Source organism: Leiobunum rupestre, chromosome 4 (genome assembly GCF_980474605.1).
Source record: "Leiobunum rupestre chromosome 4, qqLeiRupe1.1.hap1, whole genome shotgun sequence".
Classification (NCBI taxonomy): Eukaryota; Metazoa; Arthropoda; class Arachnida; order Opiliones; family Sclerosomatidae; genus Leiobunum; species Leiobunum rupestre.
The window spans coordinates 50846276-50980525 of NC_143387.1; the positions used below are offsets into that span (position 1 = coordinate 50846276).

Sequence of the window (134250 nt, forward strand, 5' to 3'; positions counted from 1 at the left end):
TCCTAAAATAATCATATTTGAATCCCAGTTTAATAATTTCTTTAAATCATTTTTCCACTAATTTCAATAATTTAAAAAAAAATATGTTTGTCGTGTTTTGCTTACCTATTTCACCTTTGATACTTTACGTCTATCTAACGATAGGAAATCAAATGACCTCAACAGCTTATGAATTGGTTTGCCCACCCGTGTATCCTGAGGGTGGGCGGTGGCCACTCTTTAACATAGGATGGTAAATAGTATATCTAACTATAGGAAATCACATGGGCTCAACAGTTTTTATATTAGTTTGCCCACCCGGGTCTCCTGATGGTGGGCGGCATCCACCCTTTCACTTAGGGTGGCAATTTATATATCCAACGATAAGAAATCACAAAGCCTCAAAAGCTTTGTATTAGTTTGCCTACCTGTGTCTACTAAGGGTGTATGGCTTTGCCCACTCGAATACACTGATGTGGAACTAATATTACGGCCTGGGCCGACTTGTTTTTGTTTTGTTATTCGATTTGTCGCGTATTTTAATTTTTGTTTTCTGTGTTCATTTTATTGCATTGTTCGCTTTTATTGATTGTTAATTTTTCCATTTGTTTTATTTTTAATCTGGTGCGCTTGGTGTGAAGGCTCATTGCTATATACACCAATATAATGAATAATTCATTATCGATATTTCCCCCCCCCCCCCCAACTCTGATAGAAGTAGCGGTTTTAAGTCGAATAGCAACACGATTTAATTACGTTAACATAGGTATATTTAAATATTATCTTCTATTTGTTTTTGTACATGAACTGGCACTACTAATTTTGATATATATTTTCAGATTAAAACGTTTTATTTCCCACTTAACATATCGTCAAATTCACGAAAATTGGTGGACAAATCTAACGGCAGATCCATTATCACGTAAATATAATATTGCACAGATAAATCATTAAATACTAATATCTAAATCATAAATATGGCACTATTATATCATTAAATACTAAATTCATTGTAATGTCTAGACCGATAGAATTCAAAGTTACGAAATCGCCCACGAGTATAGTAGCACGTTGGAATTTTGACGTCACATTACATTTTATTTGCCCCTGAAGTCGAAGCCAACGCCCGTTGTGAGAGAATCGCGAACTAACCACCTCTTACGCTGCTACGGAACATTTGCGTGAATTAAAAAACCTCCCGAGAAGTGTCCTTCAGATTCGTCCATGTTTTCACCCAGAGAGGGGTGAACTTCTGGAATTATCTTCCAAGCGACATAAAAATTAATTCTCCGTTGCCGCTTTTAAAACCCGTCTTGACAATTTTCTTGGTTGGCGTTATTACTGTTGTACTTTTTCTTATTTTGTGGTGTATATATTTTATTTTATTTCTATATATTGCTACCTATTGTAGTCTTTCCCCCCTTTTTTAGCCTCTTAGTCTAGTATAGAGGAAAGAGGCTGTTATTTTCGCTCCTGGTGTATGCGGTGGTGGCAGTGGCGTAGCTTGCCTGGGTGACACCCGGGGTTGATATCATGGTGTGCTACTTACCAGTCTCTAGTTTGTGTAAGTTTTTATTTTTTTTCACGTTCGGGTATCACCCCAAATCACGCCCAAATGGGTGGCACCCGGGGCGGGCATCCCCCCCGGCCCCCTCTAGCTACGCCATTGGGTGGTAGTGGTGAAGGTGAATATTACAGTGTAAGCTATAGGTTCGTATAGTCTATAGCTCCATATAGGTCCCCGGGAATCGACGAATTCTCTTCAACGGCACTCGATATAAATTTATTTCAGGCGTTATTAGATTGGTATTGGTTCTTCTCAGGGCTGGCACGGTACTGGTATCCAGTCCGGTTTTATCCAAATAGTTTAATCCACGTTGAAAAAACCACTCAAAAATCCGAATTTTTCAATGTAATACGTCTCCAAAAATATAATATAAAACACTTTACTTTATTCAACAAAATATTTACCTCATTATAATAATAAGAAACCAGTCTTTAGATATCTATTTACTTAACAAAGATTCTAAACTTTTCCAAAACCAAGTCAGGTTAGTCCAAATAAGGCCAAAAGTTGAAAATATCTAATGAACCCCGGGTATTAAGGTGCACGCGCTAAATTTACATCAAACAGATGCACGACATAAGTTAAGTTACAAATTGGCAACATTCAACCAAGGGGCTAAATATTATCTAAATAATGTACACTGACAAGCACACATGAAAGAGTACAGCCTTTAGTAACCATAACTTTGCGATTAGTTACGTAATTACAAATGAGTTTTGATTGTACTAAGTTAAGTTTATATTTTAATGCTAATTCTGTCTACCATTTTTTGCTAAATATTTTCCAAAACCCACTGATACATCATTGTTAATGTTTATAAATATGGATCCTCAATTCCAAATGGCATAACTGATAACGCGAACGGTTTGATAATAATAATAATAAGTACATCAGTTTAAACCTTAAGTGAAACCAATTCTGGTGAAACGGAAGAAAAAATGTGATGGTACTCGATTCGAGTCTTCGAAGGAACTAATGTTTTCCCGCCCTTTAACAATCTCGTGAAACAAAAATACACAACGTCATAAAATCATAAAAGTACAAAGTGGGATGTAGAAAAATGGTTTCCCCGGAAACCATTCTCTGGGACCCAGCAGCGGAGAGAAGATTCGAAACCGTAGGCGAGTTGTTTTTTAGATCCTGAAGGCTTCCGGTTGCAACGCGGGCGGCTAGTTCAGCAGGCGGGATTCCTTGAAATCCATGGACACATACAATAATCAAGCACACTTCCTCAAAGTTAGAATACCCTAGCGATGGATTGAAAAAAAATAAACATATTTTACTATAAAAGCCCGCAAAAACAAAATTATCTGATACCCAATTTTTCGCAATCTCACCCTCTTCGGAGGTTGAGTGATGCCACGTAGCTTAAACAACCTGATACAAAGAGGAAATGTATGGCTTTAAAATTACTTAGTTAAATAAACTAAGAGCAACCGACTACTTATCCGTAGAAGAGCCACAATTAAGCACTTAATTACCGCAAAATGTGGTTTTTGAAAAATCCGGATAAAACCAATAAAATTCGGTTTTATTTCAAGAAAAACCCGGATTTCGACAAGGAAACTATTCTTATAGTTGCAGTGTCTCTAGATTGATCGATAGAAAGAGGAAGAGCATAAATACCCTTGTGCACCGAAAATCCATGCTATAGGTGTAGCTTGGAGGAGGGAAGCGGTATTCCAAGGGTGTAGCGATGTGTATAGTCATGATCAACAGTAACTGCATTTTTAGGACCTAGGATTTTTTCATTATGGATCCCAGGTTCCGGAATGATAACTACATTTAGTCCCTACTCAGCAAACCTGGGATAGAGAACACAATTCGTTTTTGTCAAAGGCCTTCTTTAACCATTCCCCAGTTAGGAAACCCTTGATGAGAGGTTCCGGTTCATCCGCAGGTGTCCCAACCATTATCTCAAGGATTCCACACTGGATGGCGCCCATGTCCTCCTATGACATGTGATTGTTCGGAAAGCTATCTTAAACAAACCTGCAATATTACATTGGAGCCACTGCTCCTTAGCCCATTTCGAGGCTGATAAGGAAGACCCAGGGAAGGGATTGGAGTCCTCCGACCTGGGTCACTCGGTAACAGAATGACTTAGAATCCTGTTTCTTAAGCCTTGCAGCTTGCATTCCGTAACGCAGTTTTAGAGCGTCGGGTACCATCAGTAGGTGGCACAGGCACTTCAGTAGGCCGGGTACTGCTGGAAGGAGACCCTTTCCATTTTTGTTTGAATTTGAAGCGGGTTTTAATTGCTCTGTGAGGAGCTGCACTGTGAAACTTGATCTCGGGCATCTTTTAGGCACTGTAGCAAAGTTTTGGGTAGGCCTCGATGATTATACTGTGATAACCCCAAATAATGAAACGTATTGGGGGTATGGCCTATCTGGACGTGAAGAAACAATCCCACGCTACAACCTAAAACAAATCCGGGTACACGTCTGGCGTTCACTATTGGGGCCAACGTTAAAATAGAAATTAAAAATAAAGCTTTGTCTAGGGGTATGATTTGGAATTAACACTAAAATGGATTTAAAGGTTACCAACTAAAACATTTAATAAACTTAGAAAATATAATTCAACACTACCTAAAACTAAAACTACGGTGCACCTAGATATTCAACTAACTAATAAAATAATACTTAAATCTAGAACAATAAACAAACCTGTTAGGCAGGCTGTACTACGCGAATATAAAAGTTACAACGCACACTCGTTAGGCGAGATGTGCTGATTCGAATTGGGATGTTAAACTAACAATGAAACGAAGATGAGATATAGCTTATAGTTTATAGCATTTCGATACTTAAGTGTTCGAGATGTCGAGGAGGTGGATCATACGCTACTGGTGTAACACGTTGGAGCTTTTTTCCGCTGACTCTCAGGAACACAGCAGTCACACACTTGGCCTGCGGTTGACTGAGCGACGGCGATGTCGAGGTGCCGGCCTCAGCGGTCGAGTATCAAGTTGACGTCCTCGAATACACTGGCGGGTTGACTGTAGATCTCCAATTATGTAACTTCTTCACCAAGAGTTTAGCGGTGCAAATAGATGTAGAAACTTGGAACTGCTATTAATGCCAGTTCTTCGATCCGAGAGAAAGATTAACGAACTCCTTTTCTCCTAATATCAAGAATCTGCTCAACGACTTTTCTCCTTTTAAAATCTAATTCGGACACGAGCCAAAACTTCAAATCCTCCGCGCGTGTTTTACGTAAACAGAGTCGATTTATATCCATATTAAACTAACGAATTTTGTTGGCTCGTGCCGTATATAAATTATTCCAAACTTTTATAATGTTGGCAACCTTTTATTTAGAATAATTGAAAATGAATGGGAGCTAAAGAAAATAATAGTAACGGGAAACGTGAACGCCAGAAATGGATGGAAACATTCCACGGTCGAGCGCGGGGATCGGAACTCCCTGGCCAGACAAGTCTCGAATACCCAAAACACAATCTCTGAGTGACCAGCGCCCAGAAATATAGGTTTTAAACGACCGTGGAATTCTGGATCGTAGAATTAATAATAAAATTAAAATAGTCAATCAAATTTTGAAAACATCAGAATTCCACGTTACAGCACTCTCAAAATATTTTCGTTTTTCACTGGGAAACTCAGTAGATCTAGCCATTTTGAAATCTCTTGGAAATTTTAACTCAATGTTCAGAGCCTGATTTCCAACTAAACGCGCCTAATTCCAAATATCTGACATGGTTATCCATGGACGCGCCCAGGAAAATACCGCCGAGACCAGCCGGATAAATAGATAAGGGAAGCAAAGAGGCGAAAGTCCAAAGTCGAGTTAACTAAAATTGAATTATGAGTAAAATTTAATTAGATTAATAACCATGTCAGGTATTTGGAATTAGGCGCGTTTAGTTGGAAATCAGGCTCTGAACATTGAGTTAAAATTTCAAAGCTCTAGAGCTAACCGTTTTCGAGTTTTTAGGAACATGACATACAAATAAATAAATTAATATAAAGACAAACTTTATAGATATAAATAAATACATTCTTGATATTATATGTTATTTATTGAATGTTATAAATTATATGTTCTATGTTATATATTTGTATTTATTATCCAATCTCGAAAATTGAATGGATTTAATATTGGGAGAATTAAAATATTGTAATTTAATGTATTGTTTCATTCTAGTTTCATTTGATGTGGTGTCCTTGTTCCAATAGATCAGGCCCTATCTATTTTTGAAAAGAGACAAAGAGAAGAGAATATCAATACGATCGAAATAGAGGAAATATTAAGACTAACAATTTGGTGGTTTCGAAGACGTTCTTTCAAGTCAAAGGAAAATTTTATACTCAAAACCACGGACTGGCGATGGACGATTTCGTCCTTGCTTTCACCCTTCCAATGTGACCTATTCATGGACGCTGTTCTTAAAATATTTAAATTCGCTTAATTCTAACGTACAATTCACAGTAAAATTTGAATCGAGTAACATAAATCCCCTTTCTTGATATATTAATCTACAAATCTGACACTACATCGTCCACGACTAATGTCTATCGTAAACCATTTTCGATTGTAGCGCACCCAAATGAAATCAGCCTTCCTAACATATAGCGAGAGAGCACTAAATTTATGCACTCCCAATTCTGATTACGAAAGTGAAATTAATTTTATTAAAGCCGTAGCTCTAGATAGAGGTTTCAACCTAGAATTTATTGAAAAAACTATTAATTATATCCATAACAAAACCCAAACCTTAAACAATACAAAATTAAAACCATTCGATAAAAAAGATAACACAGTATTATTACCATTTAGTGCTCTAACGGAAAAAATACTCCATCTCTGTAAAAACAACAATATAAAACCCGTTTTCCAACTAATAACCAAAGTTTCTAATTATTTTCCTGCCAGAATGGACAAAATAACAATCTGAAAAAAAAATCGGTATTTATTTACTGTCTTGTACCTGCGTAATGGGATACGCGGGACAAACAAAAAGATGTTTAAATGTTAGATTAAAGACCAAAAGCGATTGTAGAGAATGTAGGGAGGGGGCGGGACATTTCTATTTATATAACTAAAGCCAAATTAATAAAAAAAAATGAAACCAATCCCACAAAACTAAACATTAGAGAATCTATCGAAATTGTCCAATTATATAATACAAATAGTATGATTAACGATCAAGATGGCCCCTCCCACGAATATTACCGTACATCCAGCTCTTTTAACATCTATACCTAACGCAAGTTCAACTCGAACCGCAGTTATGTTAATTAAAACCAACAAAAATCATAAATAAAAATGGAAAAATATCTTAAATGAACAAAAAATAGGAATAAAAAGAGAATAACAGATAAAATCAATAAAAATATAAAAAATTGTATTCCCGTCAATATATATATATATATATATATATATTTAGGAATCAAGGGCTTTTGGCCTAACTATCCTGAATTACTGTTTTTGAGAATCGATGCAAATTCGCACATCTGCATGGAAGAGATTTCTAATGTCTAAATCATAAATATGGCACTATTATAAGATCATTAAATACTAAATTCATTGTAATGTCTAGACCAATAGAATTCAAATTTACGAAATCGCACGTTGGAATTTTGACGTCACATGACATTTTATTTGCCCTTGAAGTCGAAGCCAACACCCGTTGTGAGAGAATCGCGAACTAACCCCCTCTTAAGCTTGTTTTCCACTAGCGCACGTTATAATGTTATTTTCTTTACGCGCGTAAAAACGTTTGAACGTTTCAAAGCTGAGAAACGCGTCGTTGCGCGCGCCAGTGGAAAACAAGCATTACGCTGCTACGGAACATTTGCGTGAATAAAATTGGCCATTTTATGAACAATTGAAATTTTCCCACAGCAAAGGCTCCGCCGACCCAAAAATCAACTTTTTTGGCCATATCTTCCAGCTAAATACCTTTAAACAATCGCAAAGTTGTTTTCTAGGCGTATTTTGGACAAGGAATCGTATTCTTGTTTCAAAAATTACCTGTAGATATTGGTTTGGAAGATATTAACGTTTTCGTGGGGTCTAAGAAACCCCAAAAAAAACGGAAATGACGTCACCTTCGATTTTTTTCATATTTTTATATTATTTAGCTATTGACCCAAGAAGCATACATTTAATGTTTCAACAATGAGAAATGTTTGTTGAAAAATTTATAAGAAAAATTCTAGTTCGATTTGAATTTTTTAATCTGTTGGTAATAGAGATAATTTGTGAATGACCTTGAAAAAGGTGTTCAAGGTCATCAAAATTTACTTTATCGCTGGGCCATTTAAATGGTTAATGTGCCCTGAAAGTTTGAATTATATGGTACTTTTAGTTTCAGACTTATTATACCTGAAGTGTATGGTCATAGACATTATTCATTTAGAGTTAATATAATTTCGAAATAAACTCTTTACATTTAACATTGTTCAGTTTATGTTAAACAGACATAGTCCAAGAAGACGCACTTAAGGGTCAATAATTCTAAAGCTAATAATGTCAAGTAATTTAAACTTTCAGGGCACATAAACCATTTAAAAGCCCCAGCGATAATGTATATTTTGATGACCTTGAACACCTTTTTAAAGGTAATTCACAAATTATCTCTATTATCAACAGAATCAAAAATTCAATTCGAAATAGAATTTTTCTTATAAATTTTTAACCAAAAATTTCTCATTGTTGAAACATTACATGTATGCGTCTTGGGTCAATAGCTAAATAATATAAAAAAATGAAAAAAATGGAAAGTGACGTCATTGGGGGTTTTTTAGACCCCCGAAAACGTTAATATCTTCCAAACCAATATCTACAGGTAATTTTTGAAGCAAGAATACGATTCCATGTCCAAAATACGCCTAGAAAACTACTTTGCGATTGTTTAAAGGTATTTAGCTGGAAGATATGGCCAAACATGTTGATTTTTGGGTCGGCGGAGCCTTTGCTGTGGGAAAATTTCAATTGTTCATAAAATGGCCAATTTTATCGATAGAGGGCCAAAACTTTGGAAATGGTCATTATTTCAAGGCTACTTACGCACTAAAATTTGATGTACAAATTGGTGAGGTAGTGCCTCCCAACCTCTCGATTTGACATTGACTGACCCCAATATCCAGATACTTTATTCCTTAAATAATTATATGCGGTGACAGGTGGTGATAAACTTCTTCAACTACTTACGATTTTTATGTGAAATGATTTGCTTTTAAATGAAAAACAATTTTATTTTTTTATTAAAATATACATTTGGTATATCAATTAGTTTAAATTATATTTAGATGTTTGCACTTCGTCCATCGTCAATATAATTTTTTTTATTTGTAAACATATTTAATGAGAGTGAGAAATTTGTGAGGGGAGGAATTTAACCCGTCTAGAGTGCTCGGATGCGAATTCGTCAATTACGCAGTCGATGCAAATATTACAAGATTCCTCTTTTTCGATTGCTATGAGAGCTAAAGATGAAAGTCGAACTTGACCCGTAGTGTTTCTTAAGTAACTTTTAACCCGTTTCAAAAGTGAAAATGAGCGATCACAGACAACATATGTCACGGGAAGTGATAGAGAAATTTGTAACATTCTACAAAGATCGGGAAAAAGATTTTTCGGTAGCGTGTTCTTCTAGTTTTCTCAAATAGTTCTTGGCAACTAATATCTCAGCCTCAGGAACTTCCATATTGTAATGTGCACAGAATCCGCGGAGTCTTTCGTAAGACAAAAATCTTTCCGAGTCTTGGCCCAAAAGAGGAGGCGTCATCGCGCTTATTCCTTCCAAAACTTCAGCGTTTTGTCCACCAATAAATCTCCGTTAAATTTCATTTATTATTCTATCCAATGAAGCGTAGTAGATTCCAATTCTGAAAGTTTGGTTTGATTCCTCCGTCCGTTGTCCAGTTAGTTCCGTTATCACAAAACTACTCATCGACTTGGGTAAAGTGTTTTTTCCGCTTTGGTCGACCCCTCGTTAAAGAACTTGCTGTTGCCGCAGGAACTATCTCCAATTCTAAATCCACCTTGATATCGAGATCCTCCGCTAGCTTTTTCGCTTCGTGAAGAAGATTTTTATACGCATCCTCATTTCGAAATCCTCTTAGAGTATCTATCACTGCTTGCACCGCCATAATAGCTTGGGATAGGTGAAGATTGGTTGATTGAAGTTGACTATTTAAAGGTTCAGTGATAGAGAGTATTTTCTCAAAAACCAGCAAAGTAATTATAGTGGAAAACTTTCGAAGAAAAGTGTATAATCCGAGAGCCTTACATCGCTCGGAGCCATCCTTTGGATCCTCCAAATACTGCAACAAAGCCAGGTACGTTTTCTTAACTGCCTTTATCGACCTAATTTGGCATGACCAGCGTGTATTGCTAAGAGCTTGAAGTTCAGTACAACCTAATTGCAATTCTTGCTGGATTTGTCGAAATTTCCTATGTGCTATGCCTGAAATTGAGAAATAAGAATGTACGCTGTTTAAAAGATCAAAAAAACCCTTGGCTTCTTGAATGTCGTTGCACATGTCAACCAAAACCAAGTTGAGTTGATGCGCGTAACAATGGACGTAAATCGCCATTGGGTGGTCTTCTTTAAATTGCGTTTGTACCCCTTTACAATTACCGCTCATGACGCGAGCACCATCGTATCCTTGGCCCACGCAAATGGCGGAATCAAAGCCGTACTTTGATATTCCATCACAAATGGTTTTTTTTAATCCAGCCGCTGATAAGTCTTGGACTTCTTGAATGCACAGAAATATTTCGACAATTTTACCATTTGAAAAATAACGAACGCAGAAGCTCATTTGTTCGAGTTTACTAATATCTCGTGTGTCATAACACAAAATTGAATAAAATTGAGCTTCTTTAATTTCCGCAACAATTTTGTTAGATATAATACTAGCAGAAACTTCAATTAAGTAGTTTTGACTAGATGGCGACAAATATGAAGCGTTCCCTGGCATGTAGTCTAAGAGTGTCTCGCCAAACAGACCATCAAACTTTGAAAACGTTTTAAGAATTTCCAGAAAATTTCCTCTATTCAGAGAGTCAAGAGATTCATCGTGTCCACGTTGAGCTATTCCTTGTCTAGCAGTTAAAAGTATTATTTCAATGACTCTTCGAAGGTACGAACGGTTCTTCAATATTTGCTGCAAATTTGCGGTAACCGTTTGTGTGACTACCGATCCCGACTTACGAGTTTCCTGGAATCCTGTCCATCTCTCCAGCGCAATCAAATGCGTCTGTGCAGTTTCGTGCTCTTTGAATTTTTCTATGGCTCGTTTCCAGTTTATCATTCCAATTGACTGAAATGTTTCCTCCTGTTTACCGAAATTAGTTTTAAAATGCCTGCACGCGAAACAAAATTCTGCATCTTGGCTTTTGCTATATTCCAACCATTTAAAATTTTTATACCAGGAACCGTTAAAAGATCTTTTTCGCTTGCCGAATTCACTGGATGGAAACAGAAATAGAATTGGTTGTCGAGGATCCTCATATGGAGCTTTACTTAAATCTTTCAATTCACTTGCTGCCTTGCACTGTCCCGAAAAACTGGTGAATATTTCACCGTTACCAATTTCCCCAACAGAACCCACCTCATCATTCTCATTCTGATTATTAATAGGGTTAAACGATTCACCTTTCGGTTTTCGAACTACGAACTTATCCATGACTTCCTAATTCATAAATTTGTTCGGGTTAGGATTTTTTCCTTTTTCGAAAAAAATAGTCATCGTACAGTGTCATATTAAATTATTTTGTCTAGAAATGCGAAGGATTACCTGCAATTTTAGTAGATATTAAGATTATTTCATGAAGCGAGTTACGCGAATCCCAAATGTGTATTTGGACTAAACTAAATGGTTCAGAATTTAGTAACACCATGAATGAATATATTAAAATAGAGTCAGTGATTATTTATTTTGATATACGATCGGGGCCTCCACTCAAATTGTTTTTTTATTGAAAAATATTATATTTCTAAAAATATAGGACTTTATAGGACTATTGTTCAAAATTATAGGATTTTATAGGACTATATATGCCATGTTATTTACGAACATTTTGCATTTAAAAACAAAATAAATATTTAGTGAAATAAATATTTTATTCCCACTTAAAAATAGAAACAATTTAACCATTTTATCACAAAAGTCAGAAATGGTCGGTCGCGAGTCGTCGGTAAAAAAACCCATCGTTTTCCACCTTTACTTTAGTCACAGCTGACAGTCGGACTTCCTATAAGCATATGTAACATAATTACTCATAAGTATGCCACTAGCTCTATTTCTTCACTAACGGTTTGTTTCACAGATATTGCGTCATCCGTACTCTACGTAATATTTGGTGTAATATTTGACGTCATCCAATCTCAAATGCCGATTATGCCGTCGCACAATTAGCTCTACGTCTGATAAATCGACGGCCATTATTTTAGTAAACAAACCTGTTTGAACAACCAAGGCTTAGTAGTTAAAATGAGATACAATATAGTGTCCAGTGCTGTTAATGCAATGAATTTGCTAATTAATGAAATTTTCGGAAACTCACGTTCTAAAATAAATTTTGCATAGTCAAATAAAAGAAGGCTAAGAAGCAGTTTTATTGAAAAAAATAGTTGAAATTCAGGTTGAGCTTTTCTGGGGCATCTACAAGATTGGAGTCTTTGCAGATTCTTTTGAGCCTAGGCCTAACTCTTCTAGGCTTGGTATGGGTTTTAAAAACGCTCGTGGAATATCCCACTTCGACGAACTGTTCCATTTTCGGAAAGCGATCACTTATTGGTCATTTTCCCCAACCTTTTATTTTTCTAAATTACTCATAATTTAACTTCATCCGCACAAACCGAGCGAGTTTATAAATTTCAATAAAGCTACATTGGGCTGACTAAAATTCCGACGCAAAAAATTCCTTCCCAATTTAGAGGTTTTCCATTGGCTGAAATAAATATGTTAGTAGCCAATAGTGTGACTCCCAAAATTACTAGGATGAATAAAACGGTTAAAATCTAACGTAGTCCACCTTTTTACTGGTTCGTGGTGAAACAAACCGTTAGTGAAGATTTTTAAATGGAATAAAGGTACAGTGGCATACTTATGAGTAATTATGTTACATATGCTATAAGATATATTTATGCGACATCGTACCTATGGCCAAATCTAGGCTGCGTTCAGCGAGAAACCGCTCCGTTCTTTGAAAGACTTATAATTTTACTGAGAGGCGGGATTTGAAATGGGCGAAATATCAAAAATATAGGATTTTATATGTTATAAATAAACATGATATTTTTTGTAAATTTTTTACTAACTGCAATTTGTTTCTTTCGCGTTCACTACTAAATATTCTTAAAATGAACTAGAATTCGATGTACTTTCAGACCGTCGCAGATATATCTGCTTGTTGTTTGTTGGGGAATTGTTTTATTGGAGTTCTGTTACAACCTGCAGTCTGCATTGCCGAATAACCAATGATACAAAACTTATTCCCAAGATTTAAAATAACTCAACGAGCTTTCAATGGACGCTTCAATAAAAGATACTCGGTTTTTACTCCCCTCTCCAAATTCATCTGGGAAGGAACTATTTCCGGTCGGTCGGTCAAACGGTTAGAATGGCTAGCCAAAAAATCATATTTAAGCCAATTGGAGACGCGTTTTTGCTCCCATGAGAATTTGGCGTCAGATAAGAAACGCGTCGGCTCACGTGTATAAGGAACATACTAATGTTAATTTTCGATAATATATTTTAAAGTAAAATATATAATGTTACTAAAACTAAGTATAAGAAGATAATATTATTATTATTACCTTCTTATGGTTTAAATAATTAAAATTATACGGAATATTTTTATATTACCGGGCAATTTTAAGGCTTCTCATGGAGGCAGAGTTAATTCATTTCGTATAAAATTATCTTTCGGAAAAAGATGAAAAATATTCCTTTAGAACTAATCGTATTACTTTTGCAGTACGGTATGCAACAAGTGTTTCCTTTTAACCAGGTAACTTTTTTGGCATGTTAAGGCCAAAGATAATATAACTACGTACCCTAGATTGGAAATCAAGCTCCTTGCACGTAACGCAGGCTCTTACCATAGACTAAGAACGGTTTCACAAGGACATTTCGCGCACGAATTTAAAACCATGTAAAGTCTCAGCACGGGAGGGCGCCACGTATATCAAAATGCTGGTGCGAACCAAAGACTAGTGAAAGTTTACCAAAACACGTGACAGCATCGAAGGACTCAAATATTATTCTTATTAGCACGTGTTTTAGAAATCAGATGTGATACACGTGAGGTACTATATGGGTTTGAAAACGTATATATTTAATTAAAAATGAATTTGAATACAAATATGGATGACTTGGATACTAATATGCATGATTTGGAAAGTCTCTTCAATCATGGTATGTATTAAGTTATTAAATTAGCTTTCCAGTACTAATTACTTTATATATCTATTGTTTCAGATTCTATGTCATCATTTGAATTAAATAACAAACCAGAACGCACCCCTTGTTTTTCGGCATTTTCAACCATAGACATAGGAACTATACTTATACCTAGACAAACTGCTGGATCTACGAAATTGAGGCCGGTATGAGCAATGGCGCTTTGTTATGCGTGATATGGACAAAATTATACTAAAAAAAGTAAGTCAGCTGTCAAATGTAAACAAAGGAAGCATGGAGGAATGTACCAATAAATTTCCAAATTATATAATGAAATGTGAGTAAATATTAATGATATTTATCTGTTAATGTAAATTAATATATTAGTTTCAATATTAATATAAATAAATAAAATAAACTACATAAATAATTGGAATAAAAATAAACAGTGTCTGAGTATTTGGCCATTGACATTGCAATCAAAGATGTAAAAGCAAAAAAAAGGGAAGTATAATTGTGGAAGGGATTCTACACATATTGATAAAGGATTAAAGAACTCTTATTCCCCTTGAAAAAGTATTAGCTTGGTGAGTCTTTTTCGAATAGCTTCTTTCTTCATTTAATCGTTTATGGCGTAAATAAAAAAATGCCCATTTGTCTTGAACACTTAAGCCTCGTCAAGAAACGCTAAAATTAGGTGACCGCCATTTTTTTTGTTTACAACTATCTCTCCTTGCGTTTAGGTGGTTTTAGGTGATATATTCCAACAGAGGCCGCCAATACACTTTCTCGTCCCTGTATCTACTGTCCTTGGTCTATGCTCTTACTGAGTTCCCGGCGGAAGTCGGAAAAAACTGTCTCCATGGAGCTGGCAGGGCTACCGACATATAGTTAAAACGTAAAGTTTTAGTGAAAATTGCGCCGTGGTTTTTGACTTGCGGTTTTCAAGATACCAGATATTTTTGCGTTATATTGTTTTAAAACAATAATGGATCCTGCCTGAAGCTCTAAAAATATTTCTAAACGAAAGAAAACTAAAGGTGAGTAATATAATTTTGGGTTATCTATTGAAATTCCTTATTTCTCACCCTGCTATGGAGCCAGATTTTTCCGACTTCCGGCGCGAACTCATAGCGTTTTCCATTGGGAACCTCCGAGTGTGATCCGGATTTGTTGAATGACGTCACTGCTCTCTGTAGGAGGCGCTCGGAGGATTCGCCCTGGTAACTCCCAATGAAATACGAAACGTTTTCGGAGCACTCTTTTGTTTCCCTCCGACTCTTGAGTTGGGGCAGCCGGGAGCACTCCGGGAGGGAATACCTTGGTCAATGGGAAGACGATCCTCCCTCTCGGAGTTGCCCCTTTTTTCCCAATGGAATAAGATATTGATTTTGGTGCACTCCGGGAGTGCTCGGAGGTTCCCAATGGAAAACGCTATCAGTTAAAGCCTCAAGAGAAAACGGGCTATCGAGAAACGCCGAGATTTCGAATCTAGCTAGGTACGTAGTTATATTATCTTTGTTAAGGCTTAGCAAAAAACCGATGTTATGTTCGAGAAAAGTTTCCAGCTTTCTAATATTTCAACAAGCACTATATAAATAGTAACTTATGAGTCCTGGCTGTCGGAAATATTACTTCTTGGCAATTTCTTCACTAATGCTTTTTAGCATTGAGAAACCCCCACAACATGGCGACCGTTTCCACTGGTAAAGCTAGGGAGAGCAGACGACGTGATACATCTCTATTCTAAAAAATATTCTACGATAGGCTGTGGTAGGCCTAACCGTTAACGCCGGTAGCAACGTTAACTTACGTCGTTAGTATTTAAGTTTTATTCTTACTTTGAAGGCTTATCCTCAAAATTAAAATAATTAATATGAAAAACCGAAAACTGTTATCCCTTATCTATGGAAGAAGGTGCAAAGCTGCACAAAGCGCTATCGAGAGCATGGGCCAAATAATGATAAATCCAGGACATGACTGATGACTCGTAGCCTCCGTTATTAATCAAGGCCCGTGTTCGCTCTATCTAGAGTACCGGACTACGAGTTTCTCCCCCCCCCCCCCCCCCTGTTGAAGTTTCCAGTTTCTCCCGATAGATGGCGCTCTTAATCGTACTTTTCAAATTTGAGGTTTTGTTCGCATCCAATATTAGCCATACTACAATTTTAGTAAACACTGAAAAATGGGTAAAATTATGTACAAAGTAAATGTTAAGGAAATTCATTAATAAATCAGAAATATAAATCAATGAGGTAAAACCATTTATTCAATTTAAAAAGGTTTGATAAAATATATCAATAATTAAAATTGATTTTTTTTTCTCCAAAAACAGGAACATTTAACCTTATCACAGCTTTTAAACTTTAAGAATTTTCCTTGACAATGGCTTAGTATTCAATTTTTTTCTCCTTTCTTTTCGGTCAGAGGCATCTTTGGCATGATTGTCTAAAGCCGCTTTCAAAAACTTCTCCAGCAGTAATGATACATTTTTTGCAATAATCACACGATAATGGTTTTTGAAAGAAAGGTAGTAACTCATTTACATAAGTTTCAAGAACTCGTACTCGAGGAAATAAATGGAGGGTGGATTGGACAAAATCAGTCACTAGATACAATAACTTAATTAACATCCGAGATGGATATTTTAACCCTCCTCTATCTTGGCTATGAATTAAAGTTAATAAAGGGGACTGAGTGTGAGGTTGCATTATTTTCTCCAAGCAATACCAGCAATCAGATCTTTCATCCGCACATCTTACTATGAACCCAGCAACCATAGCAACACTGCAATTCTTTATTGAAACAACGGTGTCATCTGAAAACAGAAAAAATTATGGTTTTCCCTGACTGTTAGTCGGGGGGGGGGGGGAATTCGAAGCGAACACGGGCCTTGATTAATAACGGAGGCTACGTATGACTCTATGCGAAAAACCCGTCCAACAACGCTAACACCCGATCACTATTGCCCCCTATTGGGAAAAACGCGCGATCGCGGACCTACGTTATTTTGGGGGCAAATTTTTTAGGGACAGTTTTCAAAAATAATACACGTGGTCGTCGTAGTAAATATCCTGGAATATTTATTCACAGTTATCATATATAGTGTGGTTATTAAAGTAAGTACTTATTTTTATACGTACTAAGTTCATAATTAGTATAATATACATGTATATAATTATTTAATATTAAACATATACTTTCCTAGAATCGTTAAAATTTATCAAAAAATGAGGGGCCAAATATGGCAGGATTTTCGAATTACAACCGCCACTTATTTTCGAATTCCGACTCAGTCATCACTAGATGGCGTTCGGGAAACCGGAAACTTGCTTGATTTTGCCCCAATTTTTTTTTTCCTCCTTTTCCCCCCTACTAAAATGGCCGCCTGTGTCTTTTAGTGGACGGCCGATTTAGTACGCGTTAACAGAGAGGGTAAAGTCGCTTAAACTCCTCCATTGTAACAACGCTTGTACCAGAAGCCCGCCTTTGAGGCTTATTGAGCTGCTTGAGCAGTTTTATTTCAATAAATAAATAAAATTGAGCGCTTTCACATCCTGTATATCTCAACTAACGCACTAAGCATTAACAACCTAAGAGTAATTTTATAATAAAAAGGTCCATGACCACGGTTTTTTAATCAACGCAATAACTATAAAAATCAGTTAGGTGATATTTTTATAAATGTCATACTTATTGTTATTTTCTTACTTATGCTTTGATACTGTTTGGGAATTTGACGCTCTTGGACATCGAGCACGTGCAGGTGCCAGGTGGCCGTGAAGAACATTTTTCACACGTAGTGTCTGTTTATTTTTCAGTTTCCCAACAAAATGAGGGGCTTATTTATTTTTAATAAAGTTAATGATATAGTTTTCTACAAAACGGACGATGAATTGAAAGAAAATTTGATTTTAAAAGGATCTCAATGTGGTTTAATTTCGAATGATGTGTGTGAAACGTCAAACGCTTAATTAGGCCTTGGGTTTTAATTAATATATTTCAAATGTTGTCATATTGTAGAATTATCATCAGATTGCAAATAGTGCCTTCCGTAATTTCTTGGTACAAGCATTCTCTCCAATGGTTACATCCAAACATATCATGGAGAATCAATTTGATAACTCGTACAAATCTATAATCAATGTTGATAAAACGTTTCTAGTGTTTGAAGAAGTATGTAATGCACATTTTCTCTCCTTCATTGACATAACTTAATAATTAATTTATTATTATTTAGCGTCTTGGTTTTATGTTTATATATATTGATCATTTATACTCAAATACTCTTTTGGGTGGAGAACGTCAATTAAACATTTTTATAGAATATACTCGATTATTATGTGGACCCTCCATTCACATGTATGTTTTAAAGACCATTTGAAAATTTATCTACAATAAAGCACTTCCAGAAGTACATAATACCTTTCCCATCTAAGCCATAAAAATGAAACATGTACCTTCACAGGCATGACGCAGTTTTCAATGAAAGTTATTTTGCCTCCAAATTATGAACTTAATATTTACCACGTGTATTATTTGATTTAACAATGTAAACTATATTCCCAATTAAATAGTTTTAGAAAGACAAAAATGATCTATTTTGCCCCACACTATATTTTTAAATGTATCTTGAAGCCTGCGTATGCAAAAGATAACCTACATGTCTACATTAATACTTCTCTAAGAGATATATTATATACTTCTGGCGCTACATCCTATAATTTCAGTTTAGGGAATATACCTGTTGAACAAGTTTCTCAAAATATTTCTACGAGTCAAACTCTGTCCGCTCTTTTCGATGTTTGGGATGAACTTTATGAAAATGAGATGTCTTTCTTAGTTGAGGTACTTTTGCTTTTTTTATGTTTTTTGTGTGACATTAAATTTTAATTATTTTTAGGGAGTCGAACGTCTACTAATTAACCGTGAACTTAGTTGCATCTGCCTTAATTTAATAGAAAATGTTTTTGCTAAATTGAAAAGTACTGCAAACCCTTTACAAGAAATATTTCGTCACGCATTTATTTTGGTAGACAGCAAATTACTTTATTTATATTCTAGGTAATTTTGATAATACTTAACTTTTGTTTTATTTCCTTTGTTTTATTTCCTTTCTTTTATTTTAATAATTTGTATCATTATATAGCCAAAATGCAATGGATATTTCTAAAGGAGATATTTTACTGATTATAGCCTTGGTAAAGGTTTTACACTCTGATACGAAATTTCATCATTACGATGATACCCAAAAATGTTTTGAAGTTAAAACGGATGACTCACTAAAAGTGGTATGGTATATAAGTTAATTTAATTTATTGAAAATAATACAAGTAATTTTTAGCAATTAAAGAGAAGAGCGTCCTTCTTAGAAAGGCTTTTTGAAACCATGACAGTTGGAGGTTTGTAATAATTATTATTGTTAACTGTTATTTTTTTTTACTATATATTAATATTATTTTTAACAGAAAACAATGTTACTCCTGGAATTGAAGTGGTTAAGTTATTTAAGAACAAAATAGTTTTTTTCTTAAATTGCAACATTTGATTTCATTATAAGATGGAGGAAGAACAAAATTTTTTCCTGGAAGGGCTATATGAAAACCAAAAGCATTTAGGAATATTTCTACGCAATCGATCAAATAATTATTTAAATCCAACTCCTTATATGCTACATTCCCTCGCTATTAATGATAAAATGAAACTGGTAGTTTTGGCTGAAGTAAAAAATAAATTCATTTTATGTATGTAAGATGATGTTTTATGTTATCTATTTTTTAAGGTACCACAATGGAATGTTATGACTTCTGGCTTTTCAGCCTGCACGGAGACGTTGCATAACTTGATTAAACATCCTCTGGATGGTAGTCGAACATTAAGTACCAAAAAACATCTAGATCAACATTTTCTACGTATTCAAAATTCAAGGAAAAAATTAAAGGTGTAATTATGTTTTATAAAATCTTGGATTTGTATAGAAATATACATTTTGAGTGACATCCACTAAATCTTATCACTTCTCATCTAGTTAATTGGTGATCAAGATCGAATTGTGAAACTTATATTACACAAATGGGAAAATTTAAAACAAGTTGGTTTAAATGAATTTCTGCAAAATAGTTCCAGATTAATTTTGGCTCCACGCCTAGAAATAGCTATAACAGGCTTATGTGAATTGCTGCAAGAATCGTTTGAGATCTTGATATACAACGCTTTAAATAAGTCAGAACCATACTATATTAGAGCTCCTATTGTGGCCCAAAATATGAGAATGATAGAAGAAGGCTTCAAAAGAAGATTGGCCGATTCTATGGACTATTTGTTTGTTAAGGCTGCTGATAATATATCTATGGCGTCGTATCCTTTTATTGAAAAATTTACATTTTTGATCATAACATTAGGCCTGTGCGAGTACTCGTCCCGAGTCCGAGTACTCGGACTCGGACTCAACAGCTCACCACCAGGTGAAATCCCGTAATCACGCTATGGTAGTGGTTTTTGTTTTTTATGGAGCGTTTGCCCACGGACTTTGAATTCCAAACGGAGATCGCCTGACTCACCAAGCCGGCATGTTTTCCAATTTTAGTTTTTGTTTTGATTACTGCACTCTGGTCTTTCCTTTGTGTTGGTGACGCGGCTTTAGTAAGTTTAGATTACTTTTTTAGTTTTTACGTTTACAAATAAGTATAAGTTAAACTTAAGACTTTTAGTATTTATAACTCGACCAGAAAATGAATATATAAAATGTTTTTTAAAATGAATACCAAATTACCAACAAATAGTAATTAAAATTGCTTCTAAGTTCTTATTACTTAAAATGGCTTTGACAAATTTAGGACTCAAATGACTATGTTGGAGATTCAAAATTTTTAACTTTAACTGGGCTCGACCAGAAAATTAAGACTCGAACAGACTCGACCAGAAAATTAAGACTCGAACTAATTCTTAAGGACTCGAGGACTCGAACGAGTACTCAGTAATTGGACTCGAGACTCGTGAGTACAATTCTAAAGGACTCGAGACTCGAATCGAAACCATAAAAAGAGGACTCGCACAGGCCTACATGATATAGAAGTGTAATTTGGTTACAACCCTTAAACTAACATTTGAAAGATATTTTCAGGAATATCCTGGGCTTATTCATTTCATTTATGTCGATAGGAATACAGGCTATATGCTCGCACCGTCCTTAAAAGAAGAGTACAAACAAAAGAGGCCAGAATATACTGCATCTGTTGGTAAATTCAAGGTCTGGGAGATGGTGGAGATCTGTTACTCGCAGTTGCATAAAGGAAATCATACCCTTCTATTCCAAGACAGCAATTTCTACTATTCGTTTTGTTTGTGGTTTGAAGATCTTAATGTAATTTTTGCAATATTGCATTATCTTATTCATATTTTATGAAATATCAAATTATTTGAATCAGGGTAAACCACTAAAACCTAAGCAATTTCCATGTCTAAGAAGATATCCATTACCAGGCCTAATAAGTGGAGAATTTTATCAGTAAGTTGTATTATTTATTCTTGATTTAGTTTTAAAGCTATTTTTCTGATAAATTTTTATTTCATAGAAATTTAGTATTGGAATCATTTCCTGATCGTAAAGCCACTTATAGTGACAAGGTTCAAGTTTACGAATTATTTACGATACATGTGGGTATTGTCACTCCTCCTGTGATCTTTGAACAGTCTAAGAAGTTGGCAGCTTCATTATGGGAAATATCTGGCGCTGCTCAGACTCCCTTAGATCTTTTGTGACTTTCAAAAAACTTCTGTTAACATTGATTTTTATGTATTTAGATTAAATTTTCAAGATTTTTATAAAGCCCATCTCTTTTTAATATCAAACTAAATCAAAAAAATAAATTTGAGGCAGGATTTTTTTATTTTGTAAACAAAATTATTTTAAACAATAAGCTCATTTTAAATACAAAATATTTGATTTTTTAATCACTTAACATAAAAATGCCCTTTCGGAAAAAACGGTGAAAATTAACCAATTCACTAACCTAATTCGATATCTTTGTACGCATTAAATGGTTAAATTTGGTCTTGTTTTTAAAATATTTTAAGTGTATATAGTTTCTCCAAAGAGGCAATACAGTATTCTACGAAAAGTACAAAAAAGTGAAAAAAGGTATAAAAAACTAGTATTATTTTTTTAAAGGATAAAAATTTCTTAATAATATGACTTAGTTCTGGACTACATTATACTATGATACGTAAACTACTCTATTACCACTTGCTGGAAAAAATCTTTTGTAAAATTACAATTACTTTATTTTGGTGACAATTTCTACAGGTGAAAAGGGTCTGCTAAAGTAAATCCTTTTAAACATTTTCTCATTTAGCACCGACTCAAAATCTTTCATTCTTAAGGTAAAACTTTATTTTAACATCAAGGGCGGATTAAAGAGGGAGTAACCAGTCTGTAATGCGTATTCAATCAATGCCTAATTTTGCAATTGAAATCAAATATTGGAAGTATTACTTCATTCTCACTTTGCAGTATGGTTACGTCAATTATAAGCCCCTTAACAATTTCATTAGCTTTTAATCAAACAACACTTTTCCTTAGTCTTTCAAACAGGTAATACTTTTTAAATATTAGAAATGGATACGAGTATTGGAGAATTTAGTTTTCAACTGCTGGACAATGTTAAATGTGAAATTACCAAATCTACAAACAGACACCCTGGATTGAAACTACGTAACTCTTATCCAAAAGCTCAAGGGTTTCTTCTCACTTAATCGATCAGTTCAACGTAATTAGCAGGAAAGAGTCCATAAGTTCCATCCGGACCCATCCCTTGCCACCATCCTTCGTCGATTTGTTCTATGTGAGTAATCAAATCATCCGGATCAAAGGATATTTCGGTTTCATCAGCTGGAATTAGATATTGTTAAAAAAATATCAGTCTTGACTTCTAAATGAAATTTATACCAGCTTGGTAATCGTAAAGTGCTCGAGCTCGCAGTCCTTCGTTAGCTGTAGATTGAATAATTTGGGGAGACTGCTGTTGAGATACATTTGAAGAGGTGGGAGGTGTGATTCCATGCTCAACTAGCATTTCTGTTAGTGGATCTTTAACATCAGGAGGGGCTTCTAAAGTTGGTTCTATTGGTAATAGGTTTTCTATTTAGTCTTTTAGTTAAATTTTATATCCATGGTGTCTCACCATCCCAGTTTTGTTCTTCATCCTCAGCTTCTGATTCTTGTCTGGGTGGTAAGCTCTCTTTCAAGAGGTTCCTTGTGTAACTAAATTGATTTGTGTAGCTATGAGTGGAAGTTTGACTGACAGTTTCGCTAGTGGTTTGCGTTGATCCCGGTAAAGGACGCTCTGGCGGTGCTGGTGATGGAACATCAGAACCCTGATCCAAAAAATATTATATCATGCATTATAAATTGAATTTTCATTACATTTCAAACCTGATCAAGTTCCTCATTATCTCTTGCTAATGTAATTGACATTTCAGCCTTTTCTACTCGGTCTTCTCTCGCATTAACTTTCTGAGAGGTTTCTGTGTTATAGACGGGACTTGTAACAACTAAGGCTGAAGGGGCTACGACAGTGGCAACAGGTGGATGGGCAGTGACGGAATGGACAACAGAAGGAACATTTTCGTTAGAAGAATTATTTGAAGAATTAGAGCTTTGGAAACTGTTCATTTGACCAGCACATGTATTCTGTTCAAATATGGCTCTGGCATTGATAGTGCGCTTTGATATCAAGCTCTGGGCCTCCTAAAAGTCAATAGTTTTTGAATATTGAACTTCAGAATTTTTATTTTTAACAGTACCTGACTTCGTTCTTTACGAAGAGATTCACTTCTACGACGCCTTTCTTCTTCATCTTTTACATTTTCTTGTAATTGACGTTCCCATTGCATTTTTTCAAATTTAACATTGCGGGCTGTATTCTCTGCATTGTGTTCCGCTTCTCTCATTTCCGTAATCGACAGGCTACGTTCCTTTACTTTTTGCTCCCGTTTTACTGTCTCTGTCACTTCTCTTTCACGACGCTCTTGCTCTAATTTTGCCTTTTCAGCTTCAGATTTCTTCCTTTCTTCTTCTACTCTACGTTTCTCTTCCTCCTTTTTCATTATCCAGCCAAAGATGAATAAATTAGTATTTTAATATTAGGAAATAATAAGTTGTTATAGTTCATTTACTTGTTCTTTAATCCAAAATTTTTCTCTTTCCTTGGGGTTTATTTCTTTAGCTGGTTGTATCCTTTTATATACGCTTCCCTTGAGAATTATGTTACACATGTTTATGTAGTAGGGATACGATTAATATGTAACGCAATAAGCTTTCATTACCACTGGGGTTACGTTATCATTCGTTTCTGAACGCTCTTTAAAATTGAAGTTAGAACCAGTTGACTTTGACACTTTCTCCAAGATCACGCTGGGTTCAATATCATCTTCTGTCCTGGCATTAATTGTAATATGGGTGCCCTAAAAAGACCATGTTAAAAGAAAAAATTAAACAGATCCAGAGAAAAATGTATATTTTGTACCATATCCATTTGATTGAATATATACCTTAAAGAAATTGGCAACATCACGCACATGATTTGCGCAACTTCCTTTTTTCGCTAGAGGGGCTCCTTCACCTTGCTTTATAAAAAGCTTGTTTAATAATTCAGTACAAAGTTAAAGGGACAGTTAATTACTAACCCAATTAATAAATACAAATTTAGTTAAACTGGTATTTGGATCATTGACCCGACAGAAAGCGTACATAATTTTTGCACTATTAAGCTCTTCTTGAAGCTCTTCAAGACCACCATCTGAATTATTTAATGTTTTTAATATTCAAATTATTGTTATGTGTATATAAATGAGCATGTACCTCCAGTACCAACAAGCAATATAGCGTTTGACTGCTTTTCATATCCAAACACAGCCCTAAAGAATAAATATTATTTTTAGAGATAATTTAAACTTATATTTAAAATAACGGAAAACAAATAATTAAACACAATAATTTTAAAAATAGTGTATTTATTAGTGGGGGCGTTAACGCTCACGTCCGTCAAATTAACGTGACAGTAGGTCAAAAGGCCAACGTTACAAAGGAAATACAGTAAGCCTTTGTATATCTCACCAATTTACATCCGATTTATCGTTTACAACATCTTTCCAAGCTCCCAATAACTGATCCTTGTGTTTGTTCAAATCAACCGACATTTTATGCTAAGTATTAAAAAATAAAGATTGTAAATAAATTTCTAAGTTATTTTAGTAAACGCTAATTTCCAAGAATAAAATAATCAGTTTTGGAGAAATGTCACAAATGTAACGCCGATTTTTGGAAATTTGGTCGATTGTAGCGACATCCCACAAAACAAATTGTAAGTTTTAACATCGGTTCTTCATTTAATATGATTTTGCAATAATATGACGTCACTAATTTTCAGTTCCTAGATGTCGCTTTTTCTAATGTTGGAAAACCATCCCATAGTTTATGTTTCAAATCGAATCTCTAGATCATAAAGTAATGGTAAAGCCACGCCTTAAACTCAAATGAAGCTTTTTATTGGTTTATTAAAGAGTAATATTTTTAGATATCCAATTATGAACATTTTCCTTATGGGTTCTCTGTGACGTCAATGATTCCCGCGCACGAAAAATTCGTTTTTGACAAGACAGTCTTGAATCAGTTTTTTTCGTTCCCCAGGTTGTGTCGTATGTCTTTGTTGAGAATTTTCGTTCTTATATATTCCTCTCTGAAACATAACAAAGAATTTAATACCCACGAATTTACTCAAAACGTCTACACAACAATGTCCGAATAGTCTTTTAAATATGTAAGTAAACTAGTCATTATTTTACCGTAGACGGTGTTGAAGTTGTTCCTGATCTAAATTCAAGGTTGAGGTCATAAGCCTAGGCCCTTGATCTGTCACTATCAGCTTCCAGCATGATTTCCCTATAATGTGTTAGCAAAACACTCGCATGACAGAACGTTTTTAAATTTATATTTTAATTGAAATCCCACCATCCAATGCTAAACACTTATATGCTGTTTAAAATACAATTTATATAAATGATTCAAAACACTGTAGCTGTGCTATGAATATTAAGAAGAGTCAGCAATTTTTGTTGTTTTGCAAAAGTGCATTTTATGTTACTCAGGATATGAAATTCATGAGCTTAAACCACTTTAAAGCATAATTTCTTTTGTTCGTTTTCGGAGGCTATTCTTAGGAACTGCAAAGTGGCAAAAACTCATTAATTATCAATAGACTAATAATTCAACCGTTTGTTCTATTGTTGAAGATGTAATGATGTTTTGTTTCATTTCATTTAACAATAAGAAAGGTATTTGACATTCAAACCAATGAATTAACAATGATGATTATCCGACAGCTGTCTTTGGCTAAAAAAGTTCAATATACTTGTGCTAATTTATACTACTAATTCAAGTAAATATGTAAAACCTATTATTTAAAAAAAAACTTAACAGAAATAAGTTTAATAAGCTAGTTGCCTTAGTCAAAAAAATATGTAGGGGATATAGGAAATTCCTGAAATAAATTACTTTATGCAGGGAGAAATCCTTGAAAATAATTCAACCTTGGCTATTGCCATTAATTTTCGTAGCATTCTAGTCAGGTTTACTGGGTTTTCCTGTTTGCTTAATCGTGAGTTTTATAGATTTTTGTCATGGTCATATCGGTTTATTTATAAGCCTCAACAGTTGAGCTATATTTACATAGTGGTAATATCACACCTGTAGTATTATCAGTGCTTTCATTCATTAGGGAAGCACAATGTACCATAAATATTACAAATATCTTAAGCCATATCTGATATTTATCAATCAACACATGGTGAAATAACCTAGACTCTTACTAAGATTAAGTACACTTCCTGTATAAAATTTTACTATTGCTCTTCCTATCAGGAAAGCTTCATCTCCCAATGATAATTTGTTTTGCAATTTACGAGTGTTAAATTGTTGGTGTCATTGCACCCTTACCAAAGATTTAAGAGAGTCTGTGTAGGGATTTTTCATCGCCCGTCCACATGTTTTCCAAAAGGGTAGATTATATTTTATTTTTACCTCCTTCTCACGCATGCAACGAAAATCACATAGGCCTGCTACCGTCGCTAGGGGCAACAGGGTGACGTCACGCATTTACGAGAGCAGACGGTAAACTATACAGCTGATACGTCTTTAGAGGCAGACTTTGAGGTGACATTAGGCTAATATTCGCCTTAGTTTTTGGCCTGTTGCGATGTACGTTTATGAAATTTACGTTTGTGGGTTCTTTATTTTTTTGGGTAGAGGTGGTAATGGGCAGTGTATTGGCACTCTCGCTGACCCCGGCTCTAACTTGTGGCGCTGGATGAAAACCAATCTTTCGCGTTGAGTTTTCAAGTTCGCTGTCCGTCTTTTAAAGGGGTTTGCCACATTATAATTTGCTTTCCCCTTTACATAAAAACTCAATGGTGAGTGTAGGGAAGCTAGAGGTTTGCTGTCGTATTACCCTCGCACGCGGTTAACATTACCCCCGTATCACGGTGATAACAGGGCCTCGGGCAAAACATTTTATAAAATAAATTAAAAATAGCTTATTTTTATTTAGAGCGCTGGGGATCCAATGTGGTGTGATATTAAATGACCAAGTACCCAAAACGTATGACACTTCAGCGATAATCATTGGAAATTGAGCTTAGTTTTTTTTTAATATTTAATCAAAATATCAATTTAATAAATCAGTTTTAGCGATAAAGTGTCAAAATTCCCGCTTACCAAAAGCTACGATTTTATTTACAGGAATTTCAGATGACATTTAGTGGGATTCGAGTTTGTTAAAGCAACATGCCAGTGATTAAATGTAGTTCGAACCGTTTCCGGTGGAGAATTCTTTTAATTGCGTCGCCAGTATAACAAAAACGGGTGGTTTTCAAAGTGAAGAGAAACGTCAACTTTTTTCCTTCGCATCATCGCGGCTTGTGGGAAACTAATGAAGTGATTGGTGCGTGCTCGTATCGGGTTCCACCTCCCGTCAGGGTTGCCGGAAACAGCTTCTAGAAGCGAAAGAAGAACCTCCCCTCCCTTCCGTTTGTCGGAATAGATTCACGCGCTATCGTCAAATATTTGGCGTTTTCTGTCCCCCTTTTTTCTTGGCGATTGTGAGCTATTCGTTCATCGTACAAGGTGGCTTCGTACTACGGTTCGGCGTCATCTAGCATTATGGACAATGAACAACCACACCAGGAGTTAGTAAAATGCGTCGTGGTCGGGGATACGGCTGTCGGAAAGACGAGACTGATCTGTGCCAGAGCGTGCAATGCCAGACTTACTCTACATCAGTTGATGAACACGCATATTCCTACCGTTTGGGCCATAGATCAGTACCGGATATACAAAGAGGTACGTCTCATTTTATTCTCACAATTTTTCTTCCACGTGCTTGGAGGTTTTTTTACAGAAAGATAGAAAATATATTAATAATTATGTCCCTGAAATTTTATAGTTATTGGAAAAGTATTTAAAAAGTTACGCTCCTTTTACCGCAACTTACATCAAACGGCTTCAAAAATTTCAGAAATCGCGGTTGAACCTACGTGCAGCGCCAAAAGAATGAAGCGGCAAAAATTTGAGAAAGGGTGGCGTGTTAAGGCATATTGAAAACACGATTAACTACAATCTACCAAATTAACTAGGTTAAAAAGCCAAGGAGAATGTCGTAGCATACGACAGCTCCGACCGTAAAACGATAAAACCGGGGAAAACATATTTCGTTCACAAGATGGCGCTGCAGGTAGGTTCAACCAAGCGGTTCTGAGATTCTCGAGTCGGGGGGGGATAAAACACGAAATTTGGTTGCTTATAATAAATCAAATACTGGAAATATTAACATGAAATTTTTTGTATAACCATTTTCGGACGTCCTAACCAATTTTAGGGTGGTGACAGTTCTCCTTTAAGGCAACGTGTTAATTCCGTCGTTATTACGAACCAGAACCTAGCTTCGCGACCTTGTTCATTTTCCCACCGACCTTGGCTTTAACGTGATCCGCGTTAATATTACCGTTTCCCGCTATTAAATGACAACCGAATTCCTGTCACTGTCGCCGTCTCTTTCAAACCGAGTGATAAGACTATAAGCCAATACAGATTTCAATGGAAGTTCAACAATACTTACACTCGTTGCTGGTGGCAATAAGGGACGCGACAACTAATTAAAGATACCACGAACTATTGCCAATTCCTATATGGTCTGCCTCGTTAATGGTCATTGTTGGCGCAATGAGCTAATTTACGATATCAGTCTTTTAAGAATTTCAAATTTCCCGTTGTTGTTACGAACCAAAGGAAGACAAATTGAAAGACTATTTGGGTGAGTGAGTGGAGTCATTGGACTGAGGGGTAGTTCTTGGCCGTTAATTTGTGTCTGCCAGAGCGGTATAAACGGGAGTGATGCCAATATTAAAATGTTTTATTGGCTGGCACGTTTCAATCTAAACAAATTCCGCGTTCAATATATCTTATGACCCGACAGGGTTGCTACACGTCAGGGAAAACAGGGAATTTAAAAATGGGCCTAAAAAGTCGGGAGTTTTAAGAATTTGTGAAAGGTCAGGGAAATCAATTTAATCTTGACACTTTTTTTAAGTTAATTTTACTCGAGATCTATGGCGAATTCGGTTATTATTTAGATCCTTGAAAGGTTTTTTAACGTTGAAATATTTTTTTTTTTACTAAAATAGAAGTTTATTAAATTTATTAACTTCTGATAAATGTAAAAGTTAAAAACTGTCTAATTTTGGCCTTTCAGTCATGGAAAATAACTTTAAACTGAGAATATTGTGGCAACCCTGCCTACGGATTTCCCAATTCTTCGGGTTTGTTTTGCCTCGTTGGCCGTGTCACCCGAAATAAGTCGGATGCCAACTGTATTTTGGTCGGAAGTTATTAAAGGAAGACTGTCTCGTGGCTTTTTCTTATCGGGATATTTGCAGCCAATCGATACGCCGTGCCTGTCTTATCTACCTTCACCAATAACCGTCACCAAGTCGATAATAGTCATTAATGGAGGAAGAGATTAAGACCACTATACACGTTGACGAATGACGTCATCATTGAAACAAAGACCATGAAGACTATTTGGAGTCAATTTTTAGCGCCGCTGCCAATCCACCTCGCGGTCTGCCAGTACGCGCCTCCCCCTTTAGCCTCAATCAAAACCTCCGCGATTAAATCACACTTGAGTCCCCCCCCCTCTAGTACGAGGGGAAACGTAGGCCATGGTTTCCGTGGATCCTTTCAACTTAGTCCATAACTTGAAATAAAACTTGTAGAGGTTAACGGTCAGGGATGTCATTTCAGGATTTTTCAGGGGGGGGGGGGCAGAACAGAAAATTTTCTTTAAAGGGCAAAAACGCCTCAAATTTAATATTTTTTCGATTTTTAATCGAAATAGTTATTGCATAGTTACTAGTGATTTTCCCAAAATATTATTTATACTTCATCCGATTCTGAGTTGGAAAATTCGTTAACTTTTTTAGCTCATAAAAATTCAGGGTGGTCCAATGCCCCCCTTGCCCCACCCAAATGACGTCCCTGTTAACGGTAATAGTTAGTGCAGGGCGCTGTTGGCTCGCGTGGCACGAAGGGCTTGCCACCACCCTCCTACGCGTTGTAATCTGGCCACCTGTATTAAAGGTATTAAAAGTTGATAGATGTCTTGGGCCTTGGGTATTAGCCTATTATTATTATTATACATAGTTTGCTGCTAAGAGAGGAGCCTATTGTCTACATGGAAACTGGGAGGGTGGGGATCAAATAAGTTCAAACCATTTCGCGCGTAGCTACCAGTGGCGTAGATAAGGCCCCCGCAGTGCGGGGGGGCCCCAGGAGCTTTAGGGGCCCCCTAATTTCATATCAAAGTATATACTAGATACCGGATAAAATTCCGAATATTGTTTTGCGGGGGGGCCTCGCGGGTCTTAGCTACGCCACTGGTAACTACTATATAGGTAGCCATTTTGTTGGTAATCTCCTCGGAGCGACAAAACGTACAAAAATTAGATTTATGCTTCAAATTAATATCATTATGTGCCTTAAACCAAAACGGTTAAGATTTTAAACCCGGGTTATTTAAATAAAATAGCAAATGACAGGAATATCTACGAAAAGAAGTTGCCGAAGTTTCAAATTAGGCCTTTGTGGTGATCCCTTTTATAATTACCTTTGATATCGAAGAAAATGAACTACTCGAACAATTTTTAACAAGGCAGTTAATCATTTTTACCGTGAACTAAATATTTAATCATTTGAAAATAATAAAAATCCGCAAACAAACGATTGAAAGTGTTAACCCTCCCGCTGTACTAAGAAATATACTCCAGCAAAATGGCGGCATTGTACGATGCATTCTTGCTCAAATTACATATACATATTTATTCTTGGTGCGTATATTTCGGAGGCACCGCTATATCTATAGAGTAATATCGGCGTGAAGTATGTCGACGTCACCCGTGATTTTTCCTATAGAGAAAAAAATGCCCTCAAAATGGTGGCCAAAGCTGCAGAGCGATACTACTCTATACTTGGAACGGCGTCATTAATGACGTAGGGATGCAAACTATGCATAAGTACATACTTGGTAAGACGATAAAGCCACGAGATACAAAGCGATGAACTTCTCTCAAGAACTGTTGTCAAGACAGTCTTGGTGAAATGTAGCATTTTAGTGCAACATTTGTCGTACTTATTAAAAAACTACATATTTCAGACTTTTGCCTCCGCTAATATATCGAAACCAAAACTTTTCGAGGCTGCTCAATAAAGCCTTGAAAATGTTTTGAAAACGGACAGCGTTTTACCGAGTATCCTTGGTTATACACGTTTTTTCTACAGATATTTTGACTTACGACTCTATCAGCGTATCGCGGAACTTGTAGATAAGAATGGCTAAAATTGTAGCTCTGACTTTACTCAATATATTTCTTAAAGACACGAAAAATGTTCTACCCGTTGTTAGGCTTGACAATGTACCGTTTGAAGGCAATATTTTCTACGCCACTTTTGCGTTTCTTAATGTGAAGTATATTCCGAAGAGGCGGCGGCTTTTGTTACGGAAAATCGAAAAGCCTTTCACGTAACGTCTCTCGAACGGAAGTAAAACGAGACGCGTTTCCGTTTTAACCTAAATTAGCTTCCGTTTACATGGCAAAATCAGTGACGGGCATTTTTGTAAAATTCTCAGCTCACAAGCCGCTCATGCTAACCTGACATATTTTTATCTCACGCTCCTCTCAAGAGCAGTTTAGATAATGTCTCTCATTACTGCTCATATCAAACGCGTTTACTTCTCTTATTTAAATTTTGTAAGGAAAGCGAATGCTTTCTCACTCGCTCTTTTTAGAATTCAATTCTGCTAAAGCTCTCTCAGGCTCAACCAGGGTTGTTTGATTAAAATCAAGTCGATTTAAATCAGCGATTTTAATCAAATGATTTTTTTTTAAATCGTTGATTTAAATCTGTTCCTATAAAAGATTGTTTAAAAGTTATTAACTTTCCATAAATGAGAGATTTACTATTGAATTATTATATTTTAGACCTGTTTTGTCATTATATGACACTATTACCTGCCACTACCACGACGATCCCTTCCCACCTCATTTTTGGTGTTTTGAAAATAATGGACTCTCGGAGGCTGAGAAATAAGGAATTGTTTTAAACTGGACCTGTGGCCAGTAGAGCCTAGGTAGTTTAATTAAAAAACTGGCCTCTGGCCATTTACCATTTTTAACCTTCAAAATCCGGCTTTCATAATTTATGGTCAAATTATCTACTCTTGACAATATGTGCTAGGGCATAGGCTTAATAGGTTAGTTATTATGGGTATTTCAAAATTTTGGAGTGTTAAATAAAGAACTATAAATCTTGAAGGGAAAAACTTTGAATGGATTAAGTTTTCACCAGGGCCACTAACACCCCAGGCATTTAATTTTTAAACTGGCGATTGGCCTGTGATAGTGCCTTATTTCTCACACTGTTTAGTTTTACTTCAAGTTTACTCCTGTGATACAAATATACTTATTTCTTGGGATAAATATTTTTTGACATGATAAAACTGTCTACTATTGAATATTATTTATACAAAAATAATAATTATATCAATAAGCTTATATATTGCTTTTAATAAGTGACAAAAACCTAAAAATTAATAAAAAATAAAAAAATCGATTAAAATCAAAAAAATCTGATTAAAATAAAAAAATCGATGTTTTTGATTTTTTTAAAAAAAATCAAAAAATCAACAACCCTGGGCTCAACTCAAATAAATTATATAATAAATTTCGCTCGTATCATCAAACAGGTCAACGAATATAGAAAACGTAGTTCTTTAAAAAATCACTGAAAACCTAAACAAACCTCATCATATTACCTATACAGGGTGTTAACTAAAAAATGGACCAGGGCGAATATCTCAATGTGTTTTAGCTACGATTTTGAAATTTTAGGTTGTTATAGAGCGCTCAGGGTGTCAACCAATTATGAAAATGTCAATGACCTTCAACCATGTCTTCCAGGTCATTTGAAAATTAACTTGAGAACCGTAAGAGCTACGAAGTTGGTTCCAATTAGAAAGTTGTTCCCCGTCACATTTTTTGGTTAACTAGCTTTGACTCGATCTGATTTGCGAAATAGGAAGTTGAGCAATGTTAGGCCAAAATCAAGAAGGCCGTTAAGTTGATAACGTGTTAAAGACGATGTTCAACTGATAACTTTAAAAGTACTCTTGTTAGAGTATTGAAATTTGTTAGACAACCTCATCGTGTTGATTATATAATCAACAAATAAAATTCTAGAGCTACCAAAATAATATAAAATTCAGCAAAATCAACGTAAAAGCGTAGATTTTTTAGCTTTTTAGGTTAATTCTCATCCGCTCGTTTCAGTTAATCGTGATGGAAAAAGACAACTCGACTCTTCTCACGCTCTCTGACAATTGTCAGTGCAGCGCTCATCCCTAAAGACCGCTCACCTTCCGATCGAACGAGACACTCCTCTCTTACGCTCATTTAATCAAGCTAAATTTTAGGTTCTCGATCGCTCTCGCTCATTAATAACTAAATATAGAGGCAGCTACTCTCTTCTCCTCTCAATTATTTGAAAGTTACCGCTCATTCTGACTCCAAACCTCTCTAAAATGAGCCGAGCGCGCCCATCACTGGGCAAAATAGCTGTACGTCGCCGCCTACATTCGAACGCGACAACTCGTTTTTTTTTACTTTTTACCCCTAGTTTTTTCCCTATTCCTTACATCCGCCAGTTTCGAACATTTTTCAATGAAAATTCGTGATTATCTTTAAAATATTTTAAGAATTTGCCAAACGGATATTTTTGGAGGGTGCGCGTAGGATGATCGAGCAAAAGTTTCTAACCAAGGTTTTATAGCTTTCTAGAAAACGTGAGTTTAGTTCTGTTTTTGCACACCCCCTTTCCCGCGCGTACCACCAAAATCCATTACCCAAATGAAGTCGAGCGAGTTATTTAAAAGGTTTTTTTTGGGGGGTTTGTAATCGTATCTCTATTCCTATAAGTCTGTGTTACGATGTAAATGAAAAAGCAACGTTCGATTCCTCGGAAGGAGAAAAAAACTCAATTAAGAACGGTCACGACACCGAATAAAGCGAGTACCCCAGTCCAGGGAGCTTCTCCCTGCCCAGTCCTAAAGGCGGTACAATCATTGTCTAAACATGCAAAGACGGACTGTGGTCGAGATTTCGTCGCTGCCCCGCGATTATGGCCTTAAGTTTACACCTACGTCGATGGTCATGAATCAAAGGCCGTGTTCGGTACAGGGTTCGAAAAAACCCGGTTTTAATGGGTTTTTACACACAATCTTAAGGATATGTGTGTGTATTAGTTTCACTTACAGTGTAGCCGATGCCGATGTGTCGCGCATATCTCTTCAACGGTTAGGGCTAGAAGAGTCAATGATATCTCGTTAGAGTGTACATATATCGCCATTGATAGCCTTTCATAAAGTTTAAAAATCGGAGCCCTGGAAGTTGGCATTTGCCCAATTTACTATTTTCGGTGGTTTCGCTTTATGTGGTAGATATTTTATTTAAAATTAAGTCAGATAATGTTAAAAAATATATTATTGGATAGGTTAGGATTCAGCGGAACTACAACTTCAGTTATATCAGTAAATATTAAATTAAATTAAAGTATAGTTTTCAGGGTAATTTACGGGACCCCAATTTTCGTGGTTTTATATTTTCGCCTAAAAATCTACATACAGTTCCTTAATTTAAGTCCGATTTTATGAAAGTTATATTTTTGAATAGCTGTGGTTTACATATAACATAGAGTTGCAAATACGTTCCTTAATTTTAATTCAAAGTAAGGTTTTTTGGGCAGCGTATACGGACCCCCGCAATTTCCAACATTGTAAATCCGCGTGTTTATAGAGGTCTACGCGCCCGTTTCCCTCTGGCGTTTTTCAAGGCCGTTCAGAGTGCGCCGCGCTTTCAACGCATGACCAGAAGAAACAATTAAGTATGACACTGATCGACCTAGTTTTCGGCGTATGACCAGAAGTAGTAAGTGTGACACTCAACGTAACAAATAAGAATAAAACTGATCGACTAGTCTTTGTCGTATAACCAGTAGAAATAAGTGTGACACTCAACGGCTGACTAGTAGTAACAAATAAGTGTGATCAGAAGTAAAAAATAAGAGTGACACTGATCGAAGGAATCTTCGATGCTTTCCAAGTATGACTAGAAGTAACAAATAAGTGTAAATACAATTATGTGTGACCGTGGATATATATTGGTTGTGAACTTGTGATACCGGCGTTGCAGGTTGCTGTGAATAGCTCAAACAAACTTAACGCATTAAAAGGATTGTGTGTGTTGTGACCGTCGTACGTCTTGTTTCATTTGGGTTGGTATTTAATTTTAGTATACTGTAACACTTTAAATATTTTGGTAAAGTAATGGGGATTTTAAATTATGGTTAAGTTGTCTAGGGTTAATTAATTAGAATAATTGAGATTGGGATTAAGTGTTACATTAAATAAATAAAAAGGGAGTTAAATAATTACTATAATAAAATAATAAATAAACATAAGAAGCAAATCAAAAGTATGTACAACAAAGAAATATATTTACACGAACACAAAGAAAGTATATTTACAAAATCATGTCCGATTGTCCGTCTCGCGGAAGCTTGTCCGAGAGGGCCAAAGTCACGGTGCGCACACCAAAGTCACCAATTTAAAACCGCATGTTTGACCCCTACGATGGGTATTGCGAAATCGGTGGCAGCCTCCTTCCCGGAGAGGAAAGTTTTGACGACACCATACGCCCGAGGTGTCATTATAAGTCCAGGGAGTATAAAAAATGTTACAATACAATTTCCATATTTCAGGGCCCCCAGAGGTCTATAATTCCTATAAAATCCTATATTTTCAAAAATGTCCTATAACATCCTATATTTTTAGCAAAAGTCCTATAAAATCCTATAATTTTGATATTTTGCCCATTTCAAATCCAGCCACTCAAAATTTTCAGTTAAATTGCTAGATTTAGTTATAGGATAAATTCCTATACCAAGTCATTCTAGTCTATACTTTTGTTATTGTTAACATGGTTAGCTACTAGTATATTTTGGTGATAAAATGGTTAAAGAGTTTCTATTTTTTAATTGAAAATCAAAGATTTATTTATCTAAATATAGATTTTGGTTTTAAATGCATAAAGGTTTAAATTAAATAGCATATATAGTCCTATAAAATCCTATAATTTTGTAAAAAATAGTCCTATAAAGTCTTATATGTTTAGAAAAAGAATCCTATTTTTTATATAAAAAATTTAAGATTTGAGTGGGGGCCCTGATATTTGTATTAGGCGATATGTAAAAGTATGCAGATATTGCAAAGCTGAACCAAAGAACTGATAGAAGTACCAAGTTATAAGTTTCGAGTTAACATACCAGTTCATTTTGTAAAGCTTGTATCACATTACAATTCAGTGTACGATACATGGTGTTAACTTAAAATGATACAGAGCCAATTACTCAATGTGTTTTAGGTAAGAATTTTAAATTTTCAGGTTATATAGAGCGTGCAGGGCGACGAATGTCAATACCATAGGCTGCGTTCAACAACCTCTTGATTCATTCCCGATTATGCATCAGAAAAATCGTAACTGTAGTTGAACGATTTTGGCTTCTTCCGGTTGTGACGTCACGATAGGTATCGGAGTAGGTTTTTCTGATACGTGTAATAAACGGGTGGTTGATGAACTCGCGAGAAGATTTCTGCTTGCCGCCATTCTGATTGATTCATTTAAACGGGTTTTGGTGTTCAACAAACATTTACGTCACGATAAGCAATCTGACTGAACGGTAACGCTAGCGGAAGTATCGGATTATTTTACGATTTTAGTTGAATTCAGATAGCTTTCCGATCGAGGCCTGTACACCGATTACGCATACTCAACACTGATAAAGGTACAGACTAAAGATTACGCGTAATCTCATTAGTACAGTCAAAGGTACGGGCCTGTACACCGATTACTCGTACTCAACACTGATAAAGGTACAGACTAATGATTACGCGTCATCTCATTAGTACAGTCAAAGGTACGGGCCGGTACACTGATTACGCGGACTCAACACTGATTAAGGTACAGACTTTAAAGATTACGCGTCATCTCATTAGTACAGTCAAAGGTACGGGCCTGTACACCGATTACGCGGACTCAACACTGATAAAGGTACAGACTTTAAAGATTACGGGTAATCTCATTAGTACAGTCAAAGGTACGGGCCTGTACACCGATTACTCGTACTCAACACTGATAAAGGTACAGACTTTAAAGATTACGGGTAATCTCATTAGTACAGTTAAAGGTACGGGCCTGTACACCGATTACTCGTACTCAACACTGATAAAGGTACAGACTCTAAAGATTACGCGTAATCTCATTAGTACAGTCAAAGGTACAGTCTGTTACAAAAGTCTTCGACAAAGGGAGTTTTGGCATTTTTCTTAAATTTTCTCGAAACGTGTAAACGATAGAAAAATGACACCAGAAACAATTTTTAATATTTTTTTGTTTCCTTTCACGTGGAGTTGTCGGTTTTCTCAGATTGACAATAGTTTCGGCGGTAACGCCAGATGTCGTTTTTGACAACTTTTTTAATAATGCAGTTACGCCCCTGAAACCGGCTTTTTCGGTTTCAGGATGGTCGATTCACATTAAGAAAGTGTCACTCTCATTGCTCTACCACCAACGGTTGAGGAGCTATAGCCGGTTGCAATTTTCGATTCCATTTGGGAAAAACTAAAAGACGTCAAATATCACTTGTGGCATTCCCCCGATAACGCAAGAGTTTCAACAACATTTAATATTGTATAGGAAAAGAGACGATTCTCTAGACTTGGCTCGCTACCGCTAAGGAGGGCAACATTTCGGATATGTTTTTCCTCGCGACTCACAGTGGGGCAAACTGAGCCCAAACCTGGTCAAAATTAATACATCAAAAACCGTTTCCTGTACTAATTTCAAATTTTTGTGACACTTAACACGTGTTGGGGGACAATTAAAAAGGATAACATCGATGACCTTGAACCATGTCTTCAAGGTCATTGAAAAATCATCTCGAGAATCGTTAGATTTAGAAACTTCGTTCCAATTAGAAAGTTGTTCCTCATCATATGTCTAAATAATGTTGGTCCGAATTCATTTGATCAATTGAAAGTCGAAAAACAAGTTGGTCATCAAGTAAGTTTCTAAATCTAATGGTACTCGAGATAATTTTTCAATGACCTTGAAGAAACGGTTCAAGGTCATCGATGTTACCATTTTTAATAGCCCCCAACACGTGTTAAGTGCCACAAAAATTTTAAATTAGCACAGGAAACGGTTTTGATATTATCGCCATAGATCGTTTTTAAATTGGACACCCTTTTTAATTTCATATATTAACCCTTGAAAGGTAAATGGCGGCGGGAGGTATTAAAGAGCCAGCTCAGGTTGTGGGCCTGTGCTAAATGCCAAGCCCTGAGGAGGAACGGTAGACGTCCCACCGGAAGCGATTTTCCAAAGTCTCCAGGGGGTACAATCCTTCCCTCAAAAACGAGGTGTAGTAAGCAGGAGTGTCCGCCGCGCCACACGGAGCGAGGTTGATGAGGTCCAACAAATCGCGTCTGAAGCGCTGCTTCTGCCTCCATGAGACTAATAGCCGTTGAGAGCGGGGCCCCAAGGATGACTCTGAGAGCCGCATTTTGAACCTTGTTGAGCTTAGCAAGCAGAGTGGAGGTGGCCGACTCGTAGAGAGCTGGAATAATAAAACATGGAGCGGATGAGAATTGGGTGTAAAGCAGAGGTTAACGCCCTCGAATAGTATTATAAAAGCCGCTAGGTGACTTAGTGAAGTTTCGGCTTCAGTTGTCCCATAGCGCGCGAATTCTGAAAACAGAGATAATGATAGTCGCGTAAGGAATGATAACTTCCATTTGTTTATGGTTCATCTTATGAAATCAGCAACTAAGCAATTAGTTTGTATCCTAACTTTTTGACCAGTAGTTATAACACAAACTTAAAAACATTTTGTTGGTACTGGCAAAAGTGGATAAAACTTCATATCCAAGTGTTATCCACTTTTGGTACTGGTAATATAATTTTTTTGTGTAAAGTTTTGTTTAAAAAAATTTTGGTAAAGGAATATTTACAACATTTTAGACGTTATTTTACTTAACTAGGTTTTGGAGCGTTCATGGGAAATAGTGGATGGTGTAAATGTGTCTCTTCGGCTATGGGATACATTTGGGGATCATGACAAAGATCGGCGATTTGCCTATGGTCGATCTGACGTGGTTCTACTATGTTTCTCGATTGCCAATCCAATCTCTCTTCGAAACTGCAAAGGGGTTTGGTATCCAGAGATTAGAAGGTTCTGCCCAAACACTCCCATAATTTTAGTTGGCTGTAAAAATGACCTACGGTACATGTATCGTGATGAAGAATTTTTGGCCTTGTGCAGGGACAGGAGCCCATTCTTCAGGTTTGCATTTCCTTATCTTTTGATACATACAGAAATCTAATTAGATTATTTATAGCAACTGAATTAACAAAAAAACGTTATTAATAGCCAACTTCTTTAAAGGACATTTTGCACTGTGATTGCATTTGAGTGTGAAGTGTTAGATAGTAGTTTCAAAACAACGGCGATAGTTACATAGATAAAATGTTTCATTTAACAAACTGTACGGCTGTATTCAAATATTATTATTACATCAGGTTTAAGGAGATGGGGTCCATGTAATAGTATTTTCAAAATTCTATGGGAATAGTTTTTGGTGATGAACTAAACAAAAAACGTTTGTTTCATATGCCAGTTGTTTTGTTTGCAGTTTTTGGCTTTGCTTTATGCTATTTATTTCTTGACTAAGTACCGTCGTTCATTCTTCTTCTTCACTCTTTTTTTTCTTCAAACTTATTTTCCAGGGGAAATCACCCATGCGTTTCTAGCAGGGTCCCAGAATTTGGAAGGTATCTTTTGTTTCCTGAACTTTTCACTACTTCATATTTTCCTCTCTCTTGGCTTTTACTTCCTCTGTACTTTTTGTTAGTGCATTATTAAAGATATATATACATATTTTAATCTGACGTACCTTCCACATTTTGTTAATATATTGCGCAATTTTGCATGTTTCCATCTTTGAAGCTTTGCTTTGCTTAGATCTTAAATTGTTATTGAGATAAAAACAATTGTTGTCAATAATACCAATAATTAACTATCAATTTTCTACTGCAATGAGCAGTGTTATAGTTAATTTTTTTTATGAAATTACTGATACTGTTTTGAAAAGTACTAACTTGAGTTAATTTTCCAAAAGCTTTCAGAATATTTTCTCTTAAACAGTAGTCTTAACCTATTATAAATTTCTTAACCAGTACACTGATAGTGCATGTGATAAGAGTTTTATTATACTTAAATAAGATTTTTTATTACTGTTGTAGCTTTATACCATTCCTTTATGTCTCTCACTTTATTATTTGCGTTGGATTTTGTGGTTAAAGTGGGAAGTATGAGAAACTCTGTATTAAACTATGCCTACACATACTAAATAACCCACTTTAATCACTTGTGTTTTTACTTTTTAATTATTGATTGCAGGTCATTCTTTTATAGACCCCTTCGTGAAACTGATATTTTAACACCAGAACAAGGGAGATTAGTTGGGAAAGAGATTGGCGCTCCTTATTACGAAACTAGCGTTCTGACTCATTTTGGAGTGAATGAAGTTTTTGAAAATGTGATACGGGCAGCTTTATTGTCAAGAAGGCAACAAAGGTTTTGGATGACAAATCTAAAACACGTCCAGAGGCCTCTTTTACAGGTTTGTAATTCATTGCGGCTGGTTCAATTATTTTGATTGAAAATTAAAACCATTTTATTTTAGGTGCCATTTTGCCCCCCAAAACCACCTCCCCCTGAAATCAATGTTCCTCAATCTCAGTTTGAAGAAGATATGTTAATGATGCTAGAGAGTCAAGCATATGCAGATGTTGCGTTTCTCTCGGGAAAAGTAGCTTTCTCCGCTCATCGTATCATCTTGGCTGCAGTTTCAAATGGGCTGAACAAATTGTTAACCATGGATCTTTCGCAAGATATCGTACCAGGTGGCCGAAGCGCCAGCGATTCAAGCATGGTACTAGGCTGTTTCTTTAGTATTAAGGACAACGTGGCTCATGATGCATGGGAGATCAATAGGTCATATCTAATAGAGGTCTGCAACAGTACCTGGGATTCCTGGAAAAGGCATGGGATTTGGAAACAGTTTAGAAAACATTTACTAAAGTATAGGGTAAAAATTGCGAAAATTGAATAAATTAAGTCATGGAAAATCTCTGGGGATGGTCAAGTATAGCCTGGAAATGTCAAGGAATTTAAATATGAAAAATCTGTGACAACTCTGTAATAACCATAAACTGTGTCTGCCATATGCTGAGATAGTGTAGCTATTGGTAGGGACTTAAGAGTGAGAGAAAGCCTTTATTTGAGGTAGAGGGGAATGAATGGAATATTGGGTGCATGTGCAGATGAAGTTCTTATCTCTAAGTTGTGATTCTTATTTGCATTAGGACTCACATTGCCCTTTAATATTTGTCTTGGTATTGCACAGTGTATAAATGATTTGATTTTGTCAGATGAGTACTTTGGAAGCGTCAATTGGTAATTTCAATTCGGATACTGAACAGTTGCTAGTTGGCGGAGACAGCAGTAGCAGTAGTCCCTCCACCCGTGCCTCTTCTTTTCGTTTAACTCGAGGACATAGCCATTTGGGTACAAGTAGTGGAATTGTCAACATAGCGCACCAGCTAAATCAGAATGGGGCGTCCTCAATTTTCAATCACTTTCACCATACTAATCAAGGAAACACGGGGGCCTCTTTAGTGAGACGCAGATCCAGCTGTCAAATCCATCCAGAAACTTCATCTTTACTCGGGCCAATTAATTTAATGGGACCTTTTCCACTTGGTTCTGATGGAAATAATACCGGGTTTTTTGGCACCCGTCCAACAGGTGTGCACAGAACTCTGAACCATATGGCTTTCCAGTCAATTGGACTGGAGCGATGTGAAGCTCTCGATCATCGAGGGTTGCAAGTCAGCACGGATGTACGAACAGTCCTCACTCTCACAAAATTAGTCCTGCCTGCGGCACTTCAAGTTTGCCTCAAGTAATTATAATACATACAACTACACAGAAACTAACCATTAAGTAGGTTTAAGTACAGCTTTTGTAATGATTCTTGTAGGTTCGCCTACACAGCATCAATAGACACTAAATCCAACGTTAGTTTAGTGGAAGTTCAAGGTGTAGCTGAAATGTTAGATCTGCCTGAACTTCAAGTAATTGGTTTCATTTGTACTTTTAGATAAGCATTTTTCACGTTTTTTTCTCCTTGTAGGTGTACATAAATAATCTTATGCGTAGAGAAGAATTTTTAAATGTAGAACTACGTCAAAAATTCTTATTGAAATTAAGAACTAGACTGAGTGAGATATGTTTGGATCAGGGACTATTTCCAGGTTAATTGTTTCATCTCTGTGTAAAAAGCAAATTTATAATGATATAAATATTTTCCATGTAGAAGTGTTATTTCAGTTAGATGACGGACCATGCTATGCCCACCGTCCCATTTTAATAGCTCGATGCGATATGATGGCTGCCATGTTTCGTGGCGACTTTAGAGAGAGTTCTGCAAAAGTTATTCATTTTCCGGGAGTAAAAAGAGATTGCTTTAGACAGCTTCTAGTTTATCTATACACCGATGAGCTGGACCCATCGGTGAATGCCTCCAACTGCCTCGAACTCTTGGAACTTGCCAATCGCCTTTGTTTGCCTAGGCTTGTTGCCTTAGTTGAGCAAAAAGTCATGCACGAGTTAGTCAAATTAACGGAGTTGGGTTCTAGTAGCATGGATGAAGCTATGGAACATTCAGTCAGACTTTTGGAACCCTCGCAGGTAAAATGAAAACAAATCTTAAACAATATGCAATTATTAACTAATGCGCAATCTCTCTACAACGTAAACAGCTCCATAATGCCGATCAATTGGCAGATTGGTGTCTTTATCACATAGGAATCCATTACAATGAGATATGCCATAAGAACCCCAAACTATTACGCAGCCTTCAACCTGAGAACCAAGCCTATTTAAATAGAAATCGTTGGCCTCCTATTTGGTATGTTTTTATTTCCATGGTTTTTTATTTTGTTTTTCTTTTCAAATATCAAACAAGCTTCATAAGTAATTATTTTATAAATTCTATTTTATCTATGTAAGGTACCTTAAGGAATTTGATTTTTACGAACGTTGCTTACGTGAACGTCAATGGCAGGAAAAACCACCAAAAGCGTGGAAGAGATACCGTAATAACAATTCTAGTGGTTGTCTATGTTTCTCTGGAAAAAGTAGTCATCGGAATGAGTCCAAGAGGGCGTACAGAACTGTCTAGCTCTCTGCTTCCCTAGGTGTAGGTTCCCTTCTCGGATAAAACAAAAGTCTCTAATAACCAACAAAATCCTAATTTTCCCTTAGACAAACCCCCCTTCCTTCATCTTTATATTCCTAAACACGCAGCCAACAGAACTATACACCTTTCTTTCTTATACAATCAAATTTTTGTCAACGTTTTTTACTAAATAGATAAGTAAATTGTAGCTCGTATAGGTTTTTCTATAAAAAGAAGCCGGACATATTAATCTTTCTTGGGTGGGTGGGGAAACTTTCTTAAAAGCCATACTCAGCTTTTGAAATAGATACTGTATAATATGTAAAATTTTTTACTTGGTTCATTGTAGGTCATTGTGTATTCTGCATATTTTCAGGTTTCTTTAAAATTTTGCCTTGCTTAAGTGTCAACTTACATTCAATAATATTTTTTCCATATAATTTTCATGGAACAATTTAAAAAAAAATCCAGCAATTGTTTTTGCAGATGGGCAAATTTTTTATTTTTTATTTTCCCCCTAAATTTTTTATATAGAGAGGAACAAGACTACTGTATGATATTTTTGGGAACTTGTCCATTAATTAGTATTGCTCATTGTTGAGAATTGTTTAGAGATGTGATACCGTAATATATTATCTTTCCACTTTCATACCGTAGGAATTCCTTAATTGTAATTCAGTTATTGTAACATTGCCTAAGCCTTTTAGCTAATTGAGCAATGTGACTTTGAAAATTTTAAATTGTTAGCTGATAGTTTCAAAGAAAATGAAACTAATTATTTTTCGCAAATCTCAGTTCTGCTCCATAGTCAAGCAAAGTACAAGTTTTTCTCACTATTTCATTTTTAGAACGATTTACTTAAACCATACATGTTTTGTTTTACTGAACAAATATAAATTAAGTCAAACTTTAGGTGTTTAACTGTGCGTGGCTGGTCCTATGCACTTTATTTTTATTACGCTCTTTTGGTCTTTTTTTATTATTGTCAGATTTAGCTTTGTTATATCAGTGGTTGTTTATACACAATAGTCTAGAATAAAATGGAAAAAGTTTGGATTTCTAAATATTTGCCAAATACACGAGTCATTTTTCTCAGTACATGATTATTTTTGCTTAACGTGCCATTTTTATTAGGAACCAAACAACTATTAAAAAAATTTCTCTGTGAATTTTTAATTTTTGTGTCGAGATTTGTCTCGTTAAAAAAGGTTGAAAATTTAGAATAATTTGACATTCCTCTAATTTAATTAAGTTTATAAGCAGTGGGAAGAGAAATTACAGAGAAGTTAAAATGTGCCACTTGATATTTAATGAATAATACTCCAGTTTTTTATTTAAATAAGGCTATTTCTTATTAAGTTTTATTAAATTGTAGGTGAAGGAAACTTATAAATTAACTACTTATGTTAAAAGCTGACGAAAGTATGCTTAATCCTTAATAAAGAGGATGTTTGAAATGTGCACTAATACGAAAGAGATTATTATAGGCCCATTGTTGCAATGAACGGTTTGGGAAAATTTACTGCATTTTAGCGCCAATGATAATCACTTTGTCAAATACTTATTTGAAGTTCAAACAGATGAGAGTTGTTTCTTATTAGTAAGCCCTGATTAAGCAAAAACATTCGGTCAGCTTTAAATAATGAAAGTTTGTTTCCTCATTAAAGGTTTCATCAAAAATAAACATTCAAATCAAAATGTATGCAAAATAAATTTGGGGTAAAGTGGCATTTTTAAATATAGGAATAGATTTATGTAGAAGTAGCTTGAAGGAACTTTTCTTTTGGTGTTTGTCTTTACTTGAGATATGTGTCTTTCAAAAAGAAAATAGATTTTTTGCACTGTCATTTCAAATGTTTTTTAACATTTTGTACAAAAAACAGTCCTATGTAAAACCTAGCATGATACTAAATGTTTATCATAGAAACTGTCTGTACATAACGTACTGTCAATTTATGTAATGTACCGTTCAAAAAGCAAATAAGCATTTGTTAAAGAATTTGGCTACCAATAAAAGGAGTAATGCTTTTTAATCATTAATTCTTCTTTACATAATTCAATTTTCACAAAACTAAATTTTTAGTTCACAAAAAGTCTTAATTAATTCTATTAGGTGGCATCAAAAAGTTATTCCTAGTACGGTAAGGTTCATATGGATCATCAATATAATATTTTGGCTTTTTCCAATAACCTTGGACCATTTTTTCAAACATTTTACTTTGGGATTTAGTTACAAAAATGTGTCTACGATAGCGGGCTCTCATTTCATTAGGTTTTTTCCATAACTTTTTATGCCGGCCAGCAAATGTCCTAATCCAAATTCCAGGCTGCAATCGGAAAAATCTTAGACGCACTGCTTTAACACTTTTACGTTTTCCTTTAGTTGCAGAACATTTAGTAACATTTCGGGTAGGTGCAAAAAGAGGTTTTGCAACCACACATAAAGAGGAGTTAAATAAAGTGTAGCTATGCAAAGATGCACTCTGTGGATTATTTGTAAATACATTTTTCGAAATTAAGTTGGTCATTGTAGAAACTTTACTGTACTTTTGCGAAAAACAAAATGAACTGGCTTTATAAATATATTTGATATGCTGACTGATTTGCAATGATTGATTGAATGGTTTATGAAAGGCTGAAAGAAAGAGTTGTAAGTTGAAATTTCAAAGTGCATTATTTCTTTTTAGTACTTTACCTCTTTTTAAAGAATGTAAAGGTCGAAAACACCTCGCAAGTCCAGCCATTTTTACCCCGAGCCCTAGGAATTAACCAAAGACTATATAAGCTGTAGCGATAGCTTATATAGTCTTTGGAATTAACCATAGAAATTATAGAGAGGAACGGAAAGTCGGTCGCATTTCCGACTTCAAGTAGGCCTACTCTTTTCCGGTTAAAGTTTGTGACGTAACACGGTCATTTTTTCTGTTGTCTGCTACAATTTCGCATAGATCTAACACGGTTAATAAAATTATAAAGTCTTAACAATTTCAATTTTAATGGAAATTATCGATTAATATTATACTTTTAATTTGTTCCAATCGACGATAAATAATTTATCGATGATTGGAACAAATTAAATGTATATAGACTAGAATAGGTAAATAATTTTTTGCGTCAAAAGCTGCTAAGGACTAAGCTTTAAGATATGATAAATCTAAACAGAAAATATTCAAAAGTTCACGAAAACCACTACTTAATAATAATAAATATCTAATAAAAATAATTTTAATTAATGTAAATACTCTCATCAACGTCCCGCGAAATCTTGATTCCCGGTTCAATGATTAAGAAATAAGAATTTTAATCAGCCAATGAGAGTGTAGAAACTGAAATTATTTTCCTTTCTCGATCAGTCAATAGAAATGAGCCTAGCGCGTAGCTTTGAGACGTGAAGATTATTTTAATGCCTTGTCGAGGCTACACCATTGAGTTGGGAATATTAATCTAGAGGTCCAATCGTAACGCCGGATTTCAGTATTTCGCGAAACAAGTTTTAAAAAATAAGAATACTGTCGTCTGCTCCAAAATGACGAGAAAACGTTATCAATCTACCCGTGGCGCCGTCTATCTCTCGATGGTTCGTTCAAATAAGACGCGTTTTCTGGCAAAAAGATTTTGTTTTTCAAAAATAATGGATGGCGCCACGGGTCATATGATAACGTTTTCTCGTCATTTTAGAGGAGACGACACATTCGTTATTTTCAAAAACTTGTTTCGCGGGGAGCAGATTTGATTGGATCTCTAGATTAATATTCCCAACTCAAAGGGCTACACTTTCCGTTCCTCTCTATAATTTCTATAAATTAACGGACGTCTGGAGCAGTGTTGGAAATAAGGTGGTGGCGTCGGTCAAAGACCAGTTTATTTTGGGCTATGACCAATAAATTAAATGGAATCTGGGGGGTTCACTGGTCATAATGACCAGTTTATTTTTAATTAAAAGTATAATTGAGCGGAGCGAGTGAGTGGAGCTCTCACTGTGGTGACTTCAATGGGAAGTTGGCTGTGTGTGTATGTGTGTGGGTATGTGTGTGTGTCGCACTTGGGGGAGAAGAGAAAGGGACTCTGAACGAGACGGAGAAGAGAGAGGGAAATTCGCGAGAGAGGGGGGGACAAGAAAAGAGAGGGGGGGACAAGGCACTGCCGTTCAAGATATAATTTAAGCGAAAAATAAAGAGTGGACTTATTATAAATTATAAAAAAAGATTGGACTAATAAACTGCTTGTTTTTAAGTTGGTTAAAAAAAATACACTTCATATTGCTTTTATGCTAATTACGTTTTATTATCAAGACATTATTTACAAATTAAAAGTAAACAATAAGAGCGGCTTATCCGCCAAAAAAAAAGAACTAGAAAGACCAGAAATACATGAACCGAAATTATCAGCGTCCTATTCCTCTAACACGGGAGGCAAGTTCCACGTTTTACCCCACTTTAGTGGCCGCGTGTCATCTTCCCCTCCTCGAAAAGAGAACCTCCCCACCTCCGCGGCGAAGGTTTGAATACGCTACCTGGCGACGGCCGAGCGAAACTTTCTCGAAAAACAAATAAATGAAATATGCTGCTGGGGAAAAATTACAAGTGCATCATGTGAAGCAACGTCCAAGGAAAGAATAGCTCAAACAAATATCATCGTAATCAGTTTTTATTAATTAATGAAGCCCAGTTAACGACTAATAAAAACTAGACTAACTTAACTACGTTAAGAATTATAAACAATAAATATTTGTATTATTTTGTTAAAATAATTGTACTTGTTTTTTTTGAAATATAAAACTGAATGGCAATGTAAATGTAGCCTTACTCGTAAACGAAATCATCATTTTTATTTCTTATTTCTACTAGCTCTTTTCTCGTGGTTTATTTCAGTTTCTTCTTCTTCTGTAGCCTTCTGTTTCTTTGATCTTCCCATATTCTTTACTACTGCAGGCCTAAATATTTTTATCTGGGTTTCATCAAAAACGTATATATGTATAAGAACGTTGAACAAAAGGCATCGCTTGGGCCATGATTTAATCGGTTTCAGAATAACTCCGAACTAAAATCCGCGTGCAGTGCGTGCTTGAACTAGAAACGGTATTAACCTTCAGCGCGCGCCGCACGCGGTTTTTAGGGCGGAGTTATTCTGAAACCGATTAAATCACGGCACCGGGCACCAATTTGGTCGTTCAACGTTCTTATACATATATACGTTCTTGGTTTCATATATCTTAAGTAGCTCCATTAAGTAATTTGTATATTTTTTAATTCTAATAAAACTTAAGTATTTCTCTGTTCTTTCATACATAAATGGTCTGGTAAGAATAGTTAAAAATGTTTAAATTTATTTACTTTTAGCTGCAGCTACCGCGTTCCACAGTTCCACTGACCTCTATGTCATAGAGATGGGGGAAATCGCGATCCCTCTCGAATCTTGCACTCACCCTCAAGAGGGAAATTGCGAGAAAAAAGAAGTAGGTTTTTTTACCCTCTCCCTCTCTCTGTTGAGGACGGTAGTCGAAGAGTGAGTTTTCCCCCTCTTTTGGAACTCTTCTCGGCTTCCCTCCCGTGAAAGAGGGACACTCTCGAAACTCTCAACATTTGCATCTTATTGTTAATCCAGCGCGCCTATGATGGCGGGAAATTAGAATTTCAATGAGCTTTTCTATCTTTAATGGGCGCTAAATTCGAATTTTTATTTATTTTTCTGCCTTTAAACAACGACGGGAAATGAATTATTGAGGTACAACTGAATATATTTATATTAGTGTAAATTAATATTTATATTTATCTTTATATTATAATATATGACACTGAAAGATATCAGATACTGATATTCTATTTACTATTTTTAAATTATTATGATGATGGTGATGTTGATGATGATTATTATAATTATTATTATTATTGTGTGTAATATTATTTACTATTTATATTCTATTACTATGTTACTTATGGCTTTACTCAATCGTGTTCATTAAAAAACCACTTAATATAAAACTTCAATAATAATAATAATCAGCTAGGCTAATACCCAAGGCACCACCTTAGCCCCAAGTCATCAAGCGACTTTTGAGGCCATTATTTCAGGTGGCCGGGTTACAATGCGTAGGAGGGTGGTGGCAATAAATCTCAGGTGTAACACTTGTAACCATGTCCATGCAAGGTAGTAAAACGACTAGCAACTACACTCTAACTCTTGGTGATTTTAATTTTTAGTCGATAAGACTGTCGCGCGAGTATAATTTTTTTTTTATGATATCGGTGCTCGTTTCTTAATATTTCGGTGTATCGGAGATCGCGTAATTTGACACTCGCTGTCTGAAAAAAAAACTTTCTCTTAACTTAAACAGTACAATGGACCATATTGTTTTAATTATTTTAATGGTTGTAATGCAAATTCTTGAAAGAAAAACGACAAGTTAGTATAAATTAATTTGTTTTTAAATCACAATGATATGACTCTTAATTTCAAATACCGTAATGTGTAAACCCATGGTTATAATTAAGCCGGGCATTAATCAAGAATGAAGGCGCTGGAATATAATTAAAATCTTGCTTGTTTAAATCTGCGTTGCGTTAACAGGGTGAGAAAGTAAAAAGGGTAAGTTATATTTTTGAATTTCATGTGTCTTGAATTCCTATTAAAGTAACATAACGAAAACGCAAAGATTCACGTGTTTTTATTTACATTCTTGTCGTGAGCGAGATGACGTTTAGGTTCGAACACTGGGGATTGCGGGACACCAACTTGTTTAGTTCGTTTGAATAATCGATCTACTCAGCGACGTCAGCGCTTTCATATTTAATATAAGCCTATTCGAACTAAATATGACATATCAATAATCAATTTTTGTAAGCCAATAATTTAATTTAAGCATATACAGAAAATAAATAGCCCTTTAAGGGCTGTTTTGGTTGTGTAATATATTTCGTAGTGGGGTCGTCCTGTTACAAGGGTTTTGTATACAGTGCGGTGGCCTGTAGGCTGTAGTGTTCCCCTCTTGAATTAATTTTGAACTGGCTGACCCGAAATAGATCGTTCAAGTTACGTAACTTCCAACTATTTATTTACAAGTGTTTTTAAATAATAACGTCTCAAGAAATGTAGACGGATATATCATAAGTAGCGTAAGAATGACACTGAACGAATAATGATAAACATTCAAACATGAAAAACGATTTTTAAATAAAGCAATTTATTCGATTTAAGTTCAAATTATATTACAAATTTAATTATTTTGAAACACCTGGTCCACCGCCGAAAAGTTCTTCCACCTTGCATCTCTTTTCCGGGGAGCCTTTAAAGAGTAAGTGTTATAGATTAAAACAAATCTTTTCAAGCGCTTCACTTTCGCTTCCATCATACGTTTGTCTTCCTCTAGGTTCAGCCGTCTCATTTGGAGAGGTCGTCTCCTTCTCGAAACGAGGGGACCGACACTGATTGCCGGAGGGCTGGGACTATCCAAGCCACGGAGATCCCAATACTTCTCCGGAGTTTTAGCGGGTGGGGCGTGGCAAGCCCGGTGTTTGGATTTATTGTCTAACGCTGGGCGCCTCTCGTTGACAGGTAAATCTTCATAATACTGCGGAAGAAAACAATATTCGGGTAATACGGTCATTGGTTAAATTGTAAATTTGTACCTGAAACAGTGTAAGATTAAAATTTGAAAATAAGTTTTACCTTCTCGCACTTGTCGCAAGATTGCCCCGGGAGAGCTGCCTTTTCCTTTTTAGTTCTAGGAGCGCGTTCCTTGTATTTGAAGGACGGAGTTGGGGACCGTTTCTCATCTTTCGGTGGGCAACTTTATGTATAAACAAACGATAAAAATTACAAACAAGTTCATTAATATCAAAAATAAGATACGATTAAAGGCAGTTTCATATTTGGGGGTCCCCCAAATCCACAATGAGCTACTGACGAGCCGACTCCCCAACCCAATACTTAATTGGGGAGTGGGAGGACTCTCCGAGATTCTTGGCTGTCGCTGGGGTGACTACATTCATTTCCGGCGCGTCTTTTTCTTTAGCGGAATTCAAAAGCGGTTCCTTCTCTCCATCTGCCGGAATTAGTATTAAATTAAACGCTTATAATTTCATGACGATCAGATATTATTACATTTAGCTTGTTTCAATGATTTAATTTCATCCTCAAGAACCCTAATTTTGGAAAGTAGCTCCTTCTCTCGCTCCTCCGAAGCTAAAATATGTCCGAGAACAATAACTTTTAAAAACTACTTTCTAACGTTAATAAATTTGCTAATTACTACCTTTAATTCTGAATTTATGATACTCCATAAATAAAGAAAATAATTCTGCCATTATCTTCTAGGCGATTAGATTGTACCACGTTAGCTTTATTAACTAAAAATCTAAGAAACGCCGAAAAAAACTAAGAGAAACTAAAGAAAAAATTAGATAAAACTATAGAAAACGGCGTAAAAATATTTGTGAAGGCCCGAGAATCGACAAGAAACTGTTGCCCATTTCTGGTAACGTTGCCCTTTTATACCAAGATCTGGGCTCTCCACCACCTTCGATGCCGCCGGATTGTCTACAGGCCCAATATTTGACCCGCCCGCTGAAGGTCGAGAACTACGAGGTGTAGTTGGTCAAGCTACAAAGGCGACAAAAAGGAGGCCCTGCTTTCTGCACTTCTCTTTCAATGACCTGATACAATAAAGCGATGACTATTTCGGGACATTTGGTAATATTTGTCGCCGTTATATGTTGGTAATTATATTTTGCTAAAATAGGCAAAGAAAAAATAAGAAATAAAAAATTGGTACATACAACTATAAGTTTCGGAAGGGGCACGTACCATCTGTGCTCCCCCCTGGCTACGCCACTGTCGTGACTACGTCCGCAATTCACAAAAAGCAAACCCCGACCACCAAAATATAAACAATGCCACTTGGCTCATTCCGCGTGGTCAAAAACGTTAATATAAGCTAATGTCAAAGGTAACGTAAAAAAAGAAACAATTATTAAAAATAAGAAACACAAAAATTCATTTGATGATGGGTGAATCGATGATCGATTTATAATAATATTTATAAATTTATATTTATAATTGTGGGAGAGCTAATTGTCTTTGAGCTAGGTGATGCGGTCTTGAGATGAAGGAAATGGTCTTGAAGTTAGGTGATGGTAATTGGTGATTGGTGTTAGTAGGTTAAATAATGCGTTGGAATTAGAATAAGAAAACTGCATTTAATTACACGAAAAATATCAAAGTTTAAAATTTGAAGGAGACCTTAATCTCTGGTTAGCGGGCTCAATTAGATCTGCCCAATGCAGGACTCTGAGAACCGTCGAAAGCTCCCCCCCCCCCCCCACCCCTTCTTACGCCCCAGGTAGATCCCCCTTACAGCCATCCTTTGGCACGCGGCATCCCATTGAAGTAAAATTGCTTGAGAAGTGATTTTATGAATACCTTTAAAAGCTTGGAATACAATAATATAATGCTATGAAATAGAATGTACACTGGTTATTTTTTGGCGCGAAAACAGGTAGTTATATTTTTTTAGAGTTAAGCCATCCATTATTTAAGGTACAAAATAAAAATTGCAAGAAGTTTAAATTTATATTTAAGTTTAAATAGATTTTAACGGAAAGCGCTTTATTTGTAATACGCTTTCGCAACAACAATATTTATAATATAATGCAAAAAATATACCAGAATGAATCAACGCATAGCGCAATTGTTTACCAACATTTTTAGTTAAGTTAACACGATTTTTCTTAATTATATAGATGTTGTTCGATATGGTTTTAACTAATTTGTTTATATGAGCTTTATAAACCTTAATATTAATTTAATTTAATGAATTAGTTATACGAACAGCTATTAATAGTTAAAAAATACGTGTAAAATTGGATTTATTTCGATAAACTAGGATTATGGAGAAAACAAATACCTAGAGAAGCGACTTGTTTGTTCCGAATTGTTTCATAATATTTAAGATTTTTCGCGATCATAAAATCTGCCATTTCAAGTAAATTATTTATCTTTAATTAGAGAATATGGTGCTTCAATCTGTAGGCCTGGTCAAAGAATATACACCCCAGGAATGGAAAGTGTAGCTCTATCTAGTGCAAAGTATTTGTCCCTAGCCTCCAAAGCTATAAAAAGTTGTCAGCCATATTTCCAATTTCTACGAATACCAGTGATTGGTCATTTTTTTAAAAATAATTTTCTTCGTGAAATTCGTCTGCTCAAAATATATATTTATAAGCTAAACAGTCTCAAGGGGTGTATATTCTTTGGCCTGGTGTAAAAGTGGAAGGGAGGATTTGAATCCTTCCAATTTAACTGAACAGCCGCCAATATGTCGCGAGGCGCCGGGGACGAAAATACGTCACGAGGATCATGCCTTCTATAAATTCGTAACACACGGTTCGGAGAAAACCCGTCGCATCCAGTCTTCCAAATCCCAAAAATATACAGCTTTCAACTGTTCATGAAAAAAATCCCAAAGTTTTGTTAATATACACAATGAGGTGCCTTGGTGACTGGATTTCATCAGCAAATCTCAACCTAAAAGGGGTTGGGGCTCCTTCCCTCTCTCGCTTTGACACAAAAGTGGCCCTCTGATTAAGGTGCCTGAAAGTCTGGAGAACACTTGCCCGGGTTTTACTCGCGCTTTATCTCGTTATAAGAGGTACGCAGGTGCTTTTAAGATAAAAACTTGCTAAGGTTAACGGTAATAAAAGTGATGGGAGCTGACGGTTAGCTCGCGTGGCTTGAAGGGTCTGCCACCACCCTCCTACGCAGTATAACCCAACCACTGCTTAAACGGCCTTACAAGTCGCAAGATGTTTTGGGTAATAGCCTAGCTGACGTATTTTCGTCTACGGCTCCCCGCGACTGATTGGCGGGCAGTTGGGTAAAATTGGGAGGAAACAACCAGTCGTTGTTTTCTCCATAATCCTAGTTTATCGAAATAAATCTAATTTTACACGTATTTTTTAATTAAAAAAATAAATAATTTTTAAATAAATAATTTTTAAATAAATATTTTTTATCTATTAAAAGCTGTTCGTATAACTAATTAATTAAATTAATAGTTAAAATAACCATGGAACAAAATTTTAAAATTTATAATAATTAAATTAATATTAAGGTTTATCAAGTATTTCAATAAAAATGGAGAATATCGATGAGTATTTCGATTTATCTTTATTTATTTATAATTTATTTCATTCCTATGTAAGTGTTTAAGGGTTATTAATAAATTCATTAGAAATTTTAATGACCTCAGATTTATTTATGTCAAATATTAATATTCTAATTGAATGCTACATGGGAGTAGGCGCAAATTTTTATACCGCCCTGGGCAACCGTAAGTCTGGTTAGGCCACTGTGGCTCTATTATAGCCAAATCCTTCAGAAAAAATGTTTGAAGAAACGCATGAAATTATATATTTCACGTGTCTAACAATTCATAATATTAAGATATATAATATTAAAAATATAAGTTATAGCAAAACAAAATGTTTTTCTTTTTAAATGGACAAAATATAGTTTTACTTCAAGGTTCGCAAATTTGCGTGCCGTAGAGGCAATGACCACAAAAATGTATATTTTAGTCTCTCACTCTCTCTCTCTCTCTCTCTAGCAATTGTTTATCCATTACTTTGAGATGTTAATTTTAGAATTTTGGGCCTCGATTTTTAAAATTTTGAAGCTTTACTTTTAAAATACATTCTTGGTGTAGTCCCACCAAATTCAATAGTTCTTTTCTTTTCCTAGAACAAGGTAAATTCATTTTTTTTGAGGAGAAATGGCCGGGGCCATTTAAAACAGTGTAGACCATAAATCAAATATTAAGTTAAATTGAATGTCAGTTTTGACCAATCACATTCAACACTAGTTTTAGGCGTTAGTGTGACGGTGGCATCAGCTAACTTTGTCGACTTATTGTTCTACCGAGTTCTGTATATGAAATTAATACGAATTATCGATGGGCTGATTATTCAAATTATTATTAATATTATAAATTATCAATTCGAACTGAACGGACTGCCGTAGGATTCGATTAAGAAGTAGCTAACAGCTCCCGAAATAGTTCGATTTAAATAACTGTGTAGGTTTTTCCCATTTTCTTTCCGCAAAGCACCGATTAGCGCGTGTTTTCCCAAAGTTGAGACGCGTAGGCGCCAAGATCATCACTTTATTGTATCCAAAGACTATATAACGCTTAGCCCAAAATATCCCCTAGCTTGAGCTGTGTTACTAGTGGCGCCTCTAGCCGCGCGTCCAAATAATACCCCAGCTTTTACAGTGCTACAGAGGTGTTAACAGGTTTTTCCTAGGAACACGCCTGTCTAGTAAGCGAAGCGTATATATGATTGTATCAGGTCATTGAAAGAGAAGTGCAGAAGGCAGGGCCTCCTTTTTGTCGCCTTTGTAGCTTGACCAACTACACCTCGTAGTTCTCGACCTTCAGCGGGCGGGTCAAATATTGGGCCTGTAGACAATCCGGCGGCATCGAAGGTGGTGGAGAGCCCAGATCTTGGTATAAAAGGGCAACGTTACCAGAAATGGGCAACAGTTTCTTGTCGATTCTCGGGCCTTCACAAATATTTTTACGCCGTTTTCTATAGTTTTATCTAATTTTTTCTTTAGTTTCTCTTAGTTTTTTTCGGCGTTTCTTAGATTTTATTAAGTTTTGTTTACGTTCCGCTTAGTTTTTCTAATCTAAAATTTCGGAGACAAGTAAAATGTAAATATTTCCAATTTATTCTGTTAATTGTTTCCTCTTCGCAAGGTTTTCCAAAAAAAAGTTTCCTTTCTCTTAGACAGTTTTATTATTTTTTTTCCTTTTTAACGAGAAAAATATTATTATTAATAATAATAATGACATATGAATTCCGTTAATGATTAATCTCTAAATTTCCTTCCTAGAGAAATTGCCATATATTTGAATCTTTTTAGCTTTATCTTTCTAGAAACGGACGCTAAAGGTTTAATTATAGATTAAATTTTTAAACGACTTAATTATAGGTCTTTGAATAGTAATGCTTTCAGTGGAAGTATTACAGCGTCTTCGACGCCGATCTCCACTGCAAAGGGGAAGGGTCGTAAGTGGCCAGCGCCAGGGGGGGGGGGGCAGGAGCCTCGGATACTGCTCCAAGATCCAGAAATGGTCAAAAAGTTTCAGCCGGAAGGGAAGTACGGTGGAAAAAGAGTAAAAATGTATTTTTCATACGTTGGTAGCTTTCCAAAGCCGTCTGTTTCCGTTGTTGGCTGCTGCAACATATGCAGCAGAGAAATAATTGGTAAATTTTCGTGCGCCTCGAACCTAGAACGGCACCTTGTAAGTACTTCGCCTTTAAATTCGCTCTTGTTTTTAATATTTTTTTTTGAAATCCATCATTTTTTAAGGAAACACACCAAATATATTTGGAGAATGAGTCGGCCGAGGACCCCTATAAGATTAATCTTTTGGGGGATGTATCGACAACGTCGACCAAAAAAAAATAGATCCTGCTGCAAAGAAGGCCTCGCAGGATGTTTTCAAGAGACTTCTGGTGAATATGATCGCTGTTGACGGGTTGCCCTTCAGCGCTGTGGATGGTAAGGGCTTCAGAAAAGTTTTACAATTTGCCAACCCTGACTTGCACGTCTTTAGCCGGAGGTGCGTAGTCGGGGAGTTGGTTAGAATTGTTGAAAATGAACTGAAGCCGAAAATCAAGGTAGATACCTTTTTGATATATAATAATTGAATAATCATCGACTCTTTTTTTTTTCAGTTGTAAAATACTTATTTTTTGTATTTTTTTCAGACCATTCTAAGCAAGGTGGCCCCCGGAAATCTGCACCTGACCCTGGATATCTGGTCCAGCCGACGCCAGCAATCGGTAATTGGAGTTAGAGTTCAATTTATTGACGAGAACTTCAATTTTCAAAACCTTTTGCTGGCGTTTGCGCATTTTCCAGAAGCGCACACTGGCGCTGCGATATTGGCCAAAATTAAAGCTATTTTAGCCGAATATGGCCTATCGCCGTCTTCCGTAAGATATTCTATTACTATTTTAGTGATGTCGGTATAATTTAATTAGATTTTCCTTATTTTCAGATCACCTGCGTTTGCGCGGACAACGCGTCCAACATCAGCAAAGCGGTGAATTTGTTGGACGTCGTTTCGGAGCCCTGGGAGTTTGGCTCAAATCGCTCGAAATCAGCGATTTGGAATCGTCAATTTCCGACGACGACGACAGTAACGTTTTGGACGACGCGACGGCAAGTTTAATTTCCGACTCGCTAACCAAAGAGACTTTATACGTTTTACCTTTTTTTATAGGATGGGATACGTTGAATCAAATTCTGATTCCGGTGACTTCACCCGCGTCGCCAACGTTATCCCATGAGCCAGAGAACCTGCCAATTTTTGCGATGTTGCACGATACGTGGATCCGGGTACGGTGCATTTGCCACTCATTGCAGTTGGTCGTAAACAATTCCCTCAAAACCATTGTAAGAGTGGAAGTAATGGTAAAGAGAGTGAACGAGTGGGTGACGTTTTTTCATCGCTCCCCCAAATGGAGCGAAGTATTTCGGAGGAGGTCTCCAGGGGGCCTCGAAGTCAAAGGCATCGTTATCACCCGATGGAATTCCATCTATATGGCCATGGAACGACTCGTGCAAGTAAGCACCATTTTCAAATCAATGGTGGTGACAGCCCTGGATGGTTTTTATTTTTTTTCCTTTGCTTTTTTTCCCTGTAGGATGGAATGCTGGCGGCTTTGAAGAGCACCTTTATTGAGGCAGGAGCTTTCACAGAAAATTTGCCAAGTGCAGACCATCTCTTCCAGATGAAAGAGCTAATGAGTCTGTTAAAGCCAATTAAAATCGCCACCGACAATTTCCAGAAGCGGGAGCCCGTTGCTCATCTGGTAATAGGGACGCTTCTGGAGGTTTTCGACAGATATCGGGGGCGAATGCGCCCTACTTCAATGATTTTCGCGAGGAACTGCTCTGCCGGTTGAAAACTCGCTTCTTCGAGGAAGTTGTTGATGCCCAATACGTAGTAGCGGCCTTGTTAGACCCTCGAGGGAAAACTGCGTTATTTCCTTGTAAGATAATTAAAAAGTCATATTTGTGTTCCACTCCCAGAAGTTAATTGAATTATGAAATTTTACAGTATCGAATGCCATGGACGATGGTTCTTCTTTAGGCATTTTTTTCTCACTTGAGGAGAAAGAGGCAATTCGACATCTGACGGAGTTTGCCGCCCGTTTAATGCCCGAGGAGGGTGAAGAAGAACGGGAGCAACAGCCTAACCCATCAGGTGGACTGTGGTCTAGGGTTCGAGCGGCCCGGACTTCCGAACAGCCAGGCCGTATTCAGCAGCGGTCCTACAAGAGCGAAATCGCTAATTATTTGGAGGAGCCGTCGCAGCCTGAAGAGTGCGATATTCTATTTTTTTGGAAGACATATAGGAAAAAGTACCCTCTTTTGTCCGAGCTGGCTAAGAGGGTACTGAGTATTCCTGCGGCCAGCGCCGACGTTGAACGAACTTTCTCGGTAGCGGGTTCCATTACACGCTACCGTAGAAATCGTATTTCTATGAAGAACGTGGGATACCTCCTTATATTGAAGGAGTGGGGCAATGTAGAATGAATTGCTGTAAGTGATGGTAAATTAGATGGCATAAATCGTATTAAGATTTGTCTTACCTTTATAGGTGAACGGTGTCGGCAGATGAGGTGTGGTGAGGTGTGGTGTGGTGTGGAGTACACACAAAAAAACGGTCCTTTTCAGGACCATTCTCATTTTGGAGAAAGGTCACCATAAAATGTATTGGTCAATAGAGTTGAAATAAGCTTACGTTATATCATAAGTAACATAATTACAATAAGTATGAAAATTTGATTTACAAAGGAACTGATTTTCATAGTTATTGCGTAATAAAGATATTTTATCAGCACCGAGCCCCCTAGTGTCTTAAACACGTGAGACTTCCACCTGACCCTAAATATCTGGCTTCAAAACAAAGCCAAAGTCCCTCGCGATTTCAGGACGTACTCTCCGATATTAGGGTTAAATTCTCAATGAATATTATTCACTAAGGACAGTAAGTTGCGAGTCCAAGTCACAGCTTGAAGAGAGTATTAGTGTCGAAAAAGTTCGGTTAGAAACTTAAGATTAAAGCAATAGGAAGTGTTTACCTTTCTTACGTACAAATCAGAACTAATTCAATAAGCTTAAGACCCCGGGCGAAGTCGGGTATTAAAGCTAGTTTAAATATATTCCTTTCTACGAGTGACTCCTAATTTCATAAACAATAAGCATATATTTCGTAAAATAATATGAAGGGGGAATTAGTAGAGCAGCGAGTCTGGTTACCCAATTAGTAAAAACAAAACCTCCAATGCTGCGGAAAGTCGAAAATAGAAGAGCGGTATTCACTCAGCAGTTTTTATGTAGTGTATAAGTTTAAACGTTGTTTATATTACTTATTTTAAAATAATCATAATGAAAATAACGGCGACCAAGTTCGAAATACGCTTTTTAATATGAAATTTTGCAATCCAGCTTTGATTAATTTGGTTTAATAGCAAGTTATGGAACTGCTTTGCACACGATCAGGGGTTGCATTCCACCTCCCCCATTGGCTAAGCCACTGCTGTATTCAATTGCATATTAACTCAATAATCCAAATCTTTGATATGTTTAAAGCGGAAAAATAATTATAAATTCTAATTCCTCTCAATATAGAAATAAAAATTCACTAAATATATTTAAAAAATTAATATCCACGTCGAAACCGCCTCCAGTGAGGTTTAAATTAATGTTCACTAATCTAAGTAATTTCTATTTTATTATTGTATAATTAGTTTGAAACCATGCCTCATAATGAAATTCTATTACTATATTTTTGGTGAAGTTCGGCCATTTGGATTTTTGCCTTGTTTAAAGGCAGAAAAATAAATAAAAATTCGAATTTCGCGCCCATTAAAGATAGAAATTCGAATTTCCCGCCATCATAGGCGCGCTGGATTAACAATAAGATGCAAATGTTGAGAGTTTCGAGAGTGTCCCTCTTTCACGGGAGGGAAGCCGAGAAGAGTTCCAAAAGAGGGGGAAAACTCACTCTGCAGAGTGAACCGTAAAAACGAGAGGGAGAGGGAAAGAGTCACTCTCAATTCCCTCTTTCGAGTTTCCCTCAGAGTTTCGCCCAACAAAACACGGCTAAGCGTAGGTTTGCAGACCACGTTGCTCACGATTTTCTTCGATGAAATAATTTCTCTTAGCCTCACTAGATGGCGGTCTAGTTACCCGTGGTGCATTCGAAATTTTCTCTGTAGTCGCGGGAGGCGGAAAATTAACAAGGCCTCCCTATTTAACCCTCCCCTGTCACACGGGGAAATTGCCGCCCGAGAAAAATTTGTTCGCTGATAATTTCGGTTCATGTATTTCTGATTATGTTTTATGCAAATAAATTTTAGATAAATCTGAAAAATGTATAATACCTAAAAGTCTTTCAACTCATGATGTAAATTCATTCATTCTTTAAAGGGAAGGTATTGAAGCATATGTTGTGCTAGGGGGCACCATAGAAATCTCATAGGTAACTAGAATGCTGCCGTGTAACTGGCAAATGGCCCAAACGCCGTGGCAGATGACGCCAGATCTCAGCCAATCAGAGCTCAAAGAGCGGTTCTGCCAAGAATTTAATGTCACCGGAGAGAATGATGTCACCTATCTCCCGCTATAGTAACGGAACCAAGGAGGATTATTATCCTCCTTGGCGGAACCACTCTACGACCTCTCATTGGCTGAAGGTTCAAGGCGAACTGGCGTCAAGCTCGGCCGTAGGCGGCAGCATTCTAGTTACCTATGAGATTTCTATGGGGGGCACCCTGGACTAGCTAGGAAATCCCAAGATATTAGGAAGGAATCCCCCCATTGGGCATAAGCCAGTAAGCATGTAACTTTTAGACCTTTCATAATTTCCTAAATAAATAAGTAATATTTTAGTTATAACTGAGTAATCATTCATTATATAACATCAAAACATAACACTTCTATTCCTTATTTCTATTTCTTATTATACACTTACTTATGCCAGAAATACATGAACCGAAATTATCAACGACCTCCTTTTCATTGGGAGGCAATTTCCCCGTGCGATAGGGGAGGGTTAAATAGCGAGGCCTTGTTAATTTTCCGCCTCCCGCGACTACAGGGAAAATTTCGAATGCACCACGGGTAACTAGACCGCCATCTAGTGAGGCTAAGATAAATTATTTCATCGAAGAAAATCGTGAGAAACGTGGTCTGCAAACCTAGGCTTAGCCGTGTTTTGTTTTTGATATAGGCTAGTGGAACTGTGGAAGGCGGTAGCTGCTTGGAGTAGAGAAGTTGACTACTCTACTCCAAGGTAGCTGGAGCAGCTGTCCACAATGGAAAAAGTAGATGAATTAAAAACCTTTTTAGCTAATCTTACCATATCATTCATGTATGAATGAACAGAGAAATACTTAGTTTTATTAGAATAAGAAAATATACAAATTACTTAATGGAGCTACTTAAGATATATGAAACCCAGATAAAAATATTTAGGATTGCAGTAGCACAGAATGTGGGAAGACCAAAGAAACAGAAGTCTACGGAAGAAAAAGAAACTGAAATAAACTACGAGAAAATAACTAGTAGAAATAAGAAATAAAAATGATGATTTCGTTTACGAGTAAGGCTACCTTTACGTTTCTATTTAGTGTTATATTTCAAATAAAACAAGTACAATTATTTTAACAAAATAATACAAATATTTATTGTGTGTAATTCTTAACGTAGTCAAGTTAGTCTAGTTTTTATAAGTCGTTAACTGGGCTTCATAAATTAATAGAAACTGATCACGATGATATTTGTTTGAGCTATTCTCTCCTTGAACGTTTCTTCTAATAGTCACAGCTTTTATTTATTTATTTGTTTTTCGAGAAAGTTTCGCTCGGCCGTCGCCAGGTAGCGTATTCAAACCTTCGCCGCGGGAGTGAGGAGGTTCTCTTTTCGAGAAGGGGAAGATGACATCCGGCCACTAAGGTGGGGGAAAACGGGGAACTTGCCTCCCGTGTTAGAGGAATAGGACGCTGATAATTTCGGTTCATGTATTTCTGCTTATGCATTGAACATTTTTGTTTCTACCGGTATTAACACAACCTTTAACTAAAACTTTTCAACCCAATATAGTGTTAATTAAACCATAACAATAGCTTATTAAACAATTAGAATTACTTAATAAAAATAATTTTTTACAATAATTTACCAAGAATGTATTTATTTATATTTAGGAAGAATGATTATGTTGCGAAAATCGCTGGGCACGTTGAACGCCTTTCCCCCGTCTCGCACGGGGGGAAAGACAAAACGTCACCGGCGTTTGATTACCATCGCGTTAGGTGACGTAAATTTTAAGCAGCCAATTAAATACCGGGACTATTCGTTTTATTTTAAGTGGAAGAGCGTACTGGGGGGACCAACGGGTGGATTGAGAGAAAGGCTAAAAACCATCTCGACATAGACATTCTCCCTAGGTATAAATAAATACATTCTTGAATTTACTTTGTCTAATTAATCACTGTAACTTCGAGACGCGTTTAGTTTGCTAAGCCTAATTCTCCGTTTTGCGTCAATTTCAAGCGAAACAACGTCACCTGAAAGTAAAATCCGCGTAACGAAATAATCAAATTAGAATGATATATGTGGATTTTGATTTCTGCTTTTAAGATTCCCATCGCTAGAGATAGATGGCAACATCGTCGAGTTATAACGTTTCAGATTTGAAGCTAAATTTTTGTCCCGCGACTATCAGATTTTTATTGTACCTCTATTTATTCCCAACTCAATGGTTTGGAGCATAGAAATCTCATAGGTACCTAGGTCTATGGCTGGGCCTGTCGCATGTTCGTCAGGGACCATTCAGCCAATGAGAGGCGATAGAGTGACTACGCCTATTTGTTACCATGACGACGCGTTCTTTTCACGTCAAACCGCGAGCCAATGAGTTTGAAATGTCGTGTTACGTCATACGCTTGACGTAGTTAAGCCCCGCCTTTTTCTCGACGCGCTTTCGTATCACCGTCCCAATGGAACTTTAGACATTCCAAGTGTATACCTCTATAGTTTCCTGATTAAATCTAGACGTCGACCACGGCCATTTTTGATGGTTTGATCTCTAAAACTAACTTTTATTTTTTAAAAATCGCCAAATTCTCGAAACCAGCCTACATCATGCCTACATAGACTTAGTGAAATAATTTGGGCAAGAATTCAATAATTTTTTAGTATACCATTATTTCCATTTTACATCTGGCAACGCTGCTTGGTGTCTAATGCTTTTGGTTGAGCCCAAGGACTATATAAATTCTTACATAGATTATATAGTCTTTGGTTGAGCATGACTGTGACACCATATTATTATTCTCTTTTCCAAAAAAAAATTGCATGAGCGGCTGCACGTGTGCGAGATCTACGTACGATCTACATGAATTAATTGGAATAGAAGAAGTGGAATATTATATCATTTATTCTTAAAACAAAAAAGTATAATCTAACGTTCTATTTCAAATAGAAATTACTTAGGAAACATGGTAAGATATAATTTTTTTTAATTTTGTATTTAAAGGCCAAGGCTTAGCGGCTTACAAATATGTATGTAAACTGTGATACGACTCAAATGAGTGACCCCATGGACTAATTAATGTATACACATTAATTATTCCATGGTGGCCCTTATCCATGATCTCGCCTTAAAAATTTACGATCTACAGCTATTGCATAGCCACCAAACTGTCTTTGAAAACTATTTTAATTATTTTTCTAAGGCTTTGCTGGTGGTGCTCTTTGAGCATGCTTCGGGGTATGCATTGTTCAGGGTCAAAGAATTTGAAGAAGTTGCCATGCTTCAAGCCGAAGTTGAAAAAAGCATCCTTAATCTAAACAGCTTTAAATCTGTTATTCAACTCGTTGCATTTATGCCTTTCAAAAATGCAGCTAATGCGCTGGATAACATTAATAGTATATCTGAAGGCATTCTTCATGACGATTTACAATTGTTTCTTGATACAAACTTGCCCAAATCCACAAAAAAGGAGAAAGTTACTCTAGGCATTGCTGACCCGAAGATTGGTGCTTCTATTCAAGAAGCATTAGGAACCTCATGTCAGCATACTGGCGTTGTTCCTGAAATTATTCGGGGTAAGTTATTAAAGTTATTTTGCGCAGTGCTGAAATGGTGATATAATTTTACTTTTGTTTCAGGCATTAGACTACATTTTGGTAGTATGGTTAAAGGACTAACTCCAAATTCAACAGCTAAAGCTCAGTTAGGTCTTGGCCATAGTTATTCACGAGGGAAAGTAAAATTTAATGTCAACAGAACTGACAATATGATCATCCAGAGTATCAGTTTACTGGACCAATTAGACAAAGATATAAACACATTTTCCATGCGTATCAGAGAATGGTACTCTTATCATTTCCCTGAATTGGTCAAAATAGTCTCAGACAATCATAAATATGCAAAGCTAGCTGTTTTTATTAAAGATCGCAAAGATTTGACTGATGAGAAACTACCTGCCCTTGAAGAAATTATTGGCGATGAGGCTAAAGCTCAGGCTGTTGTAGACGCAGCTAGATCATCCATGGGTAAGACTTTTTTTTAATTCTGTAAAACTTCTCATATTAATTGTTTTTTGGGGGGAAAATTTTTAGGTATGGACATATCTCCAATTGATTTGATAAACATAGAAACTTTTGCCACAAGAGTTGTATCTTTGGCTGAATATAGGCTACAACTGATGGAATACTTGAAATCTCGAATGCATAACATAGCACCTAATTTAGCCGCGTTGATTGGTGAAACTGTTGGAGCGAGATTAATTTCACATGCTGGATCACTAACAAATCTAGCAAAATACCCAGCTTCGACAGTACAAATACTTGGAGCTGAAAAAGCTTTATTTAGGTATTGTGTTACACTTCTGTAAAAATAAAAAGGCAATTTTATTAATATTTTTCTCTATATAGGGCTTTGAAAACCAGGGGCAATACCCCTAAATATGGGTTGATTTTCCATTCTACATTCATTGGAAGAGCAGCTGCTAAAAATAAGGGTAGAATTTCGCGATATTTGGCCAATAAGTGTTCGATTGCTTCACGAATTGATTGTTTTACTGGTGAGATCTGCTTATTTTTTTATTATCATAATTGCAAAGATTTATGTTAGGGTACTGTTTACTCTAGAATTTCCATCGGATATTTTTGGCCAAAAATTAAAAACTCAAGTTGAAGATCGTCTTAAGTTTTACGAGACAGGAGAAAAACCTCCCAAAAACTTGGATGTTATGAAAGATGCTCTCGAAGAGGTTAATGCTTTGCAGTTGAAGGCACTGAAGAAACAGAAGAAGAAGGAAAAGAAACGGAAGAGGAAAGACGTGGAAGATGAAGATGCTGACGTTAGTCAGGAAAATGACACAACTCAGGAACACAATAATACCAATGGTGATTTGGAGGAGAATGATAAAGAGGAACCCGCGGCCAAAAAACACAAGAAAAAGAAGAAAAAGAAATCAAAACAAGATGATGATTAAATCTTTAGTATTTTTTAAGAAATAAATTTGTAATTGAAAGTTCTATTAATTTGATTTTTATTTCAAATTGTTAACTCTAAAATACTAATTCTATCAATAAAGATTTAGAGTTAATTCTAGTTTTCTATAGATTGTCTTACATTAAAGCAATCCTTATTGATTAAAGCGGGTTATGGTTTCGACATATTCCAGTAGATGTCGACATAATCGAAAGTTCTAAAGAAAAAAAATGGCGTAAAGGAGCTTGGAAATGCATTGTATTTTGTATATTCATGCGAATAGCGTCTGTTTTCTAACGCGGTTTATGCATTAATCACCAGAGTTGTTTTGTTTGAATGTTTTTCTTTCCTTCAATTAAAAGTTTGTAAATACTTAAAATTAATCATCAAGAGGGCCGTAATCCGTGAGGTTTGTATTCGGCAGTCAAGCCTTAGCTTAAAATTCTGCTTTATGACTAAGGCTTAATATAAATTTTCAAGGCTTTAAATTTTACTAAACTACTTTTACTTTATTTTAGTAAAATAAGTAATACTTTTAGGGTAATTAAATGTTTTAAAATCTCAGATGGAAAGGCGGATACGGCTCAAAGCTCTCAATCCCCATATCACTTGTAAAATTTGTCGAGGCTATTTAATCGATGCAACGACAGTCACTGAATGTCTCCACACATGTAAGGATTTTGCAGTGTGATAATGTGTGTGTATATTGATTCTAATTGACAATTTTCTTCATGAAGTTTGTAAATCTTGCCTTGTTAAACATTTGGAAGAAAATAACACTTGTCCATTGTGCGATATTGTCATTCACCAAAGCCATCCACTGCAGTACATCAGTTACGATCGCACAATGCAGGATATTGTTTTTAAATTAGTACCAAGTTTGCAGACGAGTAAGTTTTTAATCTTTTCACATATTTAGAGGTTTGGAATTTACTGTATCATTTTATTTCAGACGAAATTAAAAGGGAAAAAGAGTTCTACAAGAAAAAAGGATTGCCCTATCCTAAAAATGCTTTGGGAATGACTATACAAGGTGAACATGGCAAAATGCAGAGAGGTGCTTAAAAAAGAATATTAACCTCTTGTGATTTTTCTTTTCTTTTTCGTTTTATTTTTATTTTATTCACTGTATATTACCATATATGCTACAGATATGAATAATATGGTTTTTCAGCTTCTAATGGGGAAAAAGAACACGGTAATTCTGCCCAAGCATCATCATCTAAAGAAGAAGATGCGAATTATCATAGACTTGATGAACAAGTCAACATATTACTTGAATCCCAAAATAATGGAACTTTGAAACCTATGAGAAGAAAATTTATTCGCTGTTCAGCCCAAGCAACCATTACTCATCTCAAGAAATTCATTGCTAAGAAACTGTATAATAATCTTGATAAATATAAAGAGGTAGTATACATTTGAATTTAATTTTATGTCTGCAATATATTGACTAGTATTTTTGCTTGTTTTGTATTTTTGAAGGTTGATATTCTTTGCAACGAAGAAATACTAGGTAAAGATCACACGTTAAAATTTGTGTGTGTTACAAGGTGGAGGTTCAAGGTAAGCGTAATGGTCATGTTTGTCAGGGCCGTGCTTAGGGGGAAGGGGGGGCAAGCTGGGTGACTGCTAAAATTTTAACATAGGGATGTATATACCGGAGGGTCACTACACACAGTTTTGCCCAGGGTCGTGAAACCTCTAAGCACAGACCTGAGGTTTGTTGTTCATACAGGCTTAGTATAATTAAAGTTCTATTGCTATAAAATGGGCTGGAAAACCCCAAATTATAGTTTGTTCCTGTATGAACTTTTATTTCTGACAAAGAATGGGAAAGTTAATAAGAAAAGTGTTTGCTTTATAGGATCCACCATTAAGGCTGTTTTATAGGCCCCGTATTGACTTGTGACCTCAGTTGTTTCGATTGATTTTTTTATATAAACTTGGCCTTGTATATATTCATGCGGTTCATGCCATTGGTTTTACAATTCTTCGCATCTGGTCTGTGAAGTCTAGTTATCAGTGATATGGTATTTAATGTACATAAAAACTGTATATATATATATCAAAGAAAGATAGAAGGTTTAAAACATTTTTCTCAGACAATAGACATTTTGTTACAGTGGCTATGTTATATGCGTGGACCCTGTAATTTTCCTTTAAATTTTTATTTTTATAAATTTTTTTTGGATCATAAAATAATTTGTATTATATTTTTTCCTATAATTTACAATTGAAGAGAAATTGAATCCCTTGAAATTGTGTTTTTATGAGTTACCCTTATGGATAGTTAACTAATCCAACTCTTCCTTTATTTGATTTTATATGTTATATCAAAAGACAAAAGTTACTTGTTTGGTAGTATTAATGATACGTTCTTGTAATAAGGGTCCCGTATACATAAGCTTTAAAAGATGTTGTGATACAATTTCTTTATTTTTCCTCTTTTTACCCTAAAGTGAAAAGTCATCAGTTATGTTCTTGTCATTTTTTAAACCAAATTAAAAAATACATTAAAGTATATGTATTTTATGTTACACTAACAAAACGTAAATTTCAAATCATGGCAGTTTATTTCATTTATTATAGCAATATTTTTTAACACGTTTTGCCCCTATTCAACTATCAGTAAACAAACCAAGGGCCATGAAAAAACCCTGTAATGTAGAGACAAGAATCCAGCAGTTTAAGAAACTTCTCACGTTGGTTCCATGTAAACTAAAATGGTTTTTATTTTTTTTCATAAGCTTTTATGCCATATGAAGGTCCCTTTTGACAAATCAACATAAAATCAACCTTCTTTACCCAGGTGAGGGTAAGAAAGCATAGACTAAGAATACACCTTTCTTAGTCTATGAAGAAAGTGTGACTTATTGTGGAATTTGTGGGACACTGGTATAACGTAACTTTCCAAAAGTTTAATTACCCTGTTTTTTTAAACGTGGGTCAAAGTAGAGAGCTAGTAAAAATCAATTCAGGGGTACGTTCAGCAGAGCTCATCGGACTCACCGATTACTAATAGGTGACATCGGTTTCCTACTGTACGTTTTGTCGCGTTTCCGGTTTTGACGTCACGATAGTCATCGGTTACTCACCGAAGTCATCGGCTGGAAGAGTCGGTTTTTCCGATGACTGACGTCGTTACTGACGTAAAACTACTATTAATGCTACGCCATTTTAAAAAACACCGATGACTGAATAAAAGCGTTCAGCAACTTACGACGTCATTATGACGAAAAAGCTCATTGGTGGAAAATATCAAATCCATCGGGTTTTTTTTCGTTGACTGCTGCTAACGTAGCCCAGTTAAATATTCAAAATGAAAATTTATCAAAAAGGGGAAGTAAATTTAAATACTGCTTAACGAAAACTATCTGGTTTTTCATCCCCGTGATACAATCAATAAAATTTTGGAAATTTTCAAGCCTAGCTATTTCCGAAATTCAAATGATTCTGTGGCCCTTTAAAGGGCAACGCAAGTGGCCATGTAGGAAGATGCTTGATTTGGAACAAGTCGCAGTGGCGTAGACAAGGGAGGGTTTCCGGGTCCAGACCCCCCCTTGGGCCTACCTTTGACTGTACTAAATTTCGACCCCTTTCTCGACCCCCTCTTAACATTCATGTACTTAGACCCCCTTGACGAATTTCTGGCTACGCCACTGACAAGTCGTAAGTTGGTTTTCCAAGGAGGATTTTATACCGCGCGAAAACATTATTCTCTTTGGTGTAATTTTTCGATTTTCTTTACTCACCGCCAACGAACCCAGGATTTTAAGCTAAGCTTAATTTATTTATTATGGAGAAAAGAACTGAGTTAGTTTCCGAGAGTTTGACGTTCATATTTAAGATTTAACAATGTTTTATTTGCCAATTGAATATTTTCAATTATGGAGGTTGAAACATTTAGCCCTTTGACGTGGTATTTCTCTGCCGCTAGCCTCACCTAGGAAGGCCTCACACACCGAGGGGCTAACCACGTCCTCAAATTCTGTACAGCGAGTACAGCCTTTGGTAGTGCCAAATCTGTAATCGATTACGTAATCACTTTAGTACAGTCAAAGCTACGGTCTTGTACACCGATTACGGATAGTGGTCAGTCCCTCGTCACACACTTGGCCCTATAGAGTAATGGCACTGTGACGTCCTAGTACGTCACCCATGCTCTTTCCTATAGATAAAAAATTTGCGACCAAAATGGCGGCCATGGCCAAAGCTACGAAGTGCTACTACTCTATATTGAGTATCGAAGTCCTACCCACGGTTTGATGCCAACTCCCACAAACGGGTGAATGGGGTGGGTTGAAAATATGGGGATCGCATCGAGGTAAAATTGACAAGTGACAGCAAACTAGCTTCATCGCACCATGATGCGGCCATCTAGATAACTAAAATATTTTTGGCCGTTGCGGTTGCGCTCGTTAATTTCTCTTAGCCACAACTGATGATTTTAAATTTAAGTTAGCTATAAAGTTTATAAAATGGGAAGGTAAATTTTTTTATATTACTGATTTTATAATAATTGTGATCTTTAGAAATGAAATCCATAAAGTAAACAATTTTAAGTAAAAATTTTGAATATTTGGTTAATTATAACGCAATCAGCAGTATCCCCGTAATTTTGAAAATCTATATTTTACCTATAGAGTAGTGTCAGTGCTACATAACGCAACGTCACCCATGCTTTTTCCTATAGAGAAAAAAACGCGCCTAAAATGGCGGCCATGGCCAAAGCTACGAGGTGATACTACTCTATAGAAAGAGGGCGCCAAACAGTTCTTTTTCTATGCTACGTCACAAATAGCTTACCACAATACCCCCTTTTTTCACCCTTTAATTCTCCCACCGGGGGGTGGCGCATTTTTCTCGACGAACCTTGGGGGTGGCGGAGTTCTCGCATGGGGTGTGAATCGCGCGCCTCATTTCTATTCCTTAGCTTTCTTCTTCCATGGGATAGCCAAGAAGTGGATGCTAGACTCCCCGCTGAGGGCAGAGGCAATGGCCGACGAGCGGGATGCACATAAAAAGAGGGGTAAAATAAACGCGCGAAAAAGAGTGTATTGGGCCATGGAAGAAGAAAGCTAAGGAATAGAAATATTCCTTAGCTTTCTTCTTCCATGGGTATTTGTAATGGAGGATGGGGCTGAAAGGGGGAAAACCAAACATGGACGTGCCCAGTAAAATACCGCGAAAAAGAGTGTATATCCGCTGTCCCAATCATTATATCTCGACATAATATTTATCTTGGTTTTATTATATTTATTTGGAATAATTGCCCTAGGTTTTTTTTGTGTAAAGGATCCGATTTGTCGGTAAGCTCGAAAACTTCACTTTCCTCGGCCACTTTGGCACTTTCGCGACTATAGAGTAATGGCACTGTGACGTCTTAGTACGCCACCCATGCTCTTTCCTATAGATAAAGAATTTGCGACCAAAATGGCGGCCATGGCCAAAGCTACGGAGTGCTACTACTCTATAGAAGAATGCATGGATTTGGCTATCGCATAAGAACCGCGAGAGGCGCTTTTATACGAAATAAACGCGGCACATATGGTTCTGCTTTTTTACAGAGGGAAAGGCTATGGCAGATAGCGCATGCGCAGTCGTTCTTTTTATCTATATGATAATTTACCCCCTGCATATCCAGTTGCGTTGCCCTTTAAATAATAAATTAAGCTGGCAAGTAGCGGAAGCTTGCAGTTTTTGAGGTTTTCTGCCCCCTACTAGCTAACATGAAAATAAGGCTTAAGTTTTAGCCAAGATTATTAAACTATAGTTAAATAATCTTGGTTTAGCTTTGTATCGCCAGCATGACGGCATATATTGCCGAAACCCGAAGTAATGCGATTTTAATAATATTTAAAGTATGGTATCTCAAATATTTCACTTATATAGCGTTTTCCGTTTTGACTGCTCGAGATTCGTTCCGAATCTGCCTTTACGTCATTGATCTCATGGCATCCCTATTGAGAAAGAAATGGTACATGTTTCGAAGATTCTAACGAGCTGAAAACTAAAACCGAGAAAATTTGTTCCTGTGAAGTGAACCGATCGCGTTGTAACACGCGAAAATTGATCCGAGCAGATCCGAGCACGAAAATGGAACTTAAATTGTTTGTCGGACGTCCTAGAGCACTCGAGAGCAGTGAAATGGAAAACTTAATTATATTTCGAACGTCGGTGGCTCAATATTTTCATGTTAAAACTTTGAATGATTGTTGGGAACAATGAAATAGAAATTGGTGGCGAAACAACTTATACAGACAATGGTAAAATGTACCAAATGGGAGCGCATTCATCCGTAAATTTATTTTCAGACAGAGCTCGTTTCCACAAATAATAATCAACTCTCTTTCCTTTGACGGGCCTCGTTTAACAAACATACTAGACCTCCTTATTGACGCGCATCATTTGAGAAACCACACCTTCCATTAGTTTACGCCTATTTCTGGTTCTGAAAAGCCAAGATCTTTTAGTTAGCTTTTAGCAGCCATAATATTCGAGTGCAATAATATAAGGCGAGTGTATAAATGGTTATATTGGTTTGGGCCCTTGTAATGAATCGACCATATTCCTATTTACGCCAAGCGGTGAAAAGGGGGAAGCTCATCGGGGGACAATGGAGTTTTTGTGCGGGCCTAATAGGTTCAGAGGGCTCTGACCGATTATTGAGTAGTCTCTGATCGTAGATTGTTAAAATGGCGGCGTAATTACACTCGGCATTTGTTTTGACAGTTTCTTCGACTGCTTCCATTACGAATGTTTGTCGTACGATAAAGATAAGTTATTTATTTTATTCTTTTATACTTGCACTTCACTTGGAAAAAATTCTAGAGTAAAATTTGATTTCTATCGTTTTTTCCGCCGAGATATTTCCCCTAAGCCTTGGCATATAATGCATGAAATAGAATTAAAGCCACTATAAAACCCTTTTCGTTTTATTCAAAACTAAGCTGTTTTGGGCTTAAGATCTTTGAAATATTTAAATCTTAAGATATTTTGCTGAATAGTTAAAGTATGCTGTGTAACAAAATTATTAAATTTATTTCAGTTTCTAAGTGATGATGATGTTAGGATGAAATGGGCAAAAGCTGTTAAAAAACAGTCTAATGATATCAAGAACTACGAAATAGTTTGTTTGATACATTTTGAAGAAAACTCGTGTTTGAGATCATTTGGTGTTGGAAAGATACCCATTCTGAAACACTATGCTACACTACCGATATTTCCCTGGTCAACTGAAAATACTGAAACTGAGCAACATTCAGACCACGCTTATTCTCTGGCAGCCGAACGCTACAGCAAAGCATTGAAAGAACATTCTTATGTGTATACTAGCATGATCGATAAGTCTATTTTACTAACAGGCAGTAGTGATGATCAGGAAACATTTCTATCAAGGACTTGGAAAATCCCATCCCACAAGCTGAAGAACCAATTATTGATTCCCAATATGCCATTAAGTAGTATTGGGACTATAGTACTATATCACTGGCAACTTAAAGTACCAATTTGTTTTTCAAACTGAGGCAAAAAGGGGAAATTGACTTAAAAAATTAAAATAAATTTCTATGCAGAGATAAAACAATTAAATTGTATACTGGATTTCCATCCGATGAACAATTTTGTGCTTTCTACCAATTTTTGTTGCCCGAGGCAGCCTCCGTTTCGTATATTGTCCAGGAGGGTAAAACTAAAGAAGTGCTTGATGAGATAGCGAATGTTAAAAGTGGTCCAACAAGATAACTCCTATGGAGGAATTTTTCATTGTAATAGTGCACCTCTGTAAAGTTATTATTAAAGTAAATATACATTTAAAAAACTAAATATTTTATTTTGCTTCATTTTGTACATAGTATCACAATATTTGAAAATATAAAAACAATCGAAACTTAAATTCTGATTTCTCAATTTTTTAAATATCTCTCTACCACATTAGCTTTTTAATAAAATATGTATTGTGCAAACACCAGTTGTTGTATGGCTACATTATCACGCTTCTGCCCATTTCATTCTAACATCTTCATCAGTTGGAAACTGAAAGAAATAATGATTTTGTGGACTGGTCCCTGGTGTCGCTATGACATCCTACCACACAGCATACTTTTATAATTCTGCTACATTGCAAAATAACTTAGACTTAAATATTAAAAGATCTTAAGCCAAAAATAGTTAAGTTTAAAAAAAACTAAGTTAGCAATTTTTAATAAGACAAAAAGGGTTTTATAATAATAGTAGTCCTATTATTAATCCAAGCTTAAAAAACCCTATAGACTATAGTTCATGCAATATTTGCCTAGGCTTAAGGAAAATACCTTGGGGCGAAAACGATAGTAATCGAATTTCACCCTAGAATCTTATTCCAAGTAAAGTGCAAGTATAAAAGAATAAAATTAATAACTTATCTTTATCGTACGACAAAAATTGGTAATGGAAACAGTCGAAAAAACTGTCAAAACAAACGTCGAGTGTAATTACGCCGCCATTTTAACAATCTACGATCACAGACTACTCAATAATCGGTCAGAGCCTTCTGAACCTATTAGGCCCGCACAAAAACTCCATTGTCCCCCGATGAGCTTCCCCCTTTTCACCGCTTGGCGTAAATAGGAATATGGTCGATTGCATAACAATAAGATTTATAAAGAAATGGTCTGAAAGTCTACAAGAACGTTTCAGTCTCTTTGGTTTTTACTCGAACTACGCTTGTCGTATAGTTTCTCGAAGATTTTCTGTTTCTTGGGTCCCTGTACTTGAAACTAGTTGTTTGCGACTTAACGCTGTACGATGTGCTTGCTTTTACATGAGGTAACGAAGCGCCGTTGTTGAAGTGAGTAGTTGAAGGTGATGGTGCGGTGTTTTGCCGAAATGGGGCGGTGGAATCATTGGAATAATAGGATCGTATACTCGTGTGGTTTCTTGATAACGAAATGGAACAGTTAACGCTGGAACCGGTTGCGCCGCTGTTACAATGGAAAAATCCAACTATGGCCGATCGGAAGTTGGAGTTTAAACAAGAGTAGATAAAAGGATTATAGCAAACGCTGCTCATGGCTAGCCAGTGACAAATGAAAAAAATGACCGTGTTGTGTCGTGAATGGTCGAATTCGTGGATAACATGGTACAAGTTTAGAGGAAGCCAACAAAATGCAAAGCAGATGACGACTATAATTAACATCTTAATAGTTTTTCTTTTGGATTTCTCGTTGCTTACGACTTGCATAACGGTCATGGCTCCTACTGGCTGGCGGTACCACACCATGTTGACCACCTTACCGTAAATTATTCCAGTCGCCAGTAATGGGAGGACATACTGAGATATGAAGGTGAAGAGTGTAATGGATCGTCGAACCAAAACTTCCGGTGGCGGATATCTCGGCTAAAAATTAAACCAAAAATGTTTATAAATTATAAAGAATCAGTATAGGAAATCAAATTTGAAAACAAGGTTCATTCGCGGCTAATACGTGTCGGAATCTTACCTGGCAACGAATGATTTTCTTAAAAGTAAAGACTTCTACCAAATCGTTGAAAATGGCATGGGGAAGAGAAAGTAGAGCGGCTAAAACCCAAATTCCAATCAGAAAAACGAACACAGTACCGTAATTCGACAAGCGTGAAGCTATAGGGTTCACTATAACTTTATATCTATGAAAGGCGATACAGGTCATAGTGAAAGCTGAGACGTAAACGGACATAACCTGAAACGATGCACGAAACACAACTGCGTGTGATTTCCATATAAAAGTGTTCAGATTTTCTAACCTGAACAAATGGAACCATTCCACACATGATCTTTCCGAACGGCCAATCCCTTAGCAAGAGTCTTGCCAGATTAAACGGTATATTCAAGGTGGTCATCAAGAGATCGGACAAAGCGAGATTGGCGATGAAGGAATTCATTGTATTTCTTGTATTTCGAAATCGGAAAACGACGTAACAAACTAAAGAATTTCCGAAGACCGACACAAGTACGATTAGAGAGTAGAAGGTTATAACAAACATGTCCCTGACACAAAGATTCTCAGATTCAAGTAACCCGGACAGTTCGCGGGTTAAATTACCCAGCAAGGTTCCGTCTCCTTTATTAACTACGTGACCGCTTGAGTTGTTAACCACTAGGTGATAGGATTTAATGGTCTCCAAAATATCCAACCAGGAATCACCCTGGTGATACACACTACGAACGGGATTAGCGGCGGCCATTGACGGTTACTCAATTATGACGGACATTTGTACAATCAAATTTCAAGATCGCGAAGTGTCGGCAAGATAGCGAGTGGTCCTTTACTTGTTGCTAAAGTGGATTTTAGCCTCGAAGTGAGTGAAAGGAGTGGGGATCGAACTTTGATCCGATAGGTCTCGGAAGTCGTCCCTCCCCTTAGTTCCATTCTTATTCGCTACGTTCGCCCACAGAAAGAAAAGTGACATCGGCTAGCAAACGAAAGAAAAGTACTCGGTTCTGTTCTCTTGAACCTCCTCTACAAGTTTATTTTCTTTATGTCTTTTTAGAAATTCTTAAGGAAAGCCTGTATGTGTATCCCAAGAGAGTATTTTCTTGGATTTATAAAACATATTAATCCGATATAATATTCGCGTATTTGAAATTTTAAATATTTTTTTATTTAAATTTACTTTCTTGCGTTCTCAGCTCTGAAACTCAAAGGTATATCCTAAAGTTTTTACTTCCGGGGCGTACTTGAAGGAAAAAAAAGTGATAACAGAAGTTTATAAAATATTGCTCTGATAGAAGTATCCATCTACGCCATAACAATGAAATGTGTAGCTTTCCGAAAAAAGGGGAAGCGTACTTTACCTAGTATAATATTCTGCCTTATATATATATATACGCTTGTAGAGAAAGTGGTTGGGGGATTGACGGTGAGTAAAAGACTGTAAATAGGGATCAACTTTTAAACACGTTTTTTCACTTAAGGAAAAACTTTCGAAGTTTCTGATTGGTAGTGATCGTTATGTTTCCGACTGCATATTGGGGAACCATGTATTAGAAAAAAACTGCAAGGTTGGAAACTTGTTCACAGAGTTGGTACTACTATATACGTCTATAATATGATATTTTTGGTAATACCGGAAACATGTACATCACTGAGATATGCTGATGTATTTCATGTTATCAGAAGTAAATCCACTTAAGTTTTTCAAATTAGATCTAAAACTGGGAAAAATTGCAGCCCCATATTTTATCGCGAGAAATTGTGCTATAGAATTGTGGGTATTCAAACCGGTGGTATCTATTAAGAACGAAGCTGAAAAAACGAGAAGCTCATTAACTGCTGAATTTTCGTCTGCTAAGCAGACAATTTGTGATTTATCGAAAAACCCAGCCGTTTATGAACTTCGTCCGCTGGCCGCTACGCGTCTCTATATAAACAGAAAAGGTAATTTGATAATAGTTAATAAGAAAACGAGGGTCTAGTCACTTTATTAATCAGGTGTACAAATCATAGTTAATCACGGGAAATCATTTAAAAAATCAGTGGAAATCAACGAATGATTTTTGAAAATCAGTAATCAGGTGTACAAAGATTTTACGAGGGACTAGGCCTACCTCTCGGGAGAAACGTGCGAAGTGCGAACCATGGGCCAATAAAAGATATTCATCATGAATATCTTTTATTGGCTCATGGCTCGACCGAACTAGAGACAGCACCTGCTATTATTCCATTGGTACTACTTTTTTAGTAATCACACATGGTCTGCTAAAAATATTTTTATTCTATTTTCATATGGGATTCTTATATATAATATAGACAATTACAAAATTCATCTTAGAATTCATGAGTTTATTGTTGATTAAAATAGTCAAAATTAAATATAGATAAATAAGGGAAATATTTTTTAAAAATGGGAATAGGTGCTTCAATAAAACATCTTCAAGGAAATCGCCAAGAAGTAATATATCCGACAGCTTGGAGTCCAGGACCTGCAAGTTACTGTTTATTTGGTGCTTATTGAAATAATTGAAACTTTTCACCTGTTAACAGAACTTCGTGTTTTTGCTTAGCCTTAATATATCAAAAAAACTACCTGGTTAAAAGGAAACACTTATTGCTGCATACCGTACAGGTGAAAAGTCTCAATTACTTCAACAAGCACCAAATAAAGTACTTTCATGTCCTGGCTCTCGGATAAATTACTTCTTGAAGATTGTATTGAAGGGCCGATTTCAAACTGGGTTTCTGAATCTGAAAGCCTTGTTAAATCTAGAACCATTAAATCTAGCATATGTAACAATATTACTCATAAGTTACTAAGTATGCCACTAGCTAACGGTTTGTTTCACAGATATTGCGTCATCCGTACCCTACGTAATATTTGACGTCGTCGAATCTCAAATGCTGATAATGCCGTCGTCTGATAAACCGACGGCCATTATTTTTGTAAAAAACCGGTTAGAACAACCAAGGCTTAGGAGCTAAAATGAACTACAAATCTACAATATACTGTCAAGTGCTGTTAATGCAATTTATGAAGTTTTCGGAGACTCAGGTTCTAAATTGTCAAATAAAAGAAGCAAGTTTATTGGAAAAATAGTTGAAATTCAGGTTGAGCTTTTCTGGCGCATCTATAAGGTTGGAGTCTTTGCAGATTCTTTTGAGTCTAGGCCTAACTCTTCTAGGCTTGATATGAGTTTTAACGGAGCCTACGTTACTCCGGTTTTAATAACGCTGGTGGAATATCCCACTTCGACGACTTGTTCCATTTTCGGAAAGCGATCACTTATTGGTAATTTTCCCCAACCTTTTATTTTTCTAAATTACTCATAATTTAACTTCATCCGCACAAACCGATCGAGTTTATAAATTTCAATAAAGCTACATTGGGCTGACTAAAATTCCGACGCAAAAAATTCCTTCTCAAATTCGAGGTTTTCCATTGGCTTAAATAAATATGTTACTAGCCAATAGTGTGACTCCCAAATTTTCTAGGATGAATAAAAAGGTTAAAATCTAACGTAGTCCACCTTTTTACTGGTTCGTGGTGAAACAAACCGTTAGTGAAGATTTTTGAATGGAATAAAGGTACAGTGGCATACTTATGAGTAATTATGTTACATATGATTCTAGGTTAAATTAGACAAAATGGCTCTAACTGTGAAAAATGGATCCGCCGACGATGATATATTTGTCGATAATTCTTCGGATAATATTAATAAAAATTTTATTTGCGGAGTGGTCGAAGGTATCGTTTTATTTGTTGCATTATTAATCAAGGACAAAATATGCGTGCATGTTAATAAGTTATATTTATCAATGTATAGTTAGTGCAGTTCAAAGGCTTAAATGCTAGTTTAATAAAGAAAACTTGGTCCCGCTAGCTTGGATTAATAATTTGCAAATTATTAATCCAAGCCGCTAGTCTGATTACCGAGCTTAAGCTCTGCAAAACAAGCAATAACATAAATTTATTCACCGTAAAATTAATAATAAGAAACAAAATAAAATTACACTTCTAATTATAATTAAAACGTTTAACTAATTAACCATATTAAAATTGCTTAAGGATTCTATGGCAGACCATGGACAACAGAGCAACGGAAAGATTTATTTTCCAAGTTCGTAATATATATATAAATATATTCATTACTATTTGTATTCGTAATATATCTTAAATTTTTTGTGTTAAATAAACCTTCCTTTGTCAAAATTATCAGGATGAAGAAATTTGGCCTAAATGCATACATGTATGCACCCAAGGATGACCTGAAACATCGCGCTTATTGGCGTGAGCTTTACACTGTAGAAGAAGCTGGTATATATTTAAGAAATAAAACCTGTGTTTCACATATAATAAGTTTTTTTTCTGTTGTAGAACATTTAACAAATCTAATTCAATCAGCTAGAGATAATGGAGTAACGTTTATCTACGCACTCTCTCCTGGTCTTGATGTTACTTATTCAAGTTCTAAAGAAGTTTCTCATCTAAAAAGGAAGCTAGAACAAGTTTCACAGTTTGGCTGCGGTGCTTTTGCCTTGCTATTTGATGATATTGAACCAGATATAAGCGAACCTGATAAAGAAGTCTTCCAATCTTTTGGTCATGCCCAAGTATCATTGTCTAATGAAGTTTATCAACATTTGTCTCAGCCAAAGTTCATTTTTTGTCCTACTGGTAAATTAATTTGAAAGGTGTTTTGAAACCAATGATGAAACTAATTTTGATATTTTTATAAAGAGTATTGCACAACTAGAGCAGTACCTAATGTACAAAATTCTGAATATTTAAATATTATTGGAAGTAAATTATTGCCAGGAATTGACATAATGTGGACAGGTTTGTACAGATGTGGAATCATTAGTGACGTTACCCTGACTTAATTTTTATTTCTAGGCCACAAGGTTATTAGCAAAACCATTACCATACAATCCATGCAAGAGTTATCTGAGGTATTAAAGAGACCTCCTATGATCTGGGATAATCTACACGCTAATGATTATGATCAGAAAAGACTGTTCCTTGGTCCTTATTGTGGCAGATCGCCGGAACTGCAACCTCATTTACGTGGAGTCATGAGCAATCCTAATTGCGAATACGAAACCAACTTTATTCCTATTCATACTCTTGGTCAGTGGAGTCGTTGTAAAGCTGATGGGAAAAGAGATATGACTTTAAGTAAGAAGTAAAATTTCAATATCTGTCACAAATTTCGTAATCTGAATTTAGTGGTTTTATCTAGATGACTCTATAACTGCTGATATCAAACTTGAAACGGAGAGTGAAACTGGCTCGGTTGAAGATGTCATACCATCTCAAATGGGACCAAATACTTATCACCCCAAGAAAGCTTTACAAGTTGCAATAAGAGATTGGCTTTCAGAGTTCAATAGGTCTAAAAGTGCATTTGGAAAGATAGTTGCTTCTCCATATCTTCCGAATGTACAGTCCTCAGTACCACCTATTCCGGCAGTTATTGTCGCTCCATGCCCAACTGGTATTTATTTAATTCTCTGTATTATTTTCATTGTATTAATTCATTTTATATATAGCTTTGGTCAACACTTGCATGGCAGTTACTTTAACAACAACATCGGCCTTGCAAAATCTAAACAATCCCGAAGATCCTAATTTTCATCCTATTACTACTGAATTAGTTAGTTAAATTTTGTTTTAATGTTCCAAAGTTTTGGTATTAAATTACAACTCCTTGACAGGTCAACTCTCTAGTAACCCCTTCAGTGACTCCGATGACTTCGACTACAACTAGTATACGTGAACCTTTACTCAGTCAACAAGAACTCAAAACTGAGAGTAATTGCATAAATGGCACTTCATCAGCTGGAATGGAACCAATGGACTGCAATCCCTCACCATTGCCATCTCCAAAATCTGAAAATAAAACCTCTACTGCAGAAAGTATTACTGATGAAGTTATAGACGCAGAAATTGAGGAACCTAAGATGAGTAAAGACAATGATTCGGCTGAGGATATGCAAACTGAACCTTCCATTGAAGAGGAAAACCAAACTTCTATTGATCAGTCAAAAAGGCTAACCTATGAAGATGTAGCTCTACTAGTCGACCTATTTTATTTACCTTTTGAACATGGATCTCAGGGACTGCAATTTCTTCAAGATTTTCACTGGTTGAAAACAAATGGCCATTTAGTAGCGAATAAACGAACTGGCACTTCTTCAATTCATGAAGAAACTCTCCGAATGGCCCGGTATGTTTTTGTTTTTACCATTTTTAAATATCCATTCCTAATAAATATCTAAGTTTTTTTTTAAAAATACGAATTATTCCAGAAACGAAGAATCTGATGGTGAAGTTGAGACTGGAAGTGTGGCCACCGTCGAAGAATGGTATCAAAGAGCCATGAAGTTTGAAGAAATGACTCAAGCCATTAATAGATTGTCAACTCATTTGAACTATATCCAGAATCGATCTCTATTGTATGATCTTTATCCTTATATTTGGGACATTAAAGGTGTCATATCTTTGCTCAATTCTTACGTCAAGTGGCTTGGTAAGTTTTCTTGGAACTATTACGACATACATGACAAACAAATATCATATAAACTAACTATCAGTTTTTTCGTTTCAGCATCTATTTGTTTATATGACAAAAATTTTAATTTATATTTATCTTTTTCAATTTTTTCTAATATAGCACTTGGAAGGGTTCCAGCTACGTCTGCTTCTATTTACATTTGCCCACCATATACTTGTTCGTAAATAAATTTGTCTGCGTTATTCATTAAATTATATTTAAATTAGAGTAACTTATTAAGATTTTTCCCTTTGTTCTTCTACAAAGATCATACGTATTCTTATTCAACAGTTTTGTGTTTAAAAATACTCAATGACATCGTTGATTTTGGTACTTTTTACAAAGTTCATTTCATATGGTAGTGCTTATTACCTTGAATCTACAAAAGAAAATATTTCTTATGTTTATAGATATTCTCACTGTGACAATTTAATTGTGATAAAAATTTACAATTTGGAAAAGTTTTTGTAGATTTTTAAAGATGATCAATTTTTTCTCTGACAGAAATGTTTTCTCTTATTTTTCTAAAATAGCTTAACTGAATATATGACAAAAGATATTAGATATTAATCACTTTTTTCACTATGCTTTTACTGTGTTATGTTCAGTTTGTAGAAAATAACACATTCTAATTTTTTTTTACTTTGTAGGGTTTTCGAAAGGGTATAAAGAAGCATTTACTAATGGTGAACAAGAACCATGGCTCTTTCGTGGAGGTCTTACAGCTGAACTTCAAGTAAGTAATTACAATTAATTTTCAATTTGATTTACTTAAGAAAGAATCAATTTTAGCGGCTTCTACCTCTTGAGAGTGTTGGAGATCTGTTTCTGTATAAGCCTCCGGATACACCCACCAGCAAAATATACACTATACGGCCCTATTTACCACCTGATGAGGAATCTGTCTATCTATTATGTAGAAAAAATTGCGACTATGGTGCTGATGTTTTCCCAGAAATGCCGAATTTAATAGGGGACAAGTGAGGGTTTTTAGTTGTATAGTTTAAGGTAGTAATTTACAATCACAAATTTTATTTCAGGTTGGTGGGAGGCTTTTTATGTTTATCACCAGAGTATTGCTTTGTAATCGAAGATGAAGATGGTATTTGTGGGTACTGCATGGCTGCTTTAGATGCTAAAGAATTTCATCGTAAGCTTGAAGTAGCTTGGATACCGGAGTTAAGAACGAAATATCCTTTAAATGATGTGCCAAATAAAAATAAATCTGAAGATCAGACTGCAACTATGTTAACACCAGCTGAGGTTTGTTTGTTATTTGCAACCCATAACTAAACAGGTTTTGTGTTAAATGTTTTGTTAATTTTTTTCTACAAAGGAGGTAATCAGTAGTTTTCACAATCCAAAACTGTACAATATCATTCCGGATGAAATTTATAGAAACCATCCTTCAATTTTAAAACTAAGCATTGCTCCTTCTATATTGGATGGAAGCATTCCAAAAAGACTTATTGCCTGTGTTTTCTCAGCACTCAAAGCAAATGGTTTGAATTTTGATGTAATTTTATTTACTTTTAACTAGAATTAATTTCCATTACATTTTTCAGGCTCTCACGGAGTATTTTGTGAAGTTACAATTGGTGATAAAAATGTCTTGGATATTTACGCCAAGTTAGGATTTATGGAAATCACTCTGCCAGGGTTTACAAACCAAGATAGTTTTTATTTGGGAAGGACATTTTAGGTAGTGGTTTTAATTAAAACAGATATGCACCAAATTTTGAATGAAGATCTGCTAAAAATAATATAGTTAAATATAAAAATCCCCTTTGCAAGACATTCATGTAAATTTTGTCACCAAAAATTTGAGGAATGAAATTCAAAAGTGGATTTTTTGCCTTTTTAATTGTATACGTGTAATTTGTGAACTGGTTTGTAAATAAAAAATTTGTAGTTATATCTCTGTATGACAAAATACAAAATGGTTTTTTGATGTTAAGAGGTTTAAAAAATATTAGATGAACTTCTTTTATGTGGGAGATATTCATTTCCAAAAAAAATCATTTAATTTCAATAGCCTTTTAACTGTTTTTGGCTGTTGTTAAAAGTCATGGAATTTTAAAACTATCCCAATTTTGCGGGGTATTAAAATACAATTGTAAATATATTTCTACAACTCTTCGTAGTTTGGTATCACTATTAATTGGCTTTGCTTTTCAGCATGTAAATACTTGTAATAGTGTCAAATTTATTTCACAGTAAAGAAACTTTTTGTAATTACCCTTTCTTTTTCAAAGAAAATATAATTTAATATTATTGCTTATAAGGTCTTAGGGCTGTGCAAAGTATTCGTCATTATTCGATTTGACCAAATTATTTGGTCATATTCAGGCTCCGACAAATCGAATTCTAGTTTTTAAATTTTTAATTTTGAAAAACCGATTATTCTATTTAAATAAATTAATTTGATTTGGTCGATTTTAATCCAAATTTATCAAATTATTTGGTATTTGCACCAAATTTCTACCGCCAGAGGGCACTAAGCTAGTAAACAAAAAACCTAACGTTCTTTTCTGCGCGACGAAACCCTAGCTTTTCCACTGTTTCACCAAGGACACTAGATACAGGGACGAGAATGCAGGGGAAAAATTTCGATTTTAAACGTCTTCATATTCACGGGGAGTTAGATGTAAACAAACCGCGGCCATTGTTAAGACGTGGTTCACCATGGACCGTATTATTCCAACAGAGGCCGCCAAAACACTTTCTCGTCCCTGTATCTACTGTCCTTGGTTTCACCAAGGATCCTATATGTTAGAACGTTAGAACATATAGGATCCTTGATTTCACAATGTGTTTCAAAAATTGGCGACAACCAGGCGACGGTCATGTGGTTTGGTTAATTATTGCTGTACCCAGAGACGATAGAAAGAGGTAAATTCCAATGCTCGCCTTCTCTTGGTTCCCCGCGATATTCTCTCTAAAAAGGGGGAAGGAAGCGTTTCTTTGCTCCCCTAACGCTGCGTGATGAACAACCGAACGACAGCACTGCCGTGATTTGCACAAAGGCATTAACGACCAAAACGTCATTTTAAGAAAAACTTTTGTTGCTTTTTTTTATCAATGAAAAACTTTCCCTCAGAATTTTCTGGAAAATATCCTATCTAGAAGTATTTTTTCTGCTCTTTTTAAATTTATAGTTCCTTATTGAAACTAGCGGTTCCTTTCCCCCGCTTTTTAAGTTAAATTCCGATGTGCATGGTATTTTTTGAGTTTTAAATGTTCACAAAGGCAATAATGCTTTTGCGCAAATTATTTAAAGGTAATCTCATATTACTTAAATTATTCGCACAAAAGCATTTAATGCTGATTGTATAAACCCATAAAATGCTTTTGTGCTAAGTAAAGGATGGCGCTTAATGCCTATTTGCGAAGTAGTTCCGTGAAAGTACCGAAATAATGCTTTTGTTTCAAGCGTATATCTTAAAACCTAAGAGGGCTAGAAAAAAACTAATTTCAGATTCAGAATTAGCACCACCAACTTACCCAGATAAAACTAAAACATTAAAATGTCAAAAATGGTCGTTAATGCCTTTGTGCAAATCACGGCAGAGCACTCCATGACAGCACGTCGCACGACAGGCATCTTTTCCATTGAAGTCGCTGCAGTGAGAGCTTCGCTCAATAATTGTGCCCAATCCCTTGCTGCCCGCCTTTCTTTAATTATTTCCCTCTATTTTGAACAATGTGTTTTACCCCAGTCATGGAAGACAGCGAATGTAACCCCAATCCATAAATGGTCACAGGGCCGGCGGATAATGTGGGTATGGTGGGTAGAAGTACCCACCCGGGAAATTCCGGGTGGGTATTTTACCCACCCGGAATTGATGTCATCAAAGTCGGTACTGTGGGGATAGAGCCACGGCCATTGTCACATAATAGCTAGGTTTCCACTCTCCTCGAAACAGTAGCGTCGCTATGGTTTTTTCACAGGTGGGCTAATTATTTTGTGGCCCCTAAGAATTTTGTGGCCCTTACAACTTTAGTGACCCCTTAAAAATTTTCCGGGAAGCAAGAAGAGCAAGGTCGTTTATTGTTGCCGCTCTCATCGCGTTTACTGGACCCACTATGACCTTGTATCCGACCTGGAGGGGACACGTGCATGCCCGGGGTATTTCCCTAAATCCCCTTTCTTTTCTTTCTATTGCCCATTCAACTTTCTCTCAATTTTCGCTCACTTCCTCCCGAATCTATCTGTTTATGGTCTACTATCTTATTGAGTAAACAAATTGATTTTGAAAGTTTTTTTCCAGAAAAACTTTTCTTGGCAATAAAACAAATTTCTAGATATAAAGAAAATTCATAAATTCAAATATGTGGCCTCTTAATTATAAATATGTGGCCCTTTTAATATAAATATGTGGCCCCTCTCAGAAATGCAGGGGGGCTAAAGCCCACTTCAGCCCACCCTTAGCGCCGCTACTGGCTCGAAAAGGTTTTGCAACGAATAATAGAGCCATGCCGCCTACATAATAATTTGCACAATTTTCCCGGGACTACGTGTTTTTCCTATCCCCTCCTTGATGAAGTTAGTTCATAAACGGGATCGTATTTAATGGTTTTCGTTGTACCGTCCACAATTAAAAATTCGTCACTGAGAGAAGAACCGCTTTCCCTGTTTTTCCCCACCTTCTTCTTCTCCCCATTGTAGGAGTGAGTCCGAGTAACGCGTGACACTTTTCAGTATAAAAACTGCAGAAGTAAATTTGTAAAATATTTTATTAAATATAAGTTATTAATTCTAATGAGACAAGCGTGAATAATAAAACGCAGTCTTCGCAAAGGGGCAAATCACAACTTAAACATAGACCTTTGACAAGTTTTTTTTTTATTTCCCTCGCGTCAATCCCCTTTCTATTTCTGAAAATACGGTAAAGACGGACTTATATCGGGAAGTGATGCGGAAGCTCAATACAACACGATCTTTATCTCATGCTTTAAATATCGGTGATGTTGAAAACTATGCACGCGGCACTGCCCCGATTAAAATAGATTGAAGTAAATCATCAAAATCAAAATTTAAAAATACATAAAATGATAAAAGCATAATTTTCATAAGTGTATTTTAACGTTAATGTTTGTCGTTATTAGTCTCTCTGTATCAAACATTTATATAAAATAGTTATCAGCTGTTACATTTCTACCTCGCGTTGTGAAGTAGGATTGATAAGTGCGTACACTATAACTTTTAGAAGGTAAACGATACTAAATGTATATGACCTATATGATATTGAGTTGATTATTCGGTTAGTAGTGGGCTCTAATGTAAGTGTTCAAATAATAAATAACTGATTATCCCAAAACTGCTTATTTGACACCAAAGTCATAAAGGCTCCATTTATTTTTTAAATAATTGTAATTTAAATAATCGGTGCCTAATTTAAAGGAACGACGTTTTCTACCACAAACTGGGGTAGGGAAGGTACCCACAGTTGTCAGTACTACCAAAAATAAATAGACCTAAACAGAAAGTCTCGCATTGGAGGCAAAGTTCGCGCCATGTAATCTGAGAAACTACTTTAACCCCTTTCGGCGGTGCCGACCCCTTCGCGGACCGTTACAAATTTAGGGCATTGCACGAGGTACATGCGAAAACTGGTTTTAAAAACGTCGCTCTCCGCGAAAAAGCTAGCAGCTAAGTGCGTAGTCTCCGCGCGCACGTGTGTACCAAAATCAAAATTTTATGTTTTAGTTTTGTGTTATAATGATGGAAAATTCTCGGAGAGTTATGGATGTTATTATTAAGAATTATGCTGAAGACGTAAACGTATTTATTTCATCCCATTTACTTAAAGGAATTATAAATCCGAATATTTCAGTGTTCGTTTCTTTCTCTTCCACAGATTTTGGATATTCAGTTACTAAGCCTAGGTCTACCTTATCTACGTCTTCTAACGCTTTGCTTTTTTTTTAAATATCTTCATTGTTTTCAATTTCAACGAGTTCAGTTTGAACTCCAGTCGTATGCAACTCTTTTATGTATAAATTACATTGACTTGCCTGGTTTTTAGAATTTTCTGGCATTAATGCTGGGGTTTTTTTCCGAGCCATTTAGAACTGAAAATTAAGCGGACGATCGAAAGAGCTTATAGGAAATCCCGCCAGGGTGTTTAGCATCGCGAAACACTACTTTTACAAATTTCCGACCAAAATTTTTCAATGCTTTACAGGCGATCTGATTGGGTGGCACTCAAAGGGTGGGAAGCATTGGGGGTTTGTACCTTAGATTTCATGGAAACCAAAGGGAAAGGTACAGAATACCGCAAATGCGAGACTTTCTGTTTATGTCTACTTATTTTTGGTACTACGTTTTATAACGTTGTCTCTACCTTTCTATATAATTGAGTTTAAATATTTGTACTCAGATCCTTCAAACATCTTTACACGTAGAGTCATATGAATTTTAAGACCTACATGAAGTCACGCGTCAAAATATTTGGAAAAATTGTTGAATCAGTTCATTTCCGAAAATGCAAAGCGCCGTACAGTTTTTGCATTGCACAATTAATACTATGTGATAATAAATTTGAGAATACTAAATTTTTGTAGTTTTTACCTCTATCAATTTCTCTTAATTAGTATTATATAGGCCTATCGTTTTATGTAGGATAACCCAATAAATCCCCCCCCCCTCGTCTGACTACCCACCCGAGATTAACACGATCCGCCGGCCCTGAATGGTCATGTATATACTCGTGCACCTAATTTACGTCCCATTAGTGTTCCCAATCAAGTGACAAAATTATCTGAATATCTTGTACATGACCAGTTGATTGACTTTCTACACTCCACTAATTTTTTCACGCGGGCCCAACATGGTTTTTTAGCTAAACGCTCTTGCCTTACCAATCTTTTATGGCTCGATCAAGGCCTTAGCGTTGATGTCATTTTTCTTGACTTTGCTAAGGCCTTCGACTCACTTCCACATGTGATGCTGGCGTTTCCGGAGATGCGCTTGCGTGGTTGGCTAGCTGTCTCTCTGGCTGTAAACAACGTGTGGTAGACTGGTAGTGCATGGGGAGGCATCTGATTGGTCTAATGTGCATTGTGGTGTACCACAAGGTTCGGTCCTTGGCCCATTATTGTTTAACGTAGTTATAAACTCCCTTTCCGATTCTGTACGTGATTAATTTGTAGCCCTGTTTGCTGATGATACTAAACTGTATCAGCCTATACTTTCAATCCTTGATTGTCAAAAATTACAGTCTGATCTTAATGCTGTTGTCGCGGGGGCTACATCAAAGGGTCTTACTTTTAATGCTGACAAATGTTCAGTTTTACACTTAGGAAAAAACAACCCAAACTCTGTTTATACTATATCTGGTTGCCCTATCAAAACAACTCTCTCTGCGAGAGACTTAGGCGTCATGGTCGATCCGGGGTTAAAGTTTTCCAGTCATGTTACCAAAGTTACTAAGAAAATTCGATCCACTACTGGTATAATCCGTCGTAATCTCCTCTTTCGATCTCCTAAATTAATTCAAACACTATATAATTCCCTTATTCTCCCCCACATAGATTGCTGTTCTTCGGTTTGGAAACCTCATTTGCAAACTGATATTCTAGCCCTTCGGAAGGCGCAGAATTCCTTTTCCAAACTTCCACATAAACTATATAAACTCCCAGCCCCTACTCGTCTGCAAAAGCTTCACATCAATCCTATTAATAATATGTGTCTACTTCATGACTTCTTTTACAATAATTTACCTCTTAAAGGCCTAGTATTTCTTCTGCCTGTTTTCCTTTAAGTTTTCTTCCCGCCACGCAAATATCCTGGTGGTAGGCCAACCGCAGAACACGTTGGCCTACCACCAGGATATTTGCGCGGCGGGAAGTAAACTTAAAGTGTTGGTTGCACGAAATTAATTAATAATTCATTAGAAAGAGCAAACATTTTATAGCAAGTACAGAAAATGTCATCAAAATCGGTTAAGTGGTCTTTGAATTATTATAAAAAGAAGTCGAAATGGTGGAAATCGAGTTTTTCGGCGAATTTCCAGACTTTCTCGGCACCCATGACGTCAGAAAATGCGAAGCGTATCATTGGCTAATTTCCTGTAATACATTTCTTTACATCTGGGATTAAAAGCAGGTTTATTTAACACCCAGGAAAAAGTCCTACGCAGTAGTAATTGAAATAGGCATACACAAGCCTACGTAGTAGAAAAACGATATGAAACCGAAGGCTCCTCGTAAATTATTTGTTAAACGTCGGGTCGCGCGTGCCGCTTAGCGCGCGCGTAAAAAAATATATTTTTTATTTCGATAATAAGCCTAATATTAGGATTAAAAACCTCTGGTTTGAAAACTTCTACAAGTAAACAGAATCCCTCCACTTAAGTTCCTTCTATTTTAGGAATAAAACTACAGCTTTGATTTGCCCCAAATTGCTCGTGCTACGGAGGAGAGAAATTCGCCGAAAATTTCAGGATTTTGAGGAGCGAAAAAGGTCAGTTTCGGACTCAAAGTTAATACACTTAGGCTTGTAAATTTGTTTCGACAATGACAAAACAAGCCCGCATTCATTCGTTTTTATTACTATCGATTTTTCGTGCAACCAACATTTTAAAGGAAAACAGGCAGAAGAAAACCTAGGCCTTTAACTTTGCTAATTTTTTACTGTGAACTCCTCCCATACCCGTGGCCATTCCCTGAAATTAAACAAACCGCGTGTTCTCACTTCCCACCGTCTCAACTATTTTGCCTATGATGTTATCCACGACTGGAATTTGTTGCCCCCGGATCTCGTCTAATTTCTAATAAAAATACTTTTCGCAATAAAGTTGCTAGTTACCTCCGTGGTTAAAAACCAAAATGTAACAAGTTGGCAAGCTTGCCAAAATATACGGTATATACCTCTCCTCGGAAGAATTGCCCTTGGGCGTATTAACTACTGGACACGGCACTCAACGATATTTCGCCATATTCAAAGCATCCTCCTAAAAACGTAGACTAGGTTCTATCCCAACCAGTAGAATATTTTTTATTATAATTATAATAAATATTACCAGGAAACTATAGAGGTATACACTTGGAATGTCTAAGGTTCCATTGGGACGGTGATACGAAAGCGCGTCGAGAAAAAGGCGGGGCCCAAACACACATACGGTTCGCAAGCGATTTCATACGTAAAAAAATGTAAGACTATTAATATACTCTTCCGCTTAAGCTGAGTTTATAATTTTCAGTCAAACGCAACATGAATCGGTGGTTCTGAGGTAGAACAAGGACAGTAGATACAGGGACGAGAAAGCAGGGGGGAAAATTTGATTTTAAACGTCTTCATATTCACGGGGAGTTAGATGTAAACAAACCGCGGCCATTGTTAAGACGTGGTTCACCATGGACAGTATTATTGTAGTTAGTTTTTACCATTTTGATGTTAAATTAAAAATAAAACTACGAGCGTAAATAAAAAAATGCCCATTTGTTTTGAACACTTAAGCCTTGTCAAGAACCGCTAAAATTAGGTGACCGCCATTTTTTTTGTTTACAACTAAATCTCCTTGCGTTTAGGTAGTTTTAGGTGATATATTCCAACAGAGGCCGCCAATACACTTTCTCGTCCCTGTATCTACTGTCCTTGGGTAGAACACTCGCCTGTCATGCAGGTGGGCTCGGTCCGTCCTATACACTCTTTTACGCGCGTCTTTCCCCCCATCAACGACCCTCCCACGATTTGCTCCACAGGCAGCTGCCATAGACGCACTGCACCTAGCTCTACCGTGGAAAGTTCTTTCCGCCAAAACCCGTTCTCTCGCGTGTAGCACGGTAATGGCGACTCCCATGAAACACGCGCGTAAAAGAATCTATAAGTCCAAAATTCATCACGTACAATCGCAATTCGCAAAAGAAAATTATACTACACCCAATGACAAAAAGGGGGCTCTTTCGGAAAAACCATTTCCCTAATTCCAAGAATCTGCGAACGCGGTGATTTCAATAAACTGCGTACCCAGTGATTACACTTTGCCCCAAAAATGCGTACGCGTTCGCAGCCCAGACAGACACCGTGATTGTAATACCCCTCCTAGGATCTAGTCCCCTCGGAGAGGTAAAAATTCGACGTTCACTGTTTAAATTCGAATTTTATTTTTATTTCTATAGTTCAAAATTGTCTGTTTTTTTTAGTTTGTTTCCTTGTAAGTATTGACATGTACACCTACTATCTACTGTTTTTACAATCGTGGTGTCTGTCTGTCTGTCTGTGTGTGTGTGTCTGTCTGTGTGCTGCGAACGCGCTACCGGGGCAAAGTCGAAAAACCGTGTTTGCAGTTTAAAGGGTGGCAAAACCAACGTGTAACGGTGGGCATTAACGGATAAATTTGCGGTTGGGTTGGGTCCGGTGGTTTTTTTTCGTTAATGCTCACCGTCGCGACGGTTTCAACTCAGTTTTATTGGAAATTTTGTTATTGTTATGCTTATGTATAGTGTGGGTATGTTGAGTTTGTGTTATGACGGTTGTGCGATCGTATCGGGGGGGGGGGGATTCCAACCCGAGCCCTCCTGCATGACAGGCGAGTGTCCTACCACAGAACCACCGATACATGTTGCGGTTCATTGAAGAGTATATTAATAGTTTTAAAAGTCTACCATTTTTTACGTCTGAAATTTTAAAGGTCAAATCTTGTTTTAGCGCAGTCAGCAGAGATAAGATGGTTAAAGGGTACAACCCGTCGGTGGTCCACTTAGTTAGTTTTTTGTAATTTATTTACGGGTTTTCTTATCGACTTAGATATCGTTGTATTAATGCGGTAGCGTTGGTTTGACGTTTATTGATATACGAGCTGTCGTTTAGTCAAGTGGCTTTTTGTTCTTTGTTAATGGTAAGGTTTTCGCTTCTTGTTAATACATTTTCTATTGGGGTGGATATTTGGATATCTACGATTCCTAATGCAGTCATTGATTTCCTGGGTGTGCGAGTCATTATATGATATTGGAAATTGGACGGCATTGGTCTTTTTCATGTGGTATGTGTCTACGAGTCTTCCACTACCAGATGTCAAATATAGCTATTCTACGGTATCTTCATCAAGGGCGAGTGTAGAAATAAAATGAGCGTTAAAGATGCGACAAGTATTTCGTAAGCGAGAAAAATATAAATACCCTCTGTAAATATTTCTTTCATTAAAATTGGCTTCGTATTATATTTAACTGATAAACGTGTACTCTTAATAGGGTTAAATTCAATTGTGCATTGTTTTAGTACGTCTAACTCACTGTTGTAACTATACTTAATTTATAATATTCTAAATAAATTAAACTCGGTTGTTTCGTCTCAATTATTTTAATTAAAATTAAAATTTTATACCGGGCGGGATTGAACCGGGATTACGTTTTTAGTAAATAACTCTGAATTGCGGAGATATATCTTTAAGGGTCATCTCGAGAAATAAATACCACTAGGGACAATTCTTCCGAGGAGAGGTATATTTTGGCTTGCCAACTTGTTTTTATATGTCTTTATGTACCTGTAAGAAAACGAGAACCACCCAGTGGCGGCGTAAGGGGGGGCGAGGGGGGCGGTCCGCCTTGGGTACCAGGGTAGCCAGGGGTGCCATCGGAGAAGCTCGAGGGGGGGGGGCAAAACAGAACGATTAAACTTGAAGAAGACGGACCCGTGAAAACTTCTGCATGGTCCTGGGGATGTCACAAAAGACTGCCGCCGCCCTGGGGACCCAGCCTTCTTAAGCCGCCACTGGATACCACCGTTGGTCTAAAGGTGGACCGGAGGGAAATCCTTGGTATGGGATTTCACATGTACCGATCCTCTCGCTCCTTCGTATTTGATCTCTTCTTCAGCAGCCCCTCTCTGGGCCGCTACCCAGGCTGAAACGAAGAAGAACTCCAAATACTGAAACCCTTGGCTCCTTCGGCCGCGAGGGTTTGGCGCTGATCCATGCCATAGGCCGTAAGATTCGTTCCGTCACTGGTGAACCGCGCTCCGTTTTATCCAGCGCATCGCGGTCGCCGTTCAACGCGGTAATGCCGCTTCGGTGTTGCACACCTTCCCGCCGGGTGCTTCCCTGGAAGACTATTTGGTCCACCTCTAGTTTTTTTTTCTTTCCTTTTTTTGTAAATTTCAATTAAATAAAGTATTATTATCTTAAAGGTAACAATGAACAGGGTTAAAGAGGTAAAAAAGACCAACAACGTTTGGGGAAACTAAAATATATTTATTTATTAAGTTCAACCATATGTAACATAATTACTCATAAGCATGCCACTGTACCTTTATTCCATTCAAAAATCTTCACTAACGGTTTGTTTCACCACGAACCAGTAAAAGTTGGACTACGTTAGATTTTAACCTTTTTAGTTCCACATCGAGATATATATCGAAGTGGGACTATTGCTATGGACGGATTGTCGTTAAGTGTTGTTGTTTGTTTGTGTGTTTGTTGTGGAAAAGCGACGACACGGTAGGTGGAGCTGCGAAAAATAATTTATTAATATAATTTATATTGCTGGCTCGAACACAGACAGCCGCTCGCCGCGTATTCTCCAAAAACCCCACGGCCTACCAACCGAGCCACGCCGTCCTCAATATATTCCCTTGAAATTTTACCCTTGAACAGTTTTTTTCTTCCATTGGGGGCGGGACGAAATTTTGCGTTTACTCAAAAGCGGGACAAGTAGATTGTTAACTAGTAGTGCCCGTAAAGGCAGGAGAGATAGATCCGTTAGACATTGCAGCAGAGAGCATATAATCTAATATAATAAAACTCTAAGGCCTTTTCGCCCCTCGCCCCTGAAAAGCGAGGCCCCGCTGACGGTGCAGTCTGCTGATCGGACTAGGGATTTGCGGACAACCATATTCCGTTCTCTTTTCGTATCACATAGGCTTTTTCACCCGACAATTTTCTCCCTCGCCCCTGAATCGCGAGGCCCCGCTGACGGTGCGGTCTGCGGGTCGGACTGCGGATAATAAGTGTGGCACTTTCTTATCGAAACCGTGTTTGGTCAGAAGTAATGGGTACGTTCAGTAACGCGAATCTGGGAAAAATCGGTTTTTACTTGATGTATGCTTGATGACCGCTCATCGTCATAGTGACGTAGGAAGTTACTGAACGGTGTTATTTTAGTCAGCGCGGTTTTTAAAGATGGCGGCTATAAATGTTAACACCGACGCGTTTGACGTCAAGTCATCAAAAAAACCTTCTCGCCGAGATGGTTTTTTTTTATGAGCATCGGATGCCCATCGTGACGTCAAATCGGATGTTTTTGATGAGCGTTACTGAACGTACCCAATCAGTGTGGCAGTTTCTTATCGAAACCGTGTTTGGTCAGAAGTAATAAGTGTGTCACTTTCTTATCGAAACCGTGTATGGTCAGAAGTAATAAATAAGTGTGTCACTTTCTTATCGAAACCGTGTATGGTCAGAAGTAATAAATAAGTGTGGCACTTTCTTATCGAAACCGTGTATGGTCAGAAGTAATAAATAAGTGTGGCACTTTCTTATCGAAACCGTGTTTGGTCAGAAGTAATAAGTGTGGCACTTTCTTATCGAAACCGTGTATGGTCAGAAGTAATAAATAAGTGTGGCTCTTTCTTATTGAAAGAAACCGTGTATGGTCAGAAGTAATAAGTGTGGCACTTTCTTATGGAAACCGTGTATGGTCAGAAGTAATAAATAAGTGTCGCACTTTCTTATGGAAACCGCGTATAGTCAGAAGTAATAAATAAGTGTGGCACTTTCTTATCGAAACCGTGTATGGTCAGAAGTAATAAATAAGTGTGGCACTTTCTATAGCGGTACAAGTCGATTGTTAACTAGTAGTGCCCGTAAAGGCAGGAGAGATAGATTCGTTAGACATTGCAGCAGAGAGCATATAATATTATATAATAATAATAAGTGTGGCACTTTCTTATCGAAACCGTGTTTGGTCAGAAGTAATAAATAAGTGTGGCACTTTCTTATGGAAACCGTGTATAGTCAGAAGTAATAAATAAGTGTGGCACTTTCTATAGCGGTACAAGTCGATTGTTAACTAGTAGTGCCCGTAAAGGCAGGAGAGATAGATTCGTTAGACATTGCAGCAGAGAGCATATAATATTATATAATAATAATAAGTGTGGCACTTTCTTATCGAAACCGTGTTTGGTCAGAAGTAATAAATAAGTGTGGCACTTTCTTATGGAAACCGTGTATAGTCAGAAGTAATAAATAAGTGTGGCACTTTCTATAGCGGTACAAGTCGATTGTTAACTAGTAGTGCCCGTAAAGGCAGGAGAGATAGATTCGTTAGACATTGCAGCAGAGAGCATATAATATTATATAATAATAATAAGTGTGGCACTTTCTTATCGAAACCGTGTTTGGTCAGAAGTAATAAGTGTGGCACTTTCTTATGGAAACCGTGTATAGTCAGAAGTAATAAATAAGTGTGGCACTTTCTATAGCGGTACAAGTCGATTGTTAACTAGTAGTGCCCGTAAAGGCAGGAGAGATAGATTCGTTAGACATTGCAGCAGAGAGCATATAATATTATATAATAATAATAAGTGTGGCACTTTCTTATGGAAACCGTGTATGGTCAGAAGTAATAAATAAGTGTGGCACTTTCTTATCGAAACCGTGTATGGTCAGAAGTAATAAGTGTGGCACTTTCTTATGGAAACCGTGTATGGTCAGAAGTAATAAATAAGTGTGGCACTTTCTATAGCGGTACAAGTCGATTGTTAACTAGTAGTGCCCGTAAAGGCAGGAGAGATAGATTCGTTAGACATTGCAGCAGAGAGCATATAATATTATATAATAATAATAAGTGTGGCACTTTCTTATCGAAACCGTGTTTGGTCAGAAGTAATAAATAAGTGTGGCACTTTCTTATGGAAACCGTGTATAGTCAGAAGTAATAAATAAGTGTGGCACTTTCTATAGCGGTACAAGTCGATTGTTAACTAGTAGTGCCCGTAAAGGCAGGAGAGATAGATTCGTTAGACATTGCAGCAGAGAGCATATAATATTATATAATAATAATAAGTGTGGCACTTTCTTATCGAAACCGTGTTTGGTCAGAAGTAATAAATAAGTGTGGCACTTTCTTATGGAAACCGTGTATAGTCAGAAGTAATAAATAAGTGTGGCACTTTCTATAGCGGTACAAGTCGATTGTTAACTAGTAGTGCCCGTAAAGGCAGGAGAGATAGATTCGTTAGACATTGCAGCAGAGAGCATATAATATTATATAATAATAATAAGTGTGGCACTTTCTTATCGAAACCGTGTTTGGTCAGAAGTAATAAGTGTGGCACTTTCTTATGGAAACCGTGTATAGTCAGAAGTAATAAATAAGTGTGGCACTTTCTATAGCGGTACAAGTCGATTGTTAACTAGTAGTGCCCGTAAAGGCAGGAGAGATAGATTCGTTAGACATTGCAGCAGAGAGCATATAATATTATATAATAATAATAAGTGTGGCACTTTCTTATGGAAACCGTGTATGGTCAGAAGTAATAAATAAGTGTGGCACTTTCTTATCGAAACCGTGTATGGTCAGAAGTAATAAGTGTGGCACTTTCTTATGGAAACCGTGTATGGTCAGAAGTAATAAATAAGTGTGGCACTTTCTTATCGAAACCGTGTATGGTTATTAAAGGGAGAGTGACAAAAAAAAACAGTTGATCTCATTCGATAGAACTCTTTCACGCGCACGCAGTGCCGTTAATTTCCGCCCCCTCCGACCAACCCCCTTAAAGGGAGAGTTACCGGAAAAAAGTTGATTTCATGAGGGTGGGCGGTGGCCACTCTTTAACATAGGATGGTGAATTTTATATCAAACAATAGGAAATCACGTGGGCCCAACAGATTTTTTATTAGTTTGCCCACCCGGGTCAGCTGATGGTGGGCGGCATCCACTCTTTAACTTAGGGTGGCAATTTATTTATCAAACGATAATAAATCACGTAGCCTCATTAGCTTTTGTATTAGTTTGCCTACCTGTGTCTACAAAGGGTGTATATGTTTGTCCACTCTAATACACTGATGTGGAACTAATATTACGGCCTGGGCCGACTTGTTATTAATACTAGTAATTTTGGGAGTCACACTATTGGCTACTAACATATTTATTTAAGCCAATGGAAAACCTCTAAATTGAGAAGGAATTTTTTGCGTCGGAATTTCAGGCAGCGAAATGTAGCTTTATTGAAATTTATAAACTCGCTCGGTTTGGGCGGATGAAGTTAAATAATGAGTAGTTTAGAAAAAGAAAAGGTTGGGGAAAATGACCAATACGGTTCGGTTCAGAGATCACTTTCCGAAAATGGAACAAGTCGTCGAAGTGGGATATTCCACCAGTGTTTTAAAAACCCATACCAAGCCTAGAAGAGTTAGGCCTAGGCTCAATCTGCAAAGACTCCAACCTTGTAGATGCCCCAGAAAAGCTTAACCTGAATTTCAACTATTTTTTCAAATAAACCTGCTTCTTTTATTTGACAATGCAAATTTATTTTAGAACGTGAGTCTCCGAAAACTTAATTTGCAAATTCATTGCATTAACAGCACCGGACACTATATTGTATCTCATTTTAACTCCTAAGCCTTGGTTGTTCAAACAGGTTTGTTTACTAAAATAATGGCCGTCGATTTATCAGACGTAGAGCTAATTGTGCGATGGCATAATCGGCATTTGAGATTCGATGACGTCAAATATTACGTAGGGTACGGATGACGCAATATCTGTGAAACAAACCGTTAGTGAAGAAATAGAGTTAGTGGCATACTTATGAGTAATTATGTTACATATGGTTAAACCGATACGCGGTACTTCGGCCGATAGGCCTTCAAGGCGAAGGTACAAGTTAAGACTAACTAAAGGAATGTTTTAAAAATAAAAATAAAAATAGAAACACGCGACCCACAAAAATTAACTTACTAAAAAGGACTGTCAGAAAGGAAGATGTTCAGAAAAAGTTTGATGTAAAACAGGGGGAACGGGGGAAAACTGAAGGGGGAAGGCAAATACCAAAAAGGGGGAGGCAAAAAAAAAACATCAAATGCTTGCAAACAAAACTCCAAACCAGCGACCAAAAACCACTGCCTGTGACGGCTTTTCCGTCAATGGGAGAGTTAAATTACTTAAAGGGGGTTAAAGATTAACTTTAACCCGAAGAGAAAACGGACTGAAACATTTCCCTCTTCGCGCGATTACTCTAAACTATTTTTAATAACCGGACTGGCTTAAAACTCTAAAAATAAATGCACGTATTTGAAAAACTTAACAACTGTTTATTACAGAAAAGCACAAAATTACTAATTTTCCCAGCACACAGGAATAACAAACTAACTAGGGACGCTCTTGTCCATGCACGTATATTTTTCAATTCAGCTCGCTCTCAAGAATTGTCCATAACTCTCCTCCCACAACTGGCGGGTTAAACCCCGATTATCTTACGATCCGAGCGAGCCGTGACGTCAGGCCGATTTCCCAAAAGAAGCGGGAATTGCCCGAGCCCCGATCACAACCCGACTCCAAATCCAAAACTTTCCACAAAATCTTTCGTTATTTGGACAAAGAAGGTTGGCGCCGAGGAAACCCCGAAAGCCACCTGCACTCAAATGATTACACTCTTAAAAATATACAATGACAAAATATACAATACACTAATAACTCCCAAACCGTTTCACCCCAAAAGGAAATATACAAAATGCTAAGCCGACAATATTTACAAAGTACATTTTAATTGGAAATTAACATGGAATTAATAAAAAATAAGTAAAACGTACATCGTAATTTCACACTGCCGATAGAAAGAGACGAAAACGTAACAATGTCGAATGCTAGCGGGAAAAACACGCCACCGGGATGACCGCATTCGAAACACCAAACAGGAAAAACGAACTACCTAAAAACCAACTTATCATTTAAACCCAAGGGGGTAACCAAAACGTATGGTCGTAAGTACAAATATTTTTATTTTTTTCAATGGTGTGCCCCCCCCCCCCCGAAACAAAATCCTGGCTACGCCACTGGGGTAACCCCTTCGTGTAGTAGATGTACACTTCTATTTGTATTACGAATAGAGTAGTATCACCTCGTAGCTTTGGCCATGGCCGCCATTTTGGGCGCGTTTTTTTCTCTATAGGAAAAAGCATGGGTGACGTTGCGTGATGTAGCACTGACACTACTCTATAAATACTACAAATTACTTTGTAGTATTGTAATATGGTGAATTTGTTGAGAAACGTAGAAATAGTAAACCCAATGAATGTTTATGTCGGGAAATAACTTCGATTTCAAATTGGATAAAATACAAAACGTTTAATAACAAAATGGAGAATACATCTGTCTATCTCGATAGTCAAACCACTACTAACAAAAATTACAGAATATTATTGAGTCTTCTGCGCGACTATAAAAACAACAAGTCGGCCCAGGCCGTAATATTAGTTCCACATCAGTGTATTAGAGTGGACAAACATATACACCCTTTGTAGACACAGGTAGGCAAACTAATACAAAGCTTTTGAGGCTTTGTGATTTCTTATCGTTGGATATATAAATTTCCACCCTAAGTGAAGGGGTGGATGCCGCCTACCATCATTAGACCCGGGTGGGAAAACTAATATAAAAACTGTTGAGCCCATGTGATTTCCTATAGTTAGATATACTATTTACCATCCTATGTTAAAGAGTGGCCATCGCCCACCCTCAGGATACACGGGTGGGCAAACCAATTCATAAGCTGTTGAGGTCATTTGATTTCCTATCGTTAGATAGACGTAAAGTATCAAAAGTGAAATAGGTAAGCAAAACACGACAAACATAATTTTTTTTAAATTATTGAAATTAGTGGAAAAATGATTTAAAGAAATTCTTAAACTGGGATTCAAATATGTTTATTTTAGGAAATTTATATCAAACATTTGGGTATGGTTCAAACACCAAAATTCCTATTATTGCACAAATTCAAAAAAAAAGATACCCTTGAATGTAATTAAGCTTAAGTCCGACTGCTTTGGATTTTTTGGTCTCCCATATTCTAAGTACATAAAATCATTCTTGATTAATGCATATTGGTTTTGACTTAACTTGCAAGGTAATTTGACAAAAAGCTATATTTTAAATTTCGATCTATTTGTGGTAGAGCTATAAATGGGTAGTCTTTACGTGAACTTGTAAGTTAATATACCTAAGTTTACGGCAAAAATTATCGTAATAAAAATTTACCTTCATAGATATAAAACTACATATGCCCGTATACCCCTAGTTTTTGGATGAGTATGGGAGTCCAATAATTAATAATGGCGGTACGTAAGTGTGTGATGGGAAATAGAGTCTTCAATGCTTTAACTTTTTAAGCGTACGCGTGTTCTTAATAATATAATACCTTCTCCCGATAGTGACTTCAATTTATAATTGTTTCTCTATGGTTCTATTGCTTTTATTACCCAAAAGGAAGTTCGTCAGTGTGGATTGAACTCGTAGTTTGTCTTGAACCTTTTGTTTGGTGTAACGAGTGATGAAGTTTTTTAATGTCTCTTGTTGATTTATTTAAATAAGAAAAAAAAGTATCTCATTGTGGGGCTTTTAGAGCATTTATAAGTACATATGGGGAAGAGGGCATTTAAAATTTTCGAGCTCGTTTATTCGAGTACTCACTTTCGAGCGAGGCATCTTAAGCGAGTGTGCCCACCACCCACCACCCACCACCCGACGCGAAGTTTGAGGTTCACTTGACCTTAAATTCCGAAAATATACGTAAAATAAGGCGTAAAAACGGACAAGAATTTCGACAACTTAACTAGCCAACTCCCCCCGCGCCGCTAAAACTGACGATAATACAGTAGAAGTTCCGAACAAATTTTGGGAAGCTTCCAGTGGCCGAGAGCGTAAAGGCGTCATTATTCGGAGTTTTTGACCTTATATGAAGACCGTTTCATTTTTAACACTCCCTAACCCAATATAAGAACCATTATAATTAAAAGTTAAATCAGCAATTTAATTTACCCCAAACTACCTAAGCCTTACACATGAAAAAAATATCCGTTAAAATTTTAAAAACTACGCAGTAGATGACCAAACAAATAAGTTGTAACTTACTAAAGAGCATTGAATACGGACATTCAGACCAATAACATAAGGTAGGATGCGCGTGAGGGTTGCGCAAACGAAACTTGATGCCCGGTAAAAGTATGGGGGGAATGAACAAATAGGGGAATTTCTAAAGCTTTTTGCGACAGGTTTTTTAACATGAGGCCGCCGTTCATTCTCTACTTCATCCATGGTCCCACTTCGATATATATATATCTCGATGTGGAACTAAAAACGAACGAGAATTGCGACAACTTAAAGGGCAACGCAAGTGACCATGCAGGGGGGTAAATTATCTTATAGATACAAAGAACGACTGCGCATGCGCTATCTGCCATAGCCTTTTCCTCTGTAAAAAAAGCAGAACCATATTTGCCGAATTTATTTTGTATAAATGCGCCTCTCGCGGTTTTTACGCAAAATCCATGCATTCTTTAGTCGCGAAAATGGCCGAGGAAAGTGAAGTCTCCGTGCTTACCGACAAATCGGATCCTAAACTTCTACAAAATAAATGTAATAAAAAAAGATAAATATTCTGTCGGGGTATAATGATAGGGAAATTGTTAAGGGAGACGGGATATAGGAGTGTGTGTGGTGTTGAATTTTCTTAATCCAATGTGAGGCTAGCGGCAGAGATTTACCGCGTCCAAGGCCTAATGTATTCAATTCACAAATAATTTTATTCCAAAATATTGTTAAATCGAAAATATCAAAGTCCAACTCTTGGAAACTAACCCAGTTCTTTTCTCCATAATAAATAAATAAAGTTAGGCCTAAATTCCTGGGTTCGTTGATTGCGAGCTAACTCAGCGAAGAAAATCGAAAAATTCGCGAATGAGAGCGAAATTGCGCCACGTGGCTACACCAAGGAGAATAAGGCTTTCGCGCTGTATAAAATCATCCTTGGAAAACCTAATTACGGCTTGTTGAAGAAAACATAGTTTCCCCCCCCCCCTGCATGACCACTTGCGTTGCCCTTTAACTAGACAAATCCCCCCACGTCGCTAAAAGCCACAAGAAGTTCCGAGTGAAATTTGAACAGAGCGGCCTGGCTTGATTGGTAGAGGCGTCGGTTCATAGAAATAGAAATTAGACTAGAAGCACGATTGGATTGGGCGGGGACGTACCAGCTAGAAGGCTGCCATCAGAGTGGAGTCGCGATAATCGCGCCATCTCATAGAAACAATTTAAACTAAATAAGTAAATTTGGTCACGTGGAATAACATAAAACAGATCGTAGGCAACGTATTAAAAACTTTTTTATTTATCTGACATTAAGTTATTTAAACAGCTTTATTAAAATCATAAAAATCTCAAGAATCTACAATATCTACGGTGTCACCGTTTAAGTCACACGTTAACTTCGCGCAATCATTGTAAGTCTGAAATACCACAAATCATCACAGTTTAACTAAATTTTAATTATTTGTGTGGTTTAAAATATTCCTACATGAGATTCCAAAATCTTGGTTTCAGTGTCTTTTAAACTATCATCAGTATTAGTCAAATTGAGTGGTTTCCGGTAGTTCACTTTTTCCGCAAGTTTTCTGAAATAACCTCTGATAAATAAGGAAACTAAATAATAATAGATATTTTTGGGAGCTCTTTCAAATTCTTGTTTTAATAAAGAAATTATTCATATTTCAGTTAGTTTTTTATTTCAGAATACATAGGTTAATTTTTACTTGTGTAGGTACATCATTTACTTTCAAATGGTGCCTTCCATTTTGAAAGTCAATTTCATTCGGCAGAAAATGTTTACTACACACAAAGTCCTATGAAGTAATTGAAGATGGAGTCCAATTTTCCTAGTAATTCAGCATTTCTCAGAGGAAATCTTAGTGTAAAAAAAAATCTCTTATTCCGAGATTATTGTAAAATATTTACTATAATATTACATACTTATGAAATTATAATTTTATTTCTTTCCCAGATCTCTCTTTACAATGTGAAAAAGCGCAGTTTTTAACCATTTATGCGGATATGCTTTTAGACGCAAAAATTTAAACACGAAAGACCGCCGCTGCGCACGACGTGATGCGCAGTGGATCGTCTTTTTTTCCCTCTTTGAAATTCGCGTCGTAGCCATGGCGACAATGTTTAATGCGTTTGTCAGATGGCGCGTATATCGCGATTCCACCCTAATGTCAGCCTTCTAGCTCACCTGTTTCCCTTGGGATTGGCGGAAAGAGCAGTGCTTCTAGTCTAATTTCTATTTCTATGCGTCGGTTATCGAGTTTACGCGGCCAGCGGCCATCTGTGTTCGAGTCCCGGCGCCGGCGTTAATATAAATTATATTAATATATTAATAAATTATTTTTCGCAGCTCCATCTACCGTGTCGTCGCTTTTCCACGACGCCGACACCAAACAAACAAACATACAACACTTAACGACAATCCGTCCATAGCAATAGTCTAACCAAGAGGTTCAATAAATCCTGATTCATATTAGGTCCAGGATTAAGGCAATCATTTACAGATAGTTTCCCAAATGCGTGTGACGACGGGTCAAAAACTACTCTAACGCGTGTAGTTTCTACGTCCTTCCGAATTACCTCTTTGTGTGGTAAATAACTCGTCACGTTTTGAGAGATGACATCATTCGGTACGCGTTCGACGACTCCTTGGTCTATTTGCTCTTGAATTACTTCTCGATATTGTTTGTGCAATATTGTATTTCTTTCGAACCGTTTAAACAACTGTTCAGTTCGTTTTTTGGCAATTCCGCAATTGTCACCCAGCATTTCAATGTTTGATTTCCAGGGGAGAGTCACCTGATAACGGCCATCGACAACTTTTATAGTTTCCTCAAATTCTTTTAAAACCTCTACATCACCCTTATCGGGTACCATTTCTCGCTCTTTCACCCCTAGAGTTTCTAATTCCCAAAAAGCTCTGATATTCGAGGAGAGTTCATTTTCTACCGTGGCCATAGTCATCGAAATTGTCTCCTGAACGGCTGTTGATAGAATTAAAGTGGAAGAATTCCCTTGCAAAGTCCACCCAAACAGCGTTCTCATGGCTAACAAAGCTGGGCTTAACCTTTTGGTTTCACGCTCAATGACTATAGTCCAATAATAATCGCTGCCAATTAGGAGTCCCAATTTTTTCATTTTCTAGACCCATTTCCCAACCTTGGTCAGCTAAATCTATTCCCTGTTTTTCTAATTTCGATTTAACCTCTCTTCCCGGTAACGATATAAATGCGCTACAAATTTCTGGCCTTACCAAAGCCTCTAACGTTATTTATTTACTCGGGTTCCTAATATTCTTCACTACCACCTTAACCCAGTTCGTTGTCACGAGTTGACCCTCTTTCATTCCAAAATTATGTAGAGTCAAAGTTTCCCTTCCTACTATCGGTAGGCCTAATTTAACCGAAATATCCTCCCTTATATATGAGCGGTGGCTTCCATTATCGAGTAAGCATCTAGCGTACAGACTGTGCTGAACCTGGTTCCCTTCAAATTTAGACAGTAAAACCCCTGCCGTTTGCAAAAATATTTGTTCTTGCCCCCCTCTATTTTTACCCTCACTCGAGGTAGAAGATAAACAATTAGCCGTCTCTACTTGGGAATCATTTTTACTCCCCCCCTTCGACTTCTTCGTCGACTTTGGTTTCACTTTTCTCTTTGAAGCTCTCTATAGGATCTTTTTTCTCACAAAGTGCCACGTGATGCGATCCTCCGCACCCCCTACTAACCCAATCTTTTTTATAACAATCTCTCGCTATATGAGACTTTCCCAAACAAATAAAGCATATGCCTTTTCTTCGAACTATCGTTCGCCTATCCGCCACAGTATTTTTTCGACATTCTTCCGAATTATGATTATTTCGCCCACAAAATATGCAAAATTTCCTATTTTTCGTAAATGAAGCGAGAGCCGCAGCCGTCGGTACCGTTTCTCTATTATTCCTATATTCTCTGTCCTTTCCTTTATCGTACTTTGACGAATCCTTTTCAGGCCCGTACATGGGGGGGCGCCAGGGGATGCTCAGCACCCCCAAATGAGTACTTGAGCATCCCCAATTTACTAATTTCATAGGTGGGGAGATAAAAATGACTAAAGGCATTGGCACCCCCAAAAAGAATTTGAGTGCCCCCGAGTTTTGGCGGCTGTGTACGGGCCTGATCCTTTTGCCCAACCGTAGGGTTACTATAAGCGGCTGCTTTTTCCCGACATTTTATCTCCCTTCCCAAGAATTTCATCATGTCAGCAATCTCCCAGTTTTCTTCCTCGTCCTCCCATTTTCTATTAAATTCTAATCTAATTTCGGGGGGAATCAATCTCAACATTAATGGACAGAGAAGTGTTCCGTAACTATCCTGCCCAACTCCTAAGGCTTCTAAACTTCTTGTTTGTACCTCTAACGTATCATAAAATTGTCTCAGACCTGCTATGTCAGTGGCTCTCCTTACTGGTTCCAATTTGCTGAGTATTTCCATGTGATCACGAATAATTTCTTTTTTATCTCCGAATCGTTTCTTGAGAATATCTATTGCGCTCACATAATTCTCGTTTGTACGAGCCAGACCCGAAATTGCGGTAAGAGCTTGGCCTTCCAAATACGAGTGAAGGTACGTATACTTGTCGCCTGTTTTCATTTCCGTACTGTGGATCGCGGTATCGTAACTAGTGTTGTAAGTCGGAAAATTTTCCGGAAAATGACCGAGGCCTTTTTTTCGGAAAATTTTCCGTATTTTTCCGAAAAATATTAAAAAAAGTTTTCATTCCATGATTAGTCTAATATAGTGTTTGCAAATTGAAATAAAGCGGTATTTTCGCCTCATTTTTTCGAATCTGAAAGTAAAACTAAACCTCTAGACTAGTTTAAACTGATTAACAATGTAACGCTATTAATGTTTTGTAGTATGTTTACTGATATTCGACATTTTATATCGATAAAAAGTTAAAAACATTAAAAACCCTTAAAAGGTAATTTATGTTTCCAATTTTTATTTTTCCGATTTGCGGAAAATTTTCCGCAATTCGGAAAGTTTTCCGGAAACTTTTCTGGAAAATTTTCCGCATTTTATTTTTCCGAAAAATTAACATCCCTAATCGTAGCTATTCCAAAAATCTTGCCACTTCGAGGGTGTTCCATAAAATTTTTCCATTGAAAGCTTCGGTAATTTAACCGCCCGTTCCGATCTGTTATTTCCACCACCTCTCGCCTGTCTTTCTTGGTCCTTAACGTAGATTGTAACCTTCGCTTTTGCGTCGGTAATATTTTTATGAAAATTGATTTGATCCGCCATGGTATCCCCGAGATCGTCCAATGCTGTTTCGTCCTCGACGCTTTCGTCGATTTTCAGTAGGTTTGTTTCAATAGCTGCAAGATGATCTTGTAATTGAGTTGTTTTCAACTCATCCACATCGGGGAAGCATTTTAGACTATTAGTACCAATGAAAATCAACAGATGGCGCTGACCGTTACACCTTTCGCGGGCGTTCCAATCTTACTACGCCATCTACAAAAAAATTATATTTAAATTTATAAAATGACGAAAAAATACACAGAATTCTTTAATTCTTCCTTTGATTCGTATTTATAAAAATATATTAACTTAATAATAAAATAATACTTTTGTTTTATTATTATAATATTTTCAACTTTTAGTCGCATTTAATATAACCAGATAGAATGATAGTGAAAAACGTTTTCCTCCTATAGAAACTCTATGGGATGAGGTTTTGCCGTGGGTCACCTGGTAAGGGGTGAAAAGGCATGAGGAAGGTTATACGACGTAGCCGTATATCGCTTCGGGCTGACCCGTTGCTCTTCTTTACATATATTTTAGTCCTAAAGTTCCCCCTCTCTTGGACAAAAACAGGATTCAAACATTATTTTTACTTCCCCCTCGTAGTCCTCTATTGTAGCGACTGTCGACCCTTTACTCGGATTTCGCGGTTGCAAAGGATTATGTTCAGAGTTTTGTTTAGTGCTTACGGCAGAAGAGATAATGCTTACTTTTACGCTTAAACTGCCAACCTATCTTTGCAGCGCGTAAGACGTTAGATTGAGATTCTCCGGTAAAACACCCCGATTCAATAGGTCTAGTTCCAATCGAGAAAAATCAGTCACTCACGAAATTTTAATGTGTTGGAAGCCATTATAAATTTAAATAATAAATAAAAGTTTACAAATTTCACTGAAGTTAATTAATGTTTAATAAACAGAATTTAAAACTTAGCGATTAAATTAAAAAACGTTTACGTAGGAAAAAAGTTTTAATAAGTCATAATTAAAACTTATTTAAAATAAATTTGTATGCATAAAATCTCAAGTTGGTTCTATTTGTAATCAATATTGTTTCCCATAAGCTTTCAACAAATGCAAAGTCTTTTTTGAATTTGATATTGGTTTTTTAGAACTTACTAGGATTTATTACCTTTGATCATATTACAATTTGTGAATTAAATAGTTGATTTTATAAAAGGAGGGGGGGGGGGAATCTAGCTTGAAAATGTTGCCACCTACGTCACTGTCTATCTTTATCAAGTCTACGGGCGCGAGCGCCGCGAGCTAGAATCGTGAGACGTCGATTTTATTCTTTCACCCGTGTGAAGAATATTATATCTCGTGATGTAGAGATCAACACTTTAAGAAGTTGGCTAAGACCACAAGTTATTTATAAAATTAACTACTCAAATAGACCCATGATGAAAGTTGGGGGGGCCGAAAATTAACATTTTTACCTGGCAACTCAGCATTTGGACGGAACATCCGTTTCCTTACTTCCGCCTGTATATTTCAATGGCGGTCACGTGGTTCAAAACGTCTCAAACAGGATGTTCCGTCCACAGGTCTCACTTAAGCCTCGTCTTTTGTTATGGGTCTATTAGGCATTTAAAAAAGTATTGATTTTGGATTTTATAAATAAACTAGCCGAGAAGCCCGCCTTACAGGCGGGCCCTCAGCTAGTTGTGTGTTTCCAGGTACTCCACCCCAGTACGCCCCCCTCCCCCTTTTGCCCATGTGATAATTACCGTGGTACCCCCTCCCCGCTTTTCTCATGTGATAATTACCGTGGTACCCTCTCCCCCTTTTCTCAATGCGAGAATTTCCGTAGTACTCCCCTCCCCCTTTCCAATGCAAGAATTTCCGTGGTACCCTTTTCCACGCAAAAATAACTCAGACTCGCAGTCGTACCAAAACCCCCTGTACCCATTAAACCCCCTGTATCCAATGGCTGATGCATAAAGGCCACGGGACTAACGTACGCCGAGAGAGCCACGGGGCGTTCAAATCGGAACGTCCCCGAAACCCCCAACTCCTCTATGGCACGCCAAACCGGACAAAATTCGTTTCATTGGTTGCTGCCGTACGTTTTTAGACTCTTCCGTACTTTTATTTTGGGTCTCCCCTACGTTTTTCGACTCTTCCGTATATTTTTTGGTTCTCCCGTACGGTTTTCGTCTCTTCCGTACTTTTTTTGGTTATCCCGTACGGTTTTCGTCTCTTCCGTACTTAGAAAGCGTTTGCTATCCTACTTTGAAATCGGTTGTTACGGTACTTTAAAAAACGACTGTTACGGTACTTTGAAATTGGATATTACGGTACTTTCAAAATGGGTTGTTATGGTACTTTGTTTTATTCGCAACCGAACGCATTTTCGACTTTTTAAACTAAAGTACTTGGAATGTTAACGCCTTAGGGGCTGTTCATAAATTACGTAACCCAGAAATGGTACTTTTTCGAACCTCCCTCACCCTCTCCCTTGGTCAGTTTTGAGCCCCCTATACCACCTGACAAATACCCCCCCCCCCTCCAATATAATAAAACCATTATCCTTCGAAGTATTGAATTTATTTCAAAATTAAGTGTATTCTTTGGCCTCTAGAAAGGTAATTACACTATTATAAATGATAAAACAAGTACTAAATTGCGACTGTAAGCTAAATTCATTGATAATTTAAATTCCTATGTAAAATTATGATGTGTGATGTAACATTTCGATGAACCCTCCCCCACGTCACATTTAGTGACATTCAAACACCCCCCCCCCCCATACCAGTGGCGTAATTAAGGACTCGCAGACCCCACGACGGCGGGGGGTCCAAGGCATTTACACAAAATATGGGGCCCTTTCGTTTTAAGTATTGATTTCTTAATTTATTGAAATTTTTAAATAATTAAAAAGATTATGGTTTGACTATTGGTTATAATGTAGAAATCTGGCACATATCCCCAATATTTTCACATAACTTGAAAAAATGTAGTAAATAAAAAGTGACTTGCAGGGAAACAAATATTTAAAGCATGCCATGTTGGCTCGGCTTTAAAGCTATTCCTTTGTAGTAGATGTCGCCAATGTTAACTTTTTATGTTAAGAAATATTGTAGAATACTATATTAAGTCACAGATTCGTTAAATAAAAACTCTAAAGTTAAAATCTGAACAATCTCAACATTCAAACAAACAACCGAATATTATTTGCGCGATTTCTAGCTAATAAAATAAAATGAGTTTCTGACTGGTATCGCCTTCTAGTAACACTTGGCGTTTTTATTAAATCGGCCAAATATGGCCGGTAGCCCTGTTAAAGAATCTTCTCCCACTTCAAATGCGTATCGGTTTAGTGCGAAGTCTATCGTCTTTCCCAAAAGGGCACTGCCCTAGGGCGCCAAGATTCTGAAAGTCCCCACTTTCAATTTTTGTCATGCTGAAAATATGGTAAATCTTAAAAACTTTTGTTTTTCACATTTTCTGTAATGATAAAACGCATTTTATCATCAAGAACCCAGCATTACCCTAAAAATTAAAAAAAATATGCAAAACATGTCTACTCGTGATATAGACGGTGTAGACCGTAGCATTTTCTATTTGATCCAAAATTTGTATATTAAGACGACGATAGACTTCGCACTAGACCGATACGCATTTGAAGTGGGAGAAGATTCTTTAACAGGGTTACCGGCCATATTTGGCCGATTTAATAAAAACGCCAAGTGTTACTAGAAGGCGATACCAGTCAGAAACACATTTTTTTTATTAGCTAGAAATCGCGCAAATAATATTCGGTTGTTTGTTTGAATGTTGAGATTGTTCAGATTTTAACTTTAGAGTTTTTATTTAACGAATCTGTGACTTAATATAGTATTCTACAATATTTCTAAACATAAATAGTTAACATTGGCGACATCTAATACAAAGGAATAGCTTTAAAGCCGAGCCAACATGGCATGCTTTAAATGTTTGTTTCCCTGCAAGTCATTTGTGAATCCGACTCTATAAAAAAAACACTTTTTATTTACTACATTTTTTCAAGTTATGTGAAAATATTGGGGATATGTGCCAGATTTCTACATTATAACCAATAGTCAAACCATAATCTTTTTAATTATTTAAAAATTTCAATAAATTAAGAAATCAATACTTAAAACGAAAGGGCCCCTTATTTTGTGTAAATGCCTTGGACCCCCCCGCCGTCGTAGGGTCTGCGAGTCCTTAATTACGCCACTGGTATGGGGGGGGGGGGTTGTTTGAATGTCACTAAATGTGACGTGGGGGAGGGTTCATCGAAATGTTACATCACACATCATAATTTTACATAGGAATTTAAATTATCAATGAATTTAGCTTACAGTCGCAATTTAGTACTTGTTTTATCATTTATAATAGTGTAATTACCTTTCTAGAGGCCAAAGAATACACTTAATTTTGAAATAAATTCAATACTTCGAAGGATAATGGTTTTATTATATTGGAGGGGGGGGGGGGTATTTGTTAGGTGGTATAGGGGGCTCAAAACTGACCAAGGGAGAGGGTGAGGGAGGTTCGAAAAAGTACCTTTTCTGGGTTACGTAATTTATGAACAGCCCCTAAGGCGTTAACATTCCAAGTACTTTAGTTTAAAAAGTCGAAAATGCGTTCGGTTGCGAATAAAACAAAGTACCATAACAACCCATTTTGAAAGTACCGTAATATCCAATTTCAAAGTACCGTAACAGTCGTTTTTTAAAGTACCGTAACAACCGATTTCAAAGTAGGATAGCAAACGCTTTCTAAGTACGGAAGAGACGAAAACCGTACGGGATAACCAAAAAAAGTACGGAAGAGACGAAAACCGTACGGGAGAACCAAAAAATATACGGAAGAGTCGAAAAACGTAGGGGAGACCCAAAATAAAAGTACGGAAGAGTCTAAAAACGTACGGCAGCAACCAATGAAACGAATTTTGTCCGGTTTGGCGTGCCATACTCCTCCCCGTTTCCGAAACTCACAGGCCTTCTGAAACTACCCCATACAATCCCCCCCCCACTTCCGAAATTTGCGGTGGAAAGAGAGATAATTTCGGGTGTATTGCGTGTTGGGACAAACACGGCCAACTCTCAGGGGCGACAGATTTTGAGAAAATAGATAGTCGAACCACCTCAGTAACGAAGCGAAAGGAAGTCTAGTTTTCCCTCTGTTTCGCGGGTCGCTTTTTCCTCGCCGCCCCGCCTTTGGCTTCATAACAGACTAAGCAAACATTCCAGAAAGCTCGGACATACGACGACCAACGTACCAAGAGCTCCTTCTAATATAGATAGATAGATTAAAAACACCATTCTTATCGAGATAATATATACATCATGTACATCCACCAACTTTATTCTGACAAGGCTCAATCATGGGCCAAATAATGATAAATCATTATTTGGCCCATGGCTCAATCGAACATTTGGTTTGGAAACAGGGGCGTACCGAAGAGAGTACGTTTGGGGGGGGGGGAGGTAAGTGAAATTTGCCAAGTAAAAACCAAAGTTTGTCAAGTCGTCTAAGTTTGGATTGTTACGGTAGATTTCAATTTAAATGTTTCATTAAAATTATAATCGGTGGCGCCATCCGCTGTTAGCGGCGGGAACTATATACTATACAATTGAATTAATTGAAGTTATATTGAGTGAAGCATTTGCGTACTCTCTTTATATATAAAGGAGATACACGAAGAAGAAAACAGAGATTGAACGATGTTACAGCAATTTAAAAATCCCATCAAACCCGCTTACTATTTTCTCGTCGTGTAACCCGCTGTAGTAAAAAATAGATACATTTCATCTTGACGAATACTAGTTGTTGTTTAACTGAACTGCTTTGAATAACTGGAATTATTCATACCGAAATATAACATAAACAATTCAAACACTTAGTACTGAAATATTAACGTAAGAACAACCGACACTGTATCACACCATATGATCACACGTTATCTTTATCCAACGCAACTTTAGGAATATTGGCTTGTGAAATTTTCACTTTCCTAAAGAATATCACTATAATATTCACGACTTACCTAATTTTCCCTAAAAAACCTGTAACATCTCCTATAGAAATTAAAACTATTTTTATAAATTTTATACAGATTGCCAAATTTAACGTAGAAAATGAACACTGAAATAATAACGAACAACCGATATTAACTATCACGCGTCTATCTGCCTTTCCATTTTATAAGATGCTGTAGGAAAAATTACTATTTAAGAAGGTTTTACCACAAGGCTGAACTAAAGTTCCGACACACTAGCTGCGTAGAAATCAGGTCTTGAAAGTTATACATAAGGAGAAGCAACTACATAGAAATCTCAAACATAATTAATGACTTTAGGGAAGTAAATTGCTGGGAAATTCTAAATGATTTGTTTACTATCGATTTAGGAGTTTTTTTAATTAACTAACATGTTTCATAATTTTCATTTTGCCAAGTCCACCTCGATTTGCCAACTCTACAAAACTTTGGGGGGGGGGGAGCCTCCCCCCTGTCCCCCCCCCCCAAAAGGTACGTCCCTGTTTGTAAATCAATTGGGTTAGTCACGTATTTTAGCTATCAGCGCTTTAATCCTTATCCTAATATCCTCGTCCCTTTCATAAAATTCCACAAAAACCCTGACACCTTCCATCAGAATGTTGGCGCCAATAGTACACGTATAAATGGCGTCGCCACTGACGAGTTTAAAAATAATGGGTTACCACTTTTTGCCCACTTTAATTTAATTGAAATTTAAAATAAGCATTAAAAATTGTATTTCGTTTAATAATCTACACCAGAATGCGGTTCTCGGCAAAGCTTTGCTAGTTCTCAGAATACACTAAACTAAATTAAATTTTTCAATTTTGACTTCGAAGTCAAATCGCGTAATTTGATCAAAAGGTGGTATTCCCGAGAAGATGGCGGCCATTGCTCTAAGGTAGATAGTTATGGGGGAAAGGGGGATGACACTAGCCTTCCATTACAGCGATGATGACGTCACGAGAATACACCCTATGTAAATAAATATACAATCAAATAAATTATAAAAAAAATAATAATTATAATGGAATTTGTACTTCAAAATTAAAACGCGTAATTTTTCATCCTTTTATGACGTAAGAGATACTAATTATTGTAAAATAAAATTTAAATAGAATTTGAAATTTACATTTGATTCGGAAGAAAAATAAGCTTATATTATATATCATAAAAAATTTACCACTAAGACTTTCGAATTGAAATTCTAATAATTTTAGAAAAGTAATATAATCGAACCGGCGGCGCCAAAATTAGTCGGACCACTCGACATTACCATTCCAAATATTCTTCACTAATAAAAATTTTGTATCAAATTCCCAACCAATAGTGTCTAGAAATATGCGTGTTTAAGGATACTAGGATAAATTTAACAATTTATTGGAGTTTTATAGGGTTAAATTATTGAAATACACCAGTTTTCGATTACACATTGAAGGGGGAATAATGATCAAACAGATAAAAAAAGCACTTTTATCGCTATTAGATTAGTTTATGAAAGTAGCCTCTTTCAACAATGGAACACTGGCTGAATTAGCAACGTTTTGCGAGAGTAGTACGAATGCTTTAGAGCTCACTGAAAAGTGGGCTGAAACGGATAGCTATTCCCTATATGAAATACCGCAAACGAGAGTCAGTGACGATAAGCTAAGCGGAGAGGAGAGTAGTTTTGACGGACAAGCGCGGCTAATCGGGTCCGGCGAAAAAGGTGTCCGAGTTTTAGGGGGAGGAAAAAAGATTTTTCCTGCCTACTAACTTTACTACCAAAACCTCCCTGTGGCATCTATAGTAGTACTATTCACCACGTGAAATAAAAATCCCCCTTCGGAAACCTTCAACCTGCCATCTACACATATTATTTTCTTTATTTATCTTTAGTTTGGGAAACTACCACAAGGTAGCGACCGCGTGCAGATGGCAGTAAAGAAAAACGTTCCAAATTCGAATAATTTAAAAAATTAGTTTAGTTACCAAAATATAATATATTTTTTAAATTTTTGTTTTGCATTCGATTAAGTAAAGTTAAACTTACGAAGCGTATAAATCTAAGAGATTTTCGTTGTACCGAAGTATATTAAAAATGATGACGAGTTCTGTTAAATATTGCTGAATTTTGAAACCATATAAAAAATTAAATAAGCCCTCTATTAAAATTCGCTTCGCACAAATTTTAAAACGAAACTTTCAGAGCAACTTAAAACCTTTCACAAAGCCATACGGTGAACGGTTTTCTAGAATAACAGGCGCAAAGTTGATATGTGTCAGCATTATTATTGAAGTTTAATGCTCATTATTTTAATGTATATTTAAGATAGCTGATTTTTTCTTTTTACATTTGAGAGAAAACATGTTTGTCAAATTGTACCATACATTTGAGAGTGATATCTATTTTTAAAGTATTTAAATAGTTTACCTAAATACTTATCATTTTAGGTACATTTTCAAGGTGAATTAAAAATTAACTAAACGATGAAATAAAATTTCCTTCGCACACTTTATAGTTTTAACTTTGCTAAAAACGATACAAGAAACCGCGTGAAGTACGATTTAACCATTTACGAGATAAACGGTGTTTTGTGTGAGCGTGTATGGGCATTTCAGCCATATTTAAGTACCATTATCTTAATAACTATTAACTATATAAAAATTTGGTTCGCAGGTTTTTTAGAACAAAACCTCGTTATTAAAAAACCGAAGAGTGCTTAACAATTAGAGCTATAGAACTCTAGATAAACAGGCGCAAACAAGTCGCGTTTTTTAAAATTTCACAATGCTTCCCCTTAATTCCGTTTCCAGTTCCGCTATGCAGATGTCCGCTTGTTGCCGAGTCACATCTCGCATCACCAACAGACGCTGTAACGCCATTTTTAAGAACGTTTCGTTTCCCGACTTTTGTCTTTTTCACCTAACTACACACAACACTTCCTTATACTTATCTAAAAGTATCCCAGTTCCCGGGTTTCGGCACCATTAAATGTGTTGAGAAACGTAGAAATAGTAAACCCAATTAATGTTTATGTCGGAAAATAACTTCGATTGAGTCTTCTGCGCGACTATAAAAACAAAAAGGTTCTCTCGCCTAGAGTCGGGGGGGGGGGGGGGGGGGTTAAAGTTCAAATTTCCAAAACAGGGGATAAAAAATCAAAGGTCCGAAGTCGGCGAAGCGATTCCGTTAGGAGGTCCGCAAAACAAAATACAAGTTTAAAAGAAAAATATAGCTTAAATGTTTATTTTGGTTTTTAATTTGCAACACACTCCCCCCAATGAACTTGAGTTCATTTCTTTACCATATTTAATTCCAAGACGACCCGATTCAGGGGGAAACTATAATTTCGTTTCCCCCCCTTGGGGCAACGAAACCAAAACGTCTCGCCATAGACATTCTCCTAGGTATACATAAATACATTCTTGGTATACTTGTAGTACTGCGTAATACAGTTCAATTCCTTTCAGAAATTGTAGTATAGTGTAATACTGTGCAGTAGCTGTAATACTGTGCAGTAGCTGTAATACTGCTCTAATTCCGCGTAGTACCGTGTAATACAATGTGTAATATATGGCAGTACGGTGTAATAATTGGTAATACAATCTATATTCAGTAACACGTGTAGTACAAGTTTATTAATTTATTTATTTATTTATTTGTTTATTTGAACAATAAAAATCTGTGAAGCCGTTGCCGACTTGTATACAGACTTCGGATTAGATACAAAAGTAGTGAGGTTCCAGAATATAATGTACCACAATGAGATCATATTAGCAAAGATAATATAACTACGTACCCTAGATTCGAAATCAAGCTCCTTGAAGGCTTGAACGTAAACGCAGGCTCTTACTGAGTTCCCGGCGGAAGTCGGAAAAACTGCCTCCATAGAGCCGTTGCTGGCAGGGCTACCGACATCTAGTTAAAAAGTTTTAGTGAAAATTGCGCCGTGGTTTTTGACTTGCGGTCAGTGGCGGATCCAGGTGTAGGCAAGGTAGGCTACAGCCTACCCGTAATTTTCTAGGGGGCCCCACTGCCCAAAATCATTTCCATCTATAATACGGTTAAGTGTTTTATAAAAATTTTGTAAAATGGAAATCAAAATTTTAGCTTATAAAAAAACATCAAATTCAATTTACCAGAACATTTTTTAACGTAAAGTGTGGGGAAGGGGGCGGGGCAGAGTGTAACGCCCCGGACCGGGACTATTTGTGTTAACCCCCTTTCTCGCCTTTGGCTTTCGCACAGAACACGCGGAAGGGACCAAATATTTTTGGTCGGCTTTCACAAGAAAGATAAATATTCGTGGAAATATTTCGACCGATATACAGGGTGTTAACTAAAAACGATACAGAGCTAATTACTCAAAATGTGTTTTATGTAAGAATTTGAAATTTGCAGGTTATATAGAGGGTGCAGGGGGACAAATGGCAATGGAAATTTCAATGACCTTGAACCAGGTCTTCAAGGTCATTAAAATTTTACCTCGAGAACCGTTAGGATTAGAAAAATGGTTCCAATTAGAAATGTGTTCTACGTTTAATTTTAAGTCTAACCAGCTTTGACCCGATCTAATTTGACCAATGGGAAGCCGAGAAATGTTAGACCAAAAACCATAAGGTCGTGTGTGATATTCTAATCATGACACGACATTTAAGGGCTTATAAATCGAAAACTACCAGATTTAACGGATGAAAATAGTCGTGACACTCTAAACTGAGGGGGAGAGTTCGTAATGACCTTAATTAGTTCAAGGTCATTCAATTTATTTCAATTACTAGTTAGATTATTTTGTGTTTAAAACATTTAAACTCAAAAAAGTTAATAAAAATACTTGGTACGTCTTAAATCAATTATTTAACGTTTATTTTGGAGTCTTATTGGTTTATTTACCTCGGGTAAAAGGTAATTTGACTTAAAAACCTTGGCGGGCATTTTTCTAATTGGAACCATTCTCCTAATCCTAATGGTTCTCGAGATAAATTTTTTATGACCTTGAACTAATGTTTCAAGGTCATCATAAGCTACAAATTTCTAACTCCCCCACTCAGTTTAGAGTGTCACGACTATTTTGATCCGTTAGATCTGGTAGTTTTGAATTTATAAGCCCTTAAATGTCGTGTCATGATTAGAATATCACACACGACCTTATGGTTTTTGGTCTTACATTGCTGGTTAGACTTAAAATTAAACGTAGAACACATTTCTAATTGGAACCATACTTCTAATCCTAACGGTTCTCGAGGTAAAATTTGAATGACCTTGAAGACCTGGTTCAAGGTCATTGAAATTTCCATTGTCATTTGTCCCCCTGCACCCTCTATGTAACCTGCAAATTTAAAATTATTACATAAAACACATTTTGAGTAATTAGCTCTGTATCGTTTTTTAGTTAACACCCTGTATATCGGGCGAAACATTTCCACGAATATTTATCTTTCTTGTGAAAGCCGACCAAAAATATTTGGTCCCTTCCGCGTGTTCTGTGCGAAAGCCAAAGGCGAGAAAGGGGGTTAACACAAATAGTCCCGGCCCGGGACGTTACACTCTGCTCCGCCCCCTTCCCCACACTTTACGTTAAAAAACGTTCCGATAAATTGAATTTGATGTTTTTTTATAAGCTAAAATTTTGATTTCCATTTTACAAAATTTTTATAAAACACTTAACCGTATTGTAGATGGAAATGATTTTGGGCAGTGGGGCCCCCTAGAAAATTACGGGTAGGCTGTAGCCTACCTTGCCTACCCCTAGATCCGCCACTGACCGCAAGTCAAAAACCACGGCGCAATTTTCACTAAAACTTTTTAACTAGATGTCGGTAGCCCTGCCAGCAACGGCTCTATGGAGGCAGTTATGTTCAAGCCTTCAAGGAGCTTGATTTCGAATCTAGGGTACGTAGTTATATTATCTTTGCTCATATGATCTCATTGTGGTAGAATAGAAGAAGGGGAGATATGGATCAAAAGGCGCATAGCGCCGCGTACAATAGTGCCCACTGCCCCAAGGTTTGTAGAAGCAAGGACAATAGATACAGTGACAAGAAAGCAGGAAATAAAATTTCGATTTTAAACGTCTTCATATTCACGGGGAGTTAGATGTAAGCAAACCGCGGCTATTGTTAAGACGTGGTTCACCATGGACAGTATCATTGTAGTTAGTTTTTACCATTTTGATGTTAAATTAAAAATAAAACTACGAGCGTAAATAAAAAAATGTCCATTTGTTTTGAACACTTAAACCTCGTCAAGAACCGCTAAAAATTAGGTGACCGCCATTTTTTTTGTTTACAACTAAATCTCCTTGCGTTTAGGTCTTTTTTTCAAAAATAATAAACTTTATTTTGGTGCACATGACAACTAGGCCTTCGCACCATACACACCCTGATACAAATACTCAAAAACAAAAGAAAAAGAAAAAATATATATACAGAAAGATGAAAGTTGGCAGTCCTTTCTACTGTTTTCTCTTCTGTGTTTTTAACAAAAAAAAACAAAAACAAAAATTTAGGTCGTTTTAGGTTATATAGTCCAACAGAGGACGCCAATACACTTTCTCGTCCCTGTATCTACTGTCCTTGGTAGAAGCGCTTATCGCAACTGCCCGGGCCCAACCTGTCCAACTAGAAGAGGGGAGAGCCTGGAGAGGGGGGAACGGTTTGTGTCTTTATAATTTTGGGGTTTTACCCGGTTTTCAACACTTTTGTGATATTTCGTGACTCTTTATCTCGACGAGTCGACGATACGGGCCAGGGCCATCTTTCGTTCCATTTCGTTTTGTGTTACAGAACGAGTTAGTAGTCTTATTTTTTGTTGCGCTTGTCAAAAATTTAAACACTTAGATAATATATCTCAAACCAAAAGCCTTTTTAAAGGCTAATAAGCTATTATTTTAAAGTCTTTTTGAAGACTATTAGTAGCTACTTTTTGAAACAGCCTAAGCTTTTTTCAAGGGTATTGGTAGCGACTAGCTACTTTTTAGAACAGCCTTTTTCAAGGCTATTAGTAGCGACCAGTTACATTTTTAAACAGCCTTTTTAAGGCTATTTGCACTTTTTTCAAACAGCCTTTTTAGGCTATTTTTACTTTTTCAAACAGCCTTTTCAAGGCTATTTGTAATTTTGTACTTTTTCAAACGGCATTTTCAAGGCTATTTGTAATTTTGTACTTTTTCAAACGGCCTTTTCAAGGCTATTAGAAGTTACTTTTTAAAAAAAGGCCATTTCAAGTTACCTTTTAAGACGGTCCTTTATAGGGTTTAAGCTCTGACTTCTCCTAGTGCCTCTACGGGCTTTTCAGCTATTTGCTCTGGTTAATCATTTTTCGTGGTTGGGGAATTATTTTTATTTTTTAAAGCCGCTCAGCCCTCTCTTATAAAGTTCATTTGAATGGTTAGTTTTAGTGTGGAGATTAAATATGAAAATATTTAATAACACTCACGCTTCAGGAGCCGAAAGAAGAGAAAATTAGAACAAAAACAAATTGATTATCAAAAGGATACACTTCGAAAGTTTTTCAAAATTAAAACCAATGAAATTATTGAAGCCCAAGAAATGCTACAGAACCAAGTGCAATAGGCGGTTAAATAAACCCCTCTCTGACTGTCTTGCCCCCCTGTTGAAAAATGCTGCCAGATCCATGCATAGAAAATTCTCAGCTTTGGCAGTATAAAGAGAAACCATAGACAAACCGTTATAAGTCCAGTTGCAGCAGCACAAACACTATAATCGGCGATGGATGATCTTTTATTTAAACGCCTATTGCAATGGGCAAGGATAATTTGTTGAGGATCAATGTATTTCAAACGACTACGAACCAAAACACGAAGAAATAATTAATAAAAGGGCAAATACTATTGGTGAGATTAACTTGGCGAATTCAATGCTTGACAGTCGATTAGTATTTACTGTTTTATTGAGTAACGACAAACCAGCAAAAGATGAAAATATAGACAAAGCAGGGATACCAACAATAAAACCTGTTAAAGATATTAGCTTTAGTAAAGACGATGACCCAGTTCAGCCTAAATTGAAAACATTACCACAAACCGATTTTAATGGGCAAAAAAGAAGTTTCAATTTAAATTGGTATGATAAATTTCCAATGCTAGGATATTCCGAGGGGCTGATCACTCCGCGTAATCGGTGTACAGAGCCGTACCTTTGACTGTACTAATGGGATTACGCGTAATCTTTGAAGTCCATGCCTTTGGCGGTGGTAATCTTAGCGTAATCCGGTGTACAGACTTTATAAGAGTGGTTAGCCCCTCGGGATATTCGGTTGAAAACAACAAGGCGTATTGCTTTTGCTGTCGTCATTTTTCTGCTACTAAGAATTCTTTGACTAACGGTTATTCAGACTGGAAAAATACAGACATGAGATTTAAAAAACACTTTAGCTCAGATAAATCACCTCACATGTTTGCATACGAAAAGTTTCAAATGTATCGTCAGAGTAAAAATAACGGATCAGTCGCGACGAAAATCGATAATCAAGAGAAAGCGATGTTACGCGGAATCGCGACGTTTTAGCTACGTTGGTTAGAATTGTTATTCTTTGCGCTCAGCAAGATATTGCTTTTCGGGGACATAGGGAAATGAGTGATTCGGACAACAGAGGTAACTTTATCGAAATTTTAGAGATGGTTAAGAAGATGTGCCCTGATTTAAAAAATAAATTAGATAAAATTCCCAATAACGCGAAGTACACTAGTTGTATAATTCAGAATGAATTAATTTCTTTGAGTGGTAACATAATTCATAAAATGATAAAATCAGAAATTGATTATTCTGGTGGATACTACTCTGTAATTGCGGACGAGTCGAGAGATAAAGGTGGATTAGAGCAATTGAGTGTATGCGTCAGATACACTTTTAGTGGGGCCGTTAAAGAAAGGTTCATTGGATTATTAGACCTACACTCATTTGACGCCAAATCAATTTCTTCTGGTATAATTAAAATTGTTGAAGAAAGTGGACTTCGCATTAACAACTGCGTTTCTCAAAGTTAAGATGGTGCGAGTGTTATAATATAAGTGGTGTAAACATACAAATTCAAACCGCTGTTGGTGGCCCTTGTCCCTACATACACAGTTACGCTCATCGTTTGAATTTAGTTTTAATAGATTGCTGTTCGAAGTTAGGGCCCGTTAGAGAACTTCTTGGACTTCTTCAAGCAATTGACAACTTTCAGTGCAACTCAGTACTTAGATCCGAGTTTATTTTTAGAATCACAAAGTGCTCTCAATTACAAGAATGTACTGAAAATGCAACAGAGTTGCCATACAAGGTGGTCGAGTAAACGAAAAAGGATTAACTACTTCAGAAATAGATTGGATGCCGTATTATTAGGTTTAGACAATATTATTGAAAATGGTAAATCGGAAGAGTCGGCGGAGTGTAGAGGGTACATTTCTCAGTTAGAAAACTTTCAAAACTTGGTACTGTTAATTGCTTTAGACGAGGTTTTAGGAACAACAAATGGTCTTTCGGAATATTTACAAAACTCCAAATTGGCATATTCACGCAGGGGCGGCTCAAGGGCCGGGCAACCCGGGCAACTGCCCGGGGCGCCGGTTTGAGAGGGGCGCCGAAATTGAGTTGTGAGCCTTTTTGGTTTACCAAGAATCGGATTTGTTTATAAAAATTTTAATGAAAGCATAACATAATTTGAAAAATCTTTAGCTAATTGGAAATACAAACTGTTTTACCAACCAAAATGTCCAACATCGTCGATGAACGTTTTTTGCGACTATTTTTTTACAATAGTAAATAAACCATAAAATTGCGGTGCATAGTTTTGACGGATAAAGCATTTTCCTGGTATTTTCATTATAAACCAGGGTATATAATATGAAGAAGAAAAAGTGGTTGGGCGATAGTACAAGAATAGAAGGGTGTCAGAATTTTTAGCCCGGTGTACCTAGCAACAGGGGCCATACCACCGGAAGCCTATCAGCCAGCGTCCCCAAGCCCGGACAGGTGACAAATCCAGCGAGGGGCTAGCCAGTAAGAATTTGCCTGTACACCAATTACGTAATCAATAATGATTACAGATGAGTACACATGATTACGATGAGTACAGACCGATTACGATGAGTACAGAATGATTAGGATGAGAACATAATGATTACGATGAGTAAACAGGCAACCCAAATCTTTAAAATTGTTACAGATGAGTAATTAAGTACGGGGTAATTCCAATGAATACGCGTGATTACAGATGAGTACGAAAATTACAAATGATTACGGGATTACAAATGAGTTCAAAAGTGGTTAGCCCCTCGGGTAGTAGTACCCTACTACTGATGGTTGCACCTTTGACGCAAACCACTCAACCCAGCAGAAGGTGCAGCAATGGGTGGACCAATCCTCACTTCGCACACAGCCGTGGGATTAAGAGTGGATGCTATAGCAACTCCAGCCGACACCCTACCTACGTAGGTAAAGAGTCATACCCTTTGGAGAGAGCTCCTAAAGGGGAACGACGGGAACACAGCGGTCCACATAAAACGGGCACAGCTGGCACCGGAGATCCCGGTGCGACTCCAAAAGGCCGAGAAACAGGAACAGAATTATCAAAATTATTTTAAGCACTAGAGGAAGGTTCAGCCTAATAATAAAAATATAATTCAATTATGTAATTGTTAAACGTTGAACGAAAAAGAGGCTTTTACTGTATTCTTCCCCCTTAATCTGTCGTGTGTCCGTGGTTAGCGTTAGTCACTTCTATTTTAAGCGCACGCCCAGAACGCCATTTATTAGTTTCAGTTAAATAGTTTTAGTTAGATAGATATTAATTAGAGACACGTTGAATTGAATTAAGATTATAAAAAAAGGAAATTAAGAGAAGCCGTTGAAGCAGAAAAGAAAGCGACAGCTTAAAAAAAGTTCTTAAGTGTAGGCCTTAAAAAATCCCGCCAAATACTGTTTTAATTAAGTTGTTAAAGCAATAAAGCGTTCATCAGGACTAACAAAGTTTGTTATTCTTTGGTTTAAGAGAATTTGGCTTATATCCTGTCTTTATATGAATATTTTAGAGACGTACCTTTAAGCATATGTAACATAATTGCTCAGTAGTATGCCACTGTACCTTTATTCCATTCAAAAATCTTCACTAACGGTTTGTTTCACCACGAACCAGTAAAAAGGTGGACTACGTTAGATTTTAACCTTTTTATTCATCCTAGTAATTTTGGGAATCACACTATTGGCTACTAACATATTTATTTAAGCCAATGGAAAACCTCTAAATTGAGAAGGAATTTTTTGCGTCGGAATTTTAGTCAGCCCAATGTAGCTTTATTGAAATTTATAAACTCGCTCGGTTTGTGCGGATGAAGTTAAATACTGAGTAGTTTAGAAAAATAAAAGGAAAATGACCAATACGGTTCGGTTCAGAGATCACTTTCCGAAAATGAAATAAGTAGTCGAAGTGGGATATTCCACCAGCGTTATTAAATCCCATACCAAGCCTAGAAGAGTTAGGCCTAGGCTCAAAAGAATCTGCAAAGACTCCAACCTTATAGATGCGCCAGAAAAGATTAACCTGAATTTCAACTATTTTTTCCAATAAACCTGCTTCTTTTATTTGACAATGCAAATTTATTTTAGAACGTGAGTCTCCGAGAACTTAATTAATTGGCAAAATAATTACATTAGCAGAACTTGACACTATATTTTAGCTCCCAAGCCTTGGTTGTTCAAACCGGTTTGTTTACTAAAATAATGGCCGTCGGTTTATCAGACGTAAAGCTATTTGGGCGACGGTATTATCGGCATTTGAGATTCGATGACGTCAAATATGACATAAAATATGATATCAAATATTACGAAGGGTATGTATGACGCAATATCTGTGAAACAAACCGTTAGTGAAGAAATAATGCTAGTGGCATACTTATGAGTAATTATGTTACATATGCTTTTAGGAGTGGTAGCCTGTAGGAGGGACCCTAGGTATTGAAGTACGTTTGGGGTTAAGAATATTTTCATGATCTAAGTTTCTTTTTAAACCCATGGATTTGAGACTAGTATTTTGCTTACACAAAGTATTGAGAAAGTGATTAAAGGGATTATTTATTGTTATGAAAACGGTAAATTTATAACATGGACATGGTTATGTTTTTTACCGGGGGGGGGGGGGGGTAGTTTAATTTAGTCTCAAAATAAAAGGGGCGCCAAAAATCCCCCTTGCCCGGGTGTATAAAATTTCTTGAGCCGGCCCTGTATTCACGAGCCGTTGCTTTGTGCAAAGCTACAGTTAGTGAACTTAGAGAAATGAGAACTGATACTAAATTTACTGAAATATGGGACGAAGCTTCCAAGCTTGCCAAAACAGTAAATGTTTCAATACCAGATCCAAAGAGTGAATTTGTCCAAGGAAAAGGGTAGTTAGTAAGAAATTGAAAGAGTTCATAGTTTACGATAGCTTAGGAAACAGGGAAAATGAAAACATGAACGTGAGCCAGAAATTAAAAAGTACATATTTCGAGATTTTGGATAAATTTAGCGCAGAAATGAATAGAAGGCTATCTCTTAATAGAGATCTAACCCATGAAAGTTGTTGATGAGTTTTCTAAACAGAACAGAAGAACCGCTTTTTCTTTTTGAATTTTTTTAAAATAAATAACTTAATTTGTCTCACTTAGCACATTCAACAATTTTATAAATTTAACATTTAGTTTTTAGAATAATATGTGGTTGGGGGCCCACTTTTAATATTCTAGCCTACCTCGAAAAACATCCTGGATACGCCAGATGCGAGTGGAGATGGTATGCGTGTTGTTAAAGTGATCAGTGATGTAGTTCTTAGCTGTAGACTTTCTAATGTCGTTGAGATGTTCTCTGAATCAGTCAGCGAGCCGCCTCTGAGTCTCACCAATGTAAAGAATATCATATAAGAGGGTTAATTAAACTAAAGAAAGTTTAAATTAACAAACGACACCTGTGTATGATGTAAGATAAAAAAGAGTAAAACTACTTTAAATACACAGTAAAAACTTTTAATAAAATTTTAAAATTTTTAACGCGCCACAAAGAGCGAACGACTAGTTTCGCCATCGCATACGGAGGCATCATCAGGTCTGATTTTTACAAATTCGCAGCAAGGTGAAGGAAGTGCGGCTAGTCACGTGTCAAAGTGGAGGCGCTACCATCGTCGGACCCCAAATCGTCAACAAATCCAATTTCCCCTTAACCGTTGACCAAACTAGTGTCTTAAACAAAGGCCTTAACTTTTCGATTTCGAAACCTATTATTAACAAACATGGACTAATAGCTGACATAGAATCAGGCCTAAAAGCTATCCAAGATGCTAATATAAAAAACAAAATGAGATCGTCTTGCATTGAGGTCCTAAAACGCAAACCACGACACCAGCCCAATATAACGAATGGCGAAAAATTAGCTCTCAAAGACCTCAAAGACAATCCAAACCTTATAATCACGCGAGCTGACAAGGGAGGGTGCATCGTGCTACTCAATAAAGAAGATTACGAAAATTGAATAAATGACCTACTACAAGACACCAACACCTACTCCTTACTTAAAAAGGACCCCACCAAAAAATTCATGAAACAGTGAAAAATACTGTGAAAAGCTGTTTATCGCTAGATGACCAACTCAAGAAACGCCTTATTCCTAGCCACTTCATAGCCCCAAGAATGTATGCCCTCCCCAAAATTCATAAACAACTCATGAAGTTCAGACCGATAGTAGATAGTATCGGTTCCTCAACACAAAATATTGCCAAATATACCGCTGATAAATTATTTAACCTTACCTCTGCGCACACTCACACTTTAAAAAATTCCTCTGAACCTATTTCCGCTATTAAAGACCTACCAGTGGAACCTAGCGATCTACTTGTTTCGTTCGATGTAGTTAACATGTTTACTAAAGTTCCCGTAAATGGCGCTATCTCGGTACTAAGAGAGAGATTACTTGACTTGAATACGAATCGTATTGAACTGGAGGACATCATTAATCTTGTCGAAATTTGTGTTGTGAACCCATTTTTTAAAATCAACGGTAAATTGTATATGCAAAAGACCGGCCTCGCAATGGGTAGCCCTCTATCGCCGTTACTGTGCGACCTCTATATGAACAAACTGGAATCTTCTATCTTACTTAACTCTCCTTTCTCCATAGGCTTCTGGAAACGTTATGTCGACGACATCATCTCCAAATGGATCCATGGCAGGGAGACACTCGACAACTTCCTTAATTTCCTTAATTCTATTGACCTTAATATCCAATGCACAGTAGAAACGGAAACGAACAATTCAATTCCGTTCCTAGATGTTTTAATTACCAAAAATATAAACAATAATTCTTGCCAAGTCATCACCAGTGTCTATCGTAAACCTTTTGCTGTCTCCATGCCACCCCATTGGAGATCGTGTCATCCAACTAACCAGAAGCTAACCGCGTTTTATTCTTATATGTCAAGAGCAGTCAACATCTGTTCCGATGCAAATACCCTGTCTTTAGAAATGAACATGATCAAAGCAATAGCGGCAGATAGAGAGCTCCCCTCATCCCTCCTAAATAGAGGTTTCAGTAGAATAATTAACCGTGATAAAATTATCCGCAATACCCAACTTAAATTAATTACTAAAAAACCTAAATATGTGGTTCTTCCGTTCTCTAACCCCAATAGCCACTTACTGGGCAACATTTTTAGCAACAATAACGTGAAACCGGTTTTTAAACCAACCAATAAAATTAGTAACTGTTTAAATTCCCTCAAAGACAAAACTCCGTTATTAGATAAGTTTGGTGTGTATGAACTAGAGTGCTCTTGCGGAAAAATTTATATAGGCCAGTGTAAACGTAATTTTTACAAAATATTTAACGACCATATAAACGATGTTAAAAATAAAAAAGCGTATTGTTCAGCCCTAGCGGCACACATTTCTGACAACCCTAAACATACAATTCTCTTCAACAAACCTAAACACCTAGCCTTCTTAGAAAACGAATTCAAACTTAATATTATAGAATCACTTGAAATCATTAAAAAACTAAATGTAAATAACTGTCTTAATCGAGATAACGGGCCAGGAAGTTTTGTTGCTGAACTTTGGTCCGACGATGGTAGCGCCTCCACTTTGACACGTGACTAGCCGCACTTCCTTCACCTTGCTGCGAATTTGTAAAAATCAGACCTGATGATGCCTCCGTATGCGATGGCGAAACTAGTCGTTCGCTCTTTGTAGCGCGTTAAAATTTTTAAAATTTTATTAAAAGTTTTTACTGTGTAACTAAAGTAGTTTTACTCTTTTTTATCGTAAAGAATATCGCAAACCTTGCAGCTGAGAGCGTAGATTAGATTGGCAGTCGTGTACCTGTTCCTGCCATTGTCCGGGGGCCGTCAAGAGTGTGCCCGGGCCCCGGTAAAACCAAAAATCCGAGCCCCAAGAGAGTCGTTATATTACTGGAGATAAATATACGTGTGAGGTGAGAAGTTCTAAGATCCAGGGCTCCAGGCCCCGGTAATTTGTACCGGATTCCCCCCTCTCTTGTCGGACCTGGCCTTTGTTACCGATGCTCTAATATAAGCCTAGTTCTGGCTTTTTGAGCAGCTCTCTCTTGAATAAATTAATAAAATAATAGAAGGCGCCACCGCTGAATGATAATAATTACATTCAGCGAAGAATTTGTACCGCAAAAACCCTGATTTCTGAAGCCGTATATGGAACTCTAGTTAAATGTGCTGCATAATTTTTTTTATAACAACCTGGTTCTTGACTTCAATCCGGACCTCTTTAATAGACCATTTCAATAAGTATCAGATATTTCTTTCTTTCTTTTTTGTATTGAATAACCTGTTTATCACTGTTCCCTAATCATGTACAACTAACATTTCCCCCCTTTTTTCTGTTATACTCTAGTCCCTATCGGGCATTGTCTGTAAATAATTTTTTTTATATTCCTTTTTTTTCTCTCACTCATATGATCTCATTGTGGTACATTATATTCTAGAACCACACTACCTTTGTATCTAATCCGAAGTCTGCATACAATTCGGCAACGGCGTCGCAGATGTTTATTGTTCAAATAAATAAATAAATCTGTAAATTTCATCAGATTGCATTGGCTGTTTCTAGTAGCCAGAATCCCGACATTTCGATCTCCACAATTGAAAAATGTATAATGAATAAAATGGTAGAGTTGCTACCTATGGACAAAGATAATATAACTACGTACCCTAGATTCGAAATCAAGCTCCTTGCACGTAAACGCAGGCTCTTACTGAGTTCCCGGCGGAAGTCGAAAAAAACTGCCTCCATAGAGCTGGCAGGGCTACCGACATCTAGTTAAAACGTAAAGTTTTAGTGAAAATTGCGCCGTGGCTTTTGACTTTTGGTTTTCAAGAAACCAGATATTTTTGCGTTATATTGTTTTAAAACAATAATGGGTGATACCTGTAGCTCTATAAATGTTTCTAAACGAAAGAAAACTAAAGGTGAGAAATAAGGAATTTCAATAGATAACCCAAGATTTTTTTTCATGCTTTTCCACTTGTGGGTTATATACAAGCTATTCTAGCTTCGTAACTTGTATTTTTCTTAATAATAAATAAATAAATATACAGCTGAAGGTAAACTATTGATGTATATTGCAAATAAGAATGGTTAACATTAGGAGCGCACAGCTATGAAATTAGATATAAGAAAGGTATAAATCATTCTAACACCAGGGAATGGTGCAAACAAAGCGATTAGCCAGGAGCAAAGTTTGGTGGCCAGAATTGAACACCAACATTGAGGACAGAATTAGAGCACGTTCAAGTTGTCAGCAAAATGCAACCATGCCAAAGACTGAATACTTGAAGTGGCCCGAGGAGATCCAACCGTGGACTCGTGTCCATAGAGACTTTGCCGGACCGGTAAATGGGAAATATTTATTGATATTAGTGGACTCTACCTCGAAATGGAGTTCCAAATCTTCACGCAGAATAACGGCTTCAAGCATTTGACCATTGCACCGTATCACCCTGCTTCAAATGGTCAGGCTGAAAGGGTGGTGCGTACCGTGAAGACATCATTAAAAAAATAGATGATACTTCTAACTCTGCCATTGATGTCATTGACGAAGGTTTAAAAAAATTCTCAAATGGATCTCTCGACGTAAGACTAGCAAGATTTCTCATAAACTATCGCCGCACTCCGCAAATTAGTGGTAAATCTCCAGCGGAAATCATGTTTGGAAGAGAAATCCGCACCAAACTTGACATGGTCCATCCAACGAACATCGATAAACCTATAATTGAAATGATAGAAGTAAATAATAATAGCGATAAAACCATTAGTAAAAATTAGTGATGTTACCTATAAGTTTCATCCTAATCAAAAAATCTTTGTAAAAAACTATGGTAAGGGAGAAAATTGGATAGAGGGAACTGTAAAAAATATATCGGAAATATGATGTATGGGATTGATATTGGGAGAGGTATTATTAGAAAACATTAGAACCAATTGAGACTAAGGAGTGAGAAGTTATTAAAACCAACCGTGTCTGAGACATCAACAACTGGAGCCAGTAAAATGAATCCAAATCCAGATGCAGGGTACAGATCAGTATTACAACCACTGATCCAGAATCATCAACAACCACTGATCCAGAGTCATCAACAACCACCGATCCAGAGTCATCAGCAACCACCAATCCTGAGTCCTGACAATGAATCTCCAAGCTGGAGTAGCAAATCATCACCAAGTCGATCACCGAGTCGCAATCCTTTCTTATTACCACGACAAGACTCGAGACCAGAGCAACAGCCTACCACAAGCATCTCTATTCCTAGTGTAGCCACATCATCAGAAGGAGCCCGATCAAGGATACTTATTAGACAAGATTTTGACAAAGAGCCTCAGTCGAGTAGACACAGACCACACGTACGAAGATCCAGTCGAAGACGTAAATCAATTAAAAGACTTAATTTATGAACTGAAATGTGTAATCGTTAATGTAGTTAAAATACACTATAATCAGTCTATTTAAAAAAGAGGTGATGTTATGAACTATAATAGCCAGTGGGCGCCACTGGGCGAGGAAGCTGAGGGAGCTCTAGTTTTATGACCACCTAAACAGCTGTCTACCGGCTGCCGACATGTTCGGTACTCTTACTTAAAACTTCATATGTAAAAATCATCATCATCATGGAAATAAATCTTATAGCTTCAATAGAGTGTTTAATTAACAAGAACAAACACATCAGATTGATTAAATCTAGATTAGATTTTATAATCTTGATTACCCTCATTTAATGACGATCACCCTGATTTAATCACGATTACCCTGATTTAATAATTTTACTATGATTAAGACGCAGCCAAAATGGAAGTGACCTGTCCCTCGGAAAAATCTAATCGACGAATGTCATTCCTTGATTAAAATGCCTTTAAAAAAATCCATTGCAGGGAAAACGTTTAGAAATCATGTCAAAATTTAAAAACAATCGTTAAAAGTCAGGAAATTTTTGAAATAAACATTATAGATGGGGCCTCTAAATCAGGCTGGGCCTATGTGCAGAAAATTCTTAGCGGGGCTACTGGAAAGTAGGTTGTAATTCGGAACGATATTAATACTTTTCACTAATTTTGTCATCAGTGAATTATAAATATGACTTGATATACGTTTCAAGGTTTATTTAAAAGCTAGTTTTATAACTTTTCATCCATTGGTTCGTTCAGAATGTATCTTAGACGAAAATTTTAAGGCGCTGAATATTGCCCAGTCTTAAGCCTCGGTTTAATCTACTGCGTATTTTGAAACGGAAAAACCCGATTACTATCGTTAAATCTTGGTTAAATGATGGCGAACGCTTCTTGTAATAAGAAACAAATAACGAAATACGTTCTAAGCTTATTTACAGTAGCGGCGCTAAGGGTGGGCTGAAGTGGGCTTTAGCCCCCCTGCATTTCTGAGAGGGGCCACATATTTATATTAAAAGGGCCACATATTTATAATTAAGAGGCCACATATTTGAATTTATGAATTTTCTTTATCTCTAGAAATGGTTTTTATTGCCAAGAAACGTTTTTCTGGAAAAAAATCTTTCAAAATCAATTCGTTCACTCAAGAAGAGAGTAGACCATAAACAGATAGATTCGGGGGGAAGGGAGCGGAAATTGAGATAAAGTTGAATGGTGTAAAGCCCGCATTTGCATCCGCAAATGTAGGCTTTGTCCCTAACAGCCTTTCCCTTTACTTCAGAGAGTTATCTCGTTGTTTTGGGCCAACGCTGCTCGGGATGGTAGGGATAACTCATCCTCGCTCGCGCCGTCCACCTTCGGAATTTTCCGAAAGTGGCGACCTCTGACCCGAAGGGTTAAGAGCGAGGTAAAGTTACCGGTGACGCTTACTATTGCACCACAGTGAGTCCGCAAATATTTCTTGACGGGCTTTCTTCTCCAGCCAATTAGGTTGGAGACCGGTAGCGTCATCCGAGGGCCCGCTATATAAGGGACGTTGGGACAATGGACTAACTCTCTTGGTTACGGACTCCGACCTAACCAGTCATATCTTTTGTATTCTCTCTTCTAGAGAAAGTTTAGTGCCATGCCTTGTAATATTTGGTAAATATATATTATTAATAAAGAGTATTATATAGGTAACTCTCGTACATGGTTTAAACATAAACCGACAATTTCCAGGCTTCACAACTGGCGCCCAACCCAGTGGGGTTAGGCGGCTCTAGGGATTTTAGAGTCTTAAACATTAAAACCAGGTCCGGAATGGTTTTGGGAAATGAAGGGGGTACTGGTGCTGGAAACCCAGCCCAGGAGGATATGGCGCAAGTCATGGCTCGTGCTTTGCGCGAGGCCTTGGACGGTTATGCGACCAGCCGGGATGCGGGAGCACGCGCTGCCCAAATCCCGAGGGTTAAGTTAAATGTAGAAGCGCCGATCTACATGGGTCCGGCTGACGAGAAGTCTCCGTTGGAGCTGCTCTGGATCCTTATTGGCATTATAGGATTCAGAGGCAGTCTGCTAATTGGTCGAGCGCGGCAATCGCCCCTCAACCAATGCAGCAAACTTTCCAGCAGAATCCTGTAGAAAGTTTTAGGCCGGTGCGCCAGAATTTAGTTTGTTATGGTTGTCGGAAACCCGGACATATCAAACGCCAATGTCCCGAGCAGGGAAACTGGCGAGGGAGGCCTTCCAATTAAATGGATGTACATCCAGGAAAGGGAGTGAGCCTCGCCAAAATTCTGACGTTTGGAAAGCCGGTAACGAGGGAGAGCTTCCGAATACTCAGAATTGCACTCCCTTGGTCAACCGGTATGCTGACGGAACATTTGGCGGGAAAAATCCCCCATTGTTACGGTTCCGAGCTTTGGAACATTCGTTTCTAGGCTTGTTAGACTCTGGTTCCTCCGT

The 134250-nt window shown here is 36.8% G+C and overlaps 11 protein-coding genes and 2 long non-coding RNA genes across 20 annotated transcripts; 6 read left to right on the plus strand and 7 right to left on the minus strand.

Moving 5' to 3' along the window:
- Positions 1-2342: 2342 nt before the first annotated feature.
- LOC149948146 (uncharacterized) lies at positions 2343-4640 on the minus strand. 2 transcript variants are annotated; one of them, XR_016480381.1, is made up of 4 exons: positions 3539-4640; positions 3173-3351; positions 2884-2923; positions 2343-2793 (listed from the first exon to the last, which is right to left on the minus strand). It is a non-coding gene; the product is annotated as an uncharacterized LOC149948146 (long non-coding RNA). The 2 variants fall into 2 exon arrangements; XR_016480382.1 differs by having other exon boundaries at positions 2864-2923.
- A 5288-nt stretch (positions 4641-9928) lies between these two features.
- On the minus strand, positions 9929-11211 carry LOC149948147 (zinc finger MYM-type protein 1-like). Its single transcript, XM_090171026.1, has 2 exons — positions 10035-11211; positions 9929-9954 (listed from the first exon to the last, which is right to left on the minus strand). The coding sequence occupies exons 1-2, from the start codon at positions 11209-11211 to the stop codon at positions 9929-9931; spliced, it is 1203 nt and encodes a 400-aa protein (XP_090027152.1).
- Positions 11212-17602: 6391 nt separating this feature from the next.
- Positions 17603-21820, plus strand: HPS1 (Hermansky-Pudlak syndrome 1 protein). The gene is made up of 14 exons (XM_090173069.1): positions 17603-17882; positions 17956-18108; positions 18173-18294; positions 18663-18780; positions 18836-18996; positions 19082-19223; positions 19277-19334; positions 19401-19429; positions 19493-19654; positions 19715-19873; positions 19961-20289; positions 21046-21295; positions 21360-21439; positions 21507-21820. The coding sequence occupies exons 1-14, from the start codon at positions 17766-17768 to the stop codon at positions 21691-21693; spliced, it is 2067 nt and encodes a 688-aa protein (XP_090029195.1). The 5' UTR covers positions 17603-17765; the 3' UTR covers positions 21694-21820.
- A 298-nt stretch (positions 21821-22118) lies between these two features.
- On the minus strand, positions 22119-25219 carry Abp1 (Actin binding protein 1). Its single transcript, XM_090173070.1, has 11 exons — positions 25049-25219; positions 24794-24849; positions 24619-24731; positions 24484-24558; positions 24259-24396; positions 24109-24186; positions 23737-24030; positions 23366-23680; positions 23115-23307; positions 22880-23053; positions 22119-22822 (listed from the first exon to the last, which is right to left on the minus strand). Exons 1-11 carry the CDS (start codon positions 25129-25131, stop codon positions 22683-22685), a joined length of 1659 nt encoding a protein of 552 aa, XP_090029196.1. The 5' UTR covers positions 25132-25219; the 3' UTR covers positions 22119-22682.
- A 422-nt stretch (positions 25220-25641) lies between these two features.
- RhoBTB (Rho-related BTB domain containing) lies at positions 25642-45969 on the plus strand. Of its 6 annotated transcripts, none has more exons than XM_090173072.1 (12): positions 25642-25751; positions 27728-28327; positions 39693-39994; positions 40438-40482; positions 41111-41333; positions 41397-41645; positions 42145-42677; positions 42756-42849; positions 42909-43029; positions 43092-43465; positions 43537-43685; positions 43787-45969. In XM_090173072.1, exons 2-12 carry the CDS (start codon positions 28148-28150, stop codon positions 43956-43958), a joined length of 2442 nt encoding a protein of 813 aa, XP_090029198.1. In that variant the 5' UTR covers positions 25642-25751; positions 27728-28147; the 3' UTR covers positions 43959-45969. The 6 variants fall into 6 exon arrangements, with proteins under 6 accessions (XP_090029198.1, XP_090029200.1, XP_090029201.1 ...); XM_090173074.1 differs by having other exon boundaries at positions 41126-41333; XM_090173073.1 differs by lacking the exon at positions 25642-25751 and adding an exon at positions 27154-27187.
- mRpL35 (mitochondrial ribosomal protein L35) lies at positions 45967-46748 on the minus strand. The gene is made up of 2 exons (XM_090173079.1): positions 46651-46748; positions 45967-46590 (listed from the first exon to the last, which is right to left on the minus strand). The coding sequence occupies exons 1-2, from the start codon at positions 46697-46699 to the stop codon at positions 46052-46054; spliced, it is 588 nt and encodes a 195-aa protein (XP_090029205.1). The 5' UTR covers positions 46700-46748; the 3' UTR covers positions 45967-46051.
- A 4412-nt stretch (positions 46749-51160) lies between these two features.
- LOC149948152 (uncharacterized) lies at positions 51161-51752 on the minus strand. The gene is made up of 3 exons (XR_016480671.1): positions 51621-51752; positions 51306-51522; positions 51161-51237 (listed from the first exon to the last, which is right to left on the minus strand). It is a non-coding gene; the product is annotated as an uncharacterized LOC149948152 (long non-coding RNA).
- Positions 51753-64388: 12636 nt separating this feature from the next.
- Positions 64389-66652, plus strand: Nop56 (Nop56 ribonucleoprotein). Its single transcript, XM_090173081.1, has 6 exons — positions 64389-64537; positions 64772-65144; positions 65208-65594; positions 65661-65913; positions 65976-66124; positions 66192-66652. The coding sequence occupies exons 1-6, from the start codon at positions 64535-64537 to the stop codon at positions 66536-66538; spliced, it is 1512 nt and encodes a 503-aa protein (XP_090029207.1). The 5' UTR covers positions 64389-64534; the 3' UTR covers positions 66539-66652.
- A 104-nt stretch (positions 66653-66756) lies between these two features.
- l(3)73Ah (polycomb group ring finger 3-like lethal (3) 73Ah) lies at positions 66757-68962 on the plus strand. Of its 2 annotated transcripts, none has more exons than XM_090171507.1 (7): positions 66757-66946; positions 67103-67208; positions 67275-67427; positions 67490-67570; positions 67712-67947; positions 68023-68103; positions 68405-68960. In XM_090171507.1, the coding sequence occupies exons 2-7, from the start codon at positions 67103-67105 to the stop codon at positions 68447-68449; spliced, it is 702 nt and encodes a 233-aa protein (XP_090027633.1). In that variant the 5' UTR covers positions 66757-66946; the 3' UTR covers positions 68450-68960. The 2 variants fall into 2 exon arrangements, with proteins under 2 accessions (XP_090027633.1, XP_090027634.1); XM_090171508.1 differs by having other exon boundaries at positions 66826-66946; positions 67490-67594; positions 68405-68962.
- Positions 68963-73435: 4473 nt separating this feature from the next.
- On the plus strand, positions 73436-74339 carry LOC149948155 (uncharacterized). The gene is made up of 2 exons (XM_090172889.1): positions 73436-74041; positions 74115-74339. The coding sequence occupies exons 1-2, from the start codon at positions 73613-73615 to the stop codon at positions 74118-74120; spliced, it is 435 nt and encodes a 144-aa protein (XP_090029015.1). The 5' UTR covers positions 73436-73612; the 3' UTR covers positions 74121-74339.
- An 860-nt stretch (positions 74340-75199) lies between these two features.
- On the minus strand, positions 75200-76743 carry LOC149948156 (G protein-coupled receptor 83-like). The gene is made up of 3 exons (XM_090171027.1): positions 76303-76743; positions 76020-76238; positions 75200-75916 (listed from the first exon to the last, which is right to left on the minus strand). Exons 1-3 carry the CDS (start codon positions 76741-76743, stop codon positions 75200-75202), a joined length of 1377 nt encoding a protein of 458 aa, XP_090027153.1.
- A 1957-nt stretch (positions 76744-78700) lies between these two features.
- On the plus strand, positions 78701-84690 carry Oga (O-GlcNAcase). Its single transcript, XM_090173082.1, has 17 exons — positions 78701-78754; positions 79626-79740; positions 80062-80113; positions 80213-80310; positions 80371-80670; positions 80734-80832; positions 80890-81171; positions 81236-81490; positions 81546-81649; positions 81711-82222; positions 82305-82525; positions 82670-82726; positions 83200-83285; positions 83342-83529; positions 83590-83812; positions 83886-84051; positions 84115-84690. Exons 2-17 carry the CDS (start codon positions 79641-79643, stop codon positions 84249-84251), a joined length of 2880 nt encoding a protein of 959 aa, XP_090029208.1. The 5' UTR covers positions 78701-78754; positions 79626-79640; the 3' UTR covers positions 84252-84690.
- Positions 84691-103920: 19230 nt separating this feature from the next.
- On the minus strand, positions 103921-105721 carry LOC149948158 (uncharacterized). Its single transcript, XM_090171028.1, has 2 exons — positions 105029-105721; positions 103921-103989 (listed from the first exon to the last, which is right to left on the minus strand). The coding sequence occupies exons 1-2, from the start codon at positions 105719-105721 to the stop codon at positions 103921-103923; spliced, it is 762 nt and encodes a 253-aa protein (XP_090027154.1).
- Between the last annotated feature and the right edge of the window lie 28529 nt (positions 105722-134250).

What these genes read in the sequence shown, in the direction of transcription:
- LOC149948147 (XM_090171026.1), bottom strand. Translation starts at nt 11,211, where the DNA reads ATGGATAAGTTCGTAGTTCGAAAACCGAAAGGTGAATCGTTTAACCCT. An exon ending in CGACATTCAAGAAGCCAAGG is followed by an intron (nt 9,955 to 10,034) that starts GTTTTTTTGATC and finishes CGACAAATCCAG; the next exon opens with CAAGAATTGCAATTAGGTTG.
- HPS1 (XM_090173069.1), top strand. Translation starts at nt 17,766, where the DNA reads ATGAGGGGCTTATTTATTTTTAATAAAGTTAATGATATAGTTTTCTAC. An exon ending in TGTGGACCCTCCATTCACAT is followed by an intron (nt 18,295 to 18,662) that starts GTATGTTTTAAA and finishes CTATAATTTCAG; the next exon opens with TTTAGGGAATATACCTGTTG. An exon ending in CGGATGACTCACTAAAAGTG is followed by an intron (nt 19,224 to 19,276) that starts GTATGGTATATA and finishes AGTAATTTTTAG; the next exon opens with CAATTAAAGAGAAGAGCGTC.
- Abp1 (XM_090173070.1), bottom strand. Translation starts at nt 25,131, where the DNA reads ATGTCGGTTGATTTGAACAAACACAAGGATCAGTTATTGGGAGCTTGG. An exon ending in AATTTTGGATTAAAGAACAA is followed by an intron (nt 24,031 to 24,108) that starts GTAAATGAACTA and finishes ATAATGAAAAAG; the next exon opens with GAGGAAGAGAAACGTAGAGT. An exon ending in ATAATGAGGAACTTGATCAG is followed by an intron (nt 23,308 to 23,365) that starts GTTTGAAATGTA and finishes TTTTTGGATCAG; the next exon opens with GGTTCTGATGTTCCATCACC.
- RhoBTB (XM_090173072.1), top strand. Translation starts at nt 28,148, where the DNA reads ATGGACAATGAACAACCACACCAGGAGTTAGTAAAATGCGTCGTGGTC. An exon ending in AGGGTCCCAGAATTTGGAAG is followed by an intron (nt 40,483 to 41,110) that starts GTATCTTTTGTT and finishes TATTGATTGCAG; the next exon opens with GTCATTCTTTTATAGACCCC. An exon ending in GACTTTTGGAACCCTCGCAG is followed by an intron (nt 43,466 to 43,536) that starts GTAAAATGAAAA and finishes CAACGTAAACAG; the next exon opens with CTCCATAATGCCGATCAATT.
- mRpL35 (XM_090173079.1), bottom strand. Translation starts at nt 46,699, where the DNA reads ATGGCTGGACTTGCGAGGTGTTTTCGACCTTTACATTCTTTAAAAAGA. An exon ending in TTTACATTCTTTAAAAAGAG is followed by an intron (nt 46,591 to 46,650) that starts GTAAAGTACTAA and finishes TCTTTCTTTCAG; the next exon opens with CCTTTCATAAACCATTCAAT.
- Nop56 (XM_090173081.1), top strand. An exon ending in TGTTCCTGAAATTATTCGGG is followed by an intron (nt 65,145 to 65,207) that starts GTAAGTTATTAA and finishes CTTTTGTTTCAG; the next exon opens with GCATTAGACTACATTTTGGT. An exon ending in ACGAATTGATTGTTTTACTG is followed by an intron (nt 66,125 to 66,191) that starts GTGAGATCTGCT and finishes TGTTTACTCTAG; the next exon opens with AATTTCCATCGGATATTTTT.
- LOC149948155 (XM_090172889.1), top strand. Translation starts at nt 73,613, where the DNA reads ATGAAATGGGCAAAAGCTGTTAAAAAACAGTCTAATGATATCAAGAAC.
- LOC149948156 (XM_090171027.1), bottom strand. Translation starts at nt 76,743, where the DNA reads ATGGCCGCCGCTAATCCCGTTCGTAGTGTGTATCACCAGGGTGATTCC. An exon ending in GAATGGTTCCATTTGTTCAG is followed by an intron (nt 76,239 to 76,302) that starts GTTAGAAAATCT and finishes GCATCGTTTCAG; the next exon opens with GTTATGTCCGTTTACGTCTC. An exon ending in AGAAAATCATTCGTTGCCAG is followed by an intron (nt 75,917 to 76,019) that starts GTAAGATTCCGA and finishes TTTAATTTTTAG; the next exon opens with CCGAGATATCCGCCACCGGA.
- Oga (XM_090173082.1), top strand. Translation starts at nt 79,641, where the DNA reads ATGGCTCTAACTGTGAAAAATGGATCCGCCGACGATGATATATTTGTC. An exon ending in GAAACTCTCCGAATGGCCCG is followed by an intron (nt 82,223 to 82,304) that starts GTATGTTTTTGT and finishes GAATTATTCCAG; the next exon opens with AAACGAAGAATCTGATGGTG. An exon ending in CCGAATTTAATAGGGGACAA is followed by an intron (nt 83,530 to 83,589) that starts GTGAGGGTTTTT and finishes ATTTTATTTCAG; the next exon opens with GTTGGTGGGAGGCTTTTTAT.
- LOC149948158 (XM_090171028.1), bottom strand. Translation starts at nt 105,721, where the DNA reads ATGAAAAAATTGGGACTCCTAATTGGCAGCGATTATTATTGGACTATA. An exon ending in AGGATTTATTGAACCTCTTG is followed by an intron (nt 103,990 to 105,028) that starts GTTAGACTATTG and finishes GTGGTATTTCAG; the next exon opens with ACTTACAATGATTGCGCGAA.